Consider the following 144,179-nt stretch of genomic DNA (forward strand, 5'->3'; position numbering starts at 1 on the left):
CTCACAATCCACCAGCAACACACCTAATCCGTACACCTCACATTCACAACCACCCCTTCATAGTCTCCCCCCCCCCCCCCCTCTCTCTCTCTCTCTCTCTCTCTCTCTCTCTCTCTCTCTCCCTCCCTCTCTCTCCTCCTATTCTTCCCTTCCCCCACCCCCTGTCCTTTCCACCCTCCCCCTTCTTCCCCTTCTTCCCTTTTCTCCTCTCTCTAAGTCAGCTAATTGCTATCCCGCCAGCCATTGCCATATTGCTATCCCATCGGCCGTTGCCATAATGTATCCTGCCAGCCGTTGCCATACTACTATCCCGTCGGTCGTTGTCATACTGCTATCCCGTCGGCCGTTGTCATATTGCTATCCTGCCGGCTGTTGTCATACTGCTATCTCATCGGTCGTTGCCGTACTGCCATCCCACCGCCTGTGGCCCTCCACTCAACCCCATGGTTCGTTTCCCTAGTGTTTATTACGCCAACCATCGCCTTACCCAACAACCCACCGATCGATGCCATATCCTCTATCCCCATGCCCTGTCGCCTTACGCCATCCCTCTATCCCCATGCCCTGTCACCATACGCCATCCCCCCAGCTGAAGGGATAGTGAAATCTATGAAAAGGCCCCCTATCCCCCCGGGTCGTCGCCATAGCAATTACAGTCAAACTCTGCCAAAATTCTGCTAGGAATCCATCAACCCCCTACCCTCTTCCAGATAGCAGTTCAGCCCTTAGTTCACGTCCTCAGCCTCCTCCTCTTCTACTGATTCACTTGTTACTCAGTTGCCCTCCTTTTTCCCCATGGATCCTAAAAATGAGTTTTTTGAGTTCGAGACAAAGCTTGGCCTCCACCCTCCCATTCCGCAAGCTACCGACCCCTCTAAATCACAGAGCACGCCCTCTGCCACAATCTGTATGCCGTCCAACTTCCCACAGCTGAAGACTTGCACGTGGAGACTCAACATGCCACCCAAGAGGCACCTACAACAACCAGCAGGCACTCCTCCCTCAAGAACGTCAAGCGAATCTCGGCCCCCACACAAGGGGAATACAAAATTGTGTGATCGCATACGCACTCGCCACTTGGAGAGGCATGGCTCCAATAGCTTGACGGATGTGCTAGCCACTCTCACTATGCATACGAGAGCCACAACTACACCCTCCATTACCATAATGTAGCGGCATATCAAGCGCTCAAGGAGCAAGCCGTTCAAGATTTGCTCGTAGTGATAGGTCTAGGACTTGTGGCAGACCCCACCTTCCCTATCACCTGGATATGAGGCTTCTGGGTGAATTTCTCCAAGCCTACAACTCCAATACGAACGTTGGCATCTTCCCGACGCAAAGGCATCCCCACTTCTACCACCTCAACGTGGACGTGGTGCGAGCCACCTTTCCTACCGATCATCACCGACAATTACTCTCAAAAGAAGAAGATGCTCAAGGCCCTCAATGACATTTGCTGGTACGATCGAAAGAAGAGCAAGGGGCGCATTCATTTTTCAGAACTAATTAAGCCAGAGTTGGAAAAGTTAGCTCGAGCCCTACAGTGGTTGACCCAAGTCAACCACACGGATTACCACCTATCAATCGTGCCCAACATCTTGGCAAGACTGGCAGCCCCCAAGGTCACTAATTGGGTAGATTATTTTTGTAATCAGATGCGGGAGGACCTCAAGACACATGATGAGGTCATCGGCAACCCCATGTTGTACATGCCCATTCTAAATCACATGCAGCAGCAGCAACCGCCAATCGGCTATGAGTTGGCCGACAAAACCGCCACCAGACCAGTACTACCAGCAGCAGTCAACCAAGAGGAGACAGAGGTTGCCTCGAAGCAAGCACCAACAGAGCCCGGCGCCACTCCAATCAGCCGCCCCGCTCAACCGGATCGGCTGCTGGCCCAATATGAGGATCGCCATGTGCAATCGTTCTTACGTCCACAGTACCACCTCGACCACTCGGATCCCCATGCCAAGGGCAAGGCTGTACAGCAGGAGCCCATCCTAGTCGACGATCTCCCAGGAGACAAGACAGTCACCATTGGCCTCCACCCAAGAGCTTAAGCTATTCATGCAACCCCCTCTGCGCCCCAGGTCTCGGCTTCCCACCCACATGAGACGCCTCCTTCGTCACTCACTCCTCCTCTCCATGGGCAAGCCTCACCGAAGCCCTACAATTCTGCAATGCACCACATTATCAAGCACCAAGTGGGTACATCAACATGACGGCCGAGTAGCTCTCCCATGCCGATTAAATGGAGCTGGAATTATTCGATGCAATGGACCAGCTCCCACAAATTGCACGCACCATTCTACAGAGATGGCAAGAACATGCCTCTCATCTCTCCTTGACTCTCCTCTAGGCACAGCTCTCCGCGCGTGTGATAGCCACACATTAATGGTTGTCGCCCAAGCCACAGGGCAAATTGCCCTCGATCGAGCAGAGGAGTACCGCAACAAGAAAGAGGAGCTCGAGCTCTTGGTTACCAAGCTCAAAGATGAGCTTGCCACTGCCAGTGAATCCCCCAAACACTCGTGGACCGGGTCAATAAGGAAGAGTCCTGCCTCTGAACTATAGACGAACTACGAGCACATCAAGCAAGAATCCAAGAGGGATATGACCGACAGATCCAAAATGCTTAACTTCCAAGCATGGTGTTGGGTTATCACAGAGTCCACAAATTATCCTCATGACAATGATGTGATGCAACTAGCCAAGCCTAAGGAACTCAGCCCGTGGGTCTACACTCCCGAAAGTCTTCAAGTTGACATTAATTGGATGTAGACCTACGACTGAGCCTCCGCGATTCAAATGCAAGGGCATCTCGTGGCATATCACTCCACTACCTACCATCTTCTCGGCATAATTATACTTTACAACCGGGTGCTACAAGCTCTCCAAGACTCACTTGAGCCCTTGGTAAGCAATTTTGATACAATCCATGTAGCATACCCCAAAGAAGTCACCGACGAGGAGGGTCAAGAAGCCATCGCCATATTTTACTCTTCTACCCCACCTGCCAAGAGCTCCCACAACCGTCTCCAATTGATCCCGCCCAACCCACCCAGCAAGCCCTCCAACCCATCCCACCCCCCGTTCCTCGCACAAAACTCCGTGAATACTCTTGGTTGGTGGGATCAATGAATGGCAATGGTTGGCGAGATCTGTGAATGGCGACGGTTGACGGGATACTGTCTGCTATGATAAGAGTAGGGAAAGGGAAAGAGGGGGAAAAGTGGGAAGGAGTGGGAAGGTGGCAGAGAGAAAGGAACGGGTGGGGTGTACATGTGAGGAGTGGGGCGGATTGTGAGGTCAATGCAAGATTGAAAAAATCTCAGGAGGGATTTTGCTTTTGCTTCCAGTCCTTCAACAACACCTAAGCTCTGTCCCTGATCTCTTAGTCGTAGCGGCGGTCCACTCCAACCGCCTTTTTTTCTTACTTCTTTGCGATCTCCCTACCCATAGTCGGCCAATTGACAAGCTTCACAATCTCAACAATCAAATCGTCTTCAACCCCGACATTAATCCAAGACCTCCGCCTCTACCTCCGAGTCCAGAATCTCCATGGCCATCACATCTGTACATACAAGGACATGCTCACCAACTTTTTTTGGAAGTTCCGCTCGCCAGACTCACTTCCCGACAATTGGATTGCTACGCTGTCCTCCAAATGGTCCTCTCCACCCACCTCCTCCAGCGGCGGCTGATCCGAGGGCAGATCAACAACAGGAAGGGGGCATGTTTGCTAACACCCACAAAGTACAGTCTCAAAATGCATGGTAATGAGTGATTAGAGGTGATTAGGCTTCATGATTTACTTCAACAGTTGCAGCCATGAATGGCTCAAGATCGGCCTCGTCACTCCAGGTTTTGAGCCTCATAGATGGGTTTTGAGCCTCAATTGACGTAGGACTTGGAGGCGCAAGGTTAACACATGCACCTCCGAGTCCTAAGCCGATTAGGAGCTCCTCCTAACACCAGTGCTATTTTCGACACACGAAGAGTGGAACAATAGAGGAGAGATGGAAAGGGTAGTGAAGATGCCTTGGCACTCGACGGGCCCAATTGTGAATTTAAAGAAAGGGAGAGTGCAAAAAGGAGAAGGGTTGACCCTCCCTTCAAAAGGTGACATTTATAAAAGGCTAAATGGTTGACTTTGGTCTTCATTGTTGTATGCACAAGTTTAGAACACAAGCTTCCTCTTCTCTTCCAAGAGTGTCTTTGGGTGTTCTCTTGTTTCTCTTGTAGTGCCTTTGTGTTTGCCACTCCACCCCCCTTCACTCTCCTCTTCCCTTCTCCTTCTCCTTCTCCCTCCCTTCTCCCCTCTCTTCTCCCTTCTCCCTCTTCCCTCTTTTTCTCGTAGAAACACATTGCAACAATCCGGGAGCCGCTTGAGTGACACATGCGGACGGCTCGTGCTTTGCATTGCTCTCACAAGGAGTAGCTTGGAGTGGAGGCTCCATCGGCATTCCTTCAAGATCCCCATGACACATGAGTCACTGTTGAGACTAAACCAAACAAAAAGCAAAGCAAATCATGAATCACATGCCAATTCACACTTTCCTTAGGCTTGGCTTGAGATGGAGGTAGATTTCTCATGACTCTTAGGCAAAGTTATATCAAAGCAGAATCGCTAGCCAGATCTAGCCAAAATTGGGTGAAAGGCAAGCACAAATTAGAGCTTCAGGGGAAAAGCTATCCAAATGATGAAATGGATGGAGAACGCATGATTGGGGGCAAGATCAAGAGGAGATTCTTTGATGTGCCGATAAAATTCATTGTATATTAGTCTAAATTCAAGAACTTATGATGCTATTGCATGATTAAGGGGATTGCAATATTGCTAGTCCATAAACAATAGGTAAAGGAAAACAAAGGCAAATACAAAACAATAAGTAAAGGAAATTGCTTGCCGAGTTGGCTAAGGCAAAGCTCCTCGAGAACTAAGTGGCATAAGGAGGCTATTGATGCAAAACAACATAGCAAATTTTTGTTGTTTGACAAGGGAGATATTTGGACTAATCTACCATTACTCCATATGGCCCATCCTAAAATCCTCTATTGGATAAAGATTGATAAATTACTCCATATGGCTTCTTGAGACCATCCTAATCCTCCTCCTCCATTGGATAAAGATTGATAAAAGAGGGTCTATGGTGACGTGGCAGTCACTACTCCTCCACGTACACTGCATGTGCCTCGACACGTGGCGCACATTCATCACTGTTGCTGACGTGCGAGTGTGCTGCGACACGTGGCGCTTATTCACACGTGTGGAGATATGGAGCGAGACATGGCTTTTCGTCAACCTCATCTCCATATGCTCGCAGCAAGCAGGTGAAGCATTGCTTCACCTTAGCGGTGCACGTCTAGAGGACCTTGCTCTGGATGTCTTGAGCAAGGGAAATACGGATTGTGTTCCGTGATGGGGTTCGAGGTGCCAAACGAGCAAATTGACGCTTGAGTAGCTTCTGGATTTGCGACCGCGGCGATCAAAAGTTTGGAGTCCTGCAAAAATTGCGACAGGTTGCAAGCTTGCAAACTAAGGATTCCAATGCAATTTTCAATCTGGATTGCTACTTTTCATTACTTAATTGCGCCTTCTACTCTAGGAGAGGTTTATTCTCCTTTCCCTTTAGTGCTGTAGAGTATGATAGCAGTATCCATTATGCTTTGGCGTACTAGTTGACTTTCTTTTCAAGCCACATTGTATTATGTGCCGCCGTTTCCAATATCGGCGACCCAAACCCCGTTAAAGTTCAGAAATTCACGCAACTGGGTTTCATTTCAATTTACTGTAGCTTTTGTCCACCATGCAAATAGGAAGGACTTGAAAATGAGATTTGAGTCTTCATACGAAGAAGCAAAATTAATAAGGATGACTTAACCACCGGGAAACATCATGTCATGTAAACATCATCACATGTCATGTCGAAGGTATAAAACTTTGCAATCATTTCTTTGATATTGAAAGCTCTGAATTGCAGAACTACTTCACATCAAAATTACGTACAAGCTTTAAATATCCAAAAACGCCAATATAATGTTATGTTCTCACGGAGAGTTTTTAAAAATGCCATATATCTGCTTTGTCCCAACAAAGCATATATAACATGGCGTCACACTCAACCGACTCTAGTGAAAAATAGGCTAAAGCGCTCTCATGGAGCTGCGATCTATGCTGAGATTTAAGCTACGTTTCCCATTTTTCTGATCCAAAGAGCATCCTCAAGGCCATGGTTTGAATTGCTGCATTTCATATGTCATCTCCTTAAGATCTGAGCTTTTTCACTTTATGAGCCAATTTGGTTTGGCTCCCACTTCTTCGCAGCTCTCTTTTGTGTGTGTGTGTGTGTGTGTGTGTGTGAGAGAGAGAGAGAGAGAGAGAGAAAGAGAGACCCATCCATCAGTTTGGAAGGGTGACCTTCTGTAAAAGATTCCAAACATGACTTATCATACGAGCTCTTTCTCAATCTTAAGTGTGAGAGAAGGTATCACTGTTTTCAAGCAATGCTTGGGTCACAAAAAACCAGCCATGGAATGCTTGGTGCATGCACTGACACTACCTCTTGCCAAAACAGACCCTAACACATATTTCAAATAGTTTCACCCCTTAGGTCAAAACAGACCCATCCATCTGTCTGGAATAATGATTTTCAATAGGAAATATTTATTACGCCTTATAATCTTTTACATTGTACTGTCAATAATATTCTCATTGATTTCTTTATTCTTTCTAACACCACTCCATCTTTCTCTCCCCAGCAGAGAATGCCATCTCAGGATGATGCTGTCGATTCGTCCATCTTACATGACCAGGTGAACATCAATTAATGTGTTTCGTTTATCGAATTTATTTTGTTTCCATATTCCAGATAATGATGCGTGATGATAGAGCTGTCAACGCATGCTTATTGGCTACAATTCATGCACATGCATGAGTATACACACACTTCTTTTTTTGGTGAAATCCATTTGGGATTATATTACAAGCAGCAGTCTCGAAGAAAGGGACCACCAGTTACAAGCATTAGAAGATATCATTTTATGACAATAAGGCAGGTTAGTCTAGATCCTGCACATGTAGACAATCATAAAATGATTGCCATAAAGATTCCCGGAAGAACTGATATTTAGCAAGGGATCACCAAAGACTAGCTGGTCACAGTCTTTCCATATTGCTTGTCAAACCGAGCATTGGGAAAACAAGCCTGAAGCAGTTGCTGTAACAAAAATAAGAACTTACGATACTCTAGGTAATGCCATAATATATGGGGCATAGACTCCTGCAAGGACAGACGTCGTCAGGCAGGAGCAATATGACGACGAGCTAGAATCTGTCCAAAAGGAAGAGCCCAAATCAAAACTCGCCACAAGAAAAAGTTTTGCCGAAGAGGGAGTTTTGAAGCCCAAATATGCTGTAATCTTTTCGCCACCACAGAGAGGTGCGTGTCATAGACCAGGTATGATTGGCATGAACAAAAACCCTTAGGTGGAGGCAGCAAGACTTTATATAAAGATGCAACCATTGATGTTAGCGAGTGGTAGTGCATGAGGTTCCTGCAAGGCCAATGGGGACGTGAACAGCTTGGACCAATGAAGGCTCTCAGCATGCAAGGAGTTTATTGCAAGAGTATGCCTACCATTCCACTTAAGGTGGGACAGTATGTGCTTCCAATCAGAAAGGAAGCATGTGACAAAAGGGCATCCCTTTACTTTGCCATCAATGTGACCCGGTAGAAAATCCCATTGTGTAGGTTGCCAGTGACCAAATGCAGTGGAAGATAAGTGTTGAATCAAGTGTTATAACATATAAATCCATGGCTAATCACCCTGCATGAACTGCAGCATCATTTTCCTTTGTGAGCAAGAATATGCATGTGAATATTGAGGATATTTAGTCCCCCGTGCATTTTAAGAGAGCAAAGGTGATCCACAGAAAGCAGCTTGAGGGCTTTCTGGCAATAGCAGAACCACCAGAAAATCTCCATAATTTGAGGCAAAAAACAAGCAATGTCTGACTTTGTAATCATCATCAATGGCAAGTAAAATTCAATATAGCAACAAGTATCGATTGAACTATGCGATATAGGACAAGCATGTCAAGTACCCAGTTCATCTACTGACGATGAGGGACTGTCCATCCCAAAGAGTAGCCTAGGTGACGTACAAGCTACATAGGTAAGACTATGTCTCCTGGCCATAAGACTGTATTTAAACGATTAACGATATTTTTGAGAGGGAAACAGGGCAAGGCTTCCCCTGGATACTGGTAGTCAATACTCGTTTACTAGATAGGACATGAAACAGAGGCATAGTAAGTGTTCTGATGATAAAGTGAATGAACATCATAGTGGAGCAGAAACTAGGCAATGGAAATTACCTTTTTATGTTGTTCTATGGGCTTTAAGAAGGCACGTGAACAGTGCCTAGTCAGAAATTGTGAGGTAGGATAGTTAATCTTAAAGTCCGGAAGAATTGGGAACCAACACTTGAATCATTCTAGAGGCGACGGTTGAGTTAGCAAGATGCACGGTTGAAGCTACAAGAATGGAGGAAAGGAAACCTTTGCTGATAGCATGGGACTAAAATCGGGATGTCTGCTCTACACAATCTTCTTGGGATCTTTGTACATCAGCTAGATCTTGGTTGAGGAATAATGGATGGAAGCTGTGCAGGTATGGACTGATTCTTCTTCTATATGGGAACTAGGTGGTTCTACTGACAAAATCCAAAGACAACACGTGGAATCATTTGAAGCCACTTAGGAGCCTTGCAAATGTTCAATGATGAAGGTCAATGTGGATAAAGCTAGAGTCATGATCATTGGAACCAGATATATTTCTTGAAGGAAGAATACATGACTTACCTGAGTCTACATACTCGGGCTTAGAATCAGAAATAGTTGCAATTAAAGGGCTTTGTAGAACAATGAGAGAAGTTTTTATTTGTAACACTGATGCAGCTGGTCATCTTAGAAGAAATGTACTTACAGGGCTGATCCAAACAATTAATTCATTAAGTAAGGGTCTGCTCTCCATCTTTGGATTGTTAAGTTGACACTTGCAGAAGTATTACTGGCTGGCGAATTGTGAAAATGGGAAGCTATTAATATGAGTACAGCACATCAAGACAAAAAATCAATAACAGTGGGTCTTAACAATCCTGAGCCATATCCTTTTTTTTCCTAGAAAAGAATATGGTATTAATAAACTCCTTAGTTACGCGGACACCAAGGAAAATACGACTCCCCAGTGGCGGGAACTACAGAAAAACGCAAGGATATCCGCATCTCTATGGGGGATCACCTCGTACAAAGGGCTGAACGAATAGCCACTATGGCTATTATACTACCATCTGTGAAATGAAGGAAATGGCATGGCTCCCGTATACTAATAAAAGCCTCCCTCTTGCGCCCAGCGCGATCCGTATCCTCCTGCAGTCCTGAGTTATATCAACAAGCAAGCAATGAGAAGGGGCATTTGCCATCAGCCACCTCATACCATACTCAATACCACTGGACACCTCCTAGGGAAATCTCTGGTTTGTCTTGGGCCACTCAAGAGCCTCCAGTGCATCTATATGTATAGTCTCCTGCCATATCTTTGAGAAAATATCCTTGTCCTTTGTCAGGCCCTCTCCAATGGCCTATCTATAAATGAAAAACTACATTTACTAGCAAGAATGCTAGACCATCTGTAGAAGCAACCAAAGAGGAATGTGTCAGCATGGGAGTATGCAAAGTGTCACTGAAGAAAGAAGACATCTTATTGGTGGGTCTCAACGTGACCTAGGATCAAAGGATGTCCACTTGAAGGACTCAGCCTCACAAAGTAATGAATGTCAAGTTGTGGAGCCCCATAATGCACCTGTCCAAGTGACAATAATTGATTGTTGAGGGATAACTGAAATCAATTGGCATATGCGAATCCAAATGTGTGCTTAACTTAGGTGCAAGCTTGGACACAACGCTTTGCACTCTTTGAATGCAAATGATAGCGTTGACAAACTGGACATGCGCCTATCACCGATAACCATGTACCCACTAAAGTGTTAAGTAATCCAAAGAAATAGGGTGATACTTCTTTCTTTGACTAACTGAAAGGAAAACAAACTATACTAAGTGGAGTAACATGAAAAAGGAGGAGCAATCCCAGGTCCTCGTGAATGCTATCAATCTCTCTCAAGTGGCTGCAGAGGTTCCGTTGCATCTCTCCCACTGACTTTGGATAGTAAAAATGAGATCAGCCCAAATGGAAGCCAAAATATCATCAGAAGTGGATGTGTGTCCACCAATGACTTGAGCACATCTCAAACACCAAATCTGGCATAAAGTAATGCTGGAAACCACCTCCAAAGCTGAGCCCGCCTGTGGAGAAGGCAGTGGGTCTTGAGACGGGATGGGAAGTAAGAACAAATCGTGAAGCTCCATGGAACTAAGATCTGTAGGGCCACGTCCGTAATGCTGCTGCATGAAGAAGGCATGACCACCTGCCTCTAACTCGTATAGAGCAAAGGGCCTGTCCAAACCACCCTGGCAATATGCAAGGCATGTTTTGTTCCCCGCCACGTCAATTTCTTATGCCTAGGACCAATTTATTCTTTTGGACATCAAGGGCTTGCATCACCTAGATAGAGGTGCTTCCAAGCAGCAGCTCATAACAAACTTCTTCATGTTTATTTTTTAAATCACCTCCAAGGTTTATTATTATCTAGGAGCACAGTTTGATTGTAGAGCATCAGGATTCAGAGCCCAAACTTATGTGGGAGTATATGAAAAAAGATTGAAGGTACCAAAGGATGCATGCATCTTAGTGGATCCAAGTTGCTTTAAGAGGTCACCCATAAGATTTCATCATTGAGGGGCTCCCTATATATTTTGTCGGTTTATGCACCTCACTTCATCCGTAGTTTTAGTCGACTCTTGTTACAGGATTTCAACATGCTTGAACCCCCCCAAAAAGAAGTTAAGGGAATAACATAAGAATATCATCTTATTTTGGGGTGACACCTCAAACTCAAAGAGATTTGATCCTTTGCTTTCTCAATGGCACCAGTTGTGGTCACTTTGAGTTTAATTAGGGTATCTCAGGATATGTTGTTTGTCAACGTGTCATCCTAACTGGAATAAATTATTTCTTACGGTAACAAGGTGGCACAATCACTAAGTCCTCGTATTAAAGAAATGTAAAGTAACTAAAAATGACAATAAAATAAAATCTTCCAATAACATGTAAAAGGGAAAGACCACATGAGTAAATTGGGAGAGAAAAAAGCAAGTGAAAGTAAAATACATGTGGAGAGGCAGATGAATAGAAAGGAGGGAGGACAAAGGTGAAAGAGGGGAAAGGCCCCAATAAATGTAGGTGGACAATGGAATGAAACCCATTGTCATATATTTAAAAAACCTTAATCTCTCATGCTAAGGGCAACATTAAATATTAAATGAATTTTAAGTACAATTAAGGTAGTCTAAACCAATTTTAATAGGGTCAGCTTGACCAAATACTCATGCAAAAGGTCCATTGGCCTGGATTAGCAAAAAAGGTCAGCATGAATTCATAGTCCCTTACGGGGCAAAAACATGCCTTGCCCTTGCCATCATAGCTGAAGGTGTTTGAGAACTCCGAGGCCTTGAGGTGACATGTGGATCAAGTAAGGCACCTTTTCCCTCAGCAAGCGTAGTTTGTGTAATGAGTTAACTAGGCATGGTAACAATACTTTAAGTTAAGAACCCAAAAAAGAAAAGAGAAAAGGAGGATGAGGTCCTCACATGCCAGAGAGCTTGGAAATGTAGAGCAGTGATGTCGCGGTCCTACCAATTTGGGCCCACACCTTCCATAAACAAAAAATATCAGATAAGATTTTGGGCTTTAATTTGTGCAATGATCAAGATCCCCACAAAATGACCCGAAAAAGAAGTGAGAAGGAAAAACCCTTGCCCTGAGGATAGCATAGGTCGCTGAGGAATGAAAACTGCGAGTAACAAGAATACACCTCCTAAGCAATGGAATGAGGTGAAGCTTTTGAGGGTGAGCTAGGGGGTCATAATCAAACATTGACAGATGGAGAGGAAAGTTTAGAAGCCTCGGTACACAAGAATACATATCTGTATGAATGAGGAACCATTGCGGGCTTGTAAATAGGTGTGATGGAGAGAATCTCCAGAATAGAAGTTAGAAGGGATGTGACATTCCAAGAAGCCTAGTTTAAGAAGGTGGCAAAGGGAAAGATGAAGGAAGCAAAGACAGTGAGGAAAGCAGATTTCCCAGGGACAATAAGAACAGGTAAGCCTTTATTTAGCAAAGAAAATGCAGGGCTGCTGACCAGGACGATAGCAAGGGAGGGGATGCTTGAGTTGACAGAGCCACAATTGTTATGGACTAATCCTGATGAGACATGACCAAGCACGCATGATGCTGTCACAACTGAGTAGTGTGAACCTACATTTTTCTGCCTTGGGGCAGTGTTAGACAAACTAATCATCTACTAGACATGGATTTGGTACCATGTAAGAATAACGATCTAGGCTTTTTATTGCCTAGGCAGTGCAGCGGAAGTCTCCCAAGATCCAGGTGCACATATAGATTGTGTGTGCGCTAGTAAACTCCAAGAAAATGCAGATTTTAAGAGTATGTGCATCGACTTAGGACAGCCCAAATATCGAGTATGCATTGCACCAAAGTAGGTCAATTTGTGTACAAGCATGGCACCTTCTTGAAGGGCATGCACTTGGAGCAGGCAGTTGCAGTGTTTGGCTCTAAGATGGGGCTCCAAAACTGCCCTCCAAAACTGTCTCCTTTATATGGTATACATCCTCTCCCTTGGGCCTATCCCATATACAAATAATACACCTTGATAACCTAGTATGTATCCTCAAAAAGAGGAGTGCTCCTCTCATGCCATTGCACACCCTTTTTGTGGGTGAGGAGGACTCCTAACCCCACAAGATACCTTTTTCTGATGAGATCACCAAACTATGTCAGCTTAGGACAATCAATAGTACCACTATCAAAACAAATCGCATAGCAACCATGACCTTGTTGTTCGGACTTAGGCAGAACATCCTCTCTCTTGGGCCTAAGACTAATTATAAAGCATGGGAATATGAAGCCTTAAGGGTACGCTTGAAGTCTTGTGTTACACAAGGACTAGGGAGGCACATATAGTACTTATACAAATAATACACTATGATAACCTAATATATATGTTCAAACAAAGGGTGGCTCGTCTCACCCACTGCATAACTTTTTGTGGGTGACCAGGAATTTTAGAGGGTGGAAAGGTCGTGGGTTTGGGGGCCCCACATGCCGCTTGAGCTGTGCCCACTTGGCACATGTTTGTTGGCCCCCCTTTGGGGTCCAACATAGTGTCATTCTTTGCCTACAGTTATGCTGTGTGACAGTAGGTCAAGCGAGTGATCAAAGGATGGTACTCTGTAGACAGGTCCATGCACATGCCAATATTGGCTGTGGCAGAAGTGGTGATTTGGCGCGGCTTCTTTGTGGAACATGCAGCAGCAGCTTTTGTGGGATGTGGCAGCCCACTGCAGCTGACTTGTAACATCTGAATTAATCAATGGCATCCTGATTATTTGGGAAGTGTTGATTGGAAAAGTGTAAAAAGTAGCCCCTCATCCCATCAGCCCTCTTTTCTCTCTCCTTGCTGCCCTAGCTTCTCCTGTTCGACCAGCTTCACTAGTGGCAGCAAATCGTGACAGTTTTGCAGGGGTCTTGCTGCCTGGAAATTCATCTCCTTTCTCCAGCTATGACTGCTCATCTTATCTGCTCCAAGAACAGCGCTTACAACAGCTCCAAGCACCAGGTCTATCAGCTCCAACTTCAGTGCCTTCAACAGCTCCAAAAACGAGTTTTGTCAGCTCCAGATTTCAGTTCCAAAATCCAAATTTGAAGCTGCTCTATACCTGCTGCTTCAAGTCACGATTTTCAGTTACAAACAGTTCCAAAATCTAACTTTGAAGCTGCTCCATACCTGCTGCTTCAATCACGATTTTCTTCTAGGAGAATCTGCCCCAATTCACTAGTATTTTATACCAGGGAAGCTACCTCTCAAATCGTACAGCTTTGGTGTAATTCTGCCTGGGGATAGCTGCTTAAGTTCAGATTTATTTGCTGCTCCAAGACCTGGTCCTTTCAAAGAACTCAACAGCTCCAAGAAGGTGTCTTCAGTAGCTCCAACTTCAATTTCATTTGCAGCAAGGATCAGCTCCAAGAAGGCTCCACTTTCTGCTGTAGATTTATGAGGTCTTCATCTTCAGCTAGCTATGTAGCCCCTCTCATCTCTTAGCCCCTTCCTATCAGACCCTCTCCCCTCTCAGCAGCCTCTCCCTCTCAGCATCTCTCCTCGGCCTCTTTCCCCTAGCAGCCTCTTCCTCTAGCCCCTCTCACTCTCAGCCTCACCTTCCACTCTTTCATCTCCTTCCCTTTCCCTTCCCCTAGGATATCCAACTCTAACCTTTTCCCTCAATCTTTCCCAAACCATGGACGGATCTCTCAGTGGTTTGAATTGGTCTTCCACCCTTGATTGACGAATGCTGACCTATTCAGTCAATCCTCATCCACTTCCACCGGCCGTGAGAACATGCATTTTCTCAAACGATGAGCAGTTGCAGTTGCAAAAAGATGTGCACCATGAGAGCTCCACCACCATCTTCGCACACATCCATAGCTCTCATCCTTCCATATCACAGTCTAGGGGCTGGATGCTTGTGGCCTTACCTTTGGGCCTCACCTAGCACAATTTCTCAGAAACAATTCATTCAACAAGAAGGAAATTAAGTTTAGGAGTCGTTTACATCGGTATCAGAGCGCAAATTCCAACTTTTTTCTTAGAACGGGATGATCTTAGTACAGCCGGGTTTAACTGCTTGTGCTGGTATCGGCGACGGGAGCATAAGGAGATTGCCTGAGTTGGTTCGAAGCGGCACAAGACCCGTTGTTTAGGCCACTAGGCCTTCATCGCAGAGTTACATCGTCATACCCCAACCGGACTGTTGGGAGTAGGTTGAAAGCCCAAGCATATCTGGGAATTTCAACGGCGAATTTTGGGATGCCTGAATCTCTATGCGTATAGGCGAAGCTTGAGGAGCAGACGTGCATCTGAGCTGCGTTTGGAGAAATGAAGTAAACCTTGGTCATGAGGTGTGACGGTCAGAAAGCAGGAAGAGCAGCTTCGTTGACGCGCGATGCTGCACAGAGAATTCAGGACGTTATTTTTCTTTTTTTCTCTGTCCAAGGTTTTGATTTTAGGTGCTGACGTGGCCACTAGGCTGGAGAGTGGACATGGCAGACACAGGCGGCTGACGTGGCATACACGTGGCGGCTCCAGGTGCTGACGTGGCACTGACAGTGGCATGTGGCAAGGGGGACAGATGCTGACATGGCAACCAATCAAGTTGCTGAGGTGGCAAATCTCTGGCTAGCCTGAGTTAACCCTGGTTAGAGTTATACAGCTAACCAGACCAGATTGGTCCAGTTAACCAAACATTAGTTTTGTTCAGTTACTTTGGTTCAGTAACCCCATCATTACTCTGAAAAAAAAGAAGAAAAAAAAAATGTTGCAGAGACAGTTTTGGCCATCAGTTTCCACCTATCTGTCAATTAATTTTCTGTCGGAAAATCAGCAGAAATACCAGTAAAAATCAGAGATTTGTACAAGTAAAGAGATGCATGACTACGTGCTCAGAAAAAGGGGGGAATAGATGCATTTTGAATTCTTTTTGCAGGAACCAGCAAAGGGGCAACACAGCAGTTGATGCTCAGGTAACCTTGTGGTTTATGCCTTGAGGTGACAGCATGTTACTGGGGCACCAGTTGTGAATTCAATACACCTCCTGCTGAGGTATTTTCTCTGGAAAGCAAAGGCTGAGTGCATCAGTTGCATACACTGTGTGTGTGAGAGCTTGCAAAATCTCAGATAAGTTGCAATGATGGCTTCACAGCTGAATGCCATGCCCTCCCATGAGGAGAGTGCCAGAAGTGATCAAGCTATGCAAGAGCAGAGTCAAAAGACTGAGGCAAGTTATAGACATTTACTGCCACAACTCATGGAAGCAAGAAGGGATCCATTGTTTTGCAGGCTCTTAAACAAGGAAGAGCAGCTGAGAGTTTCTTTTGGGGCAACCCAGAAGGTGACAGCCAAAAAGAGATCCTTGAACGTAGTTCCTGTTCTTCCTGTAGATGATGTTTCCAGGAAGAGCAAGAAATCTCGAAAAGAGGACAGCAAAAAGAGGAAAGCAAGTAGTCAGGAAGGGAGTATGCCCTCCAAGAAGAAAAAGGCTAAGCATCATCATCATAGCTCTTCAAGTCCTCTACTTCTTCCAGTTCTATCTTTTCATCCTCATCATTGTCTTCTTCTTCTAGATCATCAAAGCCAAAACAAAAGAAGAAGAAGTCAGGCAAAAAAGAAAAGACCAAAGAATTCGAAGAAGGCGGGAAGTCTATTAGGTTTGCAACACAAATATTGACATAGGGGTTTTTTGGGAATCAAACGCAACAATCCTTTTTTCCACAATGAAGGCATAGTGCTGTAGAGCCAAGCATTATCAATCGTGTGCAACAGCCAGGGCTGAGCTGATCCCAAAATTTAGCAAGAACTCAAATGTGGGGCTGTCCCAATCTTGGGATTTAGAGCGCCCCTCTGACAATGCCGCTTTCAATTCTTGATCAGTAAAAGGCAGCTCCAACTTGTGTGCATCCTCCTAGGAGAGAAATGGTAGAACATTTCGAAGAAAAACATTCCGCGCATCAACCTCTGTAGGTAGAGTAGGAGGGACTGGAGGCATGGCTTTTCTTGGGCTTTCTTGGTTCAAGGTTACTTAGTTGACTGGATGTTGTTACCTTCTCTCTCCATACAGACTTGCACATGCTTTGGTGGACGTTTGGTGGGGATCATATTGAGCATTTCAGCCTGGCATATCTGGAGATCCAGACACATAGAGGCACTACAGGTGCATCCCTCTCACATGCTGGCCAGTTTGGATGACATAATACACACTCTCATGACCATTTGGTTGGACATGCAGGGGTCCTCCAGCGCTGCTAATGCCAGGAGGACTACTTCCTTAGGGAATGGAGAGGATGTCCCTTCTTTTCAAAGGTTACAGATGGCACTTTCATCCTCAGTCCTGGCTTTTTCGTTGAGTGCGATTCCACCCTCTCAGTTTATACTAATGCTATGTACGATGTACTTCTTGCCTTGTGCCCTTTGTTCTTGGGACTTTTTGGTAGTTTTTCATGAAAAAAAAAATATGCACAATTTTTTGTGTCATCTGGATCATCAATTGAAGTAAAAGCTTAGTTTTCCACAGAGAAAAAGCTACCTTGGGATTGATCTCGCATATTTTTCAAAGCAGGAGCTTGATAGTGGTGCAGACGATTTCAAACCAAAAGCAGTTTGGGAAGCATCAGAGCAGGGAAACGTTGAAGAAATAAAGCTTTCTTTAAAACATGGAGAGGACATAAATTTAGCTGATCCAGTCACATTAGATACGCCATTGTGAGTATGAACTGACAAGCAAAACTTTAATCATTAATTTTTACATGAACACCATGACCAATTTAAGTATGAACTGCTAAACTTAAATTATATATTGCATTTACTTGTAAACTACCATAAAATTATATCAGAGAGACTAAAATGTACATGATGTAGAAAATTGTGGTCATTGATCGAGTCACAATCAATACTTCATTGTGAGTCTTGGCTGCCCGACCAAGATCTAAATTACTGCATTTAGACTACCACCACTAATATAGAATAAAGAATGGATGAACGTCCAGTAGATTTTGACCTTTGCATCTCCCTCTTTCTTTATCAAGCAAGGTCCTTGTGTCCATGTTTTGTTACATCAAGAAACATCGGTACAATCATTAAGCTGATGGTTAAAACAAATATGAGAGAGAACAAAATGTGATACATTGCTTGAACACTGGACAGGCTTATTGGAGCAAAAGCAAGAAACACTGAAGTCGTAGCCATGCTTTTATCCTTTGGTGCTGATGTCAACATCCCAAATGCATTGGGAGACACTCCATTACACTGGGCTGTATGTCTCTCTCTCTCTCTCTCTCTCTCTCTCTCTCTCTCTCTCTCTCTCTGTGTGTGTGTGCGTGCGCGCACGCGCGCGCGTGTGTGTGTGTCTCTCTCTCTCTGTGTCTCTCTTGCGCTCAGCCATAGAAATCCCCATCTCCTAGGTACCTTTTTTTGTCTTCTATTTAGGCATAGATAAAAAATGCATAAGAATTGAACCCTTTCATCACTCAGAGGAGACCTTGTAATGTTCTTGCTAGGTCGCGTCTTTCATGTCTCAATGGCCTCCCAGGATGCTAATATATCATCATCATTATCTTCCTTGAGATACCTTTTGTACATGTTCCTGCAGCCAGAATCCTGTTTCTCCGACTGTTCATGTGCCTTAGAACATCCTATAAATAGTGCCTAGAGATCAAGTGGACTTTGCATGTAATCCATAGACAATAGGAATGTCAATATGATACATATTTAAAAAACTAAGACTTAGGTCAAGAGCAGATGCTGCACAGGACATAGCTCAGATTGTGCATCAAACTTATGCTTTGAGCTATGCCTAGCACTTTTGAGTGTATTACCAGCCCTCCCCTTTCAAATATCTCTTATCTGCCCCTTCTTCATTTGTTTCCTTTACCATATGATTTGAGCACTCTCAGCAAGTAAGCTAGGTGTTGGATGCCCAGAAGACACAACATGTTAGTTACAATGCTTTGCCTTCCTGCCAGAGAATTTCCAGCATGTCCAGATGGTGCTTGCATGTTCATCAATGATTCTTGTCAGTCATACGGAGCCTTCATGCATTTGGGTACACAATAGGCAGACAGAGATCGTGGTGGCTCTCATTGGGCTCAAACATCATAAAATTCCAGTGAAATTCCTTGGATCACTTGTCTAGTAGTAGAAAACCTTGCAGCATTTTTGGTTAGCTGGCCCTCGTTGGCCATGGTCATTCTTCAGCTGACAAGGGGTGTGTCCACATAACAATGGAGGTGTGCTAGGAGACTCTACCCCAGCTCCCTTGAATGCATCAACGTTGCTTTTACATGCTCTTAGATATTCAGGCCCTCTGAAATGGTGTTACTCATGGGAAAGATTTTGACCCCTTGGGAGTCTTAAAATCCAAAATGCAACCTAAACGATCCTGTAAGAGCTTTTAAAAAACTCATGGACAGATCTTGGAAGACTCCAAGAAGATGGACGCAAAAATTGAGGCTAATAGAGAAGCTCATGCCAAGGATGCTCATTTATGGACACAAGACTCAGAAAATCATCCACGAGACTCTGGATGAAGTGAGCAAGAGGGGAAATAAAGCTTTTAATCTTAAAATGGGCAGTGTATAGGGACAATAGAGTCATCAAGAGGGTGATTGAGGCAAGGGAAAGGGAAAACGGGCAGTAGCGTCATCATTCAGGAACAGTGACCCCTGACACCCCCCCCCCCGGCGGCCCTGGTGCCCCACCTCATCCCAAATATTGGTACACAGCTTGTCCTTGGCTTTCTAGAATGGAAGTTGGACCTTATGGTCCTCCCAAGGGAACTTTATTTAGACTTTTTGAGGGGAATATCTTGTAGTATACAGCAAGACACATCAAACCCTAGGGAGGGGGCTGCCCATAGTTCATGGGTACAAATGGCTGTCCACACACCGATCGCGGGGAACCGCATCAATGGAGGAGTACGTGGATTAGGAGTGGTAATTCTCCTCCTCTCACACTTCCAGGCACACATCATTATCATGGGCACAGATGAGCATCCTGCTACATGTGAATCAAATTGTCTAGGCTCCCATCTACAAATGTTCATCCTGCTTGTTGCCATCCATAGACTTTCATCTAATCTCCTCGGCCAACAAGCTACCCACAACATCATCAAACTTTAGTACTCCACCAGGTGCAGAGTTACTGACAGTAGCTGTACGGAAGGTGTTCCATGAGGATGGCAATGAACATAAGAGGAATATTGCCTTAGTCTCCGCATCAAATTTTATCTTCTGAGCGTGAAGATCAAAGAGATACACATGCTGCCCACACGGGGGCGGTGATAGTATAGTCCATGGACTACATGATTGGATCTCCAGGCTTCACTTCATAGATTTTGGACCTCACAGCTCACCCCCTTATGCCAGGAACAAACCATTACCATCTATCTTTTGATTGAATAATTCCCCAACACATCCAGGATTCATAAAGGACCATACCAGTATCGACGTCTGGTGTGACAAAAGAATCAATAGTTTCGAGGCCCCATGAACTAGATTATTATGTCTGGTGTGACAAAGAAACTACAGTTTGTAGCCCCCCTTGAACAAGAGCTCTTTTTTTTTTTTCAAGAAAATTACTTCATTAAATACGAATGAAAACCGCAAGAGCAAGCTCAAACATCATGCAATGCATGATAAAAAAACAGCTCAAAGTGAGCTAATAAAGAACCAAGGCGGAGGCTGAAAATGCCATCTCAACCCTGAAGGAAGCTCTCAGAGAAGAAAGGAGATCCCCTCCAAACTCTGAAAAACGTAACTCTTCTGGCAGTGGCTGCTCTGGAGGATCCCTGCATGCTCGCCCAAATGGCCATCAGAGTGTGTACTGAGTGTTAATTCATGCTAGGTTCATGTTTGGGATCTTGTACGTACTGTTTCTTTGCAATACTTCTGGAAGTGGCTCAGCCTCACAAGGCTCCCTCTAATCAAACCCTCTGCTCCTGCTCCTGCTCTCCAGCCTCTTTGCGTAGCTCTGCTCTTGCTCTCTCTCTCTCTCTCTCTCTCTCTCTCTCTCTCTCTCTCTTGTTGCTCCTGCTTTGCTCCATCGCTGCCCATCGCTAACTCCATCGCAGCCTCTACGCTGCTCCATCGCTGCCTCTACGCTGCTCCATCGCTGCCCATCGCTAACTCCATCGCAGCCTCTACGCTACTCCATCGCTGCTCCTGCTCTGCTCTCTCTCCTCACCCTCCCTATGCTCATGCTCACGCTCTCTCTCCTCACGCTCTCTCTGCTCACGCTCCCTACGCTCACGCTCAGCCTCTCCCTCTCCCTACGCTCAGCCTCTCCCTACACCCCCTACGCTCCCTACGCTCAGCCTACATAGCCACCCCCTCCCTACACTTAGCTACGCTCATACCCCGCTCAGCCTACACTCTACGCACCCCACTCAGCCTACCCCTACGCCCCCTACGCTCATCCTACGCCTACCCCTACGCTCTCTACGCCTACATCCTATGCTCATCCTACGCCTACGCCCTATGCCCTCTACCCCCCTCCCTACGCTTAGCCTACCTAGCCACCCCCCTCTTTGCTCCTCCCGCTCTTGCTTCAGCCCCTTGCCACCTTCGCCACCTCCCCCCCCCCCCTTTTTTTTAAAATAATAATAATTATTATATATTAAAAAAAAAAACTCCTCGCCATCTTAGCCTCTCCTTCTCCACCTCCTGGCTGCCTCTCCACCTCAGGCTTCCACCCCGCCTCACCACCACCTCGCACTGGACGTGCCTCCCATTATGGGGGGGGAGCTAGTGCTCCCGCTCTCGGTCGGACACTAAGACCTGCACCCACACCAAAAAATTTTATTTAAAAAAAAAAAGATCCAAGAGAAATGGGGGACAAAGCCAAGAAAGCCGACAACAACAACAACAAAAAAAAGCAAACGACACAACTAAAATTTGAGGATGTGAACACACGTCACAACCGAAGTGGACTCGGGGTAGACAGCAAGGCAAAGGCAAGACCCGCCTCAGCTTCTTCAGCCTCTATCTCTACCTCAACCTCAGCTCCCGCTACAGTTTCAGTTTCGGTTTCAAAGCTCCAGCCTCAACTCCCTCTATCTCTATCTCTACATTGACTTTAGCCCCTACTTCAGGCTTAGCTCCAGTTCTAGTCTCAACTCCCTCTACATGTACGATCAGTGACATACTCATGCCCATGGTACCAGTTGTTGTTCCCTTCCCCTCCTCTCCTGTTACAGCTCTCGCACCGCTTATGACCCCTACTTCGGAGGTGTCATACACTGTTCTGCATTACGCTTCACTCTCCCCTCTCCCTCTCTCTCTCTCTCTCTCTCCCTGCGCAAGCCAGCAGCTCCCTCGCAAGCCAACAGCTCCCTGCGCAAGCCTCTGTTGGAAGGGAAGGGGGTTTAAGGAAAGTCTTAAACTTCTCTCCCCCCCCCCCCCCCCCCCGCCGTGTGAATAGACTTACAGCAAGTGTCCTTAAAGTGCAGGAAAAACAGAAAACAGAGTTAAAAAGGGGCAGTTTTGAGGGCAAAAGGAGGCAGTTTTGACAGTTTTGAAAGCAGAGAATTCAGCAGCTCCACCATGGCCCTTAGAGGCAGTTTTGAGCAGAGAATTCAGCACTTCCAGGAGTAAGGAGATGCCACAAACAAGGAGCTCCACCATGGCCCTCCAAGGAGCAAAAGTAGAGAAAGATAAAAGCATAGGCAGCAGTACAAGAGCCGAAGAGGCAAGTTCTTCTTTACCCTTAACATCTCCTTCCCCACCACCTCCAACGACCTCCCTTGCCTCCACCCAAATCCTTTCCTACCCATCTACTTTACTCAATCCTCCTGTGGCTCCGACCCCATCTCCTTTACTTCCATCTCCCCCATCACTTCCGGTTACCTCCCTTGCCTCAATCCCAACCCTTTCCTACCCACCTCCTCTACTCAATCCTCCTCCTCTCCCTCCTTCAGTCTCACCTCCTCCTCTTGCTCCCGTTCATTCCTCCCTAGCCCTTTCCCTTGCTTATGCCTCCCCTCTCCTAGTCCCTACCCATCCTCTTCCTTCCTCTTCCTCCCCTCCCCTAGTCCCTACCCATCCTCTTCCTTCCTCTTCCTCCCCTTCCCTATTCCCTACCCAGCCTCCTCCCTCCTCTTCTTCCCCTCCCCTAGTCCCTACCCAGCTTCTTCCCACCTCTCCCCACCGACCCTCCCTTTCAGCCCCTTCCTCCCCTAGTGTAGGCTCTTCTTCGGTCCCTGACTCCCTACTTCCTTCTACCGGATCTCTCTCTTCAGGACCTCCATTTTCTGCACCCCTCCTTTACTCACCTTCTTACCCTCTTACCCCCTCATCCTTGTACCCCCTCTCCCCTTCACCCTCCACAGCGGAAGCAGTCCTGGCAGATAATCTGCGATTGAGAGATTTAGTTATGCAGTGCATGGAGACTTGCAGACTTCAGGGCGCTGCGATTCAGTCTCTCACAGCACAGATACACACACTGACTGATCAGCTATCGACAGTTGAGAGTCATAGATCTGATCAGGACTCCCATATTCGCCAGCTTCATACCAGAGATATTGATCGGGATATCCAGTTATGGACACATGCTGAGCGCATAGTGCAGCTGGAGACACGCATTCAGGAGCATGTTGTGGCATGCGATGATCGCCTCTAGCAGCTGCATGTAGCTCCTCCAGCTAGTGCAGCAGTTGAGGAGAGGTTGGCCACACTGCAGACAGAGGTACAGAAGACCTCAGAGTGGGTGGACGTTGTGCGTAGAGCCCCACAGGCCCAGCAGACCACAGTCTCTGAGACTATTGCCGAGAGTCAGCGGCGAGCTCAGAAGGCCCTCAACATCCGCATCCGCGGAGTTGAGCGATCAGATACGAGATCAGCCATGGATCAGGCGACAGATTTCATATCTGGGACACTCGGAGTTCAGGATCATGGCATAGTAGCTGCATATCGAGTGGGCCGGGATCCAGCACGGCACCAGCCACTTATCATCAGATTCAGAGATGCTGAGGCCCGTCTCGCAGTATTACGAAGGAGATCCAGATTGAGGGACCATCCACAGATTCACATGGATGAGGACCTTACAGCTCTTCAGTGGGAGGAGCATAGACGTCTCATTGCACAGAGGGATGTTGCTCGTCGTGAGGGCAAGTGGGCCGTGATCAGAGAGGGCAGACTTTTGATAGGAGCTATGCGATCTAGACCGGCTGGAGCCCACAGTTGACGACACGAGGCCTATGGGACACGTAGTCTGCCAGATAGCTTGAGTTTCGCAGTTTGGAACTGTAATGGTTCCCTCACAGCTCAGCCTGGCAACTTACGAGAGGCCTTTTTTGATCAGGACATCGTCTTCTTTACAGAGACCCATGAGAGCCCAGAGAGAGGCTTGCCGCAGGTGACAGGGTATGCCTGGGAGTCTGTCTTTTGACAGCAGACTAGACGATCAGGTGGAGTCAGAGGATCTGGCGGTGTGGCAGTTCTTTATAGAGAGCATCTCAGATCGATACTCACAGTCATGAGCAGAGACCATCGGGCCAGATATCTTTGGGTACGGATCAGGAGACCCCCCCTGAGAGACTTGTTTATTGCAGTATGCTACTTTCCCCCGAGACAGTCTCGTTATGCCTCAGATGGACCAGGACAGTCACCTTTTGAGGATTTGTCAGCCGATGTATTGGAGTACTCACGCCGCGGAGAGGTCATCCTTTTAGGAGACTTCAACGCGAGGACATCAGACAGACAGGCAGAGATTTTGGACTTTGCTGAGGATCCAGTCTTAGTTCCAGCTGCCCCAGATGAGAGTTTTCCACGCTTATTTTCAGATAGAGGGGTAGAGGTGACAGATCAGGGACATCGCCTATTGGAGCTTCTCTCATCGCACGGCATGGTCATTTATAATGGACTTCGACAATGGCCGCATTCATCCACAGCCACATGTTTTCCCTTCGCGGGTGGTGGTACGAGCGTCATTGATTACGTCTTGGGTCCCCCGACTTTAATCCCTTTTGTACATAACCTCACAGTCGACCCTTTTATGCCTTCAGCCGATCATGCACGTCTGCACTTTATTCTTACCCAGATTCCTCATGCCCCCCCTTCTAGACATCATGAGCGCGTCAGCCATACTATGAGGTTCATTTTGACCACCAGTTTGATGATATTTATAGCCAGCACCTGAGTGGTCTTCTCCGTCCGCACCTTCTCGATGCCCTACCCTCCACACAGGATCGGTGGGACCTTGTACATACCTCCATCATCTCAGCAGCCCACAAGTCCTTCCCCGTCACTTGCCACACATCCAGTCCTCCACCAGTCGGTCTTGTGCCTTGTAATGGATGGTATGATGAGGAGTGTAAAGAACTCCGCAGGAAGCTTCGCCTTGAGACACAGGAGAAGTCTCCCCTCCTCATTGAGACCAAGAAGAGTTACAAGCGTTTGGTGCGACGCAAAAAGTGCCAATTTCTAGCCCGGAATGAGGAGGAGCTGAGAAGTTTACTTTTCAGCTGTGATTCCAAGGAATTCTGGAAGAAATTCCTTCGCTTGAAATCTCAAACTCCTCTTACAGACCCGCAGGTTTGGCTTGCCTATACTTCCACTTTATATGATATTCCAGACCAGCCACAGATCGACTTATCCCATGTGCCTAGACCCACCTCCTCTGCCTTATTCTCATCCAATAGTGTCCGAGCAGCAGCTCATCGTTTGAAGACTGGGAGAGCTAAGGACCATGATGGATTGCAAGCGGAGTATGTAATCCATGGGATTGATGCCTTAGCTACAGTCCTCTCCCGTCTTTTTAACGAGTCCATTTGTACAGGTCTTCCACCTAGTTGGCTAGAAAATACCATAGTACCCATACACAAGTCGGGGGATCCTTTGGAGGCGTCGAACTACAGGACCATTATGATTGGCCATGTCATGGCCAAGATTTATGCGACCATTCTAGAAGGACATATAAATGACCATGCCGAGGCGACAGGCATGAGAGCTAGAGGGCAGGCAGGATTTCGTGCAGAGCACTCGACTCTAGATCATATCTTCACACTCAGGGCTTTGATTGAGGAGGCGAAGTCACGTAAGCAACGGCTCTATTGTTGCTTCGTGGACTTCAGAAAGGCATTTGACACTGTGCCGCGTTTCAGACTCTTCCAGCGACTTCGTGACTTGGGATTCAATGGGGAGATTCAATGGGCGATCATGGCCTTGTATGAGAGAGTCACAGGTAGAGTCAGGACACGGGCGGGGCTGTCGGCGGAAGTACGCAGTACGATAGGGGTGAAGCAGGGGTGTCCTTTGTCTCCGACACTCTTTGGTCTCTATATCGATGAGTTAGAGATGTACATACAGACGATGGGTGGTACAGGTTCTTTACTGGCAGGATCCACGATACCGATTCTCCTCTATGCAGATGACGTGGTTCTTATTTCTTCCTCCCAGCAGGGTTTACAGGCACATCTCTATGCACTCCACAGCTTTTGTCAGGATAGAGGGTTGTCTGTAAACCTTGGGAAGACCAAAGTCATGGTCTTCAACACGTCATACCAGGTTTATAGGAGAGACGAGTTCTCTTTCACATTTGATGGGCAGGAGGTGGAGCTAGTTAGGGAGTATACATATTTGGGTGCCACATTTAGAGGTCCAGTCTTCACCATGACGCATGCAGCACGAGATAGGATCAGTAGAGGGTATGCCGCCTTGGCTCTTCTCGAGAGGCAGTGTGCACAGTCACATTTTCAGCATCCCGACACGAAGTCCTTACTTTTCGATACGCTGGTGAGACCTGCAGTCATGTATGCTAGCCCCTTTTGGGCAGAAGATCTCAGGGTTGCAGATTGGAGACGAGTAGAGAGGTTACAGATCATCATGTTCTCCAGATTGATCAGAGCGAAGCCCACGGTACCGCATCAGATTACGTTTGCAGAGTTCGGAGCTACACCCCTAGCGCTAGATGCAGCATTTCAGTCAGTTACGTACTTGCATAGGATCAGGGCGCTCGGAGACTCAGCAGCAGGCAGAGCACGATTACCGTGGCTAGCACTGACATCCTCGCAGATGTTAGCGGAGAGAGGTCATACTTTTTGTTGGTACCACACACTCTCCACATGGCTCACCTCGCTGGGCTTGGATATGGATAGGCTGCCACCATTTCGATACAGCATAGATGCCCCTCGCCTCCCTCTCACTCGACATGAGCTCAACCAGGTTATTAGGGCAGATTTGTTGCAACTACACACGTTTCGCACTTGGGTTCATCCCACGGAGCTTCCTACGAAGATGGCCACATATCGTGACCATTTTCTCAGGATTTCAGAGGATGGCTTCACCATATCCCCAGGATATATCGGCGTTCATATGTCGCACTCACTCAGGATTGCCTTGGGCCAGCTCAGGGTATCTTCCCACAGATTAGACGTTGAGGCCGGCAGGATGCGTTGTACAGCTACTGGACATAGACCCAGGCGAGAGACTAGGATATGCCCTTGTTGCACTATGGGGGAGGTGGAGACTGAGGAGCACTTTGTTTGCAGATGCCCTTTATATTATGAGATCCGTGGCAGATTTCACTGTTTATTTGGGCACGGATTTGGACCTCTCTGTCGGATTATGGAGTATAAGGATCAGTATTGCTTAGCGTTGTTCATCAGGGAGATCACCAGATACAGAGAGAGATTCCTCAGAGAGCACCGTCGCATCCCTGCCAGAGACCTGGTTATTCATGAGGAGCAGGACGAGGCGCAGGACCATGAGCACAGAGATAGCCCATCTTGCCAGAGAGCACCGATGGTTCCACCCCGAGGATGTACATATGACATGATCCGGCAGCACCGCAGGATGATCTTACACAGAGGCCGTACCCGTCGCTTTATTTCTAGACGACGGAGGATGATGGCAGATTTTCGGAGGAGATTGCTCCATGGAGACTTGGCACCGCCAGCAGCCCATTTGACACTTGCCCAGATCTTCACACTCATGGCAGGAGGCATGGTCGATGGCCATGACTTCCATCATTTCTTTGGATCACAGACCCCTTAGGGAAGACGATGTTCCTCATATTTCATATTTTACATTTTGTATCTAGGCAATTTTGGTACTCTATTTCATTTCATTTTGTATCTAGGATTTTTGTAGCCATTTTTGGCATCTTAGCGGTATTACGATGAGGCCACCTAGTTGGCGCATCGTTGATGATGTATTTTCCTTTCGGATGATTTTGTGTCCCATAGGCCATGTATGGCCTTCCGTGGACCTTTAATAAAATTTCTTTCTTTCTTTCTTTCTCTCTCTCTCTCTCTCGCTCAGCCCCCCCCTTCTCCCCTCACCGCTCAGCCCCCTCTCCCCGCTCAGTCCCCCCTCCCTCACCCGCTCAGCCTCCCCTCCCTTACCCGCTCAGCCTCAGCCCGCCCCTCCCCTCCCTCACCCGCTCAGCCTCAGCCCGCCCCTCACCCGCTCAGCCCCTCCCCCTCCGCCTCAGCCTCTCTCGCCTCCCCCGCTCAGCCCGCCCCGCTCAGCCTCCGCCTCAGCCCCTCACCCGCTCAGACCCTCCCCCTCCGCCTCAGCCTCTCTCGCCTCCCCCGCTCAGCGCGCCGCGCTGAGCCTCCGCCTCAGCTCCTCCCCCTCCGCCAGTCTCTCAGCCCCGCCTCCCTGCGCAAGCCAACAGCTCCCTCGCAATACTCTCTCCCTGCGCAAGCCAACCCTCCCTCCCTGCGCAAGCCAGCAGCTCCCTCGCAAGCCAACAGCTCCCTCCCTGCGCAAGCCGAAGGGAAGGGGGTTTAAGGAAAGTCTTAAACTTCTCCCCCCGTGTGAATAGACTTACAGCAAGTGTCCTTAAAGTGCAGGAAAAAACAGAAAACAGAGTTACAGAAAACAGAGTTAAAAAGGGGCAGTTTTGAGGGCAAAAGGGGCAGTTTTGAGGGCAAAAAGAGGCAGTTTTGACAGTTTTGAGAGAGAGAATTCAGCAGCTCCACCATGGCCCTTAGAGGCAGTTTTGAGCAGAGAATTCAGCACTTCCAGGAGTAAGGAGATGCCACAAACAAGGAGCTCCACCATGGCCCTCCAAGGAGCAAAAGTAGAGAAAGATAAAAGCATAGGCAGCAGTACAAGAGCCGAAGAGGCAAGTTCTTCTTTACCCTTAACATCTCCTTCCCCACCACCTCCAACGACCTCCCTTGCCTCCACCCCAACCCTTTCCTACCCATCTACTTTACTCAATCCTCCTGTGGCTCTGACCCCATCTCCTTTACTTCCATCTCCCCCATCACTTCCGGTTACCTCCCTTGCCTCAATCCCAACCCTTTCCTACCCACCTCCTCTACTCAATCCTCCTCCTCCTCTCCCTCCTTCAGTTTCACCTCCTCCTCTTGCTCCCGTTCATTCCTCCCTAGCCCTTTCCCTTGCTTATTCCTCCCCTCTCCTAGTCCCTACCCATCCTCTTCCTTCCTCTTCCTCCCCTCCCCTAGTCCCTACCAATCCTCTTCCTTCCTCTTCCTCCCCTTCCCTATTCCCTACCCAGCCTCCTCCCTCCTCTTCTTCCCCTCCCCTAGTCCCTACCCAGCTTCTTCCTACCTCTCCCCACCGACCCTCCCTTTCAGCCCCTTCCTCCCCTAGTGTAGGCTCTTCTTCGGTCCCTGACTCCCTACTTCCTTCTACCGGATCTCTCTCTTCAGGACCTCCATTTTCTGCACCCCTCCTTTACTCACCTTCTTACCCTCTTACCCCCTCATCCTTGTACCCCCTCTCCCCTTCACCCTCCACAGCGGAAGCAGTCCTGGCAGATAATCTGCGATTGAGAGATTTAGTTATGCAGTGCATGGAGACTTGCAGACTTCAGGGCGCTGCGATTCAGTCTCTCACAGCACAGATACACACACTGACTGATCAGCTATCGACAGTTGAGAGTCATAGATCTGATCAGGACTCCCATATTCGCCAGCTTCATACCAGAGATATTGATCGGGATATCCAGTTACGGACACATGCTGAGCGCATAGTGCAGCTGGAGACACGCATTCAGGAGCATGTTGTGGCATGCGATGATCGCCTCCAGCAGCTGCATGTAGCTCCTCCAGCTAGTGCAGCAGTTGAGGAGAGGTTGGCCACACTGTAGACAGAGGTACAGAAGACCTCAGAGTGGGTGGACGTTGTGCGTAGAGCCCCACAGGCCCAGCAGACCACAGTCTCTGAGACTATTGCCGAGAGTCAGCGGCGAGCTCAGAAGGCCCTCAACATCCGCATCCGCGGAGTTGAGCGATCAGATACGAGATCAGCCATGGATCAGGCGACAGATTTCATATCTGGGACACTCGGAGTTCAGGATCATGGCATAGTAGCTGCATATCGAGTGGGCCCGGATCCAGCACGGCACCAGCCACTTATCATCAGATTCAGAGATGCTGAGGCCCGTCTCGCAGTATTACGAAGGAGATCCAGATTGAGGGACCATCCACAGATTCACATGGATGAGGACCTTACAGCTCTTCAGTGGGAGGAGCATAGACGTCTCATTGCACAGAGGGATGTTGCCCGTCGTGAGGGCAAGTGGGCCGTGATCAGAGAGGGCAGACTTTTGATAGGAGCTATGCGATCTAGACCGGCTGGAGCCCACAGTTGACGACACGAGGCCTATGGGACACGTAGTCTGCCAGATAGCTTGAGTTTCGCAGTTTGGAACTGTAATGGTTCCCTCACAGCTCAGCCTGGCAACTTACGAGAGGCCTTTTTTGATCAGGACATCGTCTTCTTTACAGAGACCCATGAGAGCCCAGAGAGAGGCTTGCCGCAGGTGACAGGGTATGCCTGGGAGTCTGTCTTTCGACAGCAGACTAGACGATCAGGTGGAGTCAGAGGATCTGGCGGTGTGGCAGTTCTTTATAGAGAGCATCTCAGATCGATACTCACAGTCATGAGCAGAGACCATCGGGCCAGATATCTTTGGGTACGGATCAGGAGACCCCCCCTGAGAGACTTGTTTATTGCAGTATGCTACTTTCCCCCGAGACAGTCTCGTTATGCCTCAGATGGACCAGGACAGTCACCTTTTGAGGATTTGTCAGCCGATGTATTGGAGTACTCACGCCGCGGAGAGGTCATCCTTTTAGGAGACTTCAACGCGAGGACATCAGACAGACAGGCAGAGATTTTGGACTTTGCTGAGGATCCAGTCTTAGTTCCAGCTGCCCCAGATGAGAGTTTTCCACGCTTATCTTCAGATAGAGGGGTAGAGGTGACAGATCAGGGACATCGCCTATTGGAGCTTCTCTCATCGCACGGCATGGTCATTTATAATGGACTTCGACAGTGGCCGCATTCATCCACAGCCACATGTTTTCCCTTCGCGGGTGGTGGTACGAGCGTCATTGATTACATCTTGGGTCCCCCGACTTTAATCCCTTTTGTACATAACCTCACAGTCGACCCTTTTATGCCTTCAGCCGATCATGCACGTCTGCACTTTATTCTTACCCAGATTCCTCATGCCCCCCCTTCTAGACATCATGAGCGTCAGCCATACTATGAGGTTCATTTTGACCACCAGTTTGATGATATTTATAGCCAGCACCTGAGTGGTCTTCTCCGTCCGCACCTTCTCGATGCCCTACCCTCCACACAGGATCGGTGGGACCTTGTACATACCTCCATCATCTCAGCAGCCCACAAGTCCTTCCCCGTCACTTGCCACACATCCAGTCCTCCACCAGTCGGTCTTGTGCCTTGTAATGGATGGTATGATGAGGAGTGTAAAGAACTCCGCAGGAAGCTTCGCCTTGAGACACAGGAGAAGTCTCCCCTCCTCATTGAGACCAAGAAGAGTTACAAGCGTTTGGTGCGACGCAAAAAGTGCCAATTTCTAGCCCGGAATGAGGAGGAGCTGAGAAGTTTACTTTTCAGCTGTGATTCCAAGGAATTCTGGAAGAAATTCCTTCGCTTGAAATCTCAAACTCCTCTTACAGACCCGCAGGTTTGGCTTGCCTATACTTCCACTTTATATCATATTCTAGACCAGCCACAGATCGACTTATCCCATGTGCCTAGACCCACCTCCTCTGCCTTATTCTCATCCAATAGTGTCCGAGCAGCAGCTCATCGTTTGAAGACTGGGAGAGCTAAGGACCATGATGGATTGCAAGCGGAGTATGTAATCCATGGGATTGATGCCTTAGCTACAGTCCTCTCCCGTCTTTTTAACGAGTCCATTTGTACAGGTCTTCCACCTAGTTGGCTAGAAAATACCATAGTACCCATACACAAGTCGGGGGATCCTTTGGAGGCGTCGAACTACAGGACCATTATGATTGGCCATGTCATGGCCAAGATTTATGCGACCATTCTAGAAGGACATATAAATGACCATGCCGAGGCGACAGGCATGAGAGCTAGAGGGCAGGCAGGATTTCGTGTAGAACACTCGACTCTAGATCATATCTTCACACTCAGGGCTTTGATTGAGGAGGCGAAGTCACGTAAGCAACGGCTCTATTGTTGCTTCGTGGACTTCAGAAAGGCATTTGACACTGTGCCGCGTTTCAGACTCTTCCAGCGACTTCGTGACTTGGGATTCAATGGGGAGATTCAATGGGCGATCATGGCCTTGTATGAGAGAGTCACAGGTAGAGTCAGGACACGGGGCTGTCGGCGGAAGTACGCAGTACAATAGGGGTGAAGCAGGGGTGTCCTTTGTCTCCGACACTCTTTGGTCTCTATATCGATGAGTTAGAGATGTACATACAGACGATGGGTGGTACAGGTTCTTTACTGGCAGGATCCACGATACCGATTCTCCTCTATGCAGATGACGTGGTTCTTATTTCTTCCTCCCAGCAGGGTTTACAGGCACATCTCCATGCACTCCACAGCTTTTGTCAGGACAGAGGGTTGTCTGTAAACCTTGGGAAGACCAAAGTCATGGTCTTCAACACGTCATACCAGGTTTATAGGAGAGGCGAGTTCTCTTTCACATTTGATGGGCAGGAGGTGGAGCTAGTTAGGGAGTATACATATTTGGGTGCCACATTTAGAGGTCCAGTCTTCACCATGACGCATGCAGCACGAGATAGGATCAGTAGAGGGTATGCCGCCTTGGCTCTTCTCGAGAGGCAGTGTGCACAGTCACATTTTCAGCATCCCGACACGAAGTCCTTACTTTTCGATACGCTGGTGAGACCTGCAGTCATGTATGCTAGCCCCTTTTGGGCAGGAGATCTCAGGGTTGCAGATTGGAGACGAGTAGAGAGGTTACAGATCATCATGATCTTCAGATTGATCAGAGCGAAGCCCACGGTACTGCATCAGATTACGTTCGCAGAGTTCGGAGCTACACCCCTAGCGCTAGATGCAGCATTTCAGTCAGTTACGTACTTGCATAGGATCAGGGCGCTCGGAGACTCAGCAGCAGGCAGAGCACGATTACCGTGGCTAGCACTGACATCCTCGCAAATGTTAGCGGAGAGAGGTCATACTTTTTGTTGGTACCACACACTCTCCACATGGCTCACCTCGCTGGGCTTGGATATGGATAGGCTGCCACCATTTCGATACAGCATAGATGCCCCTCGCCTCCCTCTCACTCGACATGAGCTCAGCCAGGTTATCAGGGCAGATTTGTTGCAGCTACACACGTTTCGCACTTGGGTTCATCCCACGGAGCTTCCTACGAAGATGGCCACATATCGTGACCATTTTCTCAGGATTTCAGAGGATGGCTTCATCATATCCCCAGGATATATCGGCGTTCATATGTCGCACTCACTCAGGATTGCCTTGGGCCAGCTCAGGGTATCTTCCCACAGATTAGACGTTGAGGCCGGCAGGATGCGTCGTACAGCTACCGGACATAGACCCAGGCGAGAGACTAGGATATGCCCTTGTTGCACTATGGGGGAGGTGGAGACTGAGGAGCACTTTGTTTGCAGATGCCCTTTATATTATGAGATCCGTGGCAGATTTCACTGTTTATTTGGGCACGGATTTGGACCTCTCTCTCGGATTATGGAGTATGAGGATCAGTATTGCTTAGCGTTGTTCATCAGGGAGATCACCAGATACAGAGAGAGATTCCTCAGAGAGCACCGTCGCATCCTTGCCAGAGACCTGGTTATTCATGAGGAGCAGGACGAGGCGCAGGACCATGAGCACAGAGATAGCCCATCTTGCCAGAGAGCACCGATGGTTCCACCCCGAGGATGTACATATGACATGATCCGGCAGCACCGCAGGATGATCTTACACAGAGGCCGTACCCGTCGCTTTATTTCTAGACGATGGAGGATGATGGCAGATTTTCGGAGGAGATTGCTCCATGGAGACTTGGCACCGCCAGCAGCCCATTTGACACTTGCCCAGATCTTCACACTCATGGCAGGAGGCATGGTCGATGGCCATGACTTCCATCATTTCTTTGAATCACAGACCCCTTAGGGAAGACGATGTTCCTCATATTTCATATTTTACATTTTGTATCTAGGCAATTTTGGTACTCTATTTCATTTCATTTTGTATCTAGGATTTTTGTAGCCATTTTTGGCATCTTAGCGGTATTACGATGAGGCCACCTAGTTGGCGCATCGTTGATGATGTATTTTCCTTTCGGATGATTTTGTGTCTCATAGGCCATGTATGGCCTTCCGTGGACCTTTAATAAAATTTCTTTCTTTCTTTCTTTCTCAGTCAGCCCACGCTCCCACACCCCGTTGGGATTGCCTCATCCATTCCACCGTCATCTCCGTTCCTCACCCAGTCACCGTCCAGTTTTCGGACTCAGTCCCACACTTTCATGCCACATTCACCACAGTTTCAGCGTGGACATGGGTGGGCTGATACAGTAGAGGCCCGTGAGACCTTGCTCATGGAGATACATAGTTTTCGTGAGCGTGAGATGGAGCTGACTCGCTTCGCACAAGAGCAAGTCCGCTTCAACCAGGAGTAGAGATGCATCATACAGGAGCAGGCTAGGCCATTCGGGAGCAGGCGGGTCTTATTCAGGGACTCAGACGAGATATGATGCAGCTCCAACAGGAGGTCACAACCATACACGCTGTCCTAGGGAGTACCCAGGTGGTCGAGGCATAGATTGCAAGCATGCAATCTGCTATTGAGGAGATTTCCAGATGGGTTGACATGGCCAAACGGGAACCCGCAAGGGTAACCGTTTCGGCTACCCTCATGGAGCAACAGCAGAGAGTCAATAACGCTCTCAACATCAAAGTACGCGGGATCCCACGCACTGAGGCTACACCGATGGTAGATGTGACTGTGTTCGTAGCCGCTACCCTGGGTGTGGCTGAGCACATGATAGAGAGGGCATGGCGGGTGGGGAGAGATCCCAACCGAGAGCAACTCCTGATCATACGGTTCCATGACACTTAGGCACGACTTTTAGCTCTACGACGCAGGTCAGTCCTTTGAGATGAGCCAACGATCTCTATAGATGAGGACCTCACACCTCTACAGCTTGAGGAGAGGCGCTCTTTGTTGCAGCAGCGGGATCAGGCCCGAAAGGAGGGGAAGTGGGCAGTGGTACAAGAGGGACGACTTCTTACAAGCCCCTGTAGGGCACCTGCCCCCTCCCCTGCATAGGGAAGCGGGGTCTATGAGACTCAGATATCCGAGACCCTGTCCTGCACCATTTGGAACTGTAATGGTACCTTATGGTCAAAACCAGGGAACTTCTCGAAATCCTATACAGGCCACGACATAGTCTTTTATACAGAGACACATCAGAGTCCAGAGCGCCCTCTTCCAATAGTCGGCGGATATACATGGGAGTCTGCCTACAGAGATGAGATGAGGGGTACAGGAGGAGTTCGAGGTTCAGGTGGAGTTGCAGTCCTCTTCAGATCCACACTTCGGGGGACCATTTCAGTAGAGCACAGAGATACACATTCCAGATTTCTTTGGATCCGGATTCGACACATGGACACCCGGGATTTGTTTGTCGCAGTTTGCTACTTCCCCCTTGAGACCTCCCACTTTGCCAAATATATCCGAGGTGATGATGAGACATCCCCATTTGCTGCCCTTTATCAGTCCATCGTTGACTTCTCTAACCGCGGAGAAGTCCTCCTAGTGGGGGACTTCAACGCAAGGACAAGGGCCTGTCAGGTACCACTTCTTGACTTCAGAGATGATTCCACTCTACTGCCAGATATTGACCTTGAGGAGGTAGGTATGCTACGGGTTTTGGCTGACAGGTGAGGTCCATTCTCATCTTATGGGCAGGCCCTATTAGACCTCGACAGGATACATGATCTCATTATCTATAATAGTCTTGACAGATGGCCCGCTTTAGGTGGTTTCACATGCTTTCCACATGGGGGGGGCTCCAGTGTTGTTGATTACATCATGGGATCCGGTGTCTTCACATCTCGCATTACTGACTTCACTGTAGCACCTCTCCCCCCAGGGGCTGATCATACGTACCTTTTCTTTAGGAGCTCCACCTCCCTTCGCACAGTACCTTCCAACCCACTCAGTGCTTACTCCACCTACCACGATATACGCTTTGATCGGGATCACTCACCTTCTTACTTTGGCCGTCTGTACATACTTCTTGCTTATATTGACTTCATACCCCTTTTAGAGGATCGTGCTGCCCTCGTCACTCGCTCACTACACGAGGCTACCATTCATACTTTCCCCCACACCACCCGCTCCACCCGCCCACCACCCCCTGGAACCATACCCTGTAATAGTTGGTACGATGATGAGTGTAAGGCTTTACGCCGTCAACTCAGATTCGAAACCAAAAACAGTCTTCTGAGCGCACCAGATACGCTACGCGAATACCGTAGACTGTTACCTACGGAGGAAGAAACTAGACTTCGTTCGTTGGAACGAGGAGGAGCTACTGAACATTTTGTCTAGTAACAACTCTAAGGACTTCTGGCGGAGATTTCTAGAAGGACGGTCCCCTCCGCCACTCACTGACACTCAGATCTGGTTTGATTATATGCACACACACTTTATGACATCCCAAATCAGCCAGTCCCTAACCTCTCACACATGCCTTGTCCAACATCATGCACCCTCTTCACTAGAGGAGGGGTAAAGGATGCCGTAATGAAACTTCATAATGGCCGAGCGAAGGATCATGAGGGGCTATGCACTGAGTTCATTGCATATGGGATTAACTTCCTAGCCCCGATCTTAGCAAAGCTTTTTAATGAAGCTGTTTGTTTGGGATTTCCACACACTTGGACCATTAACACTATCTCACCCATCCATAAGGCAGGGGATCCCATGAGCCCAGAGAACTACAGAATCATTATGATTGGACATGTCATGTCCAAGATTTATGCATCAGTACTTGACTCCGAGGTTAGCAGACTTGCAGAGTGTCAAGGACTTAGAGCAGCAGGACAGGGCGGCGGATTCCGGTGTGATCATGGAACCATGGATCACATTTTCATTGAGGAGGCGAGGTTACAGAAGCAGACGGTTTATTATTGCTCAGATGTATCATCGAGGAGGCGAGGTTACAGAAGCAGAGGGTTTATTATTGCTTTGTGGATTTCCGCAAGGCATTTGACACGGTTCCGAGAGCTCGCCTCATACGGTGCCTACAGGACTTGGGTTATGACCAGGAGGTCATTTGGGCTATCATGGCACTTTACAAGAGAGTTTCAGGCAAAGTTCGGACAGGATCCGGGTGGACAGACGAGATCATGAGCACCATCGGGGTCAAACAAGGGTGTCTTTTGTCACCTACCTTGTTTGGTCTCTACATTGACGAGCTTGAGACAATGATGCAGACACAGGGGGGCGTAGGTTGCTCTCTTGCGGGCACGCTAATCCAAATTTTACTCTACGCAGATGCATGGCTCTCTTGTCTTCCTCAGCAAAGGGGCTTCAGAGACACCTAGACGCACTACAGTCCTTTTGTGAGTCTCATGATTTGAAGGTCAACTTGGGTAAAACCAAGGTCATGATCTTCAATACATCTCGAGCCATCATGGGTCAGGAGCAGCAGTTCACATTTGCGGGGTCATCTGTTGAGATAGTTTCATCATACACTTATCTTGGGGTTATCTTCTGCGGACCCAGCTTCACTATGAGACCCGCGATGCAGGCACGCTTGAGTAGAGGGTATGTTGCATTGGCCAGTATAGAGAGGTAGTGCTTCCACTGGCACTTTCTGGATCCACGCACCAAGGGGTTGCTTTTTGACTCCTTGGTTCGCCCAGCGGGGATGTACAGCAGCCCTTGTTGGAGGCCAGACTTGTCGGATACAGAGTGGGCCCATGTGGAGCGGCTACAGGTTCTCTTGTTATCACGGATGATTCGTGGTAAGTCATCTGTTCCTCACCAGATCATTCAGGCTGAGTTTGGGTCACCCCCTTTACAACTAGATGATGCATTTCAGGTCATCACGTATCTGTACCGAGTTAGAGAATATGGGGATTATACTTTGGGGCGTAGCGGGCTACCATGGATAGCTCTATCCTCTTCTATGGCACTTGCAGCAGGAGGAGACCAAAGGTGCTGGTATGCACGTACAGAGAGATGGTTTGAGCGATTGGGGCTCCACATGGATAGACTACCTCCCTTCTAGTATAGCATGGATGCTCCATTTTCTCCCCTCTTATCACACGAGGTCAACCAGGTTATCCGTAAGGATCTACTACAGCTACACACATTTCAGACCTTGGTTGGGACCGAGTGAACTCCCAGTGAAGCTTAGCTTCTACAGAGATTACTTCTTACATATCACAGCGGAGGGTTTCATTGACCCACCAGGATACATGCAGATTCACTCTCGCTGAGGATCTCTCTTGGGCAGTTCCGGGTCTCTTCACACAGACTTCGCATCGAGAGTGGCAGAGCAGAGCGACTACCCAGGGAGAGGCGCATATGCACACTGTGTGACATGCAGGAGGTTGAGACAGAGGAGCATTTCATCTTCAGATGTCCTGTGTACTATGAGATTTGAGGGCGTTTCCACTGTCTCTTCAGGGATAGTTATGGGATTTTGGCCTGTTTCCTCTCCTACTCAGACCAGCGGTGTTTGGCAGGTTTCATTCATGAGGCACTTAGACACCGTGAGAGGATACTCCGAGCACGGAGACAGGAGCAGATTTCTTCCTCGGCTGATCCCTCTCAGAGCTCTATCACGGAGTTCTTTCAGCTAGATCACATGGAACCCCATGAGACGAGGCCTCGACATGACCGTGACCCGGAGCCTGTGACCCGACAGCTCAGACAGAGGATCGACACACAGATCACACTTGGGGACATCCCCTCCTTGTTTAGAGTCGGAGCCCGCCGACCGACAGGGGTCACAATAGCTACGACCAAGAGGCATGCCAGGACCGCACCTTTGAGTGGTCGACATCACTCTATTGCCGACTTCATGCCTCCACTGCCTCATCCATCCTGATATCTTGCTGCTACCGATGATGATGATGATATTGATGACGATCTTGAGATTGATATATAGTTGACCATCGACATGACTATGTTGTACTTAGGACTTAGTACTGCCATTCTGCATTTTTGCATTTTGCATTGGTATGGACGCTCGTTTAGTAGCTCCACTACCACAACTTGTTGTATCAAGATTTTCACAGTCTCATAGACCCATCGGTATTCCGAAGACTTTAATAAACTTTCTTTCTTTCTTTCTTTCTCATCTTCCAAGGAGTACCTTTTAGATATAATTGCAAATTTAAAGTACGAGGTGTTGTGGTTTTCAATTCTAGATGGCCAAAAGTTGTCATAGCTTACAAAGCGCTTAGCGCATCATTGTAATTTCTACATCATTGTACTTTTTCTTTTTTCCTTTAATTTATTTTACTTTTCACACAAAAAGGTTAAAAAACTTCAAGCCACCTGTGTGGAATGAACACTCAAATTGGTATTTTGGAGGTCTTTTTCCCACCAACCAATAAGAGCTAGCCTATGCTCACTCCAAATACTGGCCATAGTCTGGGAAGGGTGAACCTGGATACCCTCCATCGCCTCTGTACACCTGGCTCTCCAAATATGCCAAGCTGCAATGCTAGCCAAAATCTCCCAAGACGTGTCTATTGAGGCATGGGCAGCTCTGAAAGGAGTGTGGGGAACATCCTGGAGGGAACAAGACTCCACTGAATGTCGTCGTACAATGAAAGCTAGATCTTGATCATGTCCCTCGAAGAACACCTTTGGGCCAGTAAGAGATAACCAAGCCACTGAACCCCAGGTCATATAGAAAGGTGTTGTATGAAAGATGCCGAAATCCTAGCAATGACTTTTCCAGATTGTCCTCGCCTGTCTGCACTCCCAAAGGCAATGATGTACTGACTCAACTGTCGTGTGACAACAAGGACAAGTAGGGTCAGCCCTGAACCTAGATCTCCACAGGTTCACTGCAATCCCTTTATGAATAGAAAGCCAAAAGAAAAGAGTGACCTTTTTATTTTTGAGGGATTTCTAGAGCTTACGCCAAAAGTTTCTCCGCACAGCTGCGGAAATCTGAAAACTATTCCAGTGTGGCACTCTGGAGGGCCTCCAATCTCTACTGTTGAGCTGAAATCTCCAGGCATTTCTAACTGTATATCGAAAGAAGGGAAAGCTGTATATCGAAAGAAGGGAAAGCTCTTCTCTCGGTGCCCCTCATCAATCCATTCCCACTCCCCTAGGTCGCACTGCAAGAACCTAATAGGGGAACCACCATACAGCTAGAGTCTCCAAGACCCCAGTGCAAGGAGAATGGGATCAGGGTCAAGATACCACTGTGAATGCCTACCCCACTCCATGAATCCTGCAATCCTGACATGCAACCTTCAAAAGAATATCATCAAAAGATCTGATAAGTCTGCCTCGCGACTGAACATCAAAGACAAGGGTATCCTCATGTGCATCCTGCAATGCAATGACCTGTAACGGAATGCCCATCCTTGAGAATGCTCCCCACCAAGTGGACTCTGTAAGCGGCATGTCATCTATGTGAATCCACTATGGCGGAATGGCGGCCTGTATCGGCTGTATCCTGAGTGCACTCCCTTTGAGGTGGCCAACTGCTAAAAATCTATGATCCCCTGGAAGTCTCATAAAGGCCTGCCAAGTGCCTACAGTAGAGGCAAGTCCCCTCTGAAGGAAATGAAGAGAGTGAGAGCTAGAGAGAGTGAGAGAGTCGAAAGCTTGGAAGCTGTAGTTGCAAAATAGAGTGTAAAGAGTACTACACAAAGTAGAGTTGATAAGGTTTTGTCATAGTGACAAAACCTTAGTAGTCACTAACCATAGTTCGTGAACCAACTGCAGTTAGGGGGAAAAACCTCTAAATGAGGGAAAAGTGCCCCTAACTAACTTATTATATTACATTGGTCACTGCTGAATTATATCTATAATTCCAACACCCCCCTGCAGTGCCAATGTCATGTACAAGGCTGATCAATCACCAAACGGATATAAGTTCAGGGCACTGCGAAATGCCTCGAACTTCTCACGTGGTAGTGCTTTGGTGAAAATATCTGCAACGTTGTCATGTGTGGACACAAAGATCATACTGATCTCTCCTGCATGCAACTTCTCTCTGACGTAGTGATAGTGAACCTCAATGTGCTTCGTGCGAGCATGAAACACTGGATTCTTTGCCACTGCAATGGCACTCTGACTATCAGTGAGAATTGGAGAAGGACCCTCCAAAGACAGATGAAGATCAGCAAATAAACGTCTCAGCCAAACACATTCAACTGTTGCTGTGAAAGCTGCCCTGTACTCAGCTTCACATGATGAGGTAGCCACTGTAGATTGTTTCTTGCTCAGCCATGAAATGCAAGATTTTCCCAAAAAGAAACAATTGCCACTAGTGGACTGCCTAGTGTCATAATCACCAGCCCAATCTGAATCACTGTAGGCATGCATCTGCAAGTCACCCCCCCGGGGAAATAGTAAGCCAAAAGACTTGGTGCCTTGCAAATAACGGAAGATGCGCTTAACTGCCTGCCAATGCATAGTTTTGGGGCTGTGCATGTACCTGCTCACCTGAGATACTGCAAACTGAATATCAGGCCTAGTATTGCTGAGATATATGAGGCATCCAACAGCTTGACTGTAAAGTGTGGCATCAACTGATTCTCCTGCATCATGCATTGTGAGTTTCAGCACCGGTTCCATAGGAGTAGATATGGGCTTACACTCTTGCATGTTAAATCTGTCCAAAAGTTTCTGAACATACTTGGACTGAGACATAACAGTGCCACGTCTCTCATGAGAGAACTGGATCCCCAAATAAAAGTGAAGTAGCCCCAAATCTGACATATCAAAGTGGGTCTGCAAATCAGTTTTGAAATCTGCAATTTTGTCGTCATTGGACCCTGTGAGCAGTAAGTCATCAACATAAAGAAGGATGACTAATATTTCCCCCCCATCCATCTTGATGTAGAGGGTGCTCTCAGTAGGACTATTGTGCAGCCCCTTGCTGGTCAAAAAGGCATGTATCTTGGCATACCATGCACGAGGGGCCTGTTTCAGCCCATATAAAGCTTTATTAAGCTTGCAGACTTGAAGTGCATTTGCTGTAATTCCAAAACCCGGAGGTGGTTTGACATACACCTCTTCCAGCAAGTCCCCATTTAAGAAGGCTGTTTTGATGTCCAACTGATGAACATTCCACTCAAAATGTGCAGCCATTGCAATTACTGATCGGATGGTAGTCATCCGGGATGTAGGAGCAAAAGTCTCCTCATAATCTATGCCCTTTTTCTGAGCATAGCCTTTAGCAACAAGCCTGGCTTTATATCTGTCAATGGAGCCATCTGGCTTCCGTTTGACTTTAAATACCCATCGTGTGCCAATAGCATGTTTACCCTGTGGCAAGTCCACAACATCCCAAGTCTGATTTTTTGCAATGGACTGCAACTCATCGTGCATGGCATTCATCCAATGCACATTACCTTGTGCCTCTTCAAATGTGGCAGGCTCCTCTTCATCAAGGAAATGAAGAGAGTGAGAGCTAGAGAGAGTGAGAGAGTTGTTGGCACAAGTGACTTTCTTACAAACAGGAGGTGGATGCAAGGAAGTAAAGAGACACTTCCTCGAAGTGATGTGCTTGGATGCACCGCTGTCAAAATACCATGTGTTCAGTGTTTCATCAACACTGAAAGCAGATGCATCTGAAGGAGAGTCAAAACTGCAAGTCAAAAATGCATATGTATCATCACTGCAAGAAGCTGTACTATCCCGAGCATCTGGAACAGCCAACCTAGAATCAGAAATGCAAGATAAAAAGGCATAATCTTGACCAACAAAGTTGGCTGCAGCATCCCCACTGTCAGATGCACAAGGGGCTGAATCTGAAACAGCCATTCCTGAGCTGTTTTTCTTTTCCTTTGCTATCCTTTTCCTGCATTCTGCTATGTGATGACCTGGCTTTTTGCAGTAGTGACAAAAACCCTTCTTTTTGGGCTTGCTTGCATCACTTTTAGCCTTTTGTGAAGGCTGTCCTGACCCACTGGAAGGCTGATTTGCTGCTGTTTTTGCCTGTCCCTTTGTTTTTGATTTGAATTTTGAGAGCATGGCTTGTTCACCTGCACGTGAAGCCAAATTTTTCCTGGTCTGCTCTTCCTGAAGCAGAAGTCCTATCAGCTCATGAAAAGAAAGAGGATTTGCACCCCCCCTCAATGATAAATTCAGCGAAGTATGAAAGCTGAGATAAGACTCAGGAAGAGAATTCAGAGTGGTTGTAATCATCTCTGAATCAGGAATAATTTCATCTATGTTTAACAACTGCTCTCTGAGATCCTGTAGCTTAGTGAGGTGGGCTGACATGGAGTCACCCTCCTCCATATGTGTATTGCTCAACTCTCTTTTTAAAAAAGATACCCTGGCATCATTCCGTGCTGCATACATGCTTTCCAAAATATCCCACGCTGCCCTGGAGGTCTTACACGACCGGATATGCGGAATGATTGATCTTTTCACTGAAAGAGAGATGCATGACAAGGCTAAGGCATCCCGTGAATCCCATCTCTTTTGCTCAGGAGTATTGACTGTAGCTGCACCAACAACTTGTCCTGCAGCTGCAACTTGTGCACGACCTCTTCCACCTCCTTGCTGAGGAGGGGTAGCAGGTGCAATATCTGCTGGTCGGATTTCATCCCCATTGACATAATCCCATAAATTGCAAGAAATCAGAATATTACGTACCATGAAACTCCAGAGGGAGTAGTTGGTACCATCCAATTTGTCTTCCTGTGAAAGACCACCGAACTGAAACTCATTCTGATTTTGATGGGCCATATCTGAAAAAGAGATTGAAGCAGATACAAAGCTAAATTCCCTTACTGGGAATAAAATGCACAACTCCCAAAAACCACACCCAAGCACGGGCTGTATATGCAACTTAGATTTCTGCACTTGAGCTGTCAGAAATCTGTCCAAGCATAAAACACTCTCCAAAATCTGCCAAAAGTGTTCCAAACACTCCAAGAAAGGCAGTATGTACTGAATACTCCAAAAAATGCTCTCCAAACACAAAAGCCCCAATTTGTGGCTAGAAATTGCAGCCAGAAAGGGGTAAAAATGCTAAAAGCCCCAAATCTGCAATTTTAATACAAAAGCCCCAAATTTCAGACAAATCTGCAATTTTGCTCTTGATATAGCTCCAAACTTGCCCAATGATTGCAATGTCTGCAATCTGCAAAATGCCCCAAATGTACTCGCAGAATACTTAGCCAAACAATGGCTGTCTGCAAAATTAGCCTGCCAAAGATCACCTGCTAGTTCTCTTGTACAAAACCAAGGAGATACCTGCTGTACTGAAGCAGATTCAGTACGGAACACAGCCAAGAAGGTACCTGCTGTACTGAAGCAGATTCAGTACGGATGTACTGTACTGAAGACAGTACGGAAATGCCGTACAGTTTGTACGGCACTGTACGGCTGGTACGTCGACGACAGGTACGGATGCTGTTGCAATGTACGGATGGCGATGTACGGCGCGGTACAGACGGCGCTGTACGGAAGCAGATGATGAACCGTACGGAACTGGTACGGCGAAGTACGGCTACAGGTACGGAGCTGGTACGGCGAAGTACGGCAGCAGATGACGAAACTTTTCGGAGCTGGTACGGCGATGTACGGCGGCAGATGGCGACACTTGCGTCAGGATTCCGTACAGTCGTACGGACTGTACGGACAGATTGGAGCGGGCTGGAGCTGGAGGTAAGGTGCTGGTACGAGAAGGAGCAGAGGGCTCAAAGGCCTAGAACCTGCTCTGATACCAAATGAAGGAAATGAAGAGAGTGAGAGCTAGAGAGAGTGAGAGAGTCGAAAGCTTGGAAGCTGTAGTTGCAAAATAGAGTGTAAAGAGTACTACACAAAGTAGAGTTGATAAGGTTTTGTCATAGTGACAAAACCTTAGTAGTCACTAACCATAGTTAGTGAACTAACTGCAGTTAGGGGGAAAAACCTCTAAATGAGGGAAAAGTGCCCCTAACTAACTTATTATATTACATTGGTCACTGCTGAATTATATCTATAATTCCAACACCCTCTCCCATCTAGACCACTGCATATAATGTGACAATCCTAGTGGCCTGCCATGATGATCCAAAATCGAGTCATTCCACATGACTGGCTGCCTTTGAATCTCTTCACGAGAAGTGGGTGGAACTTTGCGAAGTGTGTTTCTGAAGCAGCTCGAAGCTTTCAGAATAGCAGCCATGAGAGGGGAAGGTGGGGATTTACAAACTTGCAGAGCAAGGCCATACTCTGCAAGCTAGGGTCAATAATATTGAGACCCCTTCTCCTGTGGGGAGAATGAGGGTCTCCCAAGCCACCCTGGATACAACATCTGAGGTGCCATCTAAACCGCTTTATAGGAAGTTCCTGATAGGTCTCATGAGCTGAGCGATACAATCTCTAGATCTGCACCAACATGAGCAAACAAACCAAGCAGTGGCCAACAATACCCAGTTCACAACCACAACTCTAGATGCAAGGTCAAGTCTGGCTGAACTCCAAAAGATGAGTTTCCTCCTGATACTCTCCAACATGGGAGTGAACTGCTGTGCCGGAGAGATGCCCAACCCAACCTGGCAACCCAGATATCTGACGGAGACTCCCCTCTGAATCCAAGTAAACCCTATGTCAATCCCCCAGACTGTAGTGTCCTCATCATCACTGATCCAAAAGCCATTGGATTTGTTCCAATTAATGTGGGCACCCACCGCAATGCAAAACAAATCCAATGCTGTCCTGAATGAATTCAGTGTCTGTGGAGTGGCATCCAAAAAAACAGCCGTGTCATTTGCCAACTCGCTGTCTAAGAGCTCATCCTCTTGCCTCAGAGGAAGCATGAGCCCTACGATTCCATCTTGAGCTCTAATGTAATAGCTCATAGCCTCAGCCACAAAAAGAAATAAAAAGGGGGCTAGGGGGCAACCTTGACGGACTGATCTGGTAATCTCAAACCTGTCTCCCCTGACTCCACCAATAAGAACCTGGATGTGGGCTGATCTGTAGAGGGCTGACACCCCTCTGATCCATGCATCTGAGAAGCCAAAGCGAGTAAGTGTGCCCTCTAGAAAGCCCCAGTCTACCCTGTTATAAGCTTTCTCAAAATCCAAGAGTAGAATGGCCAGCCTGTGGCCATTATGCATGGCCCACTCCGAAGCCTCCCAAAATGAGAAGATGTTATCAAAGATGCTCCTGCCATGCACAAAACCCATCTGCGTATCATGGGATAAGATCTGGTAGAAAGGGCTGCAGACGAAGGCTGATAGCTTTAGCTAGGATTTTGTACAAGGTACCCAGCAAGGTAATCGGTCTCCACTGAGACACTAAATTCCTGCAACCCCCTTGCGGAATCAAATGAATGAGGCCCTCTGTCCCTCTGTAAGTGAGTCTGGCATCTCACCCGAGTCCCATACACCCTGCAAGGCTGAGGTAATATGATCCCCAATTTGATTCCAAAAAGTAATAAAAAATAAGAGGATAAGTCCATCTGAACCAGGGCACTTGCCCTTGTGAAGGGCAGAGAGAGCAGTCTTGAACTCTACATTGGTGAAGGGTGCATCAAGTGAAACAGTCATATCCCCTGTCACCAACCCAGGTAAGTGTCGCCAAATAACCACTCTAGCATTATCCGTGGCTTGAGTGTCTGGATCTGCTGTAAGAAGGGAGGCATAGAAATCGGTGTCAACGTGCAAGACGGCCTCTGGATGTGTTTGAAGAACTCCGCCTGAGTCAACAAGCTGTGAGACACTCTCCCTACTAAGTCTGGGGCCAAGAGTAGAGAAGAATTGCTTGTTGACCCTACCTCCCTTCTGTGTCCAAAATGACTCTTTGGCGTGAAAGACATACTCTGCTCTCTGATCTAAAAGTGATTGCTACTGAGCCCTTGCTGCAGCAAGGCGCTCCTGAATCCAAGCATCTGTAGGCCTCTTCTGCTCCTCCCTCTGGAGGGCAGCCAACTGCTGGCGGATGCCTATCTCACGCCTGAGGATCTCACCCCTTCTGATACGAACAACTGAAAGATAAAAGTCACTGATATCAGAGAGGGCTGCGGCTAAATCAAATGAGGATTGTGAGTTGGAACGTTCAGGGCCTCAGGGGTGTACCTCACCGCTGTCGCAGGGAGCTGATTCATAACCAACTTCATCTAGGTGTTACTGGGTGTCCCACGGACATTCTGATGATTCAGGAACACAAATTTGATGCCAGGGATTGTTCCAAGTCAGGTAAGCTTCTTTCAGGCCACATTTTTTGGTCACCCGCCTTGGGCACCAGGGGAGGTACTTGCATTTCTGTTTCTTCTTCTATACTCCCCTTGGTGATTGGACATGGGATCACAGTTCCTTCCAGAGCTCAGTGGATTATACTTTTGATTGATGGGCATAAGGTTGGTCTCTTAAACCTTTATGCACCCAACTCTAGAGGGAACCGTGTTCTTTTTTGGAAGGAACTGCTTTCTTGGTCACATATTTCAGAGGCTTGGATTATAGGGGGCGATTTCAACATGGTTGAAATGCCCTCAGACAAAAGGGGTGGTAGGGAAGGTGGCCTTTACTCCCTAGATATAGCAACGCGGGATGCCTTCCTTTTTCAGTACAGTGGCAGGGATGCTTGGCATGATGATGCTTTTCACACTCAGCCACATCCTCTCTTGTTTTCTTAGTCGAACAGGAGATTGCAGATGCCTATACATGCACGGATTGACAGATTTTATTTGGGTGATTGGGCTCTTGACAGAGGTGGTACTATTTACATTGCAGCTGGGGTGTCCACTTCAGATCATTTTCTAGTGGTTTTGATGATCTCAGATCCCCTTGTGAGGCGCCGCTCTGCCAATATCAGCATTCCAAATTCTTTCTATGCAGAGGAGGGCCTTACAGAGAGAGTGTTGAGGACCTGGGTATCTCATTTGCAAGATGAACAAGAGCTCTTTAGTGTCTTGTACAGTAGAAACTCCAAAGAATTTTGGATGAAGCTGTTGGAAAGAACATCACCATGTCCTATGAAGGACCCTAGTCTTTGGAGAGTTTACATAGAATACTTTATGATGTCCTCAACCAATCCATACATAACTTGCAGAACATCCCTCATCCTACCACCTCCACGCTCTTCACCACTGCATGTTTAAAGAGTCCATCAAGAAGCTTTAGAATGGCAAAGCTAAGGACCAAGAGGGCCTCCAAGAAAAACTCCTAACCCACAGGTGGGGAATACTTGCTCCAATCGAAGCTAAACCGTTTGACGAAGGCATCTATCCAACCTTGTGGACACCCATTCACAAGGTAGGGGATCCAATGGATGCAAGTAACTACCGGACTAGTATGGTTGGCCATTTGGGCCATTTGATAGTGAAGGTTTGTGGGTTGGCTTTGGAGATACACATCAACGAGTGGATATGCAAGTTTTAGATGGGACTGATCCACAATCAACGAGTGGAGATACATATCGGCGAGTGGAGTGAGCTCCTGCGAATGCTCCAAGCTCCCCCCGCTTCCGTCTACCTCCCTCGCGCCGCGCGGCCACCCTCCCCCCTTCCCTTCCTTCCTCTTCTCCGCCTCACGCCGCGCTGCCACCCTCCCTCCTCCTCCTCCTCCGCCTCGCGCCGCGCTGCCACCATCCCTCCTCCCCTCCTTCCCCTTCTCCACCTTCGCGCCGCGCTGCCACCCCACCCCTCCCTCCCTCCTCCCTTCCTTCCCTTCCTTCGCCTCTTCTCTCCCTCCCCGCTGCCGCCTCCTTTCCCTTCGCCTCCTCCTGCGCCACCCTTCCTCCTCCTTTCCTTCCCCTCCTCCGCCATCATTTCTCCCTCCCTCCCCTTTGTCGCTTTCTTTTTTCCCCCCGCCCCTCTTCTGCGCGCCCCCCCCTTCCCCCTCCTTTCGACTTCCTCTTCACCCCGTTCCTTTTTTCCCCTTTTTTCCGCCCCCTTTGCTTGGAGCTTTCGCAGTTTGTCGATGCGATATGGCGGCCTTAAGCCCAGAACTGGTGGCCCAGACGGACCTCCCCCCTCCTTCAGCCTATCGCATAACACTGACAGAGCAGCAGGTCTCCTTGGTGAAGCAGGCTGCCAATGACTTTTCCGAGACTTCCGTATATGGACGAGTCATTGGCTACGCCACTTCACGAGCAGACATTAGGGACTGGCTGCAGTCCACCCTATACCTTGAGGACAGCCACATTGAGGAGGTCGCACTCATGGGACGTCCATTGTTGTACTTCATGTTGATTGTTATCCATGAAATTCCTAAGGTCTTGTAGTGTGCTCCATCCATAAATGTATTCATTTGGTTCCTTTCCAACCATGTTTGCAAGATGCATTTGAGCTGTATATAAGAAATAATTTTGTCCCTTTGTTCTTTTTGTTGATTTCTCTTGATCTTATTGAGCCAATCGGGCTGACTTTTGAATTGATTAAAGATTTACAAAATAGTAATCTATTATAAATTAGAATATAAACTAATGTGAAGAAATAGTACAATTCTTGATATTGAAAACGTACCTCATCTGACGTTGCCATATTTTATTGTCGGTTGTTCTTCAAATCAGTTTTTTGATAGATCCTGCATATTAGTTTGTATATCAAAAGTTTCTTTTCTCTTATATTGATGAATATTTAATAAAAGGATTTTTTATTGATTACTATTTTTTTAAAGCATTGGAATGTCTTCTGGCTCAAGCTCTCCTCGGCGTAGGTTGCGAGCGATATGGTCAAACGTTCCCCTACCTCTGTGGGTGGGAAGATCATCCTTATGGTCTCGTGTTATAGGGGTTTCAGTGTAGCAGACTTCGATGCCCGCTTCCACATCCCCCACCATCTAGTCACCCTCATCTTCCCAGGCCTTGCAACAGAGCTTCGCCCGATCATCAAGGACTTGGGGGCGCACTTTGGCTGGCTCATGCATGACACCTTTGTTGATGCGGCGGCAGCCCAAGGGGTGCCATGCGTCAAAGTGGCAGTCTTAGATCCGCAGAGTATTCCCTCGGAGTTTGAGATTGAAACGGACGCAGGTGTGGTGACGCAGCGCATTATGGTCACTGGTCGCCCAGATCAGTGTCTGAGATGCCACGGCTTCGGGCACTAAGCGCGCTCTTGCCCTCGCTTCACGAGGACAGAACCCCCGATGGCCCCCAGCCAGGCAACTCAGGGCCCCCCCCGTCAGGAGTCGACACCCCCTACAGAGGAGGAAGGTTGGACTGAGGTCAAAAGGAAAAGGAAAGGAAACAAAACAATAACAAAAAAAGCCCCCTCTCCAGCAGGAGACCTCTGAGGTCACCAATCAGCAGCAGCCCGATAAGGGGAAGGAGAAGATCAGCCAGACTCCTCCTCACCTTTCACCCCACCCTCCCCCCCTCCTCCTCCCTCCTCCTCGGTTCCCCTACCTCCCCCCCCTCCGGGACCCCCCCGCCACCTTTGGTTTCAGCCCCCCCCCTCCCTTGAGCATGATCCCGCCGGGACCCCCCCCTCCTCCTGCCCCGAAGCTAGCAGAGACCCTTTCCACGCCTACCCCCCCTAGCCCTTTGGAGGGGAGAGGCCCTCCCCCTCAGACGGCCAGCACCACCCCAGCTCGTCCGGCGGCCAGCACACCTCTTTCTGGTTCTGACTCCTCATCCTCGTCCCCCCACCCAAGGGCAGCTCCTAGAGCTCTACCCTTGGAGTTCTATCGAGCAAGACCTTGGGACTACTTGGATGCAGCTGGTATTGGCTCCTTCCCTGCATGCCTAGACATCAACATCTTCTTCCTCCGTAAGGGGGCGGAGGGTAAGGTATCCGTCCTCGCCCCCCATGATGGTCCCAGCTATTCCTTCACTATCACTAGTGAAGGGAATGAGCAATGGATGAATGAAAATGTTTGGGAGACGATTCGTGATCAGTCCCAGAAGCAGGTACAGGACTGGATTGGTAGCAGGGCAGCGGAGCTTCTTCAGCAGCAGTGGAAGGAGGGAGACGTTCGTCTGAGATGGCGCCATAGCGCCAAACGGTTCCGTCTTTTGGTCATCATTCGACCGCTTTTGGAGTGGATCTACGCGGAAGGGCTCCGCCCTTGGAGGACCTCAGAGGTAGCGCATTTCTACAGTATCTCTTTGGCGGAGGCTTCGAGTTGGTTAGAGAGAGCTTACCACCATGGGACGAAGGGCCTTTCCCCCCTGCTGAAGGTTTTAGAGGATGGGTCCGATGATCCGGCCTCACCCTCGAAACCCTCACAGAAGCGCCTTCGTCTGCACACAGGACATCCTCCGACCACCTCGACTTCGACCGCAAGCAGACAGCTGCTTGCGGCCCATCTCTCCTCTTCATGAGTATACGCATTATCTCTTGGAATGTCAACGGGTTCCACTCATCTGGAACCCGCGGCCCTAGGAAGATGGTGCTCAGACAGGAGCTCCAGCCAGCTTTGGTGGGAAGGGTAGATGTGCTCCTATTACAGGAACACAAGCTTTTGGCTTCTCAGACCAGTAAGTGTGGGAAGGTCCTCACAGGGCGCTGCCACACCTACTGGGAACCGTCGATTGGCGAGCAGGGGAGGAGCGGAGGTGTCTATACCTCCATCGACGCTTCTCTTGTACAGCATGTGTGCGGTTTTGACACCTTGATCCCAGGACGAGCGTTTTGGGTGGGCCTAAATATTGAGGGATCCCGCATCGGCATCCTCAATATCTATGCCCCGACCGACCTGAGACGGAGAACCACTTTCTGGAGCTCCTTGACAGACTTATTGCCAGAGATGGATTCTTGGATTGTAGGCGGGGATTTCAACAACCTTGAGGCTCTAGAGGATCAGCAGGGACGGGGCCCAGAGTTCCTCGGTATAGCTCAGGCGGAGCAGTCGGGATGGGACTCCTTGTTCGCCGTGGGAGGTCGGGACAGTTGGAGAGAGCCCTCCTTTTGCAGGTGGCCAGGGAGCTTGGACTTCTCTTGGAGTTACAGGAGGGAGGGAGGCAGACTTCTGGAGCGGTTGGACCGTTTCTATGTCAGTGATTGGGCGATAGGCAGAGGTGGAGAGTCAGGGGTGGTTCCGGGGACGACCCTTTCTGACCATGCCCCAGTCATTCTAGTCCTGGACTCAGCCTCTCACTCCTTACCTCCCCGCACTTGTCGGATCCCAGATTCCATCTACTCCAGAGCAGAGATTCGCAACAGGATAGTGGACCTATGGGAGCGGGATTGGGACCCCTTGGAGGATTTGGCAGCTCAGGTAGCTCAGGTGCTTGTCGAGTCTAGTCTCATCTGTCAGCAGGAGGCGATTCGGGTCAGGCAGCAGTGGTGAACGAAGGAGAGGGGCCTCAGACGAGACCTTGCCTCGATACAGCGGATGCAGCAGTCTTCTCCAAGCTCCGAGGAGCTCAGACGACAGGAGGTTAGAGCCCGAGCCATGTTAGAGGAGATCACCCAGAGACGTTCACAGTTCTCGTTCCACGCTTCCAAGTCCTTTTGGGCTAGGAAAGGCAACAGGATGTGCAGAGAGTTCTTCAAGACTCATGGCCAGAGGTCAGCAGGGAGCAGATCCACTCTCTTAGGACGCAGGATGGTAGTGTCAGGACAGATCCTGACGAGGTCAGGGACTTGGCGACGGATTTCTATAGATCCCTATTCCAATAGGAGCCCCCAGACCCTCGTGCCCGCCGTTGCAGGGAGGAGGTGTGGAGGTATACGCCGACACTCGTGCAGCCTAGCATGAGTGAGGCCCTTCTCGCCCCGTTCATCGTTTCAGAGATGCAGGATGCTGTGAGAGATATTGATGGGCAGAAATGCCCAGGTGAGGATGGGCTCTCTAGAGCTTTCTTCTCCACCTTTTGGAAGCAGATCCACCAGCCCCTGCTCGCAGCCTTCCAGCATATCTTTTCCAGCGGGCAGATGCCAGAGAGCCTTGCGACAGGCTTGATTTGCCTCATCCCCAAAGGGGGGGACCATCAGGAGATCAGACATTGGCGCCCTATCACCCTCCTTCCGACTGCCTATAAAATCCTCGCCAAGATGATCAGTAGCCGCATCCGCCCCCTGCTACATGACTTGATCCACGACACCCAGACTGGTTTTGTCTAGGATCGTAGCATTCTGGACAACATCTTCACGTTCTCAGAGGCGACAGAGTGGGCCCAGCATAGTGGCCAGCACCTAGGCATACTCCTTCTTGACTTTGAGAAGGCGTATGACAGGGTAGACAGGTCCTTCCTGGAGGGCACACTTTTTCGGTTCGGTTTCCCGGACGAGTGGATTAGAGGTACTGCTAGCCTCTACAGATCGGCCTCTAGTCGGGTTATCATCAGTGGCAGGACGGGGGAGAGATTCACCCTCGAGCGCTCGGTACGCCAAGGCTATCCACTTGCGCCCTACCTCTTCCTCTTTTTTGTGGAGGCCATGGCTCACTTCCTACGAGCCCGTACCACTGGTCTTCGAGGGATGCGCCTCTCTATCAAGGATGATGCAGAACTTCTGGACTCCGAGTATGCAGACGACACGGCCCTGTATGTGTAGGATGATATCGAGTCACTGGAGCGAGTGAGACTGTCTCTAGAGGTTTTTTCCCTAGCTGCTGGGGCGAAAATCAACTGGCATAAGTCAGCTGGTTTTCTTATGGATCCGGGAGCCAGCTCACAATGGGGTATTTTCCTGGGGTTTTGCTGGATCCCTAGAGGACAGACGACACGTTACCTGGGCTTCCAAATAGGGCTGGATACCATGCCGGCTTAGCTATTCCTACCGGTCCTAGCTTCCATACGACGGAAGCTAGCCTTCTGGAGCACGGCTCGGCTATTTCTGGCAGGTAGGGCCCTTGTGGTCAATCAGGTCCTTCTAGCCACCGCTTGGTATGTGGCCTCCTGCTGTTGCTTCTCGAGATCGTGCGTAGCCCAGTTGAGGAGACTGGTGCGGAACTTTCTGTGGTTTGGCTCAGACGGTTCTAGCACCACCAAAGCCCGGGTCGCCTGGCAGACGGTCATTCTCTCCCAGACAGAGGGTGGTCTTGGCATCATAGATCCAGAACTTCAGAGTCAGGCACTACTTGGCAAGTTAGTCATCCGCGGTCTGACCCCAGGAGGGCAGATGTCACACACTCTCTGTTTTTCTCTCTTCAAAGATCACGGGAGTAGCACCATTCTTTTTCCTCCCAGCCATCTTTTGCTAAAGCTCATGAGACAGACAGAGATCTTCGTTACAAAATCCCCCTGAATCATTTTCTTCTCTTCTCTCTCTAGCCTTAGCAAACCCCAATTCCCTAGATAGATCTAGATGCCACATGTCATCTATATAGGGCCTTCCTAATGCAACATTTCACCCCTCTCTTGGGATGCATTTAATTCCTTGCCCCTAGGCACAATCTTAGCACTAGGCCCTTGGTCTTAGATCTGTCTAGTCTGGTGCTATCAGCCCTCACCTAGGACCTTGACATTAAATCCCTCCCGATCATTTACATGAAGCGCAAACACATATATTACAAAGATAGATCCTTTAAGGGAAATGTCGACTGATTCTTCCGAGGTCATGCTACCTCGGCTAGAGCGTAACATTCCTTCCCTCTTCAGACATCAGCGTCCTCGATGATAAAGTCTGGGAACACTCTCCGCAACTGATACACGGATTCCCAGGTAGCTTCGGATAGAGGCTGACCATGCCATGCAACCAACACCGTGGGTATCTTTCGATTTCGTATTTGCATTGTTCCTCGGTCCAGGATTCTTGTTGGTTTGCGCTTTGCAATATCCTCTATCTCCTGAAACAAAACCACACCTTCGATTAGTGAGTCACCTGTATGCAAAAATTTCTTTAAGCGCGAAACATGAAAAACCGGGTGCACCTTACACCCCTATGGTAATTCTAATTTATAGGCTACAACACTGCCTATTCTCTTTAGAATTAACCACGGCCCACAGTATCGAGGTGATAACTTAGCACACTCTCCTGAAGTCAACGACTTCGAGTGCGAAGGAATTCTGAGAAAAACTTTTTCTCCTTCTTCAAATACTCTTATAGACCGATTTTCATCCGCATACACCTTGGCTCTATCCATAGCCTGGCGGATATTAGCTCTCGCAAGTGCTAGCATCTCCCGCATCTGAACTACAAAGTTCGCGGCACTAGGCACTTTCTGAGGTACTCCAACTATAGTTGGATTGGCTGGCCTATAACCATAGTTCAGCTCAAAGGGACTGAACCCAGTAGATGAATGTTTCCTATCATTGTCATGGGACAAGTGGTTGCCATTGTTGGAGTTTGCCTTATGTTGCCTCAATGACACATATGCCCTCAGCATATCCTCTAAAGTCTGGTTGACTCTCTCCGTCTGACCATCCGTCTCAGGATGATCCCCACTACTCATTCCCAACTCAGTCCTTAGTGTCTCAAATACCGCTGTCCAAAAATGACCGGTAAATCTAACATCTCTGTCTGACACTATGGATCTAGGCAATCCATGCAGACGAAATATATGTCTAATGAACAAATCCGCCACTTGCGGGGCACTAATAGACTCTCTAGTCGGAATGAAGTGAGCCATCTTGGTTAGACGATCAACCACCACAAGGATAGAATTATACCCTCCTTGTATTGCAGGTAGCCCTACAATAAAGTCCATGGAAATGCTCTCCCACTTACTTAGTGGTATTTCCAAGGGCTGTAAAAGTCCGGGTGGCTTCACCCGCTCGGCCTTACTTACCTGACACGAGAAACACCGTGTCACATACTCATGAATATGCTTTTTCATCTTTGGCCAAAAGAAATCTCGCTTCACGAGATCATATGTCTTCTCGACTCCTGGATGTCCCACACACGGGCTATCATGGCATTGTCGAATGACTCTCTACCTGAGATCATTCTGACCAGGTACTACAACCTTGCCATTTCTAACTAGCATACCATCCCTTATGGTATATCTTGCATAAGTTTGGCCTTTTCTGGATGCCAGGTCATCCTTTTCATTTTCACGGGTTTTAACACATGAGCCTTAGGCCATAAGCTCTGGACAAACTCGTCCACCTTTTGAGTTTCTCTGATCTCGGTCATTAGAGCACTCTCTAATACCGTGAAACTCAGGTTGTGCATAATGCGAGACAACGCATCAGCAACCTTATTGTCTTTTCCTCTTCGGTACCGAATCGTCAAATTAAACTCCTGCATGAGCTCTGCCCACCTAGCTTGGCGGCCCCTCAAGTCAGGTTGTTTACAAAAATGTTTCAGAGTATCATGATCTACATCCACATAAAACTCTGAACCATATAGATAATGCCTCCATGTTTTCAAAGCATGGATAACTGCATACAACTCCAATTCATGAGTTGGCCAATTCCTTTGAGAGGGAGAAAGCTTCTTGCTTTCAAAGGCTACTGGCCTTCCCTCTTGAAGGAGAACTGCTCCTACCGCAATGCCACTTGCATCGGTTTCTGGGAACAACGGTTTCTGGGGATCAACTATTTTTAACACCGGTCCTGAGACCACAGCTTGTTTTATGGTGTTAAAACTTTCCTGTTGATTCTGTCCCCAAATAAAAGGTTTTTTATCTGAGGTCAGATCAGTCAATGGCGATACTATTCCGGAATATCCTTTGATATGCCTTCTATAAAACTGGACAAATCCCAAGAATGATCGCAACGTGGTCAGACTCTGAGGGATTGGCCAAGTTAGTATCGCAGCCACTTTCTTCGGATCCATTTCTACCCCCTGTGGAGTGATTATGAAACCCAAATATTCAAGCTTAACCATACACAGTATAGTTTTCTTTTTATTCACGTAAAGACTGGCTTTCCTCAAAGTACTGAACACTATCCTTAAGTGTTCATGATGCTTAGTAACACTTTTACTGAATATTAGGATATCGTCAATAAAATGTACTACGAACTTTCCGATATACGGACGTAGTAAATCGTTCATAAGCATGACGAAGGTCGCTGGAGCATTGGTAAGTCCGAAAGGCATTACCAAAAACTCATAATGACCAAACCTGCTCCTGAAAGCGGTTTTATGCACATCCTCGGCTCTAATCCGGATTTGATGATAGCCGCACTTAAGATCTATCTTACTGAAAATCACGGCTCCATGTAATGCATCTAGCAAATCATCAATCCGAGCCATCGGATACCTGTGCTTAACAGTGATATTATTCAATGCTCTGTAATCTATACAGAGGCGAAACGTATCATCCTTTTTCCTCTTTAATATCACTGGTGAAGCAAAAGGTGAGAAACTTGGTTGAATCTGCCCCAACTTGAGGTATTCTTCCAGCTGCCTACGCACCTCCGCTTCTTCAGTAAAACTCATTCTATAGGGAGGTCTATTTACAGGTTCTACCCCCGGGATTAGTTCAATCTTATGTTGAACTTTCCGCTCTGGAGGTAACCCATAAGGTAGTTCATCCCTAAAACATTCATAGAACTCCTCTGTTATAAGATTAGCCAGCTTGGCCATCTCACCACTTTGCGTAACATCAGTGCTAGTCGAAGAATCATCCACCGACTCTACCGATGCTGTGCAAAGGTACAAAAACTCTACTTGAGCCTTTCTGATTTCCATCACGGAAACCAACGGTCCCTGAGGTATATCTTTTTCACCTCGCAAGACATAAAGCACATCATTCATCTTGAATTGATATACGTGCTTTTTCCAATCAATGGCTGGATTCTTCCTAGAATGCCACGCCATTCCCAGGGCTATATCCGCATGAGCAAGCTTGGTTATTTCAAAATCAAGCTTCTCAGCATAGTCCTAAATCCGAAGCTCCAACTGGGTAACCCTTTGGTCCCATACTTCAGTTGAACTTCCATCTGCCATCCTAACTGTATACGCATAGTCAGATGGACTTGTCTTTAGTTTCAGCCTCTTCACGAGCTTGGAGTTAATCACATTGTGAGTTGACGCCGAGTCAAACAACACAATGACATCATGACTGGCCACTTGCCCTTTCATTTTAATTAACTCCGTACCATTGAAGGCTGTATACCCCGTTGCTGCGGGCTTCGATAGGATGTTATCAGGTGCACTCGTCACTAACTTAGCAACAGACACACAGAACAAACAAGGTACTAACCTCTGAGAAGATCCCGCTAGCTGAATCTGCATCTCTTCCGCTCTGGGACTTCCCTGCATCTCCACGTCGCACTCTGAGATCACCATCTCAGCCATCCGACGATCTTTATTACGTGGACAATCTCTCCACTAATGAGGTTGAAGGCAACCAAAGCACAAGCCTTCTCTCCTCGCTTTTTCCCGCTGTTCTGGGTTCAAGGGAGATTTAGACCAAGCCCGGGCTGCCATTGGGGTTACTTTCCTCTTGACTCCAATGGTGGTACTTGGTTTAGGAGTTTCAGCCGGTCTCGCCTGCTTGGCTTGACCACTCGGCTGCGAACCACTCCCTCTACTAGCCCACTTCTTCTTAAACCCAGATTTCTTCGGATACCCATACTGGGTTCCGACCTGTGCAAACCCACTTGGCTTGCTGCCCTTGGCATCCTCGTAGTTCAGGGCTATAGCTATTGCATCATCTAGCGTGTTCGCGTACTTAGCCCGAACTTCCATTTTTATTCGATCATTCAATCCAAATATGAAATCTTTCACTTGGATTGATTGAGGCAGGGGTTCATCAACCTTCATTACACTCTCTCGAAACTTATCAGTGTATTCTGCCACTGATAAATTTCTCTGACGAAGGTTCCTATATTGATCCCAAGCTCGGGATGCTTCGTCAGGAGGTAAGAAGTGTTTCCTGAACTCTCTTTTAAACCCCTCCCAGGTAGTGGATGCTATGCCATCTTTTTGTTGTTTAATCCACCACCGATCCGCTGCCTCACTGAACATGTGGGTGGCCTCGCGGATCTTTTTGATGTCATTTCTGATCTCACAAATGGCGAACGCCTCATCCCATTTGTGTAACCAGGTCTCAATGACATCGGAGCTACGGTCGTTCATCCGACCAGAATACTTTTCCGGTCTGTAATTGGCAATATTTGGCACTTTAGCCTTCCTAGGCTCGACCGTATGGACACTAGACTCCAGTTCCATTGGAGCCTTTCCCTTCTCTTCTCGAGAAGGTCTGGCAGACATACTCTGTAACGCTCTCCTAAGTTCAGATTGCCCTGCGTTGGCTTGTAATTGCTGCGCTAACAACTGTTGCAAGGCATCCTCCAGCAATGCAATCCTGCCAGATAAAGTGGGTCGGCCGGACTCCTGATTCACCAGGGTCCCTTCTGGAAGCCCCTTCTTCTGCTTCCATTCAATTCAATAGGTGTTTTGTTTTGGGGGGGGGTTGTTGTTTTTTTTTTTTTTTTTTAATAAAACACCTCTAGAACACTGTATTCACAAGCTGACACAATTCAGTGTACTAACAATCTGACACAATTCCCTATACTAGGGAATTCCTGCAATCCCACATTCACACTAATCAAGCATTTAATACAGGCATATATCACAGATGGCGCTTTTCCCTATACTAGGGAAATTCCTGCAATCTAACTCCGACTGAAGCACACAGGCATATCCCCAAGCATAATCTGTCCTTGCTATAGCATCATAAACTGCGACCTCTGCCAAAACCACAAAAGTCTAATTGCTTCTGACAAAACAGGAATAACGAAAATCAAAAGGGAAAATAGATAAAGTGCTCCCTGGAAACTCCCCGCAATTCGAGTCCCCGTAGCTTGCAGCCCTGCACGTACGGCCTGCTCTCAAATCTCGATCGTCAACCTGTCGCCTAGCCTCATAGTCTCACAAGTCATCCGTATCTCTGACTGTATATGCGCCAGGAAGCAGTCGACAGCTGTTACCAACAGCTCTCCATGGGCTTCTCTATGCCCCGAATAGCCTTCAGCAAGGTCCTACGCTCCTCTATCCATCACGCGAAGGCTACCGTTGGACGAGTAGCGCACTGCGTCGATTCAGGCACCATCACGAATCCCCGCTTTTCGTCGTCACGGCACACAGGTACTTCGACGATCCCACGCTATACATCACGTGAGGTCACCGTCGGGTGATTCGTCATCAACGCTCCACGCCTATCTCCTTCGGGTGATTTGCCACCAAATCTTGACTACGGGCCCACCGCTCGTCAACTGGCACTCCACGCCAATCGTCAAAACCTTACGATTCCATGCTGCTCCTGCTCGCCGCTCACGAGCTGCTGCTGCTCGTTTCTCTCCTTGGACTTTCCGTTGATCTGCGCTCAACGTCAAGGCCTTACAGGACCTTTCCGCTCCAACGCTCTTCGACACACTTATGTATGCGAGTGCCAATTGTTCGTCGTCAACATGCTGCACAGCGTTGTTGCGTTCAACGCGTCGCCTCACCACAGTCTGGAATCTCCACGTGAGCGTCAATCGATCCCTTCGCTAGACCCACGAACTATCACGCACCACCTGTCTGCGCTCTGGTCTTTCGACGACCGTCCATGGCTCTCGACTTGCGACTGGCACACAGACCGTCAATTTCCTCCGCAGGTCTCAATCCACGCTCACGTTGGACTTCTCGTCCAAACCCACAGATCCCTTCTCGTCCTCTAACCTAGGCTCTGATACCAATTGTCACACACTCTCTGTTTTTCTCTCTTCAAAGATCACGGGAGTAGCACCATTCTTTTTCCTCCCAGCCATCTTTTGCTAAAGCTCACGAGACAGACAGAGATCTTCGTTACAAAATCCCCCTGAATCATTTTCTTCTCTTCTCTCTCTAGCCTTAGCAAACCCCAATTCCCTAGATAGATCTAGATGCCACATGTCATCTATATAGGGCCTTCCTAATGCAACATTTCACCCCTCTCTTGGGATGCATTTAATTCCTTGCCCCTAGGCACAATCTTAGCACTAGGCCCTTGGTCTTAGATCTGTCTAGTCTGGTGCTATCAGCCCTCACCTAGGACCTTGACATTAAATCCCTCCCGATCATTTACATGAAGCGCAAACACATATATTACAAAGATAGATCCTTTAAGGGAAATGTCGACTGATTCTTCCGAGGTCATGCTACCTCGGCTAGAGCGTAACAGCAGACGTGGAAGCTCTTACTTCAGCAGGGTCTCAGCGCTTGTACCCCCCAGAGAGGGGGTGATTGGCAGCCTTCTATCTGGTGGATTTTCACTTCAGCCCCGCTGACTCAGCCCCGCTCCCCCTTCCTCCGCAGTCTCCTCTCGGTCTGGAGGAAGCTGCGGCACAGCCTTTCCCAAGTCCCCCCCCAACTGCCAAGAGGAGATGGACAGACAGCCACTGATTTGGAGCAGCCAGGGGACAGATGTTACAAGTCGCCAGCTTGGAGAGAGGTCCCATATCCCATGGGCGCTCTGGGCGTGTGGGCTTGCGCGCTTGCTCCGGGTTTGGAGGGACGTCTATAGCCAATTGGGCCCAGACGAGCTGGCAACAGCAGTAGGTACGGCACGAGGGATCCCGGCTCGGCGAGCGGAGATTGATGCTGCCATTCCTGCAGGTTGGAGGATTCCCATAGTCACCAGACAGTTTCTCCCAGGTGATGAGAGGTGGCTAGGGCAGTTCATGCCTCGTGGCATTCCTTTGGTGGTTGTAGGCCTTTTCTCGGACTCCTCGATTCATTTCTTCTCCGTCACCGATGGTAGCCGCCTCTAGAGCAGTGAGGCTGTGATCGACCCCCAGCTTCCCTGGCAACACCTTCGCATTATAGGGCTGCAAGGGAAAGCGTGCCATATGGACCCCCTCGTTGTGCAGGCCCAAGGCTGGAGACTCTAGATTTGGGAGGGCCGTTCCTTGACAGAGGTGGAGTGGGACCCAGGGGAGTGGCGTTGGCCACCACTGGAGGCTTCAGAGAACCCTACCCCCTTCTTCTCATACAACGCACATACATGTAGGCGTGCTCTTGAGGCTCTTCAGTGCAGGCTACCCACCCAGGCACATAGCTGGTATGCCCAAGGGAAATCTCTGGTCTTTCTTCGTACATTCTGGAAGACTCTATGGGCAAGTTGGCGGCCGAGGAAGATCTCTTACTTTCTGTGGATGGTGGTCCATAAGGGGCTACCAGTTGGGAGCTGGCTAAGGCAGATGGGGCAGGAGGGGCACTACCAGATGTGTTTTCAGGAGGAGGAATCCTTGAAGCACTGCCTTTGGAGCTGTTTGCATGCTCAGACAGTGTGGAAGGGAGCCATGGGGATCTTAGCAAGGGCGGCACGTGAGCTAGCACCGATCACTTGGGGAGCTTTTTGTTGGTGCAGCACCGAGTTGGGACATCACCTGGCTTACGAGTTCTCTCGGCAGGATCCAGTTTTCTTCATCACGTAGGCCACCTGGGCATACATGGAAAGCTTCCCTTGGCATCTGATAGAGACAGATGCAGGAGCGATGACTCGGCACCCAGTTTGGGAGATCATTGGGAGTGTTGTGGGCTGGCATATCTGGACCTCCAGATGTGCGCAGACCCTAGGAGATCAGGCTTCTTCCGCTACCCAGACCCTAGCAGACATCTGGAGCACGCTCATTCACACGCTCAAGGGTCAGTGGGATCAGAGTCAGGGGGACTCTCGGGCAAGGAAAGAGAAGAGACGGCGCTTCCTTCGTGACTGGGACCATCAGGAGCTTTTCTTCCAGCACTCTGCTCAGAGTCTTCAGTGGCATTACTCGCCCCCACTGTGGCTGTTTGTCCACACTCAGATGATTATGCCCTGAGAGAATTTTTTAAAATAAAAAATACACTATTTTTATTATTTATATAAAATACACTAATTTTACACGTTTCTAGACGAAACGCCTGTCAAAATCTCGAATCGTTTCTCGAAACGCGTTTCTAGAAACGTTTCTTGTGACATTGAGCTGAGGACTTGACGATGAAAGAGGGAGCCTGCTGTCCTGAGAAAGAGGGAACCTGCTGTCCTGAGGAAGTGACAATGAAGAGAGAGGGAACTGCTTGTCCTAAGAGAGAGGAAACCTGCTGTCCTGATGGGGGACCTGGCTAATGTCGCCGAGGGGGGAGAGAAGGAGCTGGATGTCTTGATGAGGGAGCAATCACCCTCCTGAGAGGAGAGCGAAGGCCCAATGCCAACGAGAGATCGAAACCCCTAGATGCCTGAGATAATGGTGCTCTGTAGGAAGAGGGTACCTCCACAGATTTAGAGTGTGGCATGGAAAGTGGAAGGAACTGGTCCGTGGAGGCCATGGGAGCTGTAGAATCATCATGGACCATTGGAGCTGTAGAATCATCATGGATGGAGGAGGCGATGTGGGATCACTGACTACTGGTAGCACCTGGCCCCCTGATTCCACTGGAGGAGTATCTGGGACATCAATCACCTGCTGCTGAGACACCCCAGTAGTGGAAGAAGTGGGGGTTGTCGAAGGGGAGAGATGGTGAGGAGGGGTAACGGTAGGAGGGAGAGTAGGGAAGTAAGATGGAGCAGTGGGGGAAACTGAAGAGGTGGAAGGAACAGCACGTGAGGACGATGAGGGAGTGGGAGTGGTAATAGTTGTCGGAGATGCAGAGTTTGAAGGTGAAGGAAGAAGCCGTGTCAAAGGGGAAGGGCACGCTGCACTCCACTGATGCAAAAAGTACGTGAGATGGGGCCCACATGTGCAATTGTGTGTACCCTGACGCTTGCGGACTGTACTTCAAAAGGAGGAGCAGAAGAATGCGGCAAAGTCGTACGGTTGAGTGATGAAGAGGGCGTTGAGGGCTAGCCGAATACTATCACACACATTGATCTAGTTCTCTCCTTCATATCACGGGAGTAGCACCATGTATATCCTCCCAGCCATATCTCGCTGAAGCTAACAAGCCGACAGAGATCTTCGTTCAAAATTCCACGTGAATAATTCCCTTCTCTTCTCTCTCTAGCCTCAGCAAGCCCCAATTCCCTAGATAGATCTAGATGCCACATGTCATCCATATAGGGCCTTTCAAAAGCAACATTTCACCCCTCTCTTGGGATGCATTAAATCCTTTGCCCCTAGGCACAATCTTTACACTAGGCCCTTGGCCTTAGATCTACCTAGTCTGGTGCTATCAGCCCTCACCTAGGACCTTGACATTAAATCCCTCCCGATCATTTACATGAAGCGTAAACACATATATTACAGAGATAGATCCTTTAAGGGAAATGTCGACTGATTCTTCCGAGGTCATGCTACCTCGGCTAGAGCGTAACACATACCCTTTGTAATGAAAAAATGCCTTGGTGCATAATATATGCACGAAAAGAAGTAACGGGTGATGACTGCTTCCTTGCTTGTAGCATCTATTGCTTTACGACACTCGTGTCCCCTCTGTTGAGATTTGCACTGTGCAAGGAACAAAAGAAGCAACTGTGACTCCCCAAAAGCTGTCTGGACTGGGAGGGTGGGAAGGTGCAGGTAAGCGGACACTAGAGCTGGTGTAAGAGTGTGTCGTGAACCGAGGAACTCAAAGGTGTCAAACTCTATGAGGAATAACGCCTCAATCTCCGAGGTGGACAAGATAGAGGAGAGCGAGAGATTGGGATCGAGCAGAAGTTTGTATACCACCTTCACCGTGGAATGAGTTGATGTGGGGCGAGAAGGGGGGGTGGGGTCGAGGGCCCGAGATCCTGCTGGAGGAGAGTAATTCGAACCACCATGATCAGAACTAGATGCTGAAGCACTGCGAGAGGAGGTGGGTGAAGCCCGCTGTGAGGGATGGGCACGATCCTCATCTGAAATCATTGTGATGTTTGGTCGAGGGCGTTTCGGACGTGGAATGTCTTCAGGGGAGTTCCTAGAAGCCATGCCCTGGGAATCCTGCGTGGGAAGGGGAGAAGTCGGAAGAGGAGAAGACCCGAGGGTGGGATCCGAAGGAGCCTTGGAGCTCATCGTGGCGTAGAAGGGAGTGAAGAGAGTGTCCTTCAGTAGGCGAGGCTTGTACTTAGGATGTGATTGTGGCATGAACTTGCCCGACGGAAGCTACTTCGTGATGCACCAGAGAAGCTACTCCGTGTTGCAGCAGATACTAGGAGCAACAAGGTGGGGCTGTCGATGTAGAGGCGAGAGAGGAGGCTGTCGATGTAGAGGCGAGAGAGAGGCTGTCTGTCGATGGAGAAGTAAGAGAGGGGGCTGTCCGGTGGAGAGGCGAGGGAAAGAGGGGCGCGATGGGGGGTTGCAGGAGAGGGGTTGCGATGGAGGGTGAGGGAGGGGGGGATTGCGATGGAGAGGAGAGGGAGGGAGTGAGGTGCGATGGAGAGGGAGGGAGGGGGGGGTTGCGATGGAGGGGAGAGGGAGGGAGGGGGATTGCGATGGAGAGGAAAGGGAGGGGGAGGGGGTTTCGATGGAGAGGAGAGGGGGGGGTGTGAGGTGCGTTGGAGAGGGAGGGAGGAGGAGGGTTGCGATGGAGAGGAGAGGGAGGGAGCGAGGTGTGATGAAGAGGGAGGGAGGGGGGGGTTGCGAGGAGAGGGAGGGAGGGAGGTGCGATGGAGAGGGTAAGAGGGAGTTGTTGGAGAGGATGGAGAGAGGGAGTGCGCTGTTGGAGAGGCAAGGGAGGGAGGAGGTTGAGAGAGGAGGGGGGGCTGCATAGGGAGGGAAGGAGCTGCGTAGGAGATGGAGGGGGGGCCTGAGGGCAGAGGGGCTGCGTAGGAGATGGAGGGAGGCTGATGGATGAAGAAAGGGCGCAAGAGCTTGCAGCAGCAAGGTGGCGCAAGGAGAGGGGGAGTAGGAGAGTGCAAGAGCTTGCAGCAGCAAGGTGGCACAAGGAGAGGGGGAGCTTGGAGCAGGTGGCACCAGGAGAGGGAGAAGTGACCAGCCAACGTGCAAGATGAGTATTCAAGGATGGAGTAGTGGCCAAAATAGAAGGGGTGATCTAAAAATAGCGAGGTGCATAAAAAATAGCCCACTTTATCCCAAATCAGCCAAAGATTGCCCAATATAGTGAGTTCCCGCCAATTTTAGCAAGCGTTGCCAAAAATAGCGAAAGTTGTCCCAGGTGACCACGATGTACCCAATGAGACAACGAATGACGAGGAGCACCCAATGAGAAGGAGGTGACAAGGTTGTCATGGAATAACGAAGTGACAAGGTTGTCACGGCGATGATAAGGTGACAGGGTGGTCATTAAGACGACAAGGTGACAAGGTGGTCACTGGGACGACAAGGTGACAAGGTTGTCACTGGGACGATTGGGTGACAAGGTTGTCACTAGGATGACGGGGTGACAAGGTTGTCATTGGGACGACAAGGTGACGGGGTGATGACGGGGTGACAAGGTTGTCACTGGGACAACAAGGTGACAAGGTTGTGACTAGGACGACGGGGTGACAAGGTTGTCACTAGGACGACAAGGTGACAAGGTTGTTATTGGGACGACGAGGTGACCAGGTTGCCACTGGGACGACAAGGTGACCGGGTGACGAGGGAGTGGCAAGGTTGTCACTGGGACGACAAGGTGACAAGGTTGTTACTGGGATGACGGGGTGACAAGGTTGTCACTAGGACGACAAGGTGACAAGGTGGTCACTAGGACGACAAGGTGACACGGTGGTCACTGGGACGACACGGTGACAAGGTTGTCACTGGGACGACAGGGTGACAGGTTGTCATTGAGATGACAAGGTGACCAAGTGATGATGGAGACAGAGGGAGAAAGTGATCATTGGAAGACCAAGGGACATGAGTCCATGGGAAATGAGGTGACAAGAGTGAACATGGTGAAGCAGGGTGACAAGAGTGGACATGGTGAAGGAGGGTGACAAGAGTGATCATGGTAAAGCAGGGTGACAAGAGTGAATGAAGGAGGGTGAACATGGTGAAGGAGGGTGTCAAGGTTGTCATTGTAATGACCCAGTGACAAGAGTGGACATGGTGAAGGAGGATGACAAGAGTGCACATGGTGAAGCAGGGTGACAAGAGTGGACATGGTGAAGGAGGGTGACCCGGAGGGACAAGGATGTCACGCGAATGATCCAGTGACAAGAGTGAGCATGGTGAGTAGGGTGAACAGGTTGTCACTGGGATGACCAGTGACAAGAGTGAAGAGTTTGAAAGGGGAAGACATGGGTTACCTAGAGATCAAAGCGAAGGAGAGAGAACACCCCTTTTTCTTCTTTTTTTAAAAGTAAGGGTAATACAAGAATCACCAGGATAGATATGCTTACGGAACATAATATTTCCATACCCTTGATCCATCACGGGTGTTGCTAACCTTTTCCCTTCCAAGGTGGCCAAGTAAACACCGCCACTTGAATAATTTTGATGATGTAGAAGGGACCTGTCCACCCACTAATGAACTTAGGTTTATGCTTCAGGAACTTACTCGAACATAGCAAAACCAAGTCACCAACTTTGAACTCCCTCTTCCTGAGATTCCTGTCATGCCATGCTTTCTACCTCCTCCGCCATACTTCCTGAGCAAGGACTGCTTCACAGCGATGTTCGTCCAAGGCTTCAAGATCCCATAATCGCTCAAGCGTGCATGCTTCCAAGTTACCATCCATCTCTGCCATAACCCTAGTGGTCTTCATTCATAGGGCATAACCGCCTCCAGGCCGTAAACTAGTTGAAACGGTGAGTACCCAGTGCTTGCCTTGTATGCTGTCCTGTAGGCAAAAAGAGCGGGTGGGAGTAGAACATCCCAATCCTCCAAGGAATGGAGACATAAGCGACCCACAATATGAGACATGGTCTGATTGGAACTCTCAGCCAAGCCATTGGCTCGAGGGTAGTATGAGCTAGATGTTTTGTGAATGATTTGTAGTTGGGTGATGAGGTCAGCAATAACATCATTCAAAAAATGGGTAGCTCTGTCACTCATCAATTCCACAGGACATCCAAACCGTGAGATGATTTGATCATACAAGAAGGAAGCCACAACTTGAGCGGTACATGTCTTCACAGCCTTAGCCTCCACCCACTTGGTGCCGTAGTTGGTAGCAATCAGGGCGTACTTGTTCCCTCTTCGAGTGGCAGGAGAGATTGGTCCAACAAAATCCAATCCCCATTTATAGAAGGGTGGTACAGGGCTGGAGGGTTGAAGGGGTAGGTACTCCCTCCGGGTAGGCTTTGGTTTACCTCTTTGACATGAGCCACAGTGGCACACATGAGCATAGCAGTCTTGGAACAGCTTTGGCCACCACAACCCCGAGCGCATTATCTTTCTAGCCGTGGCCTTTGGTGCCATATGACCTCCCCCCATTCCTGAGTGAGCCTCTTGAAGGATGGGTTGTGTTTCATGAGGGAGCACACACTGCCTTAAAATATGGTCTTTCCCCAACTTGTATAGCTGACCCACAATTAGTTTGAAAGGAGCAGCTTGAACAATGTGCCTCCGTTTTTGTGCTGGGGTCAGTCCTCTGGGAAACTCACCTGTGGACAACAAATGTACAATGTTTGCATACCATGGTGGGAAGCAGTCCACTGCAAACAGACAGTCATCTTTTGGTACTGTGACACCGACACGGAAGAGGCCTGCATCTGGAAGGTCATCATCAACTCCTGTGGCTGCTTCACCTGAAGAGATCCTTGACAAGTGATCTGCAGGTTGATGCAATCGTCCTGCTCTCACTAGGATGTCAAAGTCAAACTCTTGCAGTCTGCCCCCAAGCGTGGGTTTATTCAACAAGTACTTGAGAGCTTGATGATCAGTAATGATTATAAACGGTGCTATAATTTCTTTCTGCTCAGTTGAGTTGTCTGCTCGCGAAATACACAGGTAGGTCCAGTTTGTGCTCTTCATCAGGTTGGGCCAATATAGCGCCAATTGCCAGTCCACTTGCATCTACATGTACATGGAAAGTAACATCCCATTGAGGTTGCCTCACTAGACGGGGTCCTTAAGATTCTCAAAGGCCAATTGTTGAGGTGCGGACTAGGTGAAGGACTATTCCTGGCGAAGGAGTTCCGTCAGCACCAGCGCTGTGTCTGCATAGAACCGGATGAATCTTCTGTAATAACCCACATGTCCCAAAAAGGACTTGACTTCTCGGGATGTGCGAGGAATAGGCAAGGTCAGTATCACCTCCACCTTTGCTGGGTCCGTAGTCATTCCCTTAGCCGAGACAATGTGGCCAAGGAGAACCCCTCATAAGGCAAGGAAAAAGCACTTGTCAGGATTTAAGCACAACCTGGCCTCTCTGCACTTATAAAAAACCCACCTCAACTTACTCATGTGATCAATTTGAACAGCAGGTTCGAGATGAGAAACATTCTTACCATTGAACACCGAGAAGTCATCCAAGAATACCTCGAGAAACTTCCCGATGTTCTCCTAGAAGAGTTTGGTGACAAGACATTGAAACGTTGTTTGAACAGCAGGTTCAAGATGAGAAGCATTCTTACCATTGAACCTATCCTGACGTGTGGTGGAATTTAAGCTCCTATAGTCGACACAAACTCGGAGTTTGCCAGTCTCTCTTTGGGCACCACTACAATGCCACTAAGCCAGTCGGAGTAGTCAACAGGGTAGATCAACCCTGCTTGCTCCATCTTTTGAATATCAGCATGGACAGCCTTGCCATAGTTAGGATTCATGCGATATGGTCCTACATTTGGTCCAGCATTTTCCAACAAGGATGTCAAGCTCTCACCATCATCTCGTGCTGCTGTTGCATAGGTTTCATCTTGGAAGGATGAGTCCTCCACATAGGCCAGCTCTTCTTTCCGTAGGGGCCAATCTCCAAGTGCCCATCGCTCCTCCTCCACCCCTTCTTCTTCTTCAAAATCCTCTTTCTAAGTTCCACAGGTCGGTGACAAGCCCTCCCAATAACCATGTCTATTTCCAGGGATGTGCATCCCAAGGGCAATCGAACTTCATCACTTGACCAATCTTGAATGGCCCTTGCTGAGCGTAACCATGGTCTACTGAGAAGTAGAGGATAAGTCTACTCACCCTCCGTCATATCAAGTACGATAAAATTGGATAGGAATGTAACTCCCCCAATCTTCATGTGAACACCTTTGACAGCCCCCATAGGCTTCACCTTGCGTTGATCTGCCATGCACACTTGAAAATGTACGTCAGTTGTCAATTTCAAACCCATTTGTTGAAGAGTACCTCTCGGCATGATGTTCACTGCTGCCCCACCATCCCAAGAAAACATCTTTCAGCTCCACCCCGTTGATTTCCACTGCAAGCTTGGGACTTTGTTCACACGTGAGGGCAGCATAGGCTGAGCAATTGTCTAGGAGATCATTTGGGAAAGAGAGGGACGGAGTTGAAGTCATGGATGAGTAGGCAGTAGGGAATGAAGAGGGAGGTGGAAAAGGCAGCACCGGTGTGGATGGAAAGGGAGATGAAACCATCATGGCAGGTAAAGGCATGGCCGGAGCAAAAGTACCCCCAAGTGGGATAGATGTGGAAGAAGGATTAGCTAGGCGCCCGGAGCTATGCATAACAGATGAGGTAGCAGCTTGTCCAACAAAGGTCGAGGTGGGAGTAGATGGAGTCACCACTCCGGCAAAAGAGGTGGTTGATGAAGACATCGTTGCAAGAGGAGGAGCGGGGCTGCCTTGACCTTTATGAGTCCCTGAGGAGCCCTCTTCTTTCACTTGTTCTCCACTTTGCACTTCTTCTCCAGAGTCCGAATCTGACCACTAGGGTTCTTGTTGATCCAAGTCAATGAGAGTGTCGATGAAGTACTTGCTCTGGCTACTGCTGCAATGGGCTCACTTTGTGCTCGCGTTGAGGACTTCATGAACTTCCGTCGCACGTAATGCTTCTTGTACCGAGTTTGGTCTGCCGAAAGTCTTTTCTCCACTCTCCTCAAGTACCTCCTAGTCCTCTCACTAGCTCCTTCAAATGTTTCAGAACTACTCGGCATAAGACCTCTCTCTAGGGCCCTAGAGCACCACTTCACTTGTGCTACTCAACACGAGCAGTGTCCCACCGTGATCGCCATAAACTGTCTGAGGGGGGGGGTTTCCTAACACTTTCGGAAGTGTTACCAGAGACCTAGGGCCACTGGTATGAGGAGCAAGTAAGCGAGGGCCACTGGTGTCACCGAGGGTGCATGCAAAACGATATTGTCAACGATGGAGCACATGAAAACAATGGTGTCGCCGAAGGTGCGAGCGAGTGCAAGAGGTGCAAGAGTGATGCAAGGCCTAGCGAAACGAAGTTACAAGAGCCATCCCTCAACATGAACACAAGAGAACTCAAGCCACATAACACAGGGACCGCTATACCAAGTGAAGGGGGATGAAGAGGGAAATACACGGGATGAAGGGAAGCTACAGTTGCGAACAGAGAGGGGGAGAAGCATAGTATTCAGAGTAGAAGAAAAGTACATCAGTAGTACACCACAACGTTACACTAGGAGAGCTCACCCAAAACCTCCCTGTCACTCTCCTATTCCCCTTACAATCATAGAATGCCATCTCCCTCATTTCCCCAACCCCTTCATCCCCTCCACTCTCTTGGAGGGTCCCTCTCTCTCGCTGAAAATCTCATTTCCTACCTCCCATTGGTGGTGGCTCTCGGTCCCTTAGCCATTCCACCGCTAGGCTTCAATCACTTTTGACTTGCCAGCCTCCTCCCAGTTGGTGATATGATTACCCCATGTGCACCTCTTTGTGCGCCGCTTAGCCCTCTGACTGACTGGTGATATGATTACCCCTTGTGCACCTCTCTGTGCACCTCTCTGATACCCCATGTGCACCTCTCTGTGTGCCGCTTAGCCCTCTAACCGACTAACTTCTGGTGTGCATTTATCTTCTCCATGTGAGCTCTTGGGCTGGCTGCCCCTGCACCACCATTGACACAATTCTGACAGGTGGGCTCACGAGAGATCTCGCCGGAGTACGCAAGTGACCACGGTTATTTCTATCTCTAGTTGACATAGTTGTCACCTGCTTGACATGGTGACATTGCGGTCACCTTGTTCGCTCACCGACATAGTTGTCATTTGGCCAACTCGCTGACATGGTTGTCATCTGGTCAGCTGTCTGACATAGTTGTCTTCTGGTCAAATGTCTGACATAGTTGTCACCCGGTGACATGGTTGTCATCTGGACAGCTCCCTCACATAGTTGTCACGTGGTTGCGGTTTGGTGACATGGTTGTCATCTGGACAGCTCCGTGACATAGTTGTCACTTGGTCAGCTCGGCTTGAACTTGAATATCTGCAACAGTTGGCTGCATCCTTTTCTTCCCTTTTTGAACTTTCTTTAACATGCCTCTGTAAGGAAGTTCCTCTAACTTGTATGCCATCCCTTCTTGGTCCCTCTTGTCATCTTCAACCTCGATTGTATGTATATAAGACATATAAAGTTCTAATAGGTCTAGAACCTCTGCATCATCCGTTTTGTACGATTGTAGGAGTTCACATCTCCTGGAGGATCCTTGACGCCTGTCTATATTTGTATTTGACTCCTATCTGTATTTGTATTACTTCTCTTAGGTATCTAGCCTACTCAATGTCCTCAAGTCCTTTGTCAGTGTCATCAATGTTATCCGCCCTTGCAGTCACCTGATGTGCTGCCCTCTTTGGTGTCATTTGACTCCCTGGTCATCTCATGGTCATCCTCTTTATTCTCACCAATGCCATTTATCTCCTTGGGCTCATGGAGGTCATCAGCCCCTTTGGTATCGTTTTGTGTCATTGGTGTCTGATCATATGGTGGTCCTTTTCCTTTTTCTTGTCATGGGTTTTATCTTCTTTCTTTAGTTGCAAGGTGGTCATCCTTGTTTGGTGGTCACTTTAGCATCTCTCTTTGTGGGCTGGTGATGGTTTACCCTATCCCCTTCCATCCATGGTGAATTTGAAGATGATATCCTGTGGTATGTGCGTGGACTATTGCAGAGACCAGAGGGCATCATGTCATCAAGTAGCTCACCTTGTCTTGGTGAAGCAAAATCTCCATGGGCTGTGTGAGGTGCCATCATGTGTGACTGGTCATCAAAGTATCTAGAGGACATAGTTTCACCATGTTGATTGACCAGGAGCCTAAAGCTCCTATTCAATCCAGGATGACGTCCTCGTCTTCCCCTAGGCTAGACTGATCCGACAAGTGCATCAAGATCTCGCCACCCTCTAGAGCTTCCACATAATATGTCTTACCTTGGAAGTGTGAGTCCTCACTTTAGGACAACCATTCCCCATGAATAGGCCAATCCCAAAGGACTTACCGTTCTTCCTTTGTGCTAGTTTCCTCTTCAAAATCCTCTTCTTGGAGTTTTATCTACCTATCATGAGAATTACCAATGAACAAGAGGATGTAGGCCCTAGAGGCACCTTGACTTCATCAATAGATCAATCTAGAGGCACCTTGACTTCATCAATAGATCAATCTTGAATAACAGTAGTAGATCTCAGCCATACCCTGTGTAACCGGCCTTTAAGAATCCTAAGGGCAGTAATCCTCGTCTACTTAGTCATAAGCTTCACAAGGCAAGCTTTAATCACTTCAACCACTCAACAATACTTAGAAATAAACTTCAACAACAACGATGGGGAGGCTAGAAAGCCGTTGCTCACACCCACTAGTCCCAAATGCCTTGGCGCCTCTTTCGGTATTTATTTAATGCTTCCGAATGGAAGTGCTTTGCACCAAGGGCTCACCCCTGTACTGTGCCTCTCTGCAAATCCTCTAACTATCTTCTGGGCATCTAATCCAAGTGCACCACTAGAATCCAACTGGCAAGTCAATCTTAGGCATCCACTTCTAACCTGACCAAATGAATGGCATCCAATCCGACACCAATTCCCAAAATTTATGTCTCAGCCTGGTCTGAATAAGGGGGGGAACTCGAAATGGAGTCCCTGGCAAGCAGAGAGCTGCTGCTCCTCCCCGTGAAGCCCTTCTGCCCCCTCCATCAGCCCCTCCCTCACCCTCCTCCTCTCCCTTCCCCCCCCTCACTGCCCTCTCCCTCCCTCCCCTGCTGCATTCTCCCCTCGCTGCCCCCTCCCCTCGCTGCCCTCTCCCTCCCTCTTGCTGCCCTCTCCCTCCCCCCCCTCGCTGCCCTCTCCCTCGCCCCCCTCGCTGCCCTCTCCCCCCCGCCTGCTGCCCCTGCCTTCCCCGCCCCCTCCTCCCCCCCCACCCCCCTCCCTCCCTCTCCCCCGCCCCCTCCTTTACCCCCGCCTGCTTCCCTCTCCCCCCCTGCCTGCTGCCCCTGCCCTCCCCGCCCCTCTCCTCCCCCCCCGGCCCCTCCCTCCCCCTCCCCCGCCCCCTCCTTTCCCCTCACCTGCTCCCCTCTTCCCCTCCCTGCGTGCTGCCCCTGCCCTCCCTGCCCCCCTCCTCCCCCCCCGGCCCCCTCCTTCACCCCACCTTTCCTAACCAGCCCCCTCCCTTCCTCTCCCCCGCCCACCCTCCCCCTCCCTGCCAGCCCCCTGCCTCCCTTCCTAACCCGCCCTCTCCTTTCCTTTCCTCTCCCCCGCTCTCTCTCTCCCTCCCCGCCCCCTCCTCCCTAACCCGCCAGCTCCCCTCCGCCTCCCCCCGCAGCCTACCTCCTCCTCCCCCCCCGCAGCCCCCCCCGACTCCTTTCCTCCTCTTCCTCTCTCTCCTTCCCTCTCTTGTTCTCCTTCTTCCTGCGCCCGTGTTCCAGGGCATCCTGGGAGCAGTTTCACGGATGGAGCTTTTTCAGTGTTTGAATCAGCCCTTTCACTTCGATTGGCGAATGGATCCCCACTCAGCCAATCTTCGTCCACCTCCACCGGCCGCGAGAATCGTCATTTTCTTAGAAGACGAGTTGCAGCAGCTCAAGAAAGACGTGGAACTAGAAGGCTCCACATCACTTTCCGCCCGCATCTTTGGGTCACACCCTTCCAGATCATCACAACTGGATGCTGGCAGCATTACCAGGAGATCTTGCCCAACACCTCAAGGATATTTGACTTTTGGGACGTGGATTTTTCCAAGTGGTTTTGGACTCCCACGAGTCCACAACCCTGGTTCTCAAAGCTAATACTCTGGCTTTGGGTTCGAGGAGGATTTTTCTTTTGCCCTACACCTTGGGCTTCGATCCGGTCGAGGAGGACAGTCAGGTCACATCACTGTTCATTAGATTTCCTGGTCTTCCTCAGGTCTACCATTGACTTCTTGCTACTATCGAAGCCACATTCGGAGTGGTCACTGAGATCCCCCAACTTCCTGGCATGCCTTCTTCCTCGGCAGAGGCAGTCAGAGCGGATGGGGTGCCTCGAGTTAGGGTCATTGTCTCTGACCCTAACATCTCAGATGACCACATCATGCTTTAGCGCCCAGATGGCTCTCTCTTTCGACAGAGAGTCGAGATTGCAAGTAGACAGGACCAATGCAGGATTTGCAGGACCCTTGGGCACTTTGCTAGAGATTGCCCAAGGAAGAGAAAAAGACCGAAGAGGTCTTCTGGTGCGGCTCCTTCACATACTACCCCAACTGCACCCCCCTAGCGCCCTGTACCACGCACTCCAGGACCACCAGGAGCAGCAGGGCGCCTTGCTTCACGCACCCCAAGACCACCAGGGGCAGCTGAGCGCCCAAAGCCCGTAGCACACCCAGTACCACGATGGAGAGCGATCAAAGCGGCTCCCTTAGCTCAGGAGGAGACCTTTGATCCAGTTCAGACAGACGCTATCCAGACTCCAGAGGTAGATGTTGCTGCAGCCCTAGACACAACAGTTCCACATTAGGAGGGGCCTTTAGATGCACCAGTACCAGCCCCAGTCACTTTGGTTTCTGATCATAAGGGGGCCACCGATACTTCTTCTTCTTTCCCACAGAGTTCCTGCCTCAGTCAGGACGACCGAGGGAATGCATGCACAGATGAGGACTCCAAATTCCTCTTCAGCCCTGCCACAGGCCTCCCTAGCCCCCAGCTCCAGTTCTGCTGATAGAGGACAGGCAAGTCCTTCTCCTCCATCTTCCACGAGTGCAGGTCTTCTTCGCACTCCTCGGCCAGACTTGCTTCTCAAGAACTCTTTTTCGGCACTGGCAGACTCAGCGACTTTCATGGATGAGGAGGAGTTTGTGCCCTCCACCTTAGGGGTCCCGGTCATTGGGATTCCTTTTGATAGGGCCTCCCCCTCAGCAGGTGTGGGGATTCTTTCACCTGTTGAGTTTCCTGCCCTCAGTAGGAGTGTTTCGGCCCAGGGGAAGCTGGTCTCCTCTACTAGGTCGGGTAAGCCTTTCCACCCAGCATCCTCCTATCGATGAGGATAGTTAGCTGGAACATATAGGGCCTAGGCGGAGTTCCACACCGTCGACGTAGGCAGCTGATCCGGAATCAGCTTCATCCAGATATCCTTCTTATCCAGGAACACAAGTTGGATGCTAGTGATTGCTCTAAATCTGGCAAACTTCTTTCAGGACATATCTTTTGGTCGCCTGCTATAGGCACAAGGGGAGGTACTTGCATTTCGGTCTCTCCTTCTATTTTACCCTTGGTTGATGGTCATAGTATTATCTCCCCCTCTAGAGCTCAATGGATTATTATTTTGATTGGAGGGCGTAAGATTGGTCTTCTCAATCTGTATGCCCCCAACAACAGAGGGGAGCGAGTCTCCTTTTGGAAGGAGTTACTGTCTTGGGCCCCCATTGTAGATTCTTGGATCATTGGTGGTGATTTTAACATGGTTGAGTTGCCATCAGACAAAAAGGGAGGCAGACAGGGTGGAATTCATTCTTTGGAGAGGGCAGCCTGGGATGCCTTTCTTTTTCAGTACAGTGGCAGGGACACTTGGCTTGATGATGCCTTTCATGTTATGCCAGAGTCACTCCTGTACTCTTGGTCGAACAGGAGAGTACACATGCCCATCCACGCACGTATCGACAGATTTTATGTAGACGATTGGGCACTCGACAGAGTCGGATCTATATGTTTTTCTCGTGGGGTTACCACTTCAGATCATTTTCCAGTGGTGTTGCAAATTCTTGAGCCTCATCAGAGAGGATGCTCTGACAGTGTCAGGATTCCTGATGCCTTTCATGCAGAGGAGAGCCTCAAGGAGGATATTTTACAGATTTGGGTTTCTCACATACAGGGTGGAGTTGTCCGCCCATCTCAGGTAGCTGCAGCCTTATCCAGAGTTGTGACTATTATCATACAATCGTTGATTCCAAGAGACGTGAGATTGGTATACGCCAGCAGTTAGCGTCCCTTCAGAGGGAAGAGCAAAAGAGGCCCACAGATTCTTGGATTCAGGAGCGCCTTGCTGCAACAAGGGCTCATATATAGATATTGTTGGATTAGAGAGCAGAGTATGCCTTTCATGCACAGGAATCCTTTTGGATTCAGATGGGTGGCAGGGTCAACAAACACTTTTTCTCTACTCATGGACCCAGACATAGTAGAGATAGTGTCTCGCAGCTTGTTGACTCAGACGGGGTGTTACAGTCAGATCTTGATGCCGTCATGCACGTACTTTCAGATTTTTTTGCATCCCTTTTTACTGCAGATCCGAGCACACAGGCGATAGATGATGCCAAAGAGGTTATTTGGCAGTGTATCCCTGTATTGGTGAAGGATGAGATGTATGTTTCTCTTGACGCACCTTTCACCAATGTAGAATTCAAGACTGCATTACTTGCCCTTCACAAGGAAAAGTGCCCAGGTTCGGATGGACTTACCCCTTCTTTTTTTATTACTTTTTGGGAGCAGATTGGTGATCACATTACATCAGCCCTGCAAGGCATGTGGGACTCTGGTGAGATGCTTGACTCACTTACAAATGGTCTCATTCATCTCATCCCAAAGGCGGGTAATAGGAATCTAGTGTCACAATGGAGATCCATCACTCTATTGGGCACTTTTTACAAGATTTTGGCGAAAGCCATCAGTATGCGGCTACAGGTTTTTCTTCCAGATTTGATTCATGACACACAGACAGGGTTTGTGCATGGCAGAAGTATTTTCGATAATATTTTCTCATTTTGGGAGGCCTCAGAATGGGCCATGCAGAGCTGCCAAAGGATGGCCATTCTACTCTTGGACTTTGAAAAAGCTTACGACAAAGTAGACTGGGATTTTTTAGAGGGTTCTCTTTCTCGCTTTGGTTTTTCAGATGCATGGATTAGAGGAGTATCCTCTCTCTACAGATCAGCCCATAGCCAGGTGCTTATTGGGGGCGTAAGAGGGGACAGATTTCAGATCGGTAGATCAGTCTGCTAGGGATGTCCTCTTGCCCCTTTTCTTTTTTTGTTTTCTGTTTGTGGCGGAAGCTATGAGTATCTACCTTAGATCTCAAGCTGATATTTATGGGTGAGGCTTCCTCTTCGTCGGGAAGAAGAGCTCCTGGATAGTGAGTTGGCAGATGACACGGCTGTTTTTTTGGATGCCTAGAGAAAGGCATCCCCTTCTTTCGTTACACGGTCAGTAATGCCAGGAAATTCCAGCTCAGCTGTAGGGGTTGGAGGCCCACCAGAGCTCCTTATTGGGAGAATTATCAGATTTCTGCAGACTCGCAGAAAATTTTTTGGCAGAGGCTCTGGAAATCCCATTAGAATAGAAAAATCACTCTCTTCTTTTGGCTTTCTATTCATGGTGGGATAGCAGTGAATCATTGGAGATCCAGGTTTGGGGCTGACCCTACTTGCCCTCGTTGCCTTTCTGCTTCGGAGACAGTGCAGCACTGCCTTTGGGATTGCAGACAGGCGAGAATCATATGGAAGGGGATTGCAAGACTTTTCAGCACTTTTGTTCGCCTCCCCTTCTATATGACCTAGGGATCAGTGGCTTGGCTCACTCTTTCAGGGCCCCAGGTTTTCTTCGAGAGACATGACTCGTGTTGGGCTCTACACATCCGACGACACCTTGTGGAGTCCTGCTCTTTAGAGGATGTTCCGGCCACTCTCTTCAGGGTTGCTCATTCCTCGGTTGACTCTCCATGGGAGGTTTTAGCTAGCATTGCAGCATGGCACATTTGGAGAGCCAGATGCACTGAGGCTATGGAGGGTTCTCAAGTTCACCCTTCTCAGATCTTGGCCAGTACTTGGACAGATATGGTACACACTCTGATGGCCATATGGGTGACCGTGCAAGGATCCTCTCGAGCAGCCTCCTCTAGGAGAGTTACTTTTCTCAGGGATTGGAGAGACTCTCCCTTCCTTGCTGAGACTTCTACAGAGTTGAGTTGGCATTTTCAGCCTCAGCCTTGGTTTCTTTCTACCTCACTCTTCTGAGGTGTTTTTATTACATGCTTAGCATGATGTATTTCCACTCAGAGCTTGCTCTAGCGAGTTTTTTTCTTACTTAATAGAAGTCTCTTTTTGGCCCCACAAAAAAAAAAGGCATTCAAGCATCCAAACCACTAGCAAACTATTCTTTTGCATGCAACACACTGGCCCTCTGGCCTTTCCCTAGGCACACCCTTTGCTTCTGAGTGCTTGCTTAAGCTTGTGGGGACAAGAACAGACTCCAAACACAAGAAATACACTGCAGATTACTTCAAAATAAGAAATGACAATCAAACGGAAGACAAGAACCAAATACCCGCTGTCCCTGGCAGAGGGACAAGCTCAGTCCTCGTGCCTATCCCTTGGCAAGGCTCCCAGCAGGGTGCAAGTGTCTCCCAGACTCTGAGAGAAGAGAGAAAGAACAAATAGAAGGCGAAAGGAAGGCAAGAAAGGAGCTAGAGAGGCTATGGTCCACAGATCTGCCCCGAAGTGTCTGGCCTCGAGATTCGTTCTAACCTCCAAATGCATGCCAAGAATACCTCAAAGTGCATGCATGCCTCAAAACACAAGCCAAAATTCCACACAGCAATAAATGCTCCTCGAGATTCGCTCTAGCAGTCCGTACAGCTATCAATGATCCTCGGGAGTCGCACCAACAGTCGGTACAGCTGTACAGACTATTCGTACAGCCTGCACGGCAGTCGTACAGCTGCCTCAGGATGCATGCCTGCAACCTAGAGCTGTGTGCAGCAGCAGAAAAGAAGGAAGAAGCTAGCCAAAGCGTGGAGTGCAACCAACAGCAAAAGAGCAGGCAAACTATGCAGCTGGTGTTGAAAACTGCTCCAGACTCCTTCTGCAGACCTTGGAATGCTTCAGGATGGTGAGGGAGAGAGATGGTAGGTTGAGGGTATTGGCATGCATGCCACTTGGCCCTTCATTAAAGTCCTAACCACCATACCAAGGACAACGGTGGTTGTCCTTAGGACCAACTTTATAACCCCTCTTAAATGCCTATGCCTTGTCCCTAGGACCCTACTGGGTGCACTTAGAATTTTCCCCTAGGGACTTCTAGGAAGTCTGCAGTTCCTCTAGCCAGTCCCTCACGGCCAAACTATTACTAGACTTAACCACGGTTAACCTCGGGTTGAGTTACATTAAACTTTACATCACTTTTCACGTCCCTTGACATACCCTCCTCTTAAAACAACAAACTACCCAGATTGTTGCTGACAACTTACAGGACAAAATAAAGAAAATAGGCAGAAATAGCCCACACCAGAATATACATCATGTGTAAGATACCACCTACAATGAAAATATGGGCTAGGAGAGCTCGAGAGTCCATCCATACATCAATGCATGCTCTGTGTCGAGTGGCGCAAACACCCATTATGGAGACCTCATGGTAGAAATACTGTTAGCAATCAACGTCTCGGTGAGACAATTAGCATGACCAGGCGATCTCTAGATGCGTGAGCAGTCTGTATCAAAGGGGAGGTGCTACCCTCCTCTTGAGCACTAGGCAATGCTCCAGATGTTTGCTCTACTGAACCTGTAGAAGCCTGCACCACAGTGGGCTATTGCTGGAATGCATCTAGGAAGAGTTGCAAAATCTGAGATGACACTGCCAGATCACCCTCCTCCATCCACTTCGCATCCAGTGCAGGATGAAGAGACATGGTAGCTAGCTAGGAACGGAATGGAAATATGGAAAGCATAATGAGAGGCAAAATGGAAAGGAAAGAAAGTACAAGTGCAAGGCAATAACCAAAATACTCACAACTTGATGTTGACTGATTTAATAGACAATAGACAAGTACAAGACTATATAGTGTGACACTAGACTCTAGAAAGCCATAGTGTATATGGGATAACTCCCAATATGACACGTGGCATGTCTAGGACTCACTAGACTATAAAACCACACCTAGACCACCTAGAACATTCATTTTAGACTCACTTTGGCTTCATATTCCAACACCCCCCCATGAAGGCAAGGTGAGAGACTACTGGAATGGAACCAAGAACAGAACATGACAATGACGGTCATCAAAACTGTGCATGCCAGTCTAGAACTAGACATGGCTCCCACACAATCTCAAAGGCAAGTGAGCATGGCTCAGAGGCTAGTGAGCATAACATAGAAAGCTCATCTAGCATGGCTCAAAGGCTCATCATGCATGGATGCATGATCAACTCAGAGGTCTAGGAGACCAATGCACCAACATCCTGGAACTCATATGCCAGGCCTGATAACCAAATAGACCTATCAAAGCCAATACATGGCTCCCACAATACATCCTCCCTTCGCTTCATAACAGGACATGTTAGGAGCCACACACCAAAATAGAAAAAACCAATACATCTCTTTAGGAGGACTATCCAAGGAAGAGGACCTTTAGACTCAATAAAAAAACCAAATACTCAATACATATCATTTTAGGGGGACTACCCAAGGCAGAGGACCCAAAAATACATCAAGCTGTAGTAATAAATAAAAATCTCTCTTTGTGAAAGAGATGTCCTCCATGTAGCCACTGCACATGTGTGCACATCCCTGCAAGTCGATGGCGATGTCGATGAAGCACTGGGCAGGGATGCCCCAAGATATATGTCGGTGAAGTCCTTGGGGCGGCTACCGGGAGCACTCATATGGTGACTCTCAAAACAGAAGATGGAGAGTCACCCATAAGTCGGTGTAGAGGCCTCGGGTACCACAAGCAATCAGAAAGTCGATCAATGCAAAGAACCTCAGGCACCAATTAGATAAGTAATATCGGGGAAGTCACGAGCACTCAAAGAGTAAAACAATGTGAAGCTCGGGCACCACGGGAACTCAGAGAAGCAATCGTCGATAGTCGAGAAAAATCCAGAGCTCACATCGATCGGTACGGGCAATCATAGGTCAATGCCGGGCCGTGTCATGCTCGGGAGCTCTCGGGAGCTTACATCAATCTCTTCGGGGCAAGTGAGAGAGGACAATGTCACCAGGCCAAGTGAGAGAGCAATGTCAGGAAGTAGAAGATCGATGCCAATGCCGGGAATGCAAGGGAGAGAGAATTCAGAGGCACATATGAGCTGTAGAAAAATGCAGGCAGTTTGGGCAGCTCATTGCAGGCACTTAGCAGAGAAATGGTGGCGGATTTGGCGACTATTGCAGGAGCAGCAGCGTGGGCAGAGAGTGTAGCAGCAGCATGGACGGGAGCTGGAGCAGCAGCGTGGGCAGGAGTTGCAGCGTAGAGCAGCAGTTGCGTGGGCAGCTGTCATCTTGCTTCAACATGTATCCACTTGCTTGGTACTATTTCTTTTTGTTTTTCAATAGTATGCTTATTAAGAATTCCTACTGTTCAGTTACAGATGTTCAGTTACAGACAATGGGGACTAGGTCTAGCATTTGAGGGTGGACCCCCTTGCTTGGGGTTATGGGCATTAGTGACCCACAAGAGTGATGGCCTCTCTTTGAGAGGGACATTTGGAAACCACACCCCACCTGAGTACCCAAACATGGGACCAATCAAATGCATAGATTGCATACTGACCTAGGAACCATTCAAGAGAATGTTCCTTGAGCTTTGGGTGTGGGCCTGCCAGCATGCCAAGAGTAATGGAGATACAAGATAAGACGACAAACAAACAAATGAGCTTAGTATGGCTCAATTATGACCTTAGAGTATGTCAATAGATAGTCCAAGCTGTTAGGAACCCGTGGGTGCGATCAGAATTGAATTCTAACAACTTTGAAATTTTAGGGTTTTTTGTGGCAGCTGACACGTGGCAGACTGCCACATGGAATCTGAGCTGGCAGGTCAGTCCACCTGTCCCACATGTGGCAGCATGCATGGCAAGTGGCAGGGCATGCAGGCCAAGTGTCTGGCCCCAAATCTGGTAGATTTGGGACTGCAGCCCACCAAAAATCTGGGCTGTCCTCTTTGGGACTGCAGCCCACCAAAAATCTGGGACAAGTGTCCACCTTCCACTCTAAGCCTGGGGGGGGGGCTGAGCCTATAAAAGAAGGCCTCTCCCCTTCATTCCCTACATGAAAAATTCGTCACTTTTCTTCTCTCTCCTTTTGGTTGATGGAGCAGAACCTCTCCAGCTCCTTGGGTGCAGCTAGCTTCTCCCCAGGCCATTCTCTCACCTCAGCAGCACTTTCTCTCTCTACAACAGCACATTCTCTCTCTACAGTTCCAGCCCCTCCTCTCTAGAAATCTGCCCTTCAGCTCTTCTGGAACAACAGCAGCAGCATCCTCTCTCTTTCTCCTAGCCTGGAGCAGCCACAGCCCCTTTCTCTCTCCTGCTGCAGTCTTTCTCTCTCTACTGCAAAATTTCTCTCTCTACTGTTCCAGCCCATTCCCCTTGCAGAAATCTGCCTTTCTGTGCACCTCTGGAACAACAGCAGCTCCTCTCTTACATCCCCTCCCTTGGGATCAGCATTGGCACTCTCTCTCTACAGCTATCACTCCATAAAGGCTTTCTCTCTCTAGCCTACAGGCTCTTTTTCTACGCTGTTCTCGTTCCAGCCCCATTTCCACACTCTCCTCACCCAAGGTAGCTTCAGAGGCATCAAGGACTTTATCTACAAAAGGGTCAAGTCACGAAGGGAGCCTGTATTGTCAAGTTTATCTCATTTACAGCACTATTTGTTTCTACTATCTTTCTAGAAACTAGTGCTTGCCTCTAATGTTGGATGTAAGTGGTGATTGTTGCAGGCTTCTTCCTTGTGGATTGGGCAAGCCAAGAGTTGAAACCTGAGCTTGGAGGAGTCCTTTTTGTTGTCTACCTTGTACATATGCTCTTAAGTCTTGTATCTAGGTCTTAGGTTTTCACTGAGTTCATCAGTTTGGAAGGTGCATTGCACCTTGGTCGTGTATCTCCATTTTCAAGAATAAAGTGAGCATGGATAAGGGGGGGGGGCCGTCTTGGCCCCTCAATCATATTGCAATTTCCAATGATGTCACTTTGTGTTTAAGCTGTATAAGTCTTAATTCCAGCTTAATTGCAAACTCTTAAGTTCAAGTATATGTGTTTGGCAACTCACAATCATTTCATTTAAACGCCTCTGCAAAATCCGTTGTCTGAATTGATAGAAAGCACCGAGTAGTTTACAGCCGCAGCATGGGCAGCTTCGGGTCAGCAAGAGCTTCGTGGTAGGGCAGCAAGAGCTGCATGGTAGGGCCAGCAAGAGCTGCGTGGGCAGCTTCGTGGTAAGGCAGCAAAGGCGGGTAGAAGAGCAAGCAGAATGGCAAGCTTGTTTGCTGCTTGCTGCGGGCTGAATGGCGAACAGAAGAGTGGGCAGAAGATCTACAAGATGGCGGTAGAGAGGCGGCTCAGTTGGCTGAGCATTGGCGGGTGCTGCAGCTCCACATGGTCCTTCCTTGCGGAGGCTCGAGATCTTCGATGGTGAGGCTTGGGTAGGAGGAGAAGAGCTCAAGATGGAGAGGCAACGGAAGAAGGGAGAAGGGAAGGGGAGCTCCTCCAAGAGAAGAGAGGGCAGCTTCTCTTTCCGGCCACCCTCTACCTCATGGAGAAGCAAGGAGGAAGAAAGGCTCTGATACCATATGAAGAGACATGGTAGCTAGCTAGGAACGCAATGGAAATATGGAAAGCATAATGAAAGGCAATAACCAAAATACTCACAATGTATTGATAGCTTGATGTTGACTGATTTAATAGACAATAGACAAGCACAAGACTATAGTGTGTGACACTAGACTCTAGAAAGTCATAGTGTATATGGGATAGCTCCCAATATGACACGTGGCATGTCTAGGACTCACTAGACTATAAAACCACACCTAGACCACCTAGAATATTCATTTTAGACTCACTTTGGCTTCATATTCCAACACAGGGTAGTTCCTGAACTTCACCAGGTAGCAACAGGAAACTCTACCTCTTACCTTTCTTTCCAAATATGCCAAAAGCTGTTCCGGAACCAAGATTTCATCCAACTCTTCAACCTCGGGCTGAAAGAGGATGAGAAATGCAGCGTAGTACCCATATTCTCAAAGATTCCTCTTCAGAAAAGACTTGTCATCCGTGGGTCTCAATCAGTGACAATCGATTAGGCATCCCATGATGTTTGAACACATGAGACATAAAAAGCCTTGCCATTTGGTCTCCTGTAAATTTCTTCCGTACTGGAATAAAGTGGGCCTGCTTGCTGAATCTGCAAATAATGGTCCATATAACCATCATGTCCCGATGATGTACACAGAAGATCGAAGATGAAATCCATGGCAATGCTCTGCCAAGGCCGATCGGGAATAGGTAAAGGCTGCAGCAATCCATCTGGCTTATGTCTATCATATTTCACCTTCTGGCAGGTGATGCATGTCCTGACATATGCCTCGACATCCTTCCTCAATGCTAGCCAAAAGAAATACTGCTCCATAGATTTGATGGTGGCATCAATGCCTCTGTGTCCTGCATAGGGTGGGGCATGACTCTCTGTCAAAACTTTTGGCCTCAACTATTTTGTGACACACAATCTGCCATGCATCATGAGAAATCCCTCCTTGAGAGAATAGTGCTCATGCCTCCGGCCATCAACCCACTGATCATAAATCTGTAGCATCATTGGCATATTGATCCTTCATAGCATCAAGCTCATCATAATATGCAATGGTAACGGCTGAAACTTGTGGCTTAATAGACATTGCATCTGGAGTGGGCTTCCGTGAAAGTGCATCTACAACAACGTTCTTCTTTCCAGGCACATGCACAATCTGAAAATGAAACATAGAGAGAGAATTTGCCCACCTCATATGCTTCTCAAACAACTTTCTCTGAGTAAGAAAGTACCGCAAGGACTGGTGTCATGAAAATCAGCACCTAAAAGATAATACTTCCAAGTCGAAAGAGCATGTATGACAGCCAACATCTCTTTCTCATAGATGCCAAAACTCATTTCAGCATCTTGGAGCACTCTACTTTATGCCACCACTCTATCATCGTGCATAAGTACCCCGCCTATGCCATTCCCACATGCATATGCTTGGACAGCGGAAGATCAGGCAGTATGTTAACATGATCGGAGCAAAGTATCTCTTTCAGATTCTCAAAAGCTGCAATCTCTTTGGTACCCCATCTGAAAGTGACCTCTTTCTTCTGCAAGGCATGGAGTGGTGATGCATTCTCTGCAAAATATCGAATAAATCTCTTGTAGTAGCATCAGCCCAGAAAGCTACGTACTTCATGGATGTTCTTCAGGTGTGACCAATGCCTGATAGCCTCTACTTTGGCGGGGTCCATCTTGACTCCATCCTTGGAAACAATGTGCCCAAGAAAATGGATCTCATGCAGGAAAAAATCACTTTTCTTGGCATTGACAAGCAACTTATGCTTCCGAAGCTCCTCAAAAACAATTGCCAGGTGCTTCCTATGTTCAGCCTCATCCTAAGAGGTGCCAACAAAGGCTCGTTGTTTTCTAAAAGCCGTGTCCATCGTTATGTTGAAGGTGGTAGGTGCATTCGTTAACCCAAATGGCATGACAAGAAACTCATATAGACCAAATGTGGTACGGAATGCTGTTTTGTGCACATCCTCTGGCTGAATTCTGATCTGGTGATAACCACTCTTCAAATCAATGCGGCTGAACATTCCAGATCCGTACAACCTATCCAAAATATCATCTATCCTGGTTATAGGGAATTTGTTCTTAATTGTAATTTTATTGAGAGCTCATTAGTCAATGCACATCCGCCAGGATCGATCCTTCTTCTGGACCAAAAGCACGGGTGAGCAGTAGGGTGAAGAGTTGGGCTGAATCAGCCCCTTCTCCAACAGGTCCTTGACGTGGTTCATAATTTCTTCTTGCTGGGCTGCACTGACCCTATAAGGTGGTCTGTTAGGTGGGCTGCTACCAGGGATTATTTCTATCATATGGTCTTTTGGCCTTTCAGGGGGCAACTCCTATGGAAGAGAGTCAAAAAAACACTCTTTAAACTGAAAAAGAAAACCTGTCCGCTGCTTTTCCAGCCTAGAGAAATGAGACTTTTCTTATACTGACTTCTTTTCAGATGCAAACACTAAGTACGCTGAAAGTTTTTTTTTCATTACATTGCGAATGGAAGAAGCGAATACAATAGGAATAGATTCACCCTTTAGCATAGCATCAAGAACCTGTGTTTTTCTACGGTGAGTGAGTGTGATAGTTTTATTCTTTGTATCCCCAAAACAGCCCCAACACGGAAGTGCCTGGGTATTCCCAGTAACACATCACAACCATTCAACGGCATAATATAGAACTCTTGTGTGTCCACGTAGCTCTGAATGAGCATTCTCAGCTGATTGGCTGAGCCTCAGAGGCAAGCCATGTCCGCATCCCACAAGGGATCCATCTCTACTGCCTTTATTCCCAACTTTCCAGCCAGCTTTGGAGAAATGAAGTTGGCTTTGGCTCCCAGATCGAAAAACATCAAAGCTGTTTGGTCTCTTATCTTGCCCCATGCCCGACATAACTCTGTAGCATCTTTATTTTGAACAGCCCCGATCAAGTCCTGGCAAAAGACCAGTAGTGAGTTTAGGCTTCTTATTCTTATGCTCATTCTTTTTTTCTTCCCTATGCTCACCCTGCTCAGTAGGAGGGAACTTCCTCTTCTTGTGTGGGCACTCGAAAGCCCTGCGTTGGCATCATAAAGGATTTGTTTTTCTTCATTTGACATACGGGTACGAGACGGTACTCACCTCTGTCCTGCAACCAACTTTGCTTTCATGGGCTGCGAGAACTTTCGGAACTTCTTAGAAGATTTCAGCTTGCTGCCCTTTGACTTTGGTTCCTCCTGTTGGCTACCCCTGAACCTTGAAACCTTCCCGTGCACGAGTGCATAAGCCGTAGTGGCATTCTCAATCAACTGGGACATGTTGGAGACCTTTGTCTTTGTGCAATAGTCCCGAATTCTCCTTTGGCAGCTTGTAGAGCAATACCTTTCAATTTGCTCAGATAGCCGTACGCTTGTAAGAGTTCACTGGCAACAAGGCTTCCCAAAAGTTCTTATCGTAGTCTTTCAAATTTCTGCAATCGGCGCATCTAGCTTATACCAAGCGGTCATGATATCCACTTTGCGGCTGAGCACACCTGTTTGAATTCAACCCATGTGGTAGGTGCTCTGCGGTGCAAAAGTAAATTGGTCCACCATTGGAGTGCATTGTTCTTCAAGAAGGTGACTACCTTTCGAACTTTGGAAGACTCCGTAAAGTTTCCACCTGAATAAGCAGCATCAAATTGTTGCACAAATGTCAGAGCCTTCAATCTGTCCTACATCCCACTAAAGGATTTAAACTTTACAGCTGCCCCTTCCTCCTTATAATCTTTCAGCTTGCCTTTAGGGATGAGATTATCATAAACGGGGGGCTGTAAAAAGGGCAAAGTCATCATTGCTCCCGCATTTTGAGCCATACCATCCGTGCCCATGGTGGGGTTAAACATTACGGGCCCCACTCCCTGCATCTATGGCATATTCCAAGTATTGCCCATCATTCCAGGCATTCGTGTCTGCATACCGGGCTGCATCCCAAGATTTGCATACATCATGTTGGCATTAGCAGGGGGCATTCCTCCCATCATATGCTGCGGGAAATTTTGCATCCCGGGCTGCATGCTGCCCACAAAACTGCCTAGCATTACAGGTCCTTCCGTGGGCTGTCCCACCATTGCTTGGAACACTGAACCCCCTTCAAAATACCCTGGATGCATCATAGTATGCGGAAAAACTTGCTGTCCCTGATTCACTGATTGAAAATTATTGGCATTACCCATTGCAGAGGAAAATGAGGGCATCACTGGTGCCTTTTCGCCTGAGGGAGCATGCCTATGAGTCTTCTTCTGCTTCTTCTTAGCTGTATTTATTGCTAGGAGGAGCTTGCATAATCTCCATGAAAGTGTGCTGCAACTGTGACAGGGATCCCACTGCACTTTGCATTCGCAACTGAAAAAGGGCATTGGGATAAAGCTCCTCAGCCTCATCTACCTCATCCTGTAAGTCCTCAGCGGCATGCTCAAGAGGAACAAGCTGTTCCCCACTGTCGTGCTCCTCATCACCCTCACTGATACTATGTTCCTCCTCAAAGCTCTCTGATGCCCTGTCTTCCTCTTGCTCCTCATGCTCTGAGATGGTCAACAACCTTTCACAGTGTGACATGCTTGCTGAGATTGATGGTTGAAGCAAAAATTGCTATGAAGGCTTCCTTCACCCAACACTACCAGGGCTCACCTCTATAGAGAGATGGTGATGATCCCGGCAATGGAACCACTGTAACTGGCCTTCAGGAATCCTAAGGGCAGTAATCCTCGTCTACTCAATCATAAGCCTCACAATGCAAGCTTTAAGCACGTCAACCACTCAATGGTACTTAGAAATAAACTTCAACAACAACAATGAGGGGGCTAGAATGCCTCTGCTCAGTGAAAAGCCCCTTCAGGAATCCTAAGGGCAGTATTCCTCGTCTACTCAGTCATAAGCCTCACAATGCAAGCTTTAATCAATTCAACCACTCAACAGTACTTAGAAATAAACTTCAACAACAACTATGGGGAGGCTAGAATGCCCTTGCTCGGTGAAAACAGTACACAATATATACTGGCCCTAAATGCCTTGGTGCCCCTTTCGGTATTTATTTAATGCTTTTGAATGGAAGTGCTCTACATCAGAAGCTCACCTCTTTTGGGCATCTAATCCAAGTGCACCACTAGAATCCAACTGGCAAGGCAATCTTAGGCATCCACGTCTGACCTAACCCACCTAAATGACATCCAAGCATCCAAACCACTAGCAAACTGTGCTCAAGCAGCCTTAAGGCTTTCACATGCAACACACTGGTCCTCTCGCCTTTCCCTAGGCACACCCTTTGCTTTTGAGTGATTGCTTAAGCCGGTGGGGACCAGAACGGGCTCCAAACACAAGAAATACAATGCAGATAACTTCAAAATAAGAAATGACAATCAAACGAAAGACAATAACCAAATACCTACTGTTTGTGGGAGAGGGGCAAGCTCAGTCCTCACGCCTATCCCCTGGCCAGGCTCCTAGCAGGGTGCAGGTGTCTTCCAGCCTCAAGGAGAAGAGAGAAAGAATAGATAGAAGGCGGAAGGAAGGCAAGAAAGGAGCTGTGGAGGCTATGGTCCACAGAGCTGCCCTGAAGTGTCTGCCTCAGGATCCGTGCCAGCCTTCAAATGCGTATCAAGAATCCCTCAAATTGCATCTGTCTTGAAACACGGGCCAAGTGTCCATACTGCAATAAATGCTCCTCGAGATTCATGCTAGCAGTCTGTACAGCTATCGATGCTCCTCGAGAGTCGCGCTAGCAGTCCATACAGCCTGTACGACAATCGTACAGTTGCCTCGGGATGTGTGCCTACAGTCTCGAGCTATCTGCAACAGCAGAAAAAGAGGAGGAAGCCATCCAAAGCATGAAGGAGTGCAGCCAATAGCAATAGAGCAAGGAATATTGTGCAGCTAGCGTTGAAAACTGCTCCAGGCTCCTTGTGCAGACCCTAGAATGCTTCAGGAGGGTGAGGGAGAGAGATGGTAGGTTGAGGGGAGCACATGCATTTGCATGCATACCACTTGGCCCTTCATTAAAGTCCTAACCACCATACCAAGGACAACGTTGTTTGTCCTTGGGCCCAACTTTATAACCTCTTTTAAATGCATATGCCTTGCCCTTAGGACCTAATGGGTGCACTTAGAAATTGTCCCTAGGGACTTCTAGGAAGTCTGCAGTTCCTCTAGCCAGTCCCTCACGGCCAAACTATTGCTACGGTTAACCTTGGGTTGAGTTACATGAAACTTTACATCACTTTTCACGTCCCCGTGACACCCTGCCCGACAAGAAAGAATACAAAAGGTCATCCCATGTCGTGTCAAGCACAACAAAGTTAGAGAGGAAGGTAACCCCACCAATCTGCATGGGAATCCTTGACGGCTCTTAGGATACAAGCTTCCGTTAGCCACCCATTCTGACTTGAAAGTGCATTGAGCTCATGAGATTTCATCGCCACACATGGAATTTGTGCTAGGCCAAGCACTGTTTCATCAAGAATGTGCAAAATGAAGTAAAAGCTGATATCTTACGTTTCGAGAGGCACTCACAATGACTATAAGTGAAACCTTTGCACTCACTGCACCACAAACCACCTCGTATCTAAGCCTCAAGGCATCTCGTCAGCCTTTGTTTTTTCCTTTATTTCTTTCTTGATTTGCTTCAGCTAATTAATGTGTTTCCATTCTAAAGATTCTACCCCCATTAGAGATCTTGGCGGTACTCTTGGTGGATCAAGCTGAGTTGTGATTTCTTCATCTTTACCTGGCATTTGTAGCCTTTGAACATGCTAGCTGTCACGTAGGGTTATGCAGCCACGTCAGCAACTGCGCAGGCAGCCACGTGGACTGCCACAAGTGTAGGCATCAGCAGCAGTGCAGTTGCCACATCTGTAGGGCGGCAATGCCATTTCAATAGGTCTAGGACTGCCATGTGGCAGTCGGGGGTTCGAGCATCCCCAACCTCAGTTGGTTCAGTCGGTGCAGGGTAGGGAGTTGGTCGGTGGGAATATCGGCCTAGTCAACCATCTCTAGGGCCCAAGGGGGCCTATAAAAGGCAGCCCCTTGGCCCTCATTCCTCATCCTCTTCTTCAGTGCTTAGCCTTTAGCAAAGCAACAGTCTACAGGCCTGGATCAGGGGTAAGAAAGGTGCATCAGTCCAGCAGCCTCTTCTAGCCGCCTCCTTCTTTCTTCATCTATCATATCTCTACCCCTACTTCGGTTTGAGGGGGGTGTTGAGAGGAGCTTGACGCGTGGAGGTTTGCATGCAAGACATGGAGCTTAGGTGGGAGAACATCAACTTTACAGATGTGAGTCTTTTCTTTGATCTCGCCCAGTTTTGTTTTTCTTCTCCATTGATTCTTCATATGATTTTGTTGTGATTAAAGGCACCTGATATTCGGCTATCTTGTGCTTGTCGACCTTTATCTTCATGGCTCGTTGTGAGGGTGAGGTTGTCAAGCGTTAAGTCTGTTATTCCCTGATCTCCTTGTAAGCATTCTATGATTCTTTAAGTTGTAAGGTCCTCCAACAAGCCCCATAGGGATGAGGAGGATCTTTGATGTTCGACTCTAGCAATTTTTACGTCATGCAATAATAAAGTTTAGACTATTTTTCTTAAGCTATTGCATGTGTGTGTAGAGTATAAAGTAGTTGCAAGATTCCATTCAAAATACCAACACATCCAAGGCACGGAACAAATACATCGTGGACCAAATCTGCCAAAGCAAAAGCCTTGCAGGACAAGACATGCTAAAGCATAACAAGGTTTTTTGTAGGAAAATATCATCTGTAGATTGAGATGCCCCATTGAAATCATGTCGGAATAGGAAATTTTCTTCATCAATTCGGTGATTGAGATCATGACGAAGGAATTCTTAATCCAACACAAGAAATCGACAACATACTACCCCACGGCGAATGGTCTAGCTGAAGCAATGAATAAGTGCTCAAGACCATTCTCCACACAAAAGGGTGAATGAGCATTGAAATAATTGGGACCACAAGCTCAACAATGATGATTGGGCCTATCAAACAGCATTCAAGGTCATGACGAAGCACACTCCATCCTAGTTTGCATTTGGACTAAAAGCAATTGTAATCAGTGGAATTGTGCCAAGTCTAAGGATATCCACTCGACATATGATATCCCTTCAGAATTAAATGATGAATTGTCCAAGATCTATGAATTGCAATTGAAGGTAGCCTGGTGCAAAGCATAATCCAATTGAGGAGAAAGGTGTGGCATGACCTCAACATCAAGAAAAGAGCATTCAAGGAACGCATCTTGTGCTATTGAATAGTGAACCATTGAGAGTGATGAAGCAAAGCCTCCATTGGATTTGGGTCAGACAATACCGAATCAAGAAGTATTTTGACAAGGGGACCATCACCTTGGAAATTTTGGAAGGGATGAATTGCCAAAATGAATGAACAGGATGAAGATCAAGTTGCTTTGGCTACAAGCACAAATTCTGGGGATAGAATTCATTGTGGTAGCCATGATGAGCCATTGAATGGGAGCAAGCACAAATTCCAAGAGGCTATTAATAATTACACGTCAAATCAGGATTAGGACTGCAATTAAGCAATATTGTGATTGGAGTAAGCGCCGAATCAATCCTTGGAATCCCAAAAATGTGCAGCATTAAATGATCATAATTCCTCGACAAGTCGGAATCTCATGATGGAAAGAAAGGACGAGAGTAAAGGAGGTTGTAAGCTGGAGGTTAACAGGCAGACATAGGAAAAAACCCACTACATAAGCCTCCCCAGAATTTCGGGCTCACTTTTCTCTTTAAGCTCTTGGAAAGCCAAAAACTCTTTGGCCTCCACAACATCCACACTCCCTGCCACAAACATCTCCCAACAAACCGTGCAAACCAGACAAATGATGACCAACCCATAGATGTGGAACAGCATTGAGATGATAGACATGCTAATAACGAAGAAGATGAAGGCAGAGAAGTTGAAGGGGATTGGGATTCAGCCTCCCCCCGAATGACATCGGCCTTTATCAGCCACCAACTAGCTGCATCTCACAAGTCTCCACGAGATCCCTTTGAGTCTCATATTCCACAAGACAATGGCCCTAGTGGCCATTGACACATACGATCCGGTGGTGAAGACCTTTCAAGCGAAGGGAAGGCAAGTAACGATCAGCAAGGCTGAAGTCACATCTGCATCCAAATTGCTGAGCCAAGATGACAAATCTCTAGAGCCATCCACAACCCTTGCGATGATTGTTTCTAGAAGATGCATGGCTTGAGGGACAAGGATATATGACGAGCAAGTTGAAGGATTTAGAAGCCAACAATGACTTTTACTTCCTATTGAATCTAAGTTGAAGAGCCTCGAGACTTACGTGCCCAAGACGTTGGTTCAAAAGGTTCTTAAGGCAGTAACAAGGGCGCAAGTAAATTGGCAAAGCTCCTGACCTCCCAAATCTAGGATTAGGTTGACAAATTGAGGGCTAGCAAGCAAAGCCCATGCAAAAGTTGGACCAATACCTCTATTTATTGGCATGAAAAGGTGAAGAGCTGCCCAAACAGCCACCATCGCTGAAAATGAATGTGCTAGAGGAGCTCTTCATCAAGTCCTCAAGACCCCATTCCAAGCAGTGAGTAGAGTCACTGTACCAAATGCCCAACCTAATCACAACCCCACCAGCCTTAGCCTTAGCCTTAGCCTCAACCTCAGGCAGATCATTTATCAATGTTATACTTCCATGGATTTTGGAAGAATTCCTTGATGGTACAAAACCCAAGCATTGGACATAGCATAGATATTCAAGTTGTTATGCCGAAGAGATATGGAGCTATTTTTTGTGACCGGCAAAGTCGCATGTCGGCAATGAATTACAAGATGATATTAATAGTTCAAGCATGATTTGGAGAGATTATGGCAAGGTCGAAATTTCAGTTAGGTGTGGAACCAGTTTTTACATAGGTATTTATTTTGAGTTGGACTATATCTCAAGCTGGGCAAGATTTGAGTTATGATGTTTCCATTATGGAACTAGTTTCTGCTATCGAATCAAGATTGTAGACTTGCAGTCTTTCCAGTGCAAAGGAATATGGACATCTTTTGCAGATATTGAGAAATACACATTTGGACCTTATATGGTTCGTGGTTCTATTAAGTGCCAAAAGATTGGTCTTAGTTAACTCCAAAGTCACCATTTTATATGATTCAAGCATAGCTTGAAGAGTTCTCATACAAGAGGGAACAAGTACCTTGGAGATTTGAGGACAAGCCCCACTTGAGGGTCGTATGTTCTCAGTTATCCCAGCTAAGGTCTATTAGGAAATGGAGTCAAGTTGAGTCAGTTTTGGTGTGTTCTAGTGAGTCCTAGTGTGAGTTTTATAGTACTAGGTGTCTAGGAGTGCCACGTGTCATATTGGGAGTTATCCCATATACATTTGGTACTTAGTGTGTGTGTGTGTGTGTATCGTATAAAGGCATTAAACTTGTCACTTGTCAAATCACTCAACTCATTCAAGTACAAGCTACTTTGGTCTATATGTGAGTACTTGTTCATTGCTTTCATTTCCTTTCCATTTTATTTCCATTTCATTATGTTTGCTATCTTTCCTTTTCGTTCCTAGTGTTAGCTTTCTTCTCTCCCTACCACTATGTTCCTTCATGTGGTATGAGAGCCATGTTCCTAGTCTTGTCTCTCCTTCCCTTTCCAAGAGGTTGAGGTGAGGGAGGCCAATGAAGCTATCCGAGCCTCTTCCATCTTGGAAGGCCCTCTTCTCTCTTGAGCTCCTCTACTTCTACTCCTTAGCCTTGCTCATGAGCTGTTTCTTGCTGCAGCGACCAGAAGAGAGTGGTTTTCCAGCCCACCATCACCGCCATCAGTCTCCTCGTCACTATCAAAGCTGCCCGTGCCAAAATCATCAAAAAAAGAAGCTCTCAACCTTTACAACATCTCTTCAGGCCAAAGGGCATCGAATTTAAAGTCAATCTAGGAGAATAAATTGTAGATCTCATTGAGAGCTACATTTTTTCTTTTTACAGCTTGTTAATCCGACGTCTCTACGGAAAGATATGGGTATTTGAAGATCTGCCTGCCCAAACTGTCCTAATTTCGCATTTTCAAATTTCTTTCCAATTTCTCAAAAAAATTTTGGGGATTTTGGGATTTTTTGCCTGAGCTGCACTTGGGGTTACAACTCTGCACATTTCAACCGGTTTTTGCCAAACCCTAACTTTTGACAAACACCCTAAATTTTGCAGAAACCCTAATTTCCAGAATTTAGGGCTTTTCTGACTTTTGCAGTCCTTTGGCATAATTGAAACCTCTAACATGTAATTTTTTGGGGGATTTCTCAAAATCCATGTAATTTCATTACTATTTTGTACATTCATTTGGGCATTTTGCCTCCTTTGGGCATAATTGCTCAATTTTGAGGCTCTACTCCGATCTTGGTGACTCACATCACGACATTTTGAGAGTCATCATGTGATTGCTTGTTGTAGCTACTCCCATGGCCGACATCGACATATCATTCAGGGCATTCTCACCATGATCTTCATCGACATACTTCATCGACTGGGGATATGCACATTAGTGTAGGCAGCCACTTGGACATGTTTTACAGGTTCTCTGCCCTTTCTATGCATAAAATGAATGACATATTTTCTATTTTTTATATGTTTGACTGAAGGGTACTCTGCCCTAGGTAATCCCCCAAAATGAATGTAATTATGGTTTTCTTGAGTCAACAAAGGCTCTCTGCCTTGGATAGTCCTCCTAAAATGATGTATTCATTTGTTTATTTTCTTGTGTGGGGCTCCATGTCCCTTATTAGTCCCTGGAGCCAAGGGGAGATGAAGAAACTCTTGCACACGAGCCGTTTTGGAGCCTCTCATCGCAAAAAATCAGAGTTTCCAGGCTCCTACAATAGAAATCGACCACCTGTGGGCCTTGATTGCAGAATTTTGTGATCTTTTGAAGGCTTTTCGACCTAGTTTGGAGCTACTGCTATTTCGAGCTGTTTTGGTGCTGTTGCAACATAACCGCTTACATCAGAGGTGATTTCGGGTGTTTTCCTCATCTACTACAGCATTTTGAAATCCTAAATCACCTCTTGGAGCTGCATTTCCAGCCACTTTCGAGGTGTTTTTGGCCTATCAACACATCAAAATCAATTGATTCTTTGCGTGAAGACTTGCTGCAGGACCCCAATGCACTTTGAATAGCCGCCTTTGCCTTTTGGAGCTGTTTTGAGGCCTCTAGCACACCTACAAGAGACGTTTTACATTGTGGAGGCCTGCTCCTTCATTTTGAAATACTCTAGAGAGCCACTTGGTCAGCTTCGGACCTGCTATAGGACTTGGAGTGCTTTCCACGCCCACAAGTGCTCTTCCCTTGGCTCATTTCTGCGTTTCGGGGAATCTACTTGCTGCTCTTTGATTTAGGTTCACTCAGTTCTACATTTCCAGGCATATTCTTGCTGCTTTTCCATTAGGGTTTGCATTTTGGAACCTCCGTGGTCATCCACCAGCAGTTGGACACGTTTATTCACGCATTTCTCAAGCTGCTGATTCATTTCAGAGCCCTAGACCAGCTCCTTTATTGGCTGGTTATCCATTTCAGCTTGTTGCCTTTGCTACCTTAAATTGATATTATGGAGCCTCGTCCTTGTGGTGAAGAGTCGTCAACATCACTTTCAGCTAGGGTCAAAGCAATAGCGTTTATTGGTGTGAGGTTGGCCAACAAATTGCTTCATCAACTTCACCTCACTACTTTAGCTAAGGAGGCCTTGGACAAGCTTGAGAATATTTATGCCGCATCTATTGGACCTGAGGAGCAAGCTTTATCTGTTAATTGCATGATATATTCTTCTCTGAGGTGGTAGATGATGTTTAGTCCTACTAGTTCTTTTGTGTTGAGTCAATAAAGGTTCTCACCCTGGAGTTGTCCCTCTAAAATGAATGTATTTGGACTCAATAAGAGGTACCCTTCCGTAGATTGTCCCCCAAAAATGATTGTATGCTTTTTTACTTTTGTGTGATGGTATTCACCATCCAGTTTAGAGTAAGCGGGGGTGGCCACCCAGTTTGCCCTTGCCAGTCACAAGTTGATTGAGAAGTCACTATCACATGGGAGGTGTTGGATGGTTGGACTCGCTCTTTGTTGTATTGCAGTGGAGGGGGGATTGGTCTACTCTTTGCTTGTTGGGTCTCCCACTCTTTTCCCTAAAGGGGGGTGTTGGAGATATCATAGCCAAAGAGTGTGTTGATGTGATGTGTTGGTGCGTAGTATTAGGAGATCTAGTAATAGTGATTGTGTGAGTCATGTGTGAGTGCCACGTGTCACTATGGGACTTATCCCATATGCACTTGGTGTATGTGTGTGAGTGTGTAGCCTATAAGGCTTCTACTTCGCTTGTCTCATTTAGTGATTATGAATGAATGAAAGCCTTCATGGATTCTACATTTGTCTTTTGTTTCTACACTCCCTAGCTCTTTCTCGCTCTCTCACACACCATGTTTCTAACACTAGAAACGGCTTAAAAAGTGGCCCCACGGTGGGCAAAAAGCAAGGAAGTATTTTTATAAAAAGTAGCTATTACAACCGGATGTAGTTTTTTGCTAGCCCAAGTCTATAAAAGAAGGGCCTCAGTGAAGGCACATGGTGGAGAAGGGAGAGAGAGAGGGTAGGCTAGGGATAGAGATAATGATACTCAAAGAATGACATAATGAAATGACTAAGCAATGAAGAAATGAAAGTACTCACATGTAGACTAAAGAGCTTGTAGCTTGATACTTGGTTGATTTGACACTAGACAGGTACAGCTCTTATATAGAGCGCACACACACATATGAACACCAATGCATATGGGATAACTCTCAATGTGACACGTGTCATTCATAGGACACACTAGACTAGAACTCACACTAGAATACACCAAACTGACTCATCTTGGCTCCATTTCCTAATACCCCCCCGCGGAGGAAACGTGAGTGACTACTGGAATGGAACCAAGAACATGACAATGACGGTCATCGAACTGTGTAATGACGGTCTAGAACTAGACATGGCTCCCATGCTAACTCAAAGACAAGTGAGCATGGCTCAGAGGCTAGTGAGCATGGCTCAGAGGCTAGTGAGCATGGTATAGACTCTGAGGCTCAACTAGCATGGCTCAGCGGCTCATCATGCATGGATGTATGACCAACTCAAAGGTCTAGGAGACCAATGCACCAACATCTTGAAACTCACATGCCCAGGGCTGATAAATAGACCTATCAAAGCCAATACATGGCTCCCACAGTACATCCCTCTCTTGGCTCCAGGGACTAAATTAGGGACATGAGCCAAACACCATAAATATAAAAGCAATACATCATTTTAGGAGGACTATCCAAGGCAGAGAACCTTATTGACTCAACACACATCATTTATTCCATTCATTTTTGGAAATGACCCAGGGCAGAGTACCCAAAATAGAACATGCTTAGAAAATATATGGATCATCATCTCCATCGTCCTGTGGAGGGAAAGAGAGATATCGGATTTCAATAGTAAGAGCATGAAGTTGTGTCGGAGGGTCGTCATCTTCATCGTCACTTGTGGTGGCTGCAACCCAACTGGCATGATCCTTAGTTTGTTGTTTGGCAAGCTTCTGGTAGCATCTGTCCTCCGTATGACCAAGCTTGTAACAAAAGATGCACTAGAGAGGCTTGAATAGCTTTGACTTTCCATGTGTTGTGGTAAGGTCTGGGTTTCCATTTGCTAGTGGAGTGTAGTATCTGAAGAAGAGATCGGGGAATCTTTGTTCCGGCGATCTTTTTCGAGAAGAAGAGTCACCATATCATCAAAGGTAGTCGTGGCAAGCCTAAGTATTTCAAAGGTATGCTCAAAGCGCATGACTTCTTCCATGCTCTTCATGAGGACAGCCATTTTGTCCTTGTCATCTAGGGGACACTTCAAGCTAGAAAGTTGTTACACAAGAGATTGCATTTTTTGCTAAAAATGTGCACTCAAGGTATCACTATCCTCCATTTTCAAATTATAAAATTGCAAATTCAAGAAAACCTTGGAGTTTGTGATTTTGTTACCGAAAAGATTCTCGAGATGCACCCATATCTCCTTGGCCGTTGATTTGAAGTAGATGTGATGAATCAAAGTATCATCGAGGCAAAGTCCGATGATAGCAATAGCTTTTGAGTTGTGTTGCTTCCATGTCTTGAGTTGTTGAGGATCTGTTGTGGGAGCATCATCCTCAATAGCATCCCATACACTTTCTTTCATGAGGAGGAATCCTTTCCCCTTGAACTTCTCCACGAGCAATGAGTTGGAGGAAAGGGATGTCATCATGAGAGAGATGGAGAGGGAGATGGAGCAGCAAAAAATTGATGATAGTTCAACTCATTTGGAGGAGAAGAGGCAGAGAGCAGCAATGACACAGATCCCATAGGCAATTAGCAGCAATGACAGGTGTACAAGCAAGCTATACAGGCCGGTACGGCATAGCAAGCGAGGGCAGCAGTCCCGAGAGCATTATAGTGGCTTGGCGGGCAGATTGTACGAGCTGGAATAGTCCATACTGTACGAAAACAGTCTGTACGAACTGTGCGGCCTATGTACGTCAGGTTGTACGGCCTGTTTTGCAGCTCTTGGCGAGGCATTTGGATCTAAAGGAGTAGTTGATGGCGAGGAACCATGGTGAGGCTAAAGGAACGGCTGATGTAGCTCCAACAGCTCCCAAAGGTGAGAATAAGGGAAGGAAGGCTCTACCTTGGAGGAGAGGCGAGCTTCCATTTGCGGGCTTCTCTCATCCTCTAGGTAGAGCAAGAAGAAGGGTAAAGTGGAAAGGAGGCTCTGATACCACATGATGGCACATGGTGGAGAAGGGAGAGAGAGAGAGAGAGAGAGGGTAGGCTAGGGAGAGAGATAATGATACTCAAAGAAAGACATAATGAAATGGAAATGAAATGACTAAGCAATGAACAAATGAAAGTAGTCACATGTAGACCAAAGAGCTTGTAGCTTGATACTTGATTGGTTTGACACTAGACAAGTACAGCTCTTATATAGAGCTCACACACACATATGAACACCAATGCATATGGGATAGCTCCCAATGTGACACGTGGCATCCATAGGACACACTAGACTAGAACTCACACTAGAATACACCAAACTGACTCATCTTGACTCCATTTCCTAACACTCAGGGCTTCCAGATCATTGAAGAGTTGTACTCAGCCTAATGCTCTTTTATCAGCCAATTGTACAAAGTTTATTCTATTGCAATAAAGGCCTTTAAGGGGGGTCCAGCCCTTATTTTTGGGCCCTAGTGTGTGTGTTCTTTGTTCTTTCTCTTCCTCTCCCAGTTCGTTTTGATTCCTAGAAGAAATTTGCTCCTACTCCTTGTCAGATGAAGCTATCAGATGCTGTTTTTCCTTGCTATCTATGAAAACATCTATCTTGGTGATTATTTGCTGCGAATCAAAGATCCAGGCTGCATTTCTACCAAGAGTGATTTGTTTTTAGGGTTTCAAGGTTGATCACCAATTCGTTCTAGGGTTTGAAGGCTGATCACCAATTCGTTTTAGGGTTTACAGTGGCGACATTCTAATCAACAGATTGATCAACAACGGCTTTGACAAGGATTTACTTGATATTGGACTATTGTTGTGTAGCGTCAAGATGTTGTTGCTTGCAGTTGCTTGCCTGCTTGCATTGATTCACTGCTTCACTTGTTGCTTTGTTGCATAGTCACTTGCGATGCTCTTTGCTGCCTTATATCGCTGCTAGTCTGCTATGCAGCTGCTTATGGCTTAGTGTGCTTTGCTACTGGCTGCTTTAAGCATAGGGTTGACATATAGTAGGCGGCAGATAGGCGATTCACTTGAAGACCTTGAGAAAAACGACCAGCAGCCTTAAGGATCGACTCATAGAGACTCCACACCACATAGCAAGAAAAGTGAGAAGGAAAAAGAGCTACCATGTCTTTGATACCATGTCATATATCAATAAGGAGAGAGAGCTCAATGGAGCAAAGAAGCTCAATGTGGAAGGAGAGAAGAAGATGGAGGACCATAACAAAGAGATAAGCCGAAACATAATGGGGTATTGACTATCAACCTTACAAATGGAAGGATACTATGTGTTCCACAAGATACACACAAGGTACCACCTAAGTTAAAGGCTATCGAGTCTCCATCACCCCATCCAAATCTTATCCGAAATAACATCCCCCAATAATCTTGATGTTCAAATCTCAATATTCGATACCAGGTTAGAAGTCAAGGAGAGAGTCCTCAATGGAGAAAGAAGCTATACATGGGAGGGAGAGAAGAAGAATAAGGACCACAATATAGAGATATGCCAACACATAAAGGGGTATTGACTATCAGCCTTACAAATGGAAGGATACTATGTGTTCCACAAGATACACACAAGGTACCACCTAAGTTATAGGCTATCAAGTCTCCATCACCCTATCCAAATTTTATCCGAAATAACATCCCCCAATAATCTTGATGTTCAAATCTCAATATTCGATACCAGGTTAGAAGTCAAGGAGAGAGTCCTCAATGGAGAAAGAAGCTATACATGGGAGGGAGAGAAGAAGAATGAGGACCACAATATAGAGATATGCCAACACATAAAGGGGTATTGACTATCAGCCTTCCAAATGGAAGGCTACTATGTGATCCACAAGATAGACACAAGATACCACCTAATTTATCAGCTACCAAGTCTCCATCATTCCATCCAAATTCTACCCATAATAACATCCCTCCAATCACCTTGATGCTCAAATCTGAACGAAAATGTAATTCTACGAATAGGAAATTAATCCAATGGATGGATATGAAATGTAAAAATACCTCGGGGAGTATATATTAATGTTCAAAAGGCATTTAACCTGCAAATTAAGGACTAGCTCCCATGACGTAGAGGTGGAAAGGGGAAAGTGAGCAAGAGCCAAGATCCCAAGAAAAACGAGAAACAAAAGTGCCCCACATGGAGAAAGAAAGAAAGAAAGAAAGAAAGTTTATTAAAGTCTTCGGGAGACCGTGAAGGTCTATGAGACTAAAGATAACCGATACAATGAGCATAACGGTGGCGGTCTCAAAACGGGCCAGCCAACCGTTTCTACAAAAAAGAGGTTATGAAGGACGGTGTGTCTAGTCCTGATACAAAAAATATGTGTCTACCTCCAAATGATACAAAAAAGAAGGGGGGGGCACCAAAAATGGGGCAAAGGGGGGAGATACAATATATATGTGCAGGTGGTGATCGTCAGAGACCAATCATAGAGGGGCCGTCAAATGGGAGGTCGGAAAAAACCCTGCGATAGATGATTGGCCTCTGACGTCACGCGGCCTAGTCGAGCTCGGTCGTCGGGGGCGGCGGGTGGCCCTGTGGATGAGGGCAACGGTAACCCCGGTGGGGCGGGCAGAGAGCAGAGACGAGATGTCATGGACCCGGATGTGTGAGTCTGTCCGCTGGCGCAGCTGTCGTGGCTCTGGCTCTCGCTCACGTCCGCGTCGTCGGCTAGACTGAGGAGAGGTATCCTGTGACTGGAAGAAATCAGTGATAGGCCGCTGGGTGTCCTCACGCTGTGTGTGCTGCTCGTGTCGCCGTGCTCGGAGAGAGGTATCTCGCCAGCGAGTCATCTCATGTAAGAAAGCGGCTAGGCATCGCTGATCCGGGAACTGCAGCATGTGTGGGAGGGGGCCGAATCCGTCGCGGAAGAGGCAGTGGTACTGGCCTCGAATGCCATAATAGATAGGACATCTGAAAGCAAAGTGCTCCTCCGACTCGATCTCGTGCAAGTCGCAAAGTGGGCAAAGGCAGTCCTCTCGTGGGATACCCTCTGTGCGTCCGCTCTCGATCCGTAATCGATGTGACGAGACCCTAAACTGACTGAGGGAGATCCGGAGCGCATGTGGTAGATGAAGTTGTGTGTAACCCGGAGGTGTAATGAAGCCCTCCTGTGAGATTTGGAGGCAGTGTCGGCGGTAGAAGTCGAGCTTCACAGGAAGCTCGGAGTGAAGAAACCATGTCCGCCAGGTGTGGAGCTGGAGCAGATCCGCTCGAATGAGCCGGTTGACCTCCTGGTCAATGGGGGAGAGGGGAGATGGTGGAGCGTCGAGGCTGTACTGAAAAGGAGGCAACCGGTCTAAGTCGAGGCCCAGTCGGGTGAACCAACTGAAAAGATGACTATACCAGCATCGTTGGTCCCCATCAACGGATAAGGCCATAGAGGAGGATAGGGCTAGCCAAGGTAGGCGGAGGCGACCGTCGGCGGAGGAGCTGAAATCCCTGACTCTGTGGAGATAGGTGATAGCCTAAAAGCCGCATCAAGCTGTAGGGGTGAGGCGCCGAACTCTGCTAGAATGATCTAGAATGATATAATATGAGCAGCACATGCTCCAATAGTGTTGAACCCATGCACACATCAAGGGAAAAAATAGTGGCAGCATTGACAACCCTAAAGCCCTTTTGGCACAATGAGCCAAAAAGCTGGGGGGCTACCTAAAGGAAGCCTTGGAACACCGCAGAAAAGTCCATAGGCTAGCACACAAGTTAGCTAAGAAAATACTCACACAACATAGCAAGTTTTGTAAAGTTTTCTTTCCAATTTTTGGATGTAAAAAACTACTATTTGTTATATAGTGGTTGTCAGTCCCATAGATCGTGAAGGTTCTCAAGTGGACTTTGATACAATCATATCTTCTCTCTCTCTCTCTCTCTCTCTCTATATATATATATATATATATATATATATATATATTTGATGATAATCATCATCATCATCCTCCCTCTCTCTGTGAAGTGTGGGAGCTCTTGTGCTCATACATGACACACATATACATACACATACGCATACATATACACAAATCTATAATAGCATAATTTTAATGCTTTGATAACGTTGACAATATTAACACAATCTAATGAAAGACAAGGCACATATATATTTTACATGAATAACATGCAGGCCTACCATGGAGATAAGGATATGGTACTAACAATTTTGAGTAAAGGAGCAAAGATAGATAAAAAAGGGGAATATGAAAATACACCCCTTCACTTAGCTTGTGCTGGAGGCCATATCGAAGTTGTCAGTGTCTTACTTCAGGTATCGTTAGATCTTTCTTTCTTAATAAATATCTACTCCAAGAATAGTTAAACAATCAGCCGATTAAGTGAAGGCTAGTGAATACACTACGACACTTATATCTATTGCACTGTGTGAAGGTCAGGAGGGGGCTTCTGTAGCCATACGGAACGTGTTTGGAAACAATGCACTAGATCTAAGTATGAACCCTGACATTGAAAAAATTGTGAGTTTTTAACTTTGTAAATCAATTTGATAATTCCATCAAAAGTCTATCTTCGTTTGCTTAGAATACAATGATATATATTTAGCAATACTAATATGTGATTGGTTCTAAAAATTTATTTTTTTCCCGTTACTTGCAATAATAGTATGGTTCACAAGGAAAATGAAAACTATGATTCATAGGATCATTACCGAAATCCGATACTCTAGAGCAATCACCATGCATATATTTGGCATAAAGTGTATTTGTAAGGAGTTACTTGTATCTTCCACGGTTCACATTAAGCAAATGTTTCAACTACAAACTTGGCAAGTAAAATAAGACTACTTGCGACTAACAGAACAATTGATGCTACTCTTATCACACTCAATGAAATAAATCCATGCATCTTTAACAAGAACAATAAGTTCAACCAAAAGGTCATTTTACTTTCAAATCTACTAACAACTTTTTTTGATTGAGTTGTGATTCTTCGGTTGAGAGGTGAAACATTAGAGTATCCTTGTTTTAGGTTTAAAAGGCCAATGTTTGTGAACATTTTCAATGACACAAATGGTAAGAACTTGCGTTTGATTCATTTGCAACTAGCTACTATATCAATTGTAAATTCTTGCAGGAACTTTGACCATAGGAGCATCAATTTGACTTGGATATTACAATGGAACTTCTTTTATCAGGTCTAAGATAGCACAAATGGAAGCAGAGTCAAAATTCGATAGGATTCTTCTACTACCAAATTACAAGGAAGGGTTTTGTATTGCAGATTTAGCAAGGCTTTACCAACACACACCCACACCCACACCCACACACACACGTACACACGCATGCAAAAGGGGTGCAGGGGGTGTTGTGCCTATGCGCAAAAGGACGGGGAGGGGGAGTTCATGCATGCACACAAGGGGGGAGGGTGGGCAGGCACACGTGTGCGCATGGGCGGTTTCCGCTTGCATGCAAGGGGGGGGGCAAAGAAAAGAACTGTCCACCACTAGAAATGTAAAAAAACCAACACAACGACTAGCTATCCGTGAGGAGTTGACCAAAAGATAGTGTTGGATGTTGATCCCAGCCACTCTCTGCCTATAGTATTCTGGAAGCAGCATACAACTAGTGGATTCCTTGATCTATGAAAATGTAAAAGCTCGTACAGACCATGCCTTGCAAAAAAGCTCCCGCCATTTGGCCATCTTTCGAGAACCCTTCCATACCCTACGCCTCGATATAAAATCTTGCCAGATATTAAAAGGGTAGCTGCACTGTGCCTGCCCCCCGTCACTAAGCTGCAATGTGCTGCCCATATTTTCTAGGCCGTGATGCTGATGCTCTTCTCCTAAATGCTATTGTCTAGTGAAAGCGCATGGCATTGCTAGGATCACGAGACAATCCTAAATGACCTTGGGTCATGACATTCAGTCCATCTGTTATGTTAGGCTAGTGAGACCATCATGCCACCCCTTTTTCAACCATGCTGATATGCCTCAAGTGAAGAGCTATGGAATCCTCCGCATCTCCTAAGATAGCACTGCAATATCCTTTCAGGGAAGCTCCACAAGCAGGGGTAGATTGTCTCAAGGTCCCTTGTTTGTAGAGCAATGGCAAGTCCCATCTATCCTTATATGCACCATCCATGCTCACATGGGTAGGCCTTTATGGTTTGCAAGCTAGAAGAAGTATGAAAAGTTATTTGGCCGAAGGCTAGTCCATAAAGGATGTTAGATATCAATGCTCCACTCTCATGTAACTACGCGGGAACCAGCTAACTCTACTTGTAAGCCCCCCATATGAGGAGAAGGCATTTGAGTAGCTCGGTTATCCGGTAGGTCCTGGTTTGGACACCAGATGGGAGCCATGTGTGGCTTGATGGCTGGACGGCTTCAGATAGAGTTGGCACACTACCAACTGGGCTACATGCAAGTGCGGGAAGGCATCCCTTGACTAACCGCACGGAGGGTAGACGGAGCATTTCCCGGGGCAGCCCACTCTCAAGTTGCGGGGCCCGTTTGGAGCCTTAGATGATCCCGGATGGCCGAACGGCGACCATAGGTCAGTTGCTCTGTTTTGCGCACCGGTTCTATCATATGGTCGGTGGTTTATTTTGGGACCGACCCCCAGTCGACCGTTTTGGGTGAACTGGGTCGGACACCCAATTGAGCCTAACCAACTACGACTGGTGGCTATATAAGAGCAAGCCCATGAAGCCCATTTCATCACTGGCTACAGCAACCCTGATTCCTTAGCATCCAACCTCTGTCTTCTACTGTTTCCAGCACGCCGTCAAAGCTTCTTTCACAGGAGCGCACGGTTGGGAGGCAGTACCATCTATTGTATCAGTTCTACAGTAATCAAATTTTTTATTCTCCATACTATCTTGTTTTCTCTCTTACGTACGAGATCCTGTTATCTGTTGAGCACAGACGTTGTATTATTTTCTTACAAAGGAGACCCAAACTTGAGTCATATGCTGCTCCAATCCCATGAAGAGCTCCAAGACAAGACATCGAATTGTAACCATCTGCCAATGTGGGTGGTGTAGGAAAAGAAAGACACCTTGTTGTTTACTCTGAATGTCCAATCCTAGATGACCAAAACCACTTGCTTGGGTGTAATTGCATGTCTCTACTAGCTCACTGACATTTGACAACCGTAAGCTCCACTGATATTACTCATCTTTATACGGTCTAGGTCAATGGCCCATCTTCATCCCAAACAACCAACCACTCTAATCCTCTACCACTCACTGTATCCAAGACACTGGATCCCTTAGATTTCTGTTCCTATGCTCATACTCTAGCTTAAGCAAGCCCCTTGAGGCTTATATTGTAAAAGACCATGTAAGGGAGATTAATGTCATAATCCACGAAGAAGACTTTAAGTGGGACTTTAGTCCTACCCATTGGTGGGTGGTTTATGACATGTGAGACCCCTCTAAGCCCCTCCCACCATGCCTCTTGGATGGCTATATTAATATTCACCATCTTACTGCCAGCGCCTCTCAAATGTGCCAGAGTTGGGGCCTACTAGGTAGAGCTAGCTCCATGCCCCCATTGATTGAGGAGGTTCACTATCCCACTATGCTGAGTTGATGTGCATACGTCTCCCTAGCATACGATCGTCCTCACCTCATACCGCTAGATGCCAAATCATAGGCTGCCGCTCTATCTCCTCTCTGCGTTGAGGCTTGTTCTGAATGAGGCCTCTTGGGAGATGCCGTCACACTCTTATCAAACTCCTCATCAATGGTGATCCCTTGTAGGAGGGGCCTCTATGAAGATCCATGGTCACATTGTTGCCACTACACCATGTGCAAAGCATATTCTTCAGAACACCTATTAAGAAATCCTCCCTCCGCTTGGGGCATAATCATTGTCGGCAGCCAAGCCCCAATCAAGATGTTCCATGTCCATTAGAACTTTCCCACAATAAATTGTGCACCAAGAGCTTGAGCGGCACCCCATGCTTACTTGATGAAAGCACCAACAAGATGCAATGGTTTAGGCTTTAACCAAAAGTCCTTGTTGAACCCAAAGATCTCCCTGGTAGGGATTAGTATGGCAGAGCTCTAGGATAGAAGCTTGCGACAAACTCTCTCTAGTATAGGGGCAATCTGCTGCTTCGCTAAGATTTGTAATTCCACGTGTCTGTCCTTGGGGAATCATTTCAAGCCTAGGGTCTATACATCTGAATATAACCATACTACTATTACAAATCTAGATGGTCATATTCTATGTCAAGTTTTAAATATAGAAACTGGCTCCTGGGCCTACTGTAATGGACCGAGTTGCTGCAGGAGAAAGTCATTAAAGTGACCTGATAGCCTTGGTGAATTCAGATGAGATCTGTAGGACAAACGCACGCAAGAATAAACTTAAGTTACAGCTCTCTCTCTTCTCTCGAGTTTGTCAACCATAGCATTTCTTCCTGCACCTCAAGAGCTCTAATATTTTCAGTTATATGAGCTCATCACTCCCAATTGGAGAGGTCCTGATGGCTTTGTTTTTTGTGTTGGTTTCTAGTCTCTGCACATGGTTTTTAGCTATCCCTTTTTAATATAGGATGAGAGCTATTTTTGGAGTCTATACTGCTGTTAATAGATCTCAAACCATGAAAATCATCTTATAGTGGTGAATCTTTAGGATTTGTTCTTTACCACCTAAAGAATATGTCTACGTCTATGTAATAATGTATGGTTCCCTCTAGGCTCTTTCACATCACCACTTGTTTGGACAGACTTACACCATTTCCTAAACATTTTATTATCATTACGATTCACGATAGATTTATTTATAGGCTTGTATCTGCCCAGAGATTTCAAGTACACCCAAGACGACTGGTCCCAAAAAGGCTTACCTCCCACTAGCTTCCATTGTTGTGGCCTAGGACTTCCTTTCCAAAACGAGGCCTAACGCAGTGCATCTACATTGAAAACTAGAGCACTAAATCAGAAAGTCTCTGAATTGATGGGTTTGCTGGGATAGGGATTTGTACAATATTTTTTTATGTAGTCTAAAATATAAATCGCTTGGAGAGGTGTGAGTTCGCCTATCAGATCCTGTGTCATTTCTATGAAAAGATACAAAAGAGAAATCCCAAATATGCCAATCTAGTGAAGCAAGAGTGCAGATGTTGATACAGGCTGATTTCATCTATGAAATGAAGCATGTAAATCAGGTCTCGTTTGAAGCATAAATGACCTCTTTTCTGATAATATCTATGTGTGGGAAGGACATTTGTGAAGAAAAATACCTTATAGAAAAATTTTATCCCTAGAGGAACAAAATAGAGAAGTTCAAATGTTGTTTGCATATGTTGACCTATTCTATGTTTTAGGCTTACCCGTAGCCATGAATACCATGTTGACAAATTCATATGTTTCCAGGTGAGAATGATTTTGACCAATGATTCTTCAAGGGAAGCATTGAAGGAAAGTGAAAGGGAGAGAGCTGAAAAGAAGAAACATGAGGAGGAGGAAGGGCTACACCAACTACAAGTACAGTTTTTTAAAACTTATGCCGACGCATAACTTGAGACATGTATATTTTTGTTGATCTCCTTAGAAGGTTCCCCAATGTGTTTAGGTAGCAAACTATGTCTTCCTAATAGTATTGCAGTGCTTATGTTGGTAATGGTTGTTTCTCCTTTATGTAGACACTGGAAGCAGAAAAAAGAGAACAAGAAGAAAACAATCGAGCCAAATTGGAGGCAATCTTAGCAGAAGAGGCATCCCCCCCCCCCCCCTTCTCTCTCTCTCTTCCTTTCCAATGAGAGTACTTTGTAAACAAAGTTATTTCTAAAAATGAGTTGTGCCTAAAGATTCACGAGGAAGAAGGGGAATCAAAAACTAGAAGCATGCCCCGAAAATGAAAAACTCTCTCCTTCACGATGTCTAACATTGAAAATTACAATGCCAAAGGACTTTTCAGAGGTTGAAATGTACAAAACTTTGTTGAGATCAGTAATTGAGACATCCTACCCTTAAGGCTTCGACGACATGGAGAAATAAATGTGCAGTCGTATGGAAATGATCAGTTTCTCATGAACCAAGTTATTGTTGTAAGTGCATGACTAGATAGGCGTTCCATGAAAGCTGTGCTCCTTGAAACAAGGCCTCCAATTGTAAGAAAAATCTCCCCGATCCCTTCTAGGGACTAAATGCTATGAGCTTGTAGAATGACAACCATCTTTACCTTAATGAGTTCAATCATTGTAAAGTTCCCACCGATGATGTTCTTTTTTTGCGAGAAAGTGAATTTCTATTAAGTGTGACCAAAATACAGAAAACCAGGACACTATCCTGCAATAGCCTCTTCAAAATCATGCTAAAAAGAAACGAGGATGCTGTAACCAATCCGAAGAGTGAAAATCCCATGAAGGCCCCATGGTTGTATATGTGAAAAGAGAAAGCTCTCCTAGCCATTGCGGCATGTGAGGATCCTTGAATCTTGCCCTAAGTGGCCATGAGGATGTGTACAATATCCTCCTAGATTACTAAGAATGGCTGATTGGCATCTAAAGCCTTTGTGCATTTGGATCTCCAAATATTCCATGATGGAGTCAGTTGACGGGTCTTTTGTTAGATGTGGACTCATGGATTGTTAGACTCAATGTCAATAGTCTAGGGTTTGCAAAACATAACTTAGATAGTGCAATTAAAAAAATGCACCCTTTTCCAAGATCCTAGCAAGGTAGATTAATTAGTAGCTATTTTTCTCTACTAGAGTACAAGAGTACTAGAGGCCAAGAGCCATAGTGGGAACAGGAGTTCTCTAGGATGTGGGGGAGCCTTTTTTTTTGGGGGGTCTTTGGAAAAGTTATGGACTTTTGGAGAGGCTAGACCACTTTTATGTAGGGAATTGGGCCATGCAAAGAGGATGATCTACGAGCATCATAACTTGCTTACTATGTCAAATGAGTGCCCTATAATTTTGAGGTCGAAGTAGGCACAAAGATATGGGATGGACCCTACTAAGAAGGTCAGTTGGAGGAATCTGTCATTCAAGCCTAGACGCGAGATGTTAGGGGGTTGGGCTGTGGTATTTTTAGAGGTCCAATAGAAGTAACAAATCTACACCATCAGGCGATTAGAGAGGGCAAGAGCACTAAGATGAGACTTGGTTTTATTAGAGCAACTGAGAGAGCAACAACTGGTGTTATCTTGGATCACAAATCATCACGAGTAAAGCAAAATTAGAGCTCCTCAAATTTCAGGACTGATGAGCTGATACTCCCTCCACACGAGAAGGTCCACCTAGACATGAGACGATGTTTTAGGGTCACAAGACCCAACTAAGCTAGGACATATGTTCAGCATCGAGGGACCTTGCAAGATAGATGCATTCAGATTCCCAAGACGTTTTAGAGATGATCATCATGCGAAGGCCTCCCCCTTGTAGGTTGTGGATATTAGGGAGGAGAATTGGGAACAGGTCCTTTTGTGGCCACATCAAGGATGACGAGGAGGCTAGGACCAAATCACAGGTCAGTTGGTTAGAGGCCTTGCATGCCATTCAAGGATAGTAATGTCTAAGAGGGTGGACTTGCTACAACTCTACTGATTGACATTCTAGAAGACCTTTGACTAATGGACTATGTTTGCATCTCATCTTGCGGATGGATATGCCTCATCCAGTGGACAAATGAAACATCTGACAGTGGCAGCCCATCACCCTTCTAGATACAACCTATAAAGGTCTAGCCAAGGTCTTGATTCGTCACCCTTACAAGCCTCATTTTTCAATCTATAGCTTCCTTTATCAAGGGTTTAGAATAGCTTGAACATTTTTACTTTTTGGGAGGTCAGGGATTTAGCAAAGAAGAAAGAGTAGCATCTTTTTAACCTTTTTTTCTCAATGAAATGACTTCTATTAAGTATGAAAGAAGCCCCAAGAGCGAAGCTCATGGCAGAAATATATCATGCAAGGCATGAGAGGCAAAACAATCTAAATGGGCAAAAAACATGCTCATCAAAGAGAGCTAGAAAAGCGCCATGGTTGAGGTTGAAAGTTCCACCTCAACAGCCAATCAAAGCCTTTGTGCATATGGATCTCCAAATATACCACACTAAAATGCTCGCGAGGATCCCCCAATAAGTATCCATTGAGTCATGTGCAAGTCTCTATAAGTAAGGATAGGAACATCATCCAGAGAGCATGACTCAATTAAATGTCAGCGAACTGAAATAGCCCAAGAAGAGTCATGCCTCTCATAGGCACCAAAAAAGAGAGCCAAGCCATGAACCCAAGTCATGAAAAAGTAGGAAGGAACAAAAATGCTCAAGAGACTAGCAATCCCCTTCAAAATGATCTTGCCTATCTACAATCCAATAGACAAGACTGAATAGAGTCTCAGTAGAAAGACAACAAGGCCAAGTAGAGACTGTCCCGATCATGGCCTCCGCTGGTTCATGGCAATCCCTCCATGAATACAAAGCCAAAAGAAAAGTGTGAATTTTCTATTTTTGAGGGATTTCCAGAGTCTCTTCCAAAAGGATTTCAGCAAGTCAGCATAAATTTACAAATTCTCTGAAACCGGCCTTCGATAAACAAAAGGGCAGTGATCTTCTTCTACTCAGTCATAAACTTCATAAATAGCCACAATGCAAGCTTCAGTCACTTAAATCACTTAGCACAACTTAGAAACAAGCTTCAACAACAACAAAGGTGAGGCTAGAATGCCCCTGCTCAATGAAAATAATACACAGTGCACCCACTGGTCCCAAATGCCTTGGCGCCCCTTACGGTATTTATTTAATGTTTCTGAATGGAAATGCTGTACAACAAGGGTTCAACCTTGCACTGTTCCTCTCTGCAAATCCTCTACTTGTCTTCAAGGCATCTAATGAGAGTGCTCTCAACGGAAGCAAGAACGGAAGAGAGAGAGAGAGAAACAGAGAACCACACAAGTTTTGGTGGGTGCAGAGAACACCCTAATCTTTTTTTTCATTCATTTATATATGTGTTTGAGTATTGTACATAACCGGGGTAAAGGCACAGTGACCTTTAACCCCCACAACCAGGACAATGTGCCTTTAAGGGAGAACAACCAGTGAGCATACTATCCAATGCCCATCAATGCACGACAATACTCAAACCGCTGACTAGGTAGACTCTTCGTCAGCATATCTGCAGGGTTATCATCCGTATGAACCTTGACAAGCTCTATGCGCTTGTCCTCAAGTACCTCCCTGATGAAATGGTACCTGACCTCAATGTGTTTGGTCTTTGCATGAAAGACCGGATTCCGTGCTATGTGAATAGCACTCATGGAATCACTATGCAATGTCGGTACACCTGTATGAATCCCCAAATCTCCCACTAGCCGATCAAGCCATATAGCCTCCTTGCAACCCTCTGTGGCTGCAACATACTCAGCCTCTGTGGTAGACAAAGCAACGCACTTCTGTGCGCGAGACATCCACGACACTGCACCACCTGCAAAGATGAACACATAACTAGAAGTGGATCTCCTACTATCCACATGCCGTGCATAGTCTGAATCTGTGTACCCAAGTACACGCATGTCTCCTCTACCAAAGCAGATGCACATCTCCTTGGTACCCTTCATGTACCTCATGATGCACTTAACTGCCTCCCAATGCCTCTTTCCTGGATTAGCCATATACCGGCTAACAACTCCAACTGCAAATGCAATGTCTGGTCTAGTAGCTATCATAGCATACATAAGACTCCCAACTGCTGATGCATAAGGAACCTTGGCCATCATGGCCCTTTCCTCATCTGATTTGGGACTATCTGTATGACTCAGTTTCACATATGGAGGCAATGGAGTACTCACTGCCTTCCCTCCCTCCATATTGAAACGCTGCAATACTTTTGTAACATACTCTTTTTGTGAAAGCCAAAGGAGTTTCCTACTCCGATCACGCGTGATGCGCATACCAAGAATATGACCTGCAAGTCCCAAATTCTTCATATCAAAGGCCTCATGCAACTTGGCCTTTAATGCATCTAGCTCATAAGTATTCTTGCTAGCCAATAGCATATCATCCACATATAGTGCCAAGATTATCAGGCTATTATCCTTAGCCCTTTTAGTGTAGAGGCAGTGATCAATTTCACTCCTTCTAAAACCCTGGGACCGAATGAAAGCATCAAACTTCTGATACCATTCTCTAGGCGCTTGCTTAAGACCATAGAGACTCTTCTTCAGTTTGCAAACTAAATGCTCTTTGCCCTTTTCTTCAAAGCCTTCCGGCTGCACCATGTAAATTTCCTCATGCAAATCCCCATGCAAGAAAGCTGTCTTGACATCCATCTGCATAAGCTCCATATCCTCTGATGCCACTAGTCCAAGCATGCATCTAAGTGTGGTCATCTTCACAACCGGAGAGAATATCTCATCAAAGTCCACACCCTTCTCTTGCTTGAACCCTTTAGCGACCAAACGGGCCTTGTACCTAGGCACATCATCACCTGTGACCTTCATTTTGTAGACCCATTTACATGGCAACGCTTTCTTTCCATGTGGCAAAGAAACCAAGTCCCAAGTCTTATTTTTCATAAGTGAACTCATCTCTGATTGCATAGCATACTCCCACTTGCGTTGATCCTCGTGCATCATAGCCTCTCTGTAGCAAGAAGGCTCCCCGCAATCAGTAAGCATCACATAGTCTACCCCTGGAACAAACCTATCAGGCGGTCTAGACACTCTAGATGATCTTCTCAAGGGCATTTCAGCTTGCTGTTTCCCCTGCATATCAGCCACATTTGGCTCATCATTTCCACCAATAGATGATCCATCATCTACCCTTGATTGTATACCTGTGGGAGTACTTGGTGGTACCATTTCTTGCACATTTGGTGCATGGACAGCTTGCTGTCTATCAACATATGCAGGTGGATTCACATCCTGGAAAGTGATTCTCCTCATTTCCACATCCCTCATGGGTGCCTTATGCATCTTCTTCTCATTGAAGACTACATCATGGCTGCGTATGATCTTCTTTGCTTCTAGATCCTAGAGACAATAGCCCATCTCTCCACTTTCACCATAACCCAGAAAGATGCATTTCCTAGACTTAGGATCTAGCTTCTTTCGAAGCTCTTTTGGCACATGTGCATATGCCTCATACCCAAATATACGCAAATGAGAGTGAGAGGGCTTCTTGCCACTCCATGCCTCTTCAGGAATACCACCATCCAAACTCTTACTAGGTGATCTATTGATCACATGCACTGCAGTCTTCATTGCCTCAGCCCAAAAACCACCAGAAAGACTTGCATTGGAAAGCATGCATTGCAACCTTTCTTAAATGGTACGGTTCATCTTTTCTGCAACTGGATTTTGCTCTGGAGTACGAGGGGATGTGAGCTCCCTCTTAATCCCACGTGTATCACAGAAATGCTGAAAGTCATGAGAGAGATACTCTCCATCATTGTCAGTCCATAGGCATTTAAGCGTTCTACCTGACTGATTCTCAACCAAGGCCAGCCATTTCTGAAATACCTGGAACACATCACTCTTCCGAGCTATAGCATAAGCCCACACTTTCCTAGTTGCATCATCACTGAATGTCACATAGTATTCAGCCCTGCCTAATGACCGTGTAGGCATGGGACCACATACATCTGAATGCACCAAATCAAGCTTTTCTTTTTCCTTCTTTTATGGGCTGATTTAGTCTGCTTTCCATAGAGACAGTGCTCACAAAATTCAAAATCAGAGAAACTCAAATGCGGTACATAACCCAAACGGCATAAGAGTTTCATTCCAGCTCATGTGCCCTAACCTGCAATGCCACAAAGAAGTGCTTGGCTGCTCGGTTATTGCAACAACATGATCAAATACCCCTGATACATGTAAGGGATACAAAGTCCCACACTTGGCACCCCTGGCCAAAAGCATAGAGCCCTTTTGAATTTTTCAACTCTGAAAGCCAAAAGTGGTGTGAAGACCAGCATTATCTAGCTGACCCACTGAAATAAGACTCTTAGCCAACTTAGGCACATGTCTCACATGTTTCAAAATAAATGCAGACCCATTTCAAAAGAAAACTTTATGTCACCTACTCCCACTATGTCACATGCATAGTCATTTCCAAGATGCACACAACCTGTCTTTCCACTGTCATAAGTGGAGAACCATTCCCTATGGGGAGTAACATGGAATGAAGCACCAGAATCCAAAATCCAATCCTGGGAATATGCATCATCTGAAGTGGTAAGCAACTCTGCAGATAAACTAGACATGAAGAGAACGTCATTGTCACTATCATGTGTGACTGCATTGATCTCCTCGATTTTCACTTTTCCTTTGTCCTCCCTTGGACTCTCTTCCTTTTGATTTGCACCCCAATTTGCATTCTTTTTCTTATCCTTTTGCTCTCTTTTCAGCTTGTAGCAATCCTTTTTCATATGGCCCTTCTTGCCACAGTGATAACACTCAATGTTCCGTGCCCTGGATTTGCTACGAGACTTCCCTCTTTCTTGGGACTTCCCCCTGAACTGTGATCTGCCCCTTTGCACATTTAAGGCTGCATCCTGCTTGTTGCCGTCCATAGACTTCCGTCTAATCTCCTCGGCCAACAAGCTACCCACAACATCATCAAATTTCAGTACTCCACCAGGTGCAGAGTTACTGACGGCTGTACGGAAGGTATCCCATGAGGATGGCAATGAACATAAGAGAAATATTGCCTTAGTCTCCGCATCAAAATTCATCTTCTGAGCGTGAAGCTGGCTGAAAATAATATTGAATTCATTCAAGTGAGAAGCAATGGAGACCCCTTCCTTCATCTGCAGCTCAAACAACCTCTTCATGAGGTAAACTTTATTAGAGGCAATTTCCTTTTCATAAGTGGCACACAGTTTCTTCCATAAATCTTTCGTAGTCTACTCATTTACTACTGTGAAATAAATTGACTCTGCAAGATGAATTCTAATAGTAGATTTTGTTAATGCATCCAACTCATTCCAATCATCCTCAGACATATTTGCAGGCTTAGCTTCAATCCCTGCCACCTTGTTTAATCTGCTTCTTTTGAATAAGCACATCCCTTATTTGTTCTTTCCACAAAGAAAAGTTTGTCCCATCAAACTTTTTAATGCTAAAAAACTCCTTTTCAAACATGGAAGAGGATGCCATGATGCAATCTGAGCTCAGGAAAATGGTGCATAGTATGTCTGCCAGACCATCTCGTGAGGAGAAAGGTAAATCTCCAATGGAACTGGAGTCCAGTGTTCGTACGGTCGAGCCTAGGAGGGCTAAGGTGCCTAATATTGCCAATTATAGGCCAAAAAAGTATTCTGGTCGGATGTCTGACCGTAGTTCCGATATCATAGAGACCTGGTTACACCAATGGGACGAGGCATTCGCCATTTGTGAAATCAGGAATGATATGAAGAAAATCCACGATGCCACCCATATGTTTAATGAGGCAGCGGATAGGTGATGGATAAAACACCAAAAAGATGGATTGGCATCCACTACTTGGGAGGGGTTTAAAAAAGAGTTTAGAAAACACTTCTTACCTCCTAACGCAGCATCCCGAGCTTGGGATCAGTATCGAAACCTTCGTCAGAGAAATTTATCAGTGGCAGAATACACTGATAAGTTCATAGAAAGTGTAATGAAGGTTGATGAACCTCTACCTCAGTCAATCCAAGTAAAAGATTTTATCTTTCGATTGAATGATCGAATCAAGATGGAAGTTCAAGCTAAGTATGTGAACACGTTAGATGAAGCAATTGCCATAGTCCTGAACTATGAGGATGCAAAAGGGAACAGACCAAGTGGGTTTATGCAGGTTGGGACTCAGTATGGGTACCCGAAGAAAATTAGGTTTAAGAAGAAGTGGATTAGCAAAGGGAGTGCCTCACAGCCTAGTGATCAAGCCAAGCAGGCGAAACCAGTTGAGACTCCTAAATCAAGTACCACCATTGGAATGAAAAGAAAAGTAACACCAATGGCAGCCCGGGCTTGGTCGAAGTCTTCTTTGAACCCAGAGCAAAGGGAAAAAGTGAGAAGAGAAGGCTTGTGTTTGGGATGCCTTCAGCCTCATCAGTGGAAAGATTGTCCACGAAACAAGGATTGTTGGATGGCTGAGATGGTGGTCTCAGAATGTGACGTGGAAATGGAGGGAAGTCCCAAAGCAGAACATATGCAGATTCAGCTAGCGGGATCTTCTCAAAGATTAGTACCTTTTTTGTTATGTGTGTCTCTTGCTAAGTTAGTAACTAGTGCACCTGATAATATCGTGTCAAAGCCCGCAGCAACGGGGTATACAGCCTTTAATGATACGGAGTTAATTAAGATGAAAGGGCAAGTAACTAATCATGAGGTCATTGTGTTGTTTGACTCAACATCAACGCACAATGTAATTAACTCCAAGCTTGTAAAGAGGCTGAAACTAAAGACTAGCCCATCTGACTATGCATATACAGTCAGGATGGCAGATGGAAGTTCAACTGAAGTATGGGACCAAAGGGTTACCCAGTTGGAGCTTCGAATTCAAGACTACGCTGAGAAGCTTGATTTTGAAATGACTAAGTCTGCTCATGCAGACATAGCCCTGGGTAAGGCTTGGCATTCTAGGAAGAATCCAGCCATAGATTGGAAAAAGCACATTTATCAATTCAAGATGAATGATGTATTGTATGTCTTACGAGGTGAAAAGGATATACCTCAAGGACCGTTGGTTTCCGTGATGGAAATTCGAAAAGCTCAAGAAGAGTTTTTGTTTCTTTGTATAGCATCGGTAGAGCCGATTGATGATTCTTCGGCTAGCACTGATGTTGCTCAAAACGAAGAGATGGCCAAGCTGGCCGATCAAATAAGAGAGTTCTCTGATTGTTTTAGGGATGAGCCACCTTATGGGTTACCTCCAGAGCGGAATGTTCAGCATAAGATTGAACTAATCCCGGGGACAGAACCTGTAAATAGACCTCCCTATAGATTGAGTTTTACTGAAGAGGCGGAGGTGCAAAGACAACTGGAAGAATACCTCAAGTTGGGGCAGATTTAACCAAGTTTCTCACCTTTTGCTTCGCCAGTGATATTAAAGAAGAAGAAAGATGATACTTTTCATCTCTGTATAGATTACAGAGCATTGAATAATATCACTATTAAGCACAGGTATCCGATGGCTCGGATCGATGATTTGCTAGATGCATTACATGGGGCCGTAATTTTCAGTAAGATAGATCTTAAATGTGGCTACCATCAGATCCGTATTAGGGCCGAGGATGTGCATAAAACTGCTTTTAGAAGTAAGTTTGGACATTATGAGTTTTTGGTAATGCCCTTTGGACTTACCAATGCTCCAGCTACGTTCGTCATGCTTATGAACGATTTACTACGTCCGTATATCGAAAAGTTTGTAGTACACTTTATTGACGATATTCTGGTATTCAGTAAAAGCATTACTGAGCATCATGAACACTTAAGAATAGTGTTCAGTACTTTGAGGAAAGCCAGTCTTTATGTAAATAAAAAAGAAAACTATACTGTGTATGGTAAGACTTGAATATTTAGAATTTATAATTACTCCTGAGGGGGTAGAAATGGATCCAAAGAAAGTGGCTGCGATACTGACTTGGCCAATCCCTCAAAGTTTGACCGCTTTGCGATCATTCTTGGGATTTGTCCAATTTTATCGAAGGCATATCAAAGGATATTCTGAAATAGTATCGCCATTGACTGATCTGACCTCAAATAAAGTACATTTTATATGGGGACAGAATCAACAGGAGAGTTTTAACACCATAAAACAAGCTGTGGTCTCAGGGCCGCTGTTAAAAATAGTTGATCCCCAGAAACCGTTTTCTTTGAAACTGATGCAAGTGGCATTGCAGTAGGAGCAATTCTCTTCCAAGAGGAAAGACGAGTAGCCTTTAAAAGCAAGAACTTTCTCCCTCTCAATGAAATTGGCCAACTCATGAATTACAGTTGTATGATGTTGTCCATGCTCTGAAAACATGGAGACATTATTTGTATGGATTTGTATGGATCAGAGTTTTATATTGATGTTGATCGTGATACTCTGAAAAATTTTTGTAAACAACTTGACTTGAGAGCCGCCAAGCTAGGTGGACAGAACTCATAAAGGAGTTTAACTTGACGATTTGGTACCGAAGAGGGAAGGATAATAAAGTTGCTGATGCGTTGTCACGCATTATGCATAATATGAGTTTCACAGTAGTAGAGAGTACTCTAATGACCGAGATTAGAGAAACTCAAAAGGTGGACGAGTTCGTCCAGAGCCTTTGGCCTAAGGCTCATGTATCCAAACCCAGGGAAAAGGATGACCTGGCATCCAGAAAAGACCAAACTTATGCAAGATATGTTATAAGGGATGGTATGCTGAAAAGAAATGGCAAGGTAGTAGTACCTAATCAGAATGATCTCAGGCAGAGAGTCATTCGACAATGCCATGATAGCCCATGTGCGGGACATCCAGGAGTCGAGAAGACATATGATCTCGTGAAGCGAGATTTCTTTTGGCCAAAGATGAAAAAGCATATTCATGAATATGTGACACATTGTTTTTCGTGTCAGGTAAGTAAGGCAGAGCGGGTGAAGCCACTCGGACTTTTACAACCTTTGGAAATACCACTGGGTAGGTGGGAGAGCATTTCCATGGACTTTATTGTACATCTGCCTACGACACAAGGTGGATATGATTCAGTCCTTGTGGTGGTTGATCGTCTTACCAAGATGGCTCACTTCATTCCAACTAGAGATTCTGTTAGTGCCCCGTAAGTGGCGGATTTGTTTATTAAACAGATATTTTGTTTGCATGGATTGCCCAGATCCATAGTGTCAGACAGGGGTGTCAAATTTACCGGTCATTTTTAGACTACGGTATTTGAGACACTAAGGACTGAGTTGGGAATGAGTAGTGGGGATCATCTAGAAACGAATGGTCAGACGGAAAGAATCAACTAAATTTTAGAGGATATGCTTAGAGTATATGTGTCATTGAGGCAACATACATGGGATAAGTGGTTGCCATTGTTAGAATTTTCCTACAATGATAGAAAACATTCCTCTACAGGGTTGAGTCCGTTTGAGCTGAACTATGGTTATAGGCCAGCGAATCCAACTATGGTTGGGATATCTTAGAAAGTGCCTGGTGCCGCGAACTTTGTGGTTCAGATGCGGGAGATGCTAGCACTTGCGAGAGCTAACATCCGCCAAGCTATGGATAGAGCTAAGGCGTATGTGGATGAAAACCGATCCGCTAGAGAATTTAAGGAAGGAGAAAAAGTTTTTCTCAGAGTTCCTTCGCACTCTAAGTCTTTGACTGCAGGAGAGTGTGCTAAATTATCACCTCGATATTGTGGGCCATGGTTAATTCTAAAAAGAATAGGCAAGGTAGCCTTCAAATTAGAATTGCCACAGGGTTGTAAGGTACACCCAATATTTCATGTTTCTCGTTTAAAGAAATTTTTGCATACAGGTGACTCACTAATCGAGGGTGTTCTTTTGTTTCAGGAGATAGAGGATAATGCAAGACGCAAACCAACAGGAATCCTGGACCGAGGAACAATGCAAGTACGCAATCGGAAGATACCCACGGTGTTGGTTGCATGGCATGGTCTACCTCTATCAGAAGCTACTTGGAAATCCGTATATCGGTTACAGAGAGTGTTCCCAGACTTTATCATTGAGAACGCTGATGCTTGAAGAGGGAAGGAATGTTACGCTCAAGTTGAGGTAACATGACCTCGGAAGGGTCAGTCGACATTTTCCTTTAAAGGATCAATGTTTGTATGATATTTGTTTGGGCTTCATGTAAATGATCAAAAAGGAATAAAGGTCAAGGTCCTTGGTGTGGGTGACATGGCACTAGACTAGGTGGATCTAAGGCTAAGGGACCTAAATGCATTAAATGTGCCTAGGGGCAATTGGTTGCAATGATATCCCAAGAGACGGGTAAATTATGCATTAAGGAGGGACCCTAGAATGAAGACATGTGGCATACTAGATCCATCTAGGGAATTTTGGGGTTTGGTGGAGATTTAGTAAGCTAGAGCTTGAACGTAGATTTCCTGAGCGTGAAAGCTTATGACCACCGAGAATTGGCTGGAAGGTGATTCTATGTGCCTGTGCCCGTGATTCGACGTAACTTTCTGGGAGCAGATAAATTTTCGTGTAATATGCTTGGGCAATGGCAAGATCCACTGTGTGTCGCCAGATGGTCTAGGAGTAGACCCATCTACATACTCCCATGTGTCAAGATGGCCTTCATGCGATACTTCCACGTATCATAGTTGGAGTTGTCTAGCTTAGTAAATGCCTCAAGATTGAGGTTGCTAGATGTAGACACGATGCAAGAGTACTCAAAATACTTGTGAAAATGCTATTTTTGTAAACTGCAATCTATTGGTGAAAATAGAAACTAAAATTTTATCCAAACTTGTTATATGGCTTGATATCTTCAAGATGCCAAGAATGGTCTAAAAAGGATTTACAAGGCTGAAAGTGTACACAACATGCCCTAAACATAGCTGATAAGGCTCAATAATGAAGGCATGTGTAGTGCATGACAAGCTGCAATCTATTGTCCACTGATACTATTCCAAAACCTCTGTCTATTGCGAAGTATGCTTACTGTCGTGTAGATGCTTGGGTTTCAAGATATGTGATGTGCGAAACCGCATGTGAGAAAAAGGACTGACTTCGAGATAGGAACTAGCTGGGTGGGTTCAAGCAAGGTCTCACTTGGCTTTTTGGAGTTGATCTCCTCTATAGATAGGCTAATCTATGCTACACTGTCTATCGTAGGTGATGAAAATTTGGAAATCGTACCTTTTGAAGTGTTAGAGTCAATGTATTGACTAAAGAGGCTTCAATATGGATATCTAACATAGAAGCACAAAACAGAAAGATGCGAATGTCAAAACTTGTGTGTGATGTGATGAGCACACTGACCTCAAGAATCTGATTACTTTTCCTTTTGGACCAGGTTAAAAGTCCTCTTGGATCAAAAGTCATGGCATGCCAAAATTTAATCAAGAAGGTTCAAAAGGATGATGTGGCAATTCAGGTGCACATGTAAAGTTTGTGCCTATGAAGCATTGTGCTAGTGGAGTACAAGTATGACATGGCAGTGTGTGTCGCATTGTGTGAAAACTAAGCTTAGCAAGGTGAAGATGTGGCATTGTGTGCCATGTAGGATTTCTAAGGTGGACAGGCGTCGACGTGGCTGTGTTCCATGTGGACAGGTGATGATGTGGGCGTGTTGCCATTTGTCAAATTTTGGAGGTGCCTTATGTGTTGTCACTTGGATGCCATGTGCCACGCAAGTGCACAATATCTTCTTATCTGCCACGTGGTGGCCCTCTTCTATGTGTGATTGTATGGAACTTGGAAGCTTTGTGTGGTGGGAAAATGGCTGCATCGCTATTGTCTTGGAGTCTCTGTTGCGTCAGGGCTGATGTTTTAGCATGCTATCTGTCAAGTGCCTGTCTGTGTCTTTGTTTCTTTGTCATTGCTTTTGCTGCCTTATGCTTGTAAATGCATGCGTCGGGCAACATATCGATTGTCTTTGGCTGTGTGTTATTCAAGGTCACCTTTTTGAGTTGCTGGTCTTCTTGTGGTCTTCTCTATGTTTGTTGTCATCAAGTTGTTGCTTTGGTAGGTGCATGTGTGTGCTTTGTTGAAGCTTTCTCTATTGTGTCTGCAGCCTGCTTGCTTGTTTGGTGCGATCATGTTTAGCATCACTAAAGTCTAGCTAGCATTGATAGCTTCATGTGCTTTGTCGTTAGCTGTGTCTTTGAAGGGGTTCACCTGCTTCGTGATCTGTAGCTAGCTTTATGTTGTAGTAGTCTGTTGAATGCTTTAGGTCACTGTAGGACTGTAGAGTACTATAGAGTAGGACAGTATGAAGAGTTAGGTACAAGACTCGGGAGTAGGCTGAATAATTTGTGGGAAGTGGTTCATTGATTCATGGAGGCTCCTTCTTTCACAAAAAACCCACAAAACTCTCTCTCTCTCTCTCTCTCTCTCTCTCTCTCTCTCACACACACACATACACACACACACACACAAAAGAATACCTGATCCCACAAATAACTCTTACCCACACACTCTCAAGAATGAAACTGAAGCTTGAAAGGAACCTATTTCTTTCTCCAGAGATCCAAACGGAAAGCTTTTGAATCAGAATGAAACCCTCTACAAGATGAAATGAAGAGGATAGCAATGGAAGTCGGCAAGCTTCAATGGAAGATGAATATAGAACTGATTCCATGATAAAATATGAAGAGGGAGAGGAGAAGAGTGGAGATGAGGAGAAAGTCATAGCTAGAGAGCATACTGACTAATTGTACACTAGATTAGTTGTAGAGAATGAACATATAGAAACCCTTTACGGTTAGGAATAGGATTTCCAACCCTTTTCCCTTTTTAGCGCTCTTATGGATAAGTGCTTGTCCACCCTAAAAAACCATGATGTTAAGATGAACCCTCAACAAGGGGAGGGGTTTCCCTTTCTCAACAAGGGGGAGAAAATATGGGAGCTGAGAGAAAGAGGAGCATGAGAGTCAATTGAGGGAGGGTAGCTGATGGGAGATAAATAACGTGCGGTTGATCAGGGTTAACGTCATATGATGTAATGTATTTGTTCCTAACTTCAGTGGGGAGAGTTTTGGTTGCCAATTGTCAAGTCATGTGCAATTAGATAGAGTTCAGTCCCTTCTTAATCTGTTGGTCAAAAGTTTCACTCCCGGAGACCATCCTTGGAAGCATCTCATGAGACATTGCCTTCATAACTACTCCCTCATGGATCATGGGAGGAAGATTTCCATGGATTCTTAATCATGTTTAGCTTTGACAACCGGTATCCCATTTTGTAGCTAATTTATTCAAAGCATGAATGAGGATACATGAAGGGCTTCGCTGGGTTATGTGTATGACTCAGAATAAGTTCTCCATGAGAAGTCTGGTGGGTGTGAGTGCCACACACGGAAAAGCCAGCTCTCAAAACGAAACAAAAATAGCCGTTCTCATTCTGTGTGGGACTGCAATTGTTCAGTTATAATCTCTATAATTCCTCAAGGACAAGCAAACAATTTATATTTTGTAAATAGAAGAAGTAAGGTAAGGACCTTCTGGTAGAGATTGGAAGTTCCTAGTCTTAAAAGAGAGTTATTTTCAGATTCTTAATAGGAAATCATCGAGGTCATTTTGGAGGTGTATTTAGCTAAACATAGATTGTAAGACAAGTTTCCAATTATACGATTGTCTTTGAGTAAATCCTTAGTTTTATTATATTTCAACCACGAAATATGAAAACAAACTTATATTTTGATCACTGAATTCGGAAGTATGTAAACAAGAATTCAAACATGCAAATCAGCTCATCCTCGATATATTATGCCTGCAGAAAAGATTAGAAGAAGAGGATTTAGCTCAAGAACGTGCACAAGCTGAAGAACAAAAAAGATTGGTAAATATCTCTATAGAATTAGAAAAAGGAACAAAGTGTGTTTCAGTAATTGCACATATTCACACCCCTGCTTGCACAGCCCACCGATATGCCTGCATCTTAACATTCCATAACTTGGAGAGATACTTCCACTCATTTCTTAGCATCCTAGAGAAGCCTCCTACTTGGCATGAAAGACATCCAGTATGGCACACAATTATCTCTTCCATGTAGAGAGTGATCTCCAGGAAGGCATCACCACCATTAAAACTGAAAGTTGACCCCTAAGCTCCGCGGCCTGGTTGGTCCATGACCCCATCTGCCTTGCTCCACTCTTCCCTCCTTCCTCATCCTCCCCGTTCCACCCTGCTTTTCGCTCTAGATTTGTCAATCTCCACCATTGCTTCAGTGTCCCCCCCCCCCCCCCGGCACTTTTTGCTGCTTTATCTCCCTACCCAGTGTTGGGTGTTGGAAGCAATGGAAGCTCAAAAATAGAAGCACAATGGAGAAAAACGAGATACTGTAATAGATTGCTGCAAAACTAAAGTGTGGAGGCTCAAGCGAGAGCCAACATAACAAAACCCTAGGGCTAACTGCCCTAAGTGGACTAAGTGTCCTAACTGACCTAGATGGTACATAAACTAACTGTACCAATAGTCCTAATAGACTATAACTAGGCCTACAAGGCCCATACCAAGGTATAAGTGGTATCTATGGATAGCCCATGAGATAGCCTACAAACCCCCCTCTATGGTATGGACTGAAGTATCCTGGACATGGCTCAGGATACTTAAATATCTAGTGTCATGGTTGCACATGTTTGTCCCGTAGGATATAGCAATCTATGACTGTACAGAGTACAACAGATCAAGTTACAAAAGGTATTAAGTTTAAAGCTTGCCGAAAAGCCTCAAACTTAGGTCGAGGTAGAGCCTTTGTAAAAAGATCTGCCAAGTTGTCTTCAGTGGGAACATAAGACAACTCAATATCACCTGCTGATAATCGCTCGCTGATATAGTGATTGTGAACCTCAATGTGCTTTGTGCGAGCATGGAAACTGGATTCCGTGCAACAGCCAAAGCACTCTGACTATCAGTGAAGATGACGGAGCTTGATGGCTTTGTTTCCATCCGATGCTCGGGATGATGTTCCATCTGAGGTTGTCCCTCCTCCATTTGTTGGTCATTTACAGCCCCATGTGCATGCAGAAATTCAGCCTGATATGCCTATCATTGATCAGGATCATTTGCACCAGGCTTTTGACCAAGAAAGAGCAGAAATTCAGGAGCCTAAAAAGGTACCCGGTTGGCTCCTTGACACATTAAAAGACAGCAAACAAGACACTCCTCTACCAGCCCGTACGACAGCAGCTGTCTGGAAAGAGCATGCTAGTTTTGTTGCTTAGGCTTTGGTTGCTACATCATGCAATGAAGAGCCATTATGTGATCAAGATGCCTTTTAAAATGATTGTTGGATGAAGGCCATGCAAGCTGAATTGGACTCTATCCATAAGAAAGAAGAGGTCTATGTTTCCCAACCTTCTGGCTTTGAGGTTGATGGTTCTGAAAGCAAGGTATGCCGCTTGAAAAAGGCCCTCTATGGATTGAAGCAAGCACCTCGGGCTTGGTATTCAAGAATTCATCCTCATTTGCTCACACTTGGATTTCAAAACAGCCGTACAGAGGCTACCCTTTACATCCGCAAGCATGGGACAGATTTGCTGATTTTAGTCCTTAATGTGGATGACATGCTTGTAACTGGGGCACATGCTCTGCAAATTGAAGATTTTAAAATTGATTTGCAGAAAATATTTGCTATGTCTGATCTTGGTCTTCTGCACTACTATCTGGGCATTCAATTTGCTAGCAGTGAGGGGGGCATTTCAATGTCACAATCCAAGTACATTGGACAGATTTTGCAGCGTTTTCAGTTTGAGGATTGCAAGCCAGTATCCACACCATTAGAGACTGGTTTTCACTTCTCTTCTGAGGATGGCAGCGGTACATGTGATGTCACTCTTTATCAGCAGGCAGTTGGTTGTTTGATTTACCTATGCCATACGAAACCTGATATACAGTATGCTGTCTCACAGTTGAGCAGATATATGCATAGCCCATCTATGCACCATTGGCATGCCGTGAAGCATGTTTTCAAATATCTTAAAGGCACTCAGCATTTAGGCCTTCTTTATGGGGCTGATACTTCACTTGTCATGCATGGGCTCACTGATAGTGATTGGGCTAGTTATTCTAACACTCGTGTGTCACATAGTGGCAACTGTTTTATGCTTGGTACTTCATGTGTTTCTTGGTTCAGCAAGAAGCAGAGTACAGTTGCTACTTCTAGGTGTGAAGCTGAGTACAGAGCGGCTTTTACAGCTACAGTGGAGTGTGTTTGGCTTCAGAAGCTACTTGCATATCTTTGTGCATGTCAGACTGCTCCTACCGTCATCTTCACAAGACAGAAGGAAGAGCAACTTGCCCAATACCTTTCACGGTATATGATGCATTATTGGCACATGTGACACTGCCCCCCTTAGATGTAAGCTCCAATAAGCTGAATAACTTCTTGTAGGAAGTGATGTGCTTGCTAGCACCACTATCAAAGAACTAGGCATCACGAACATCTTAAATTGCCATACAAGCATCATGAACATCAGGATTATACTGACATGTAACCAAGAAATCCCAATGGTAGTCTTGTGCGAAATTAGCGGACTCATGTCGATCTTCTGCACTAGAAGAACCAGATACTGCAAGACCAGACTCTTTCTATTTCTTTTCAGATGCTATGCGCTTCCTGCATTCAGAAATATCATGCCCAGGTTTCTTGCAATAGTTACATCTCTTCTTCTTTTTGTTATCCCGTGAAGAAGAGGCACCATGTGAATGATCAGCATGGGAATGAGTGGGCTTTCCAACTGAAACCTTGCCTTTACCTTTGTGTTTATGATGGGCAGCAAATGCTTGATCACTAGCCATAGTAGCATTGCGATTCACACGACTTCGCTCCTCTTGAAGAAGAAGAGCAACAAGCTGGTCAAATGAGAAATGATCGGCATCACCCCCTACAACCAACCTCAATGTAGTAGCAAGGCCTTGATATGAATCAAGAAACCCATCAAGGGTACTAGAAACTAGCTGAGAATGAGGCATAATCTCATCAATGTTGGCCAACTGCTCTTTCAAGCTGCAATTTTATAATTTGAACATGGATGATTGAGTGCCTCGCTACAACAAGAGCTTCCAGGGCTCGAAGCCTAGGGTGAGGCCAAAAACCACTAACTTGCCTAAGAGGGCTCTACTCTGCATCTCCAGATCAACGATGCCCAGCCTCTTGGGGCTTGACAAGATCATCGTCTACCATGCAACTCTGCCCCTAGTGTTCCTCATGCCGTTGGAACCTGGCCATAAGGAGTTACGCACTAGGCATCTGAGCTAACCCATGTAGCCTCTGCGAAAGCACCAGCATGAGGCAATCTATCAAGACATCACTAAAAGGACATGGTTGGCCATGGGACCTTGCCTACTAGAGAGAGCTTGGCCTAGCTCCAATACAAAATCTTGCACAGGGCGATCTACTACTCTGCTAAGATACTACTCTACTAAGATATCATTGCCAACCTAGCAACCTAAATACCTCACAATGTGGCCTCTCGAAATCAACATGCTAAGATCGCTCTCTAGCGTAGGGGCGATCTACTACTCTGCTAAGATATCAATGCCAACCTGACAGCCTAAATACCCGTTGTGTGGCCTCTCATAATCCACTAGAAACCAAATGTAACCGACTGGACCGCCTCGGTTGTTGTGAGGAAACCATCAGACTTGGTCCAGTTGATCTAGGCATGAGGCCATGCAATATATCCCTAGGGCCACACATATTCTCTCTATACTCTCTAGAGTGCCCTCCACAAAGAGTGTTGTATCATCCACAAACTTAGAGTCTAGGAGCTCCTCCTCCTGGCGAATGGGAGCCTCATCCATGAGAGACGTATTGCCTGCGAGCTAAGGAAATAGCCAAGAGCCTTTGCAACAAAGAGGAAAAGGAAGGGGAGCAAGAGAACACCTGTCTAACCGAGCGAGAAAGGTGTAAAGCCTCTCCGTGTGACCGCCAATGAGCATTTGGTTGGCAGCATGCATCGCTAAGACCCCACAAATCCATCTGTTTGAAAAACCCATCCTCCGCATAGTGCCCTCCAAAACGACCACTCAACCCTGTTGTAAGCCTTCTCAAAATCCGCGATAGGATGAGACCCCTTAGAAGCCTGATCATTGCTTCCAAAAGGTGAAGATTTGTTCTAGGATGCTATGCTCATGAACGAAACTTGTCTACATCTCATGGATTATATCAATGGAGGTGGGGCCTCAACCGCAAACTCAAGACCTTGACTAAGGTCTTGTAGGCAATGTCCAGTAAGGTGATCAGTCTCCATTGACCCGTCCTCCCTCTCAGAATTAAGCATATACAGCCTCTACTTAAAGACCGAGGAAGCAATCCCGCGTCAAAGATCTTTTGAAAAGCTAGCCGAAGTGAGATGGAGATATGTTCTCAAAAGCTCTAAAATAAGGTAGGATTCAAGCCATCCTCCCTAGGGAACTTTTGAGGCAGAAGGGTCTTCAGGGCCTCCCAAAGCTCCCCATTGGTGAATGGTGCCTCTAGCTGCATACACAAGGTTGGCAGGACCACTGCCGAACTCTGGTCCCATACTACCTCTCTCGCTACAAGGACTCAGGGAAACTCCTCCTTGAACCAAAACAACTACCGATAGAAGTCTATAGTCATCTCAAGAATGTCCTTCAGATCCATGGAAATTGACCTTGCGCATCTCTCAACCTCAGCAAACTGAGTGCCCGCCGATCGGGGCCTAGTGGCCTGGACAAATTGTTTGGTCCTTCTTTCTCCTTGTTGGACCCATCTGGCTCAAGACGAGTGATAAGAGAACTCAGGTCGTAGGATCTCCATGGCATGAAGGTCAAACCTCACACTATCCTACCAGCTACTAAGAGCCTGGATCCTATTGCATGAGCCTCTCTATGGATGCTAAGTCCCATCTCAGATCCCATCTCTTGCTTTTGTAGAGCATGCCTCCAACTAAGGGCCTAGGATTGGCTCCCTACTACTCCTCTACACCACATTTGCCACCCAAGTATCCCATGGCCCCTTAAGCACACCCTTTGGCTAAATCTAAGCTACTACCTGTTGCACCTCCTCCTTTTGGAGTAGAGCATCTTGGATGCGGATTCCCCTCTGAGAGAGTTCTCGATAAGGCTGCTCTAAGTGAAGCATAATCAGAGAGTGATCTAACATGGTAGTGCCTGCTAGAATACCTGTGGGGTTTGGAACCCCTTTGTGCATCACCCAATCCCCAACATAAAACCTATCAAGGTGCTCGAGCAAACCGTTATGCCTCCTCTATCCAAATGAGAAAAGGTATTTGCTAAAGAACCTGATCCAAGATCATGGCCGCTGATCATGAATATGAACTACTCCCAAGTACTCCTCTTCGTTGCTAGCATCTCAAAGAAAGAGGCTCCTCCTCCACGAACTCTAGGTTGTTGAAGTCTCTTCCAACTATCTAGTGGGAGGCACTCCATCAACCGCCTCCAAAAAAGCAGGGCGCTGGTATCTGCAAGCAGGTGCATACACATTCAGGATCCCAATCGTGGACCCGCCCACCCAAAGGCCCATCCATACTGCTCGTCTTGTGATAAGCTCACCCTAATAAAAAACATATGGGGCCAGTGCCTGGGAGAATGAAATACAAACCCCTCTACTCCAGCCTACTGCAAGGGACCATACTTCCGGGCCTCTACTTGGAAGCAGGTGGTGACAGCCACCAATATTTGATGCTGAAACATATGCTCTTGAGTCAAAAGAAAGTCCACTGCACGTTCTACCATAGCTCACTATAACTCTTGGCGAAGTATCAGATGTGGTGGCTGCTGACATGCATGGTCGTGGAGCCTGTGTGTGTTTCAACTCACTATGGTCCAACTCATGGGGAGAAGGAAAGAGAGAACATTGCTCGCCTATGAGTGCAAGCTTGCACCACAACCTCGAACTTCTACGACTTTGAAGGGGGTTTGGAAGGAGAGTAGTCTATATTTGTGCGGCGGCATATCAAGGGAGTGACAGGTTCTATGCCGATCTTCGAGGCCCAATGCATCATGAAGGATACATCTTCCCCAAATCTGCTAGCACGTGGATTGAGCGTCCAATATGTCGCCTGAGTGAGCTGCACCTTTGGCTCCAAATGGATCACTCCTATGTCATGCATGCGCCCGGTCTCTTCGTAGTCAAGTCAAGTTGGAAGGCACAAATCTATCCCCTAAGTGCCCATATAATGGCTTCAAGTATGAGGGTTTTCAATATCTCTTCCCTACTCATCCAAGGAATATGGTATACGTTGTTATATGAGAGCTTATCAATAATTCAAATAAGGGATTGCTAAAGCTAAGGGAAAATCTTCTAAATCCATTGAATTACCATAATCCTCAAAAGAGAGTATGATAGGGAGGGATTTATAAGAGTTTCTAAAGTGTTCACTATTTTGTTGATACATAGATGATGTTCTCTAAAATGAGGGTTATAATGATAAACAAGTAGGTATATGGGTCCATAAATGAGAAATTAAGAAAGAATTGTATATTTTTTTGAGAAATATACTAGCAAGGTTGGTGTCCAAAATTATCGCTCCAACTTTTTTTCTCGTAAGTCTTTGCTCGGAAACTTTGCACATCCTATCCATTCCGCTTTCTCCTTCTTCCCCCCCCTGTCCGCTTCTCCTATTGCATCACCCTCACTACTCCCCCCCCTCCCTCCATCTCTCCGCCTTCTCCCTCTCCCCTTCCTTCTGGCATAGATTCGACCGCTTCTTCCCTTTCCCGCGCTCCCCCTATTCACAGTCCTATGTCACAACCTTCGGGCAAGGGCAAGATCAAGACTTCCCCCTCCTCTCCCCTCCCTGTTGTGGCTTCCTTCTCTCCCCCTCTGGGATGTGTAAATTTTATGAGCAAAAACTTACGAGCAAAAAAGTTCGAGCAATAAGTTAAACCATGGTATCCCGAAAAAAGAAAAACCAAGTGGGTAGACTAACCTTCCATTGCGCGGCAATAGATGAATCACTATAATATAAAATAATAATTAATTGAACAAGACACTTACGGAACATCTCTAGTTTCGAGTGCTTTTCTAGCTGAATCATTGATATGATTCACTTGCATGAACTTTCAGCAATTGAAAAATAGTCTTGGACTTAGATTTGAATTACTAGATCGGTTGGGGCTCTACTCCACGAGTGCCAAGGTGGTGTCAGCTGAGCTTAATTGAAGAAGAAAAACTCCTCTTCTAGAGATGGTGACCTCCTAAATATGGTGCCCATCTAGCGCTAGGCTTGCCTGTAACCAATCCTGGATCTAACTCCTCGAGGACGTGAGTACAAGGTACAGGAGTGATTAGCAGAAAACTCAGCAGATCCTCATCCTCTAGCTCGCCCTCCTCACCTGCCTTCCCCTTCTGCCCTCTACCCAGTGCTCTCCCCCGGCCTCTCTAGCTGATATGCTCAACCACTGTTCATGCCTCCTAAGACAGCTGGTCACGACTGTTTGCTGCTCATTCTGCCCGTACAAGGCACCATACACATCTGTTGCTGCCGCCAGTCACATTCCTTTCACTGTTGTTTAACCAGCCCAGGATTTCGAGCTGCATCTCCATACTCAAGGCCATACATTGGGTGCACTTAGTCTTATACCTCTTGGCTGATCACAATTAGTTGGCTGACCTTTTGGAGCTGAAATCGAGCTCGAATCCAGGGTTCTCCTTTTTAGCCTCTTTCTTGAGCCTCTCAAAGGCAGCTTCATCTTTCTGTGATATCCCCCAGCCCTCAATCCCTTCAGCTCTATCTGCCCCTCCAGCAGCCCCCCTCGCCCCCCCAGCCTCTATCTCTTCCCCCTTAGCCTCTTCCCCAAGCCTCTCCCTTCCCCTACCCTTCCCCTCAACTCTCCGATCAGCCTCTCCTCTCTCCAACCCTTCCCTCCACCCTCCCTCTCAAGACGGATAGATTTTCATTGGTTCCACCTTTGATAGACAAATGTTGACCCATCCAATCAATCCTCGTCTACTTCCACCAGCCACAAGAATGTGTATCTTTTCAAACGACAAGTTGTTGTAGTTACAAAAGGACGTGGAGCTTGAGAGATCTACCACACTATTCACACGCATACATTGATCCCACCCTTCTAGGTCACAGGTTAGGGACTGGATGCTTGTAGCCTAATCTGAGGAGGTCACCCCACACCTCATTGACATTTGATTTTTGGGACGAGGGTGGCTTTTGACACTCCTAGAGCTACGAGCACTATGTTCAATGCCAAACCCTTAGTGCTTGATTCAAGGAAGACCCTCTTTAAGCCCCTCTCTTGGCAGAGGATAGGCAAACAACATCTCTATTTATCAGATTTCTAGATCTGCCCCATGTGGACCATCAACTCCTTGCCTCAATCAGAGCTACATTGGTCATGGAGAACCCCTCCTCCCTAGTTTTTGTGCTACAGTGGCAGTGGCGATCTGATAAGATGGAGTGCCTAGAGTTAGGGTCATTGTCTCTGACTCTAACATTTGTAAATGACCACATCATGCTCCAGCACCCGAATGGTTCTCTTTTTTAGCAAAGAGTCAAGATAGTAGGCAGGCAAGACCAATGTCAGATATGCAAGATCTTTGGACATTATTCCAAAGACTTTCCAAAGAGGAAGAAAAGACATAAGAAGGCTTTTGGTCCAGCTCCCTCTCGTACTCAGCAGAGTGCACCTTTGGCACCAGCTCATCCTTCAACGGTAGCTACACATCCCGTACTTACTGATGGCCCACGTTGGGTTCCGATCAGAGTGAGAGTGGATTCTCCACCACATCTTCATCAAGAGGGGCCCTCATTGACCCCAGACACTACCCCTAGTGGCCTCTGGCATTCCCAGTTGAGAGTACTGATGCTCTAGATCCTTCTCCGGTTGCGGCCACCATTATTCCGGATCCAGTCTTGGTTAGGAGCAGTGATGCTTCCTGTATATTTCTTGCTCAAGGTCTTGGCTCCTTATGAGGGCAGCCCCTTCCTCCTTTGCTTTTCAGACTCCTTTCTTTGATCGAGGAAAGAGGGTGGCTTTTAGCTCATCATCTTCTCTTAATGCAGGAATCCTACTCACTCCGGGACCAGGCGTATTTCATAGGAAGTATTTCTTTGCCTTGGCAGATTATGATGAGGAGGAATTTGTTGCTTATATTTTCGAGGACACAGTTATTGGCTTTCCTGTCTACAAGGCGTCTCTTGGGGCTCTCTCCCCTTAGGACTTCCCTCCCATCACTCGTGCTCATACCAGGAGGCCTATCACCTTGGAGGGGTTTGTTTCCTCCACTAGGTTGGGTAAGGTGTTCCACCCTACTTCCTCCCACCGATGAGGATTGTTAATTGGAACATTCAAGGCCTCGATGGTGTGCCTCATCGTCATTCCAAGAAGCTGATTTGTAATTGGCTTCATTCAGGTGTTACTGGTGGCCCCATTATATAATTTTTCTTCATAAACACAAACTGGATGCCAAAGATTGCTCAAAGTCGGGTAAATTACTTTCAAGTCATACATTTTAGTCTCCTGCTTTGGGCACAAGGGGGGAAACTTGCATTTCTATTTTAGATTCTCTTCTTCCCCTTGTGGTTGGACACGGTGCCATTTTAACCTCTAGAGCATAGTGGATCATTTTATTGACTAGTGGGCATAAGGTTGGTCTTCTCAACTTCTATGCTCCCAATAGCCCTTTTGTGAAAGGAGCTTCTCTCTTGGTATATAGTCATGGATTATTGGTGGAGGTGGCTTCAACATGGTGGAGTTACCTTCAAACAAAAAGGGGGGGAGAGGAGGTTGCATTCACTCTCTGGAGAGAGCAGCCTAGGATGCCTTTCTTTTCCAGTCCAATGGCATAGATGCTTAGATAGACGATGCCTTTCACACTTTGCCACACTCACTCTAGTTTACGTGGTCAAAAAAGAGGGTGTAAATGTCCCATCCATGCACGGATAGACAGGTTCCATGTTGATGATTGGACACTTGGTTTAGTATGCAAGGGTTAGCACTTCATATCATTTTTTGGTAGTTCTTATGATTTTGAGCCTCACGAGAGGCACAGCTCTACCAATATCAAGATTTCAGATGCATTCTATGCAGAGGAGGACCTCAGACAAGATGTTTTGCAGATATGGGTTTCTCATTTGCAGAGTGGAGTATCTTTCCCTTCACGTGTTGCAGCAGCCCTATATAGTATTAGTGATTTTTATCAGACAATTGCTAACACCAGGGAACATGAGATTCTGAAGCACGAGACAGGCTTCCATCAGCAGTTAGCAGCCCTTCAGAGGGAGAGTAGAAAAGGCCTTCAGATGCTTGGATTCAGGAGCGCCTTGTTGCAACAAGGGCAAAGGGGAGGAAGGGTATAAACACTTTTTCTCTACTCTCAGTCCGAGACATGGTAGAGAGAGGAGGGTTTCCATTTTCCGAGCAAAAACCTCCGAGCGACGAGCGGACAAAAGGTGGGAGGGGTCAAAATATATAGGCTCAAGTCATTTTTGGAAGCACAAAATTCCAAATTATTTCAAGGAATATGTTAGTAAATCCAAAATATTGATGAATAGAGATAGATATAAATATACCTTTATATAATATTCATATATAATGTCCAAATGGCGACTTATTTTATGACTTTCAAATATCCTTTCTTTTCCTTTCACCATTGGTTGGATCATAAAATTTTGAGAAAATATCCTCTTTATAGCTCCTCGGGATGAGCTAAGAACAATATATAACGTCTTTTTAATAGATCCTCTAAGTGTATTTTGCTAGAGGAATATGATTTGAAGAGCTTGCCCCAAGACTATTCCGCCGGCAGAATACCCTTGGAGAGCCTACAAAGAATGGGTCATAACTTTTGCTCCTTAGCTCAGATTGAAGAGCTGTAAAAAGGAAAAATATTCAAAATTTCATGATCTATGCAATGATAGGCTCAAAATTATAATTTTTATAGTTATAGAAGATATAAATTGGAAATTTCAAGATATATATAAGAGTTACAACATTTTCCTAATTCATATTATGGTACGAAGGAGTTCGGTAGGAACCACATTTCCTTAAAAGTACTTAGGTTTGGAGGATTGGGAATATTTTTAAAATACCTCCCTTGCCTTCTCATATTTGATAATGTATTAGAGATTAATTTATGATTGATAGTAATGGCTTCAATTATGAGATTTTCAATATCCTTTTCCTACTCATCCAAGGAAATGGTATACATTAAGAGCTTCTCAATACTTCAAATATGGGATTGCTAAAGCTAATGGAAACCCTTTTAAATCAATTGAATTACCATAATCCTCAAAAGAGAGTATGGTAGGGAGGGATTTATAGGAGTTTCTAAAGTGTTCACTATTTGTTCATACATAGTTGATGTTCTCTAAAATGAGGGTTATAAGGATAAATAAGTAAGTATATGGTTTCATAAATGAAATCCCTGCAATCTAACATGTATAGTTGTTCCCAAGGTGAACAACTCCATGAGTACCTGTGTAGGAAGTAAACCACTCCCTATGAGGTGTAACATGAAAAGAAGCACCTGAATCCAAAAGCCAGGTGTGCATGTCATGGCCATCAACAACCAATGTATGTGCAATTACAGCAGAAGAACATAGTACATCATGTCTGTCACTGTCACTGTCCTTTGTTGCAACATTCACTGCATCAGTGTCATCTCCCTTGGCCTTGCCTTTGCCTTTGCTTCCACTGCCTGGATCCTTTGCCTCAGCCTTCTTGGCTTTCTGATCCCGTATAAACTTGAAGCACTTAGACTCCACGTGTCCCTTTTTGCCACAGTAAAAGCATTCAATATCTTTCTTACCACGAAACTGACTACGGGATTTGGACTTGCCAGCAGATCTCCCCTTCTGCTGAGTCCTACCTCTTTCCTGCACCTGCAAAGCATTGGAAGACTTGCTGCCCATATTGTTCTTCCTGCTCATCTCCTCCATAAGGAGAGAGCTCTCCACATCAGCATACATAAGAGTGACATTTGAATTTGACAGGGTGGTCTTGAAAGTGTCCCAACTCTCAGGGAGTGTACACAACAAGAAAGTAGCCTTGAACTCCTCATCAAGGTTCAATCCCTGTGCGATAAGCTGTGTAAAGATGGCATTGAACTCACTCAAGTGTGAGGTCATAGCTGTACCTTCCTTCATGCGAAGGTCGGCAAGCTTCTTCAACCAATAAACCTTACTGGCTGAACTCTTTTGGGCATACAACTCTTCTAGCCTCTGCCATAGGCCATAAGAGGTCTTTTCTGCCTGAACATTGAAAACCAATGAATCAGTGAGAGTGAGCATGATTGACGCCCTTGCGGACAAATCAAGCTCCTCCCACTCCTCATCTGCCATTCCGGATGGCTGGACACCCTTCAACCTTATGGGCTTAGAAATCTTCTTTAGCAGAAGTACATTCAAACACTGCTCTGCCCATAATGCATAATTGTGTGCCCCTTCCAATTTCTTTATGTTCAGCATTGAGGATTCACTTCCCCCTGATGCCATATCAGACAAGGAAAGTGCCTGACTCCCTGTAAGTCAAAAAAAAATGACTAAATAAAATTCTGATTTCTCAGAAAACCTGCTCTATCAAGAGCCAGGAGCACTCACAATAGTGCTGTTTTTACTGTCAAAAAACCTGCAGCAAAACAGAAAATTTTCCCTCTAGTCACTGTACCTTCTGACACACTGTACCGTGCTCAAATAGGCATAAAACAGTAACTACAGAATGCTGCAGCTGTTCCGCAAGTGCTTTACAAGTGCATCATCATCTGACGAAACACAAAACACTGATGTCCTGATCACTTCTCCCACCTCAGATGAGGTATTGCACTGATTAAACATGCATCAACCACCTGGCATACACTATACTGACCACTGAAAAATGCTCCAAACACCTCAGCCTGTCACAAACCTGCAACAAAGCACTGGACAAATCCCAACAAATCACCCTTATGTCAAGGGGATAAAAGGCATCTGAAGTCTCTACACAGTGACCAAAGTGCTTTCAAGCACAATCTGGGCAAAAGCCCCTTGATCAATACCTGTACCAAGTGATAAACACCCTCAACAATGAGGTAGCATACAAAATTCAGCGCTCTCCTGGCACTTTCCCCTGACAATGTAATGCATAAACTGCCTGTGTGCACAGTAACAACACAGATCCCAACGTACAAACACCAAAAAGAAAATCTTTTGAGCACTGTCAACGATGGATAGTTAGGGACCGAGTAAACTCGATGCGCCCTGGCCAAGCGTGGCTCAACTGAGAGTTTCTAAGTGCCGTACACAAATTGTGACCTGCAAAGAAATGTCACTGATACACTGTGGAAAACGAGACCAATGTGGGCACTCTGGCTCCACACTGCCCCAAGGCATACACTGCATACACTTCCAGGCAAAAGCCCTTTGTAATAGTCACCCGAAAACTGAGATTTTCACTCAGTGTAAGCATAAAAGCCCTCTGCAAATCAAGGCATCTGACCTTCCCGAAAAATAACTGTGCCACCACCACACACTGTGGCACTAGTCACCTCAAGCACGAGGGACACGAGTGTACTTGCTGTACCTCAAACACAGTTTTAAAACTGAAAAAATTTCGGGAATGCATCAAGAAAAAAAAACTCGTTGTACTTCTGTACCTGCGTGTACTTGCAAGTACCACGCAAAAGAGCAGAGTGCTCTCACTTTTTCCTTCTTCCCCAAACAAAGTCTGTTTGTGCCTATGCAGCTGTACCTTCTGTACCTGCGAGGGCACGGATCCCCAAAAAAAAAATGTCGAAATTCTCAAAAAAAAAATTGCACTCGAACCTTGGCTGAGGGTACAGCCGGTACGGCTGTACCTGTACGTGCATGCGTCTCGAGGACGCTACTGAACAGGAGATCTGTGCGTGGCCGATTTGTGCACGGCTGTTCACAACCCGCTGATGGAGGTCGGCTGCCTGTGTGCAGCCGGTTGCTGCTGGTCACACGACCCGGCAGCTAACAGCTGCACGGCCGGCTGCCTGTCGCGGCTGGTCGCGGTCGCGACCAGCTGCCTATGCAGCCTGGCTGCGCGCGGCCGATGCGCCCGCTGGCGATAGGCGAGCTGAAGAGCTCGCTGCTGCCCTTGAAGAACCGCGTGCTACCTGCTGACAGAGGGCACGAGGCCCGAGGGGAGAGGGAGGGGTAGACCGGAGTGAGAGAGGGAGGAGGTAGGCTCTGATACCACTTGTGAGGGAAAGAGGGGGGTGGAACGGTAGGAGACAGAGACACAAGGAGTGTGGGTGTGTAAGAATGTGTTGAGCCACACCACAAACTCAAAGGTTTTATTAGGATTAGGTATTCACCCTATGACTGTCTTAGGACAGTCATAGTGGTCGTAACATTTAAAGGGTGGCAATGTGCCTTTACCCCAACATAAAACCCCATGTGAGTCAATAAGCTGGGATACACTCTCTCTACTATGTCTAGGGCCAAGAGTAGAGAAAAAGTGTTTATTGACTCTACCACCCATCTGAATCCAGAAGGACTCCCGTGCATGAAAGGCATACTCTGCTCTCTGATCAAGCAATAACTGCAGATGAGCCCTTGCTGCAGCAAGGCGCTCCTGAATCCAAGCATCTGAAGGCCGTTTCTGCTCTTCCCTTTGCAAAGCTGCCAACTGCTGGCGAACACCAATCTCACGTCTGAGAATATCTCGTCTCCTGGTACAAGCAACTGAGCGGTAGAAGTCGCTAATACCAGAAAGGGCAGCGGCTACATGCGATGGATATGGCTGCCCACCCTGGACATGAGCAAACCATATCTGCAGGGCTGCCTCTGTAAGGTCCTCCTCTGTGTAAAAGGCATCTGGAATCCTGATGCTGGCAGACCGGCCTCTCAAGTGAGGCTCTGAGATAGCCAGCACAACAGGGAAGTGGTCTGAAGTGGAAACCCCAGCAGCAATGCATACCGATCCACCTTTGTCTAGTGCCCAGTCATCTACATAGAATCTGTCAATGCGTGCATGAATAGGCATCTGTTGCCTCTTGTTCGACCAAGAGAACAGGAGGGACTGTGGCTGAATAAGAAAGGCATCATCACACCAAGTATCTCTGCCACAGAAATGGAAAAGGAAGGCATCCCAAGCTGCTCTCTCCAAAGAGTGAAGTCCGCCTTCTCTACCCCCTTTTTTGTCTGACGGTAACTCGACCATGTTAAAGTCACCTCCAATCACCCATGAATCCACAATGGGGGCCCAGGAGAGCAAAGTCTTCCACATAAGGACACGTTCCCCTCTAATGTTGGAGGCATATAGGTTAAGGAAACCAACCTTACGCCCTCCAATCAAAAGAATAATCCACTGAGCTCTAGAGGAATAATGACTCCGTGCCCAACAACTAAGGGGAGAACCGACTGCGAAATTGAAATAGAAGTGCCCCCCCTGGTGCCCAAGGCAGGTGACCAAAAAGTATGGCCAGAAAGCAACTTGCCTGACTTGGCACAATCTCTAGAATCCAGCTTGTGCTCTTGAATAAATAATATATCAATGGAACCCCCAGTAACACCTGGATGAAGCTGATCCCGGATCAGCTGTCTACGGCGGCGATAAGGGATGCCACCTAGGCCCTGTATGTTCCAACTAATAATCCTCATCGACGGGAGGATGTAGAGTGGAACACCTTACCCGACCTAGTGGCGGAAACAAACCCCTCAACAGGGGAAGACCTCCTGCTCGAGGAGGGAGGGATGGAACCAAGTGGTGGAAAATCAACAGGGGAAAGAATCCTGGCACCTGAAGAAGAAGCCCTGTCAACAGGAAACCCAATCACTGGCTCCCCAAAAGTAGCGGGCACAAACTCCTCCTCTGGGAAATCTGAACCCTCTGCCAAGGCTGAAAACGAGTTCCTGTGGAGCAAGCCAGACACCGGAGTGCGAAGGATCCCTTGTGAGGAAAGAGGATCAATAGTGTAAGCTATCCCCTTCCCCCTATCCAAGGGAGGAAGCGAGGAATGCTCTCTATCCTGTGTTTGCCCACCAGCCGCAGACCTCTCCTGCCTCAAGAAGAGCATCTGGCACCGCTGGATCTAGGGAAGAAGCTGCAACCGGGGAGGAGGTCGAAGCTTCAGCGTCTCGGACTGTGCATGGTGAGACTGGAGGGACAGCTCGAGGTGAAGCAGAGTCCACTAAGGTACCCTCGTGAACTGAAGGAGGGATCTGTACACGTACCGGAACCCACTGTAGAGCATCGCGTGTTCCTGAGGTAGGTGGGGGTCGAGGAGCAGGTGAAGGACCTGTACCACCCCCCTGTCGAGGCCGAGGAGCAGGTGTTGGACCTGTACCACCACCAATCTGAGGAGGACCGCCATGCGAAGGTCAAGGAGCAGGAGCTGGACCTGTATCACCCCTCTGTCGAGGTCGAGGAGCAAGTGCTGGACCTATACCACCCCCCTGTCCCCCCTGTCGAGGCCATGGGGCGGTAGCTGTACCAGAGGGCTTATTGGGCCTTTTCTTCTTCCTGGGGCAATCCCTAGCAAAGTGTCCAGAGGTCCTGCAAATCTTGCACTGGTCCTGCCTGCCTGAAATCTCTACTCTCTGGCGAAAAAAGGAACCATCCGGGCGCTGGATCATAACGTGATCCATCTTGAGGTTAGGATCCTTGCAAAGGACCCTAACTCTAGGAACCCCATCAGCCTTGGTTGCCTTTGCTGCAGTCAATGGCAACCCAGGGAGGGGTGGGATCTCAGCAACTGCGCCAAAATGCTCCCCAATAACAGAAAGAAGTCGATGGTAAACCTGGGGAAGCCCGGGGAACCTGATGAAGAGCGAGAAGATTTTCTTATCTGCCTCCACTGGGTCGAAACCAATATGAAAGGCTTCAAAGAAGATCTTCCTGTGTCCCAGGTGTAAAAACTCAGCCTTGAGCACAGTGCTCGCAGCCTCTGGAGTGTCAAAAACAACCTGGAAAAAACCTCGTCCCAGAAGACGGACATCTAACAATCGTGGAGTGAGGTCTAGGGGGAGAGCCGCAAGCATCCAGTCTCTGGCTTGGGATCTGGAGGGGTGAGACCCGAAGATGCGTGCTAGCAACGTGGTAGAGCATTCAATCTCTACATCCTTCTTGAGCTGCTGCAACTCGTCTTTAGAAAAGGTAATAGTTTTCGCAGCCGGTGGAGGTGGAGTAGGATTGGCTGACGGAGTATCCATCGCCAATCGAGGTGAGGAGGCCGACTCTAACAAATTAAAGGCTCCTTCCGTTCCAAAAAAAGCTGCGGGAGAAAAGGGGGGCAGAAGAAAGGGAAGGAGGCAAGGAGGAAGCAGGGGGAAGGGGAAAGAAGGGGAGGGTTGAAGGGGAGAGGCTGAGAGGCTGAAGGGGAAAGGGGCAGGCTGAGAGGGAGGGAGGGGGCAGGCTAGGAATAGGAAAGGGAGAGGAAGGAGAAGCTGGAAGGGGGCGGGCTGGGAGGGGAGGGCTGAGAGGGAGAGGTAGAGGAAGGAGAGGGAGAGGAAGGAGAGGGAGGGGCAGGGAGGGGGCGAGGCAGGCTGAGAGGGGGAGGAGAGGGAGCGGGGAGTGAAGGGAAGGGGGAGGAGAGGGGGGAGGGGGCGGAGAGGCAGGGAGGGGGTGGGGGGGCAGGGGGCAGGCTGAGAGGCAGGGAGAGGGCGGAGAGGCAGAGAGGGGGCGGGGGAGCAGGCAGGGAGGGGGCGAGGGAGCAGGCAGGGGGGGGGGGCGAGGGAGCAGGCAGGGGGAGGGGGCGGAACAGCAGGCAGGGGGAGGGGGCGGAACAGCAGGGAGGGGGCGAGGGAGCAAGCAGGGGGAGGGGGCGGAACAGCAGGGAGGGGGCAGAGCAGCAGGGAGGGGGCGAGGGAGCAGGCAGGGGGAGGGGGCGGGGGAGCAGGCTGAGGGGAGAGAGGGAGGGATGGGCTGAGGGAGAGGGTGCAGCAAGGGAGCAGGGAGGAGCAGCAGCTGGCCTGGCGTATGGGACTTTGGTACGAATGCCCAAGTCAATTACAAAGGGTCTCATTCATCTTATCCCAAAGGGGGGTTGCAGAAATTTCATCTCCCAATAGAGACCCATCATTTTGTTGGGAACATCTTACAAGATTTTGGCCAAAGCAATCAATTTGTGCTTGCAGCCCATTCTTCCTTATCTTATTCACGATATGCATATTGACTTTGTGCATGGCAAAAGTATTTTTCACTTCTGGGAAGCTTCTAATTGGGCTAT

The 144,179-nt window shown here is 47.0% G+C and overlaps 1 protein-coding gene across 5 annotated transcripts; it reads left to right on the forward strand.

Moving 5' to 3' along the window:
• The first annotated feature begins 5,333 nt into the window (after nt 1-5,333).
• Nucleotides 5,334-110,658, forward strand: LOC147894781 (uncharacterized). Of its 5 annotated transcripts, none has more exons than XM_087385406.1 (7): nt 5,334-5,526; nt 6,766-6,819; nt 17,375-17,517; nt 17,959-18,067; nt 104,918-104,998; nt 109,872-109,982; nt 110,141-110,658. In XM_087385406.1, the coding sequence occupies exons 2-7, from the start codon at nt 6,772-6,774 to the stop codon at nt 110,255-110,257; spliced, it is 609 nt and encodes a 202-aa protein (XP_087241532.1). In that variant the 5' UTR covers nt 5,334-5,526; nt 6,766-6,771; the 3' UTR covers nt 110,258-110,658. The 5 variants fall into 5 exon arrangements, with proteins under 5 accessions (XP_087241532.1, XP_087241533.1, XP_087241530.1 ...); XM_087385407.1 differs by having other exon boundaries at nt 6,769-6,819; XM_087385404.1 differs by lacking the exon at nt 5,334-5,526 and adding an exon at nt 6,130-6,239 and having other exon boundaries at nt 6,769-6,819.
• The last annotated feature ends 33,521 nt before the right edge of the window (nt 110,659-144,179 follow it).

The sequence above is a fragment of the Dipteris shenzhenensis genome, chromosome 14, assembly GCF_047967505.1.
Source record: "Dipteris shenzhenensis isolate YYH24624 ecotype China chromosome 14, Dip_SZ_1.0, whole genome shotgun sequence".
Classification (NCBI taxonomy): Eukaryota; Viridiplantae; Streptophyta; class Polypodiopsida; order Gleicheniales; family Dipteridaceae; genus Dipteris; species Dipteris shenzhenensis.

Bases quoted from the DNA above. Each gene is read 5' to 3' on its own strand.
- LOC147894781 (XM_087385403.1), top strand. The intron at 17,518-17,958 runs GTGAGTATGAAC...AACACTGGACAG, and splicing joins GTCACATTAGATACGCCATT to GCTTATTGGAGCAAAAGCAA. The intron at 109,983-110,140 runs GTACAGTTTTTT...TCCTTTATGTAG, and splicing joins AAGGGCTACACCAACTACAA to ACACTGGAAGCAGAAAAAAG.